At 38.0% G+C, this 131,048-nt stretch overlaps 3 protein-coding genes and 1 long non-coding RNA gene across 17 annotated transcripts; 2 read left to right on the forward strand and 2 right to left on the reverse strand.

The window, feature by feature from the left end:
• The first annotated feature begins 11,715 nt into the window (after positions 1 to 11,715).
• On the forward strand, positions 11,716 to 15,398 carry LOC139974210 (monocarboxylate transporter 12-B-like). Of its 4 annotated transcripts, none has more exons than XM_071981203.1 (4): positions 11,716 to 11,970; positions 12,585 to 12,731; positions 13,280 to 14,050; positions 14,704 to 15,397. In XM_071981203.1, the coding sequence occupies exons 1-4, from the start codon at positions 11,793 to 11,795 to the stop codon at positions 14,832 to 14,834; spliced, it is 1,227 nt and encodes a 408-aa protein (XP_071837304.1). In that variant the 5' UTR covers positions 11,716 to 11,792; the 3' UTR covers positions 14,835 to 15,397. The 4 variants fall into 4 exon arrangements, with proteins under 4 accessions (XP_071837304.1, XP_071837306.1, XP_071837303.1 ...); XM_071981205.1 differs by having other exon boundaries at positions 11,733 to 12,073; positions 13,904 to 14,050; positions 14,704 to 15,398; XM_071981202.1 differs by having other exon boundaries at positions 11,739 to 12,073.
• A 326-nt stretch (positions 15,399 to 15,724) lies between these two features.
• On the reverse strand, positions 15,725 to 78,337 carry LOC139974207 (ectonucleotide pyrophosphatase/phosphodiesterase family member 3-like). Of its 9 annotated transcripts, none has more exons than XM_071981194.1 (24): positions 78,263 to 78,337; positions 50,773 to 50,871; positions 47,815 to 47,859; positions 44,174 to 44,237; positions 42,902 to 42,980; positions 39,110 to 39,210; positions 36,783 to 36,862; positions 35,895 to 36,026; positions 34,678 to 34,808; positions 33,568 to 33,630; positions 32,137 to 32,209; positions 30,865 to 31,017; positions 29,454 to 29,532; positions 28,211 to 28,257; positions 26,040 to 26,161; positions 25,688 to 25,763; positions 25,071 to 25,161; positions 24,595 to 24,809; positions 21,351 to 21,414; positions 20,635 to 20,804; positions 19,851 to 20,076; positions 18,982 to 19,114; positions 18,555 to 18,714; positions 15,725 to 18,188 (listed from the first exon to the last, which is right to left on the reverse strand). In XM_071981194.1, exons 1-24 carry the CDS (start codon positions 78,320 to 78,322, stop codon positions 18,036 to 18,038), a joined length of 2,616 nt encoding a protein of 871 aa, XP_071837295.1. In that variant the 5' UTR covers positions 78,323 to 78,337; the 3' UTR covers positions 15,725 to 18,035. The 9 variants fall into 9 exon arrangements, with proteins under 9 accessions (XP_071837295.1, XP_071837294.1, XP_071837297.1 ...); XM_071981193.1 differs by having other exon boundaries at positions 50,761 to 50,871; XM_071981196.1 differs by lacking the exon at positions 78,263 to 78,337 and adding an exon at positions 76,589 to 77,208.
• Positions 78,338 to 93,497: 15,160 nt separating this feature from the next.
• LOC139974152 (uncharacterized) lies at positions 93,498 to 98,275 on the reverse strand. Of its 2 annotated transcripts, none has more exons than XR_011795408.1 (3): positions 97,212 to 98,275; positions 96,197 to 96,408; positions 93,498 to 94,263 (listed from the first exon to the last, which is right to left on the reverse strand). It is a non-coding gene; the product is annotated as an uncharacterized lncRNA (long non-coding RNA). The 2 variants fall into 2 exon arrangements; XR_011795407.1 differs by having other exon boundaries at positions 96,197 to 96,411.
• Positions 98,276 to 103,744: 5,469 nt separating this feature from the next.
• LOC139973574 (fibrinogen-like protein A) lies at positions 103,745 to 122,062 on the forward strand. 2 transcript variants are annotated; one of them, XR_011795248.1, is made up of 7 exons: positions 103,745 to 103,924; positions 110,505 to 110,573; positions 113,361 to 113,422; positions 114,172 to 114,300; positions 116,470 to 116,734; positions 119,575 to 121,510; positions 121,560 to 122,062. XR_011795248.1 is itself a non-coding variant. In XM_071980360.1 (6 exons), the coding sequence occupies exons 1-6, from the start codon at positions 103,834 to 103,836 to the stop codon at positions 119,841 to 119,843; spliced, it is 885 nt and encodes a 294-aa protein (XP_071836461.1). In that variant the 5' UTR covers positions 103,745 to 103,833; the 3' UTR covers positions 119,844 to 122,062. The 2 variants fall into 2 exon arrangements, 1 of the variants encoding a protein (XP_071836461.1); XM_071980360.1 differs by having other exon boundaries at positions 119,575 to 122,062.
• The last annotated feature ends 8,986 nt before the right edge of the window (positions 122,063 to 131,048 follow it).

The following is a 131,048-nucleotide window of genomic DNA, read 5'->3' on the forward strand; positions in this document are numbered from 1 at the left end:
TCTTTCTGTCGGCTGGGGCAGCGTTGGTGGGTGGGGGATTTCCAGATGTTTTGAAGCTGAGATTCTGTTATCTGTGGGAATAGGTTCTGAGATGTTTTGTAGCTGTGATTCTGTCATCTGCGGGGATAGGTTCGAAAATGTTTTTAGCTGTGGGATAGGTTCTAAGATTTTTGGTATCTGTGATTCTGTCATCTGTGGGGATAGGTTCTAATATGTTTTGTAGCTGATATTCTGTCATCTGTGGGGATAGGTTCTAATATGTTTAGCAGCTGTGATTCCGTCATCTGTGGGGATAGGTTCTAAGATGTTTTGTAGCTGTGATTCTGTCATCTGCGGGGATAGGTTCTCAAATGTTTTGTAGCTGTGATTCTGTCATCTGTGGGGCTAGTTTTCAGGTCGTAGTGCTCTTCAGCCGTGACATTTTGCTTCCGCTGGGCGAGTCTTGTGAAAGGCACTTTGCTTTCCATCGCTGTAGAAGGCTTCTTAGTGTGGATTTACAAGATTTGCTGATTTAATTGGTGTAAGCTGCGTGCATGGGATTGGTTAGTCTGCTGCTTTGTGTTTGTTCTCTGTAGGTATTGTTACCATGGGCGTAGATAGCTTTTCTAAGGTGAGTGCAGGGCGGACGTCACATGGATCTAGAATGACGTCATACTACAAAACATTCGTCACTATTATCAATATCTGGATTTCCGGAATATGTTAACAACGTTATAGGGACTCGTTAGCTCTTATGGTTGGAGTTTTAACATATACTGAGCTGCAAATGGTCAAATCAGTTCGATTCTTTCTAGTGACTGCCAAATTGCTTTCTTCTCTTTTTCATTAGAAGCCTGAAAAGTGGGGGGTGGGAATATTTCGTGTTAAGTCCCCCCCCCCCGTCCCCCCCCCCCACACACACAGCTCAAAAAGTGGTGGAGACATGTCCAACGGGTTCTACGCCCATTATCAGTTTGTAGTGCCTTTGTTGTTGTGATTTTACTGTTTAAAGAAGAAGTAAAGGTACTTATTTGTAAAATATGTTGCAAAATCCTCATATTAGTTCTTGTGAAAACACTGATTAATATATGTAGCTTTATATTGTGACTCATTCACTGTATTGACAACAATAAAAACGCCCTCGATTTTACAGGCTGCAAAGAAATGAATAAATCTGGTTATAACTAAAACTTTAATTATTCAGAACCCTATTACCTTGCCTTCACAATTAGTCTGTATCAAAAAGGCAATTTAGAATAGAAATTAATCGCAAACTTGTCTACTCTGCTGGGAAGTATATTTGTATGATAGAAATTTGGTTGTCTGTATAGTTGTCAAGATTGAATGTTATATTTGGATAACAGTTATCAGGCGCGTATCCAGGATTTTCTAACCCGGGGGGCGCGAATTACTATTACTCTAAGCGGAGCTCCACCATCGGTTGGCGCACAGCGTACAAGAAAATTTCTGGTTTTGATACCCCCCAGATCACCGGAAATGGCACTTATCGGGCTTGAAAATGACCAACCAGATGTACACTTTTACCTGAGAACTAAGTATTTCCCAATAGTTTTTTTTTCCATTTATAACCTTTTTGAAGATTTTCACCAGTCACACATCATGTTCGACCTCATCGCATCTCCTGTGGATCATTGCTTTTGTAGGTGATTCTACGTCGCGGTCCACAATACCCGACAGCCCCACTTTTTAAGGTTTTTAGCCCATTATTTGTTCAGAATTTGAAAATTCACATTTCTCGTGAATAAACTCACTTCAAAACATACCCATAATGTTGCAAAAAATGTCATCTATGGACAACTAATATAGAAAAACCTCCTTGAACTCCTAACAGACCGTTCAAAATTACACGAGTAGAGGGAAGTACACTGAAAACTTAAATTGGTTCACCGACTAACATAACGTTAGTCCATCTGGTGCCTCTCCCGACTAACATAGCCTTAGTCAGTTGCTATACCGACTAATTTATTCCTTGGTCAGTTGGATTTCTTAGTCGGTCATCTTAGTCCGTCAGCTTAGTCGATCAACAATTTCTTAGTCGGTAAATGTATATTAGTCAGTTACATCAGTTGGTGACATTAGTCGGTCTTTACCGACTAATTTATATGAGCCACCGACTAGTTTATAGCAGGTTTTACATTAGTCAGGATGGTGCCTCTCCCGACTAACCTTTCTTAGTCGGTATCGACTGACTAGTTGCACTGACTAGAATCACTGAAAGAATTAAACCCGACTAGTTTCACTGACTAGCATCACTGAAAGAAAAGAGCGCAGAAGAACACAAATAATGTGTACGTTGGCAGTATTTATTTCTGATAAAACTTCTGTCTACAAAAGCTGACTTTCGACAGATAGAGAAGATATCACTGTAAACAAAAATCTGAAAATATGATTTTATTCCAACAAAGTTAAGACAAGTTAATGGATCAAACATGAATCGCAAAAGTATAGCACTGCACAATAATGCAAAGTTGAATCTTGGGCAAGGGTTCCTCATGACTTTCGTTTTAAAGTGGTACCCCAAATCGACACCAGTTAAGTCTTCACGAACAAAGAGTGTTTCTCTTAACTACAAATGGCCTCCCACTTGTCTTCAGGAAGCCAAAATCTGCACCATTATTGACCTGTGAACAGAAAATATGATATACATGTAAGCACAGATACAGATATAGCACATGATAACTCACATTATCATAAACATACATTTACATTAAAATTTTATAACATATTGGGAGGTATACATTTAAATCTAGGTCCCTCAAATTATAAGCCAGGAATAGCAGCTTTACCAAATAATTATTAGCTTTGCACAGCATAACACCAAGTTATTTTTCAAAGCTTAATAGTTATGTTAATCATGTTAATAATGATCCCAATAGACCGGGAGCCCAGAGGGTTTGGTTAGCTGGGAAGGTAACCAATTGCCTTGTACATCACAATGTTCACAGTGCATTCCTGTATATGAAACCAACGACTGGCACACCGACTGTGGTGGGTGTGGCTGGGAGAGCAATTTTAAAGTCACCTGATAGCTAACCTAGATCAGTTTTCATGGTAACACAAAGTAAGAACAATGTGTCAGGTATGGCCCCAAGAGCAACAAATGGCCATTGCCAGTAATTATTGGTGGTGGGGTACCCCTGCCAGTGATCTATAATTGACCCCTCAAGGCTGACCTAGGTCAGCTCATGAGGAAACCACTTGAAACCTACTGGAAAATGTTGGTTAGGACTTCAGATACAACTGATGGGCATTGCCAGTAATTTTTATTGGTGGGGTACCCCTGCCAGTAGACCCCCAAAATGCCCATCCCCCATTGACCTAGATGAGCTCATGATGTAACCAGTTGAAAACTACTGGAAATGGTATCACTTCATATGTAAGGGATGGGCATTTCCAGTAATTTATATTGGGGGGGGGGGGTACCCCTGCCAGTAGACCCCCAAAATGCCCATTCCCTCATTGACCTAGGTCAGCTCATGAGATAACCAGTTGAAAAATTACTGGAAAATGATAGGTATCACTTCATATGTAAGGGATGGGCATTTCCAGTAATTTATATTAGTGGGGTACCCCTGCCAGTAGACCCCCAAATGCCCCCCCCCCCCTCATTGATCTAGGTCAGCTCATGATTTAACCAGTTGAAAACTACTGGAAAATGATTGACAGGATTCTATATGTAAGGGATGGGCGGTCTCTGGCAGTGGTGGCCCACCAATATAAAATACTGGAAATGCCCATCCTTACATATGAAGTGATAACTATCATTTTCCTGTAGGTTTCAACTGGTCAAATCATGAGCTCACCTAGGTCAATGAGGGGATGGGCATATTGGGGGTCTACTGTCAGGGGTACCCCACCAATAAAAATTACTGGCAATGCCCATCCCTTGTATCTGAAGTCCTAACCAACATTTTCCAGTAGGTTTCAAGTGGTTACCTCATGAGCTGACCTAGGTCAGCTGTGAGGGGTCAATCGTTGATCACTGGCAGGGGTACCCCACCACCAATAATTACTGGCGATGGCCATTTGCTGCTCTTGGGGCCATACCTGACACAGTGTTCTTACTTTGATATGGTTACCATGAAAACTGATCTAGGTTAGCTATTAGGTGACTTTAAAATTGCTCTCCCAGCCACATCCACCACAGTCGGTTTGCCAGTCGTCAGGTTTCATGTACAGGAATGCATTGTGAACATTGTAATGTACCAGGCAATTGGTTACCTTCCCAGCTAACCAAACCCTCTGGACTCCCGCTCTACAGATCAGTGAAAATTTGACCAAACTTATGAAGCTTGCACGTAAATGATATACTAGACTGTTTGTTTTTTAAAACAGGTTATGAAAAGTATCTTTAATATCATTAAACAGTTGGGTACAATAGTTAAACTCACTCTTCCATCTTTTTTCTCTATGGTACTTGTTCCTTTGCTTTTTGGACTCTTGGATAAACTCTTTTGTTCTGCGAAGGGTACTAATATATCATCTTAAAACATGTCTTTAAGCCATATATAACACAGTTCTCCTCTTCTGTTGTTGCCTCCGCACTGGTGTCGTACATCACAGGAAACCTCACCCTTGACTTAGATATTTGGCTTTTCAATTCCTGCTGGAAAAAAGAAACAGCAAAGTATTCATCATTTGAAAAAAAAAATTAAATAAAGTTGTCACCACAAAGTTATGTGAGATTTGCTTCCACTATAGTCTCAAAAAACAATCCCAAAGTTTGAAGCAGACTGTATAAAGCTGAAAATTTGAACGAGAGTGTCATCACCATTGCAACCAGAATCAAATGCTCAGAATACAGAGATAATAAAACATGGGCTAAATCTTTGTTTGTTTTTATGATCTTTAAAAATATAAAATTTTAGAAACAGAAATGCACTGAGCCAACTTATTTATAGGCCTAATCGTTTTTAGTTGTTATTATGCTTGCTCACATAACAAGCCTGTTTAGACCTAGGCTAGAGGAGAATCAATACTTTGTTACACTAAGTTTGTCTTTCGGTCGTTTTGATTTAGTCTTACTAGTAGTACTAAAGTATATAATGGACCGGCGAAGACTAGAGAATACCCAGAGTTTTAGCAACTGCGTTAAAATGTATCATCTGATCTATTATTTACGTCAATGAGTTTCATTCAATCTAGGATCAAAAAGAGAAAACTAATTAATCTTAACCTTTAAACTTTGCTACTAAACAGATATGCTTGAATTACAAATAAATGTCAAAAACCATCATAATCTACGAATCGATGCATATACATATACATAAACAGAATAATTTGAATTCGCGCAAGTGAACCCTGCACTACATTGGACAGAAAAAAACGTGCAATTATAGACCAAACTAAACATACTAAATTTTCCGTTACTTCTACATAAAATATCAATACAAATACAACAACTTACTCTTTTGGCAGTATACTAAAAGCACATGTTATAATAACTTCAGACTATCAAGCTTTCCTGAGAAAAAAACGGTTAATACTTCTTACAGTAAACAAGTCGACCGTGAAGGAATGTCGCAATTGTTTCCTGGGCGTGACCGGAAATTAAATACTAAAAAATGATAAATGAAAAGGTTAAATAGAACTGAAGCGTGCATCCTGACTGCTCGCAACATATAATACCGTTGACTAGCCAATTTGTTCAGCCTACTGTGACTGTACGTTTGAAGGTCTAGCCTTGCTTATTCAATATCACAAAGCCTACCCATTTAGATTCACATGGGAAATTACAGGAAATCTTTACCAAATGAGTGTAGACTTCAAATAAATTATTGAGACTTATAGTTCCAGCATTTGTTTGGGAATAAATTAGAAGATTATGTGCCACTGTTCAATCTAGCCCAATACACACATAACACATTGTTAATTGGTGTTTAGAATGCACACATTAGTGTTGAGAATGCACTGCAAGTACCCAGTAGAAGCCTATAGGTTACTCACTGTCATTGCACTTGTGTATTGCGAAACGCCAGCATGACAACGGTAGCGTTACACTAACCATAATACAGTACTAGTGCCAGTGGCCTAACAATTAACTTTAATTTTACCTTCAAGTTAAAGGAATAACAGGTAGGCCGATGATGGCAGTTAATACCTCCATTCTTCTAAAGACCTTCTTGGGTGATTTACGGTTGAAAGTTGCTTAGAGTGATCGTATGAAACTATGCCAAGTACAGCAAGCTGCCGTTGCCTCTCGGTTTCCAAATTGAAGTGAATCGAATTGGGTTAAAATACATTAGTCCGTCGACACCGACTAAGCTACGATTATGGCGTAAATCGGGTGTCCGTATCGTTCTTAGTCCATGGGTTAAAATACCTTAGTCCGTCGCCACCGACTAAGCTGCGATTATATTTTCCTTAGTCAGTGTAAACTGACTAAGAAGCAGCGATGAAACGAAGATTTTTGCTAGTCCGTGTGCATTGACTAACGTTACAAACTAATTTAACGTTAGTCCGTGGCAATATTGACTAGTTTATTTTTTCAGTGTTATATGATGAAGAATGTTGGTCAGGAAATTTTCGAAAATTCAGACACACTAATTTATTGGTGTAGAAATATTAAAACCTCTTATAACGGCTATTATAAAACTTGGTTGAAGGAAATGAAGAATAGCAGATATTTCCTTCAACCGAACAATACACACATAGGCGTAGGAGCCTAGAGGCAGGTCCTCCTACTGAAAGAAAAATAAATTGCAATGATGAGCTAAAGGAAATGAAGAGTTTAAAAAATATCTCCTTGATAATTAAAATAAAGTTGTAAGCTTGGCCGACTAATTCGACATTAATAATGTTAAAGAGAATTTTACATAATTGGACTTCCATGCTTTTTCTCCATCTACATAAGACATTTCGTTGTTAACAGCATCCCGCGGTATACTGCGCAATTTCACGAACCGTACGGTACACGATGGCATGCGATGTAATAACCGATGCTTACTTATATGATATTGATATTAAAAATTTAGGTTATATTTTTCGGGTAAGTCGTTACAGCCCCCCCCCCCTCCCCCCCAAATCAAATGGGTTACTATGACAACACACATCGACAGTTTTGAGGCTGATCATCCTGGAACCTTTTATCAAGCTCACTGATATGATGTCATATCTGCTGTTTGCTTTACAAATTCGAACAGGCGCGTAGCAAATACTTTGCCAAGGGAGGGGTGAGGCCTTTAGGCAAACTATCTAAGCGTAGCGCCACCACGAGTTGGCGCGAAGCGTACAAGAAAATTTTGGCCGAAAATGCCTCCCAGATTGCTGGATATGACCCTTCCACTGCCTTGTAAGTTGCATCTAAGCATTTTCTATTTTGAAATTACTAGCGATATCATAAAAAAAAATATGCTCGGAGGGGGGGGGGGGCGGTCGCCCCCTTCCCGAAAATGCGTCATGTTCCCCGACGACTCGGTCGAGTTCGAGACCAGCCACAGTTGGTTTCATAGCACAATGTTTAAGGCGTCCATACACACACACGCGTTATGGTATACCATATATAGTATATATATAGAAATAGATACATTAGTGAGAGAGGGAAAATGGAAACGTCGAAAATGGAGTTGTCGGTGAAAGGGGTAGGGTGAGGCGCACGCCCCTTCCGACATCCTCGATCCGTCACTGGCTACCCTGTGTATATAATAGGGATCAGCGCTGTAATAACTGTTCCTCTTTCTCTTCCCGGTGTCTTGGCGTATTTCTTCTACTCCCTCCTCCTTTTTCTCTCCTTCTTTTTCTTTTCCCTTCCTTCATCCTCTTTTCCCCCCCTTTTTGCCCTTTTTTCTTCTCTTTTTTTCCTCTCCTCTTTTTCTTATCCAGGGGGCGCGCCCCAACGCCCCCCCCCCCTGGATACGCGCCTGGTTATACGCCCATGTTTCCTTTTTTTTTAAATGTTTTTACAACGCTCTATACGTAAATAATGTGCTTGTTTTAAAGATGTAACCAGTCACCATTAAACTCATATATGATTCGAAATATTGTTGGAAATGATGAAATGTATCAAGTTTAGTAACAATACACTTCTTTATATACAGCTAATGTAAAAGACTTCATGTCAGATACAGCTAGGTGCTTGCCCACACTTATCTAATGAAAAAATCACTAAAGTCTCCCCTTTCATGAATTGAATATGGACAAAATGTGATAACATGTCACGTTAAATCTGACCGACCGGTGAAGATGGAAACCTTTCTTCAACTCACTCCATAACAATATAACCACTGAGTTAAGTTTTCCTTTAGCTCCAATTCTAATCTGTTAGGAGTCATCATGGCTGAGTTCATGGTGGTCTCGGTGATATCCGTTTGTCATTTCTACTCGATTCTCATTGTTATTATTATATAAAACTGATAAAGGTGAGTACATGTTAATCAGTTAAAACTGATGTGTGTTATAATTTCCTAACATGTGTGACATTTTATGACCAGTTGCTACTGAGGACTTACATTATTTAAGTGTTAACAAGTATAATATAGATTTGGAATGAGCTAAATGTATATGGTCACAACTTCTACAGAGATGACGTCTTCTCGTCAATTGAAAGTCAAATCGATAACCACGAAGGGTACTCTATGATATTGGGAGGTGATTTTAACTTTGTGTGGAATTTAGATTTTGATTAAAAAAAAAAGGAATGCCCCAAACCAACTTTCGATCTCGCTCAAATATGTTACATATAATGCAGAAACTAGAGTTAATTGATTTTTGGAGAGACCGTATCCCTAAAAGTAAAAATTTGACGAGCATTCTAACATCGATGATTCCATTAATTGCAGATTAGACATTTCTCTAGCCATCTCAGGAATTCCACTACTGATTTATTGTTGGTTCAGACCATTCACTCGTAAGCCTGTCCTTGCATTCAGGCAGTAACAGAGGAAAAGGAATGATGTTAAGAAGGTTTATAAAGACCTTTACACCCAGAGTAAAAATGTTAATACGTATAACTTTTATTGTAATCTTAATTTAAATCACAAATACACTCTCTGAGGAAGAGAGTTCCAGTTGCGAAGGACCCCTTACTTTAGATGAATGCACACGTTCGTCGAATTCCATGCCCTTGAACAAAATCACCTGGTTCAGATGGACTCCGAACGGAATGTTATAAGTACTTTTTAAGGAAAAGTTGCCCAGGAAAGAACCTGGGCACGAAAACCAAACTACCGAACGACTGATCCGCTCTCAACCCCAGTCCCCTTGCATCGGGACTGTGACTGTGTGATCATCGTCAGGTGTGCATCACCATTCCCCTCGAAAGGGAACAGATACTACACATGATCTTAACCAAAAGGCCGAGAAGCGGAATGTTATAAGTTGTTTTGGAATGACATTGCAGTATTAGTAACAAATCCTTTCAATCATGCATATCGTAAAGGCTACATTTCCGATGAACAGGGGAGAACATGTATTACTCTTATACCGAAACCCTCCAAAGACCAGCGTTTTCTGAGAAAAAAAAACTGGCGCCCTATTTCACAACTCAACGTAGATTATAAAATAGATGCAAAATGTTTAGCCAATCGATCGAAGGTGGTTCTCCAAGACTTGATTAGTCCAGTACAAACTTGGTTTTTAAAAGGGTGATTTATAGGTGAGAATATCCTTAACTTAGACCTCATTGATTACTGCGACAACCACTCTACCCCAGGTGCCCTCCTATACGTTAGATTATGAGAAAGCTCTTGACTGGCTTGATTGGGATTTTATGCTTCAAACGCGCTCTTTCTATAACTTCGGACCAAATTTTATAAAGTGGATCCGAATTCTGTATTTGATCATTTCGTCCTGCGTTTCAAGCTACGGGTTTTTGACGAATTATTTCAAGGTTTCATATGCAAGGGTGTCCGTGAAGCCCCTATCTATTCATTACATGCACTTAAATCTTAAATGCCTTGGTTATTTCAAACGTCAAAATTGAAGGTATATTGATCTGTAACTGTACTATCAAAATATCTAATTATGCAGACGACACGGTCATTATAAAGAATGGGTCTCAGAGTTCTATTATGATGAAATAAGTGTCTTAAATCATTTTTCAAGTGATTCTGTAAATTTAGAAAAGTTCTATCTCTTTCCTGTATGTCCCTTGTTCTCCAACCCTCGTTTGTATTTCAATAATTGCAATTTGTGGGAAGCAATGATGTTATTACTTACTTAGGCATTTCTTTTACTCATCATGTGGATGTCATTTTCAAGTTAAATTCTCATACCAAAACTATCACGGATTAAAGCTGTGTTACAGATATGGTCATCCAGAGACCTAACTCCGGTCTGGAAAATTATCATTATCAAAACGTTTTCCATTTCCCAGCTAGTTTATTTACTCATCGTATTACCTGATCCCCCGACACATTATTTCAAGGATTTGGATAATATTTTTTACAAATTTATTTGGTCAAATAGGCATGATAAAATCAAAAGGTCGATATAGAACATTAAGAAATCGAATGGTGGAATAAATATGATCCATATGACCTTATTTTCTAAAAGGCTGAAATGCAAATGGATCAAACTGAATTTGGACCCAAAAAATGGTCCGTGGAAAATACTTTTGGAAAATTCATTAACCACGTACGGAAGGGGTTTCTTATCAGAATGTAATTTTTCAAAGCATGATATTAAGATCTCAAACCCGTTTATTTATTATGTTTGTAGTGCATGGACTACCGCCATCAAAATGATAATATGTGTTCTTATCAAAATATTTTTAATAATTCCTATATTAAGATAGATAATACCATTATCTTCTCTGAAGTCCTGTACAGAAGAAGGGTTTTTTTTAATCAGGGATTTCTTCGACACAAATGGCAATATCATATAATGCTATGCTTCTTTTATCGCAAAGTTTCACATTACTGGTACATTTCCGTTCGCATTTTATTACGGTATAATATCAGCCATCCCAGGGGCTTAACGTACAGGTCTAGTCTGTGTACAACAGTCGTACTTCGTGTACGTACGAACAATGTGTACTTGTGTCCTGCGTAAATAGTTTATGGCGCCATATCGTTACTGCGAGGGTTTAAAATTGCAAATTCTCGTTATTTTACGACCAGAATATTCCAACATGTCACCAAGGATGGCATTTAAGTGTCATCATTACAAATTCTGAGTGTCGCTGATATATATATATATATAGCCTAGTTTTGCCGTATACTGCGCGGAAAGTCGGGTCGACATGCACCCTACCTACACTGTATGCGAAAATACTGTTATATGAATATAACCTGGTGTTTTTCCACCCTCTATAGGCTAGGTTAAAATCCCCTAACGCAGAGAAAATGAATACACAAACCAAGCTATTTAAGGTTCTTTTCCAAACACGTACTGATTTAATACGACAAGGTTAAATCAAATATTGAGACAGGAGATTGGAGCCTTTCCCCTGGTTGAAAAGTGATGTCGGATACAATTAAAGCTTAAAATAAATGCTACCCCACAGTCGTGAGATAAACATATATATATATATATATATATATATATATATATATATATATATATATATATATATATATATATATATATATATATATATATAAAGAGAGAGGAAGAGAGAGGTGGAGAGAAAACTATTTTGTTAATCACTAATAATCAGTGATTGTGGATGCCTATAGCATTGGGATATGATTTAAATATTTAATTTATTATAATAAAATGGTTGTATTTGTCTAATAACAAGTAACTCCAATGAAACTTGTCAATCACAGAACTTTTGCTGTGTAAATCAGAATACTATTGCTGGTATGTTTTTACATCACATTGATAGCGACATTTACCATTGAGGCTGCAAAATGCCTTATATATGGATGGTTAAAACGCGTTGGGCTAGCACACTAACCAATTGCATATCACAGAAGATCCACGCCCTTGTAAAAAATGGCCTTTTCTGTAAGGCAGATGTCTTTCGCACAGCTGTGCGTCATAGCTGCTTGCTGCTTAGAAAAGTTCTTCCTCGACTCAGTGAGCAAGGTATTTAGTGTTTTTGTTGAACCATTGGTTGATCGGAGTCATCTTTCTTATTGGACGATAGGAATGATTCTTACTTGGCAACTCCAAACCAGAAATATTGCCAGTAAGTAAAGAGCTTCTTATGTTTTCAATTTCGTGTTAAAATTAATTACAACAAGCTACTCACTTTGAGCAGGTTTATTGCACAATTACGTTGACCACTACCCTAGTACTACACTACTAGATTTACTGGGCCCAACGGTGAGCCAATAGCTAATACAATAATGATAGGCTTCGGTACAATGAAATGCACAAATGAATATTTCCATATCAAAAATGCCAAATAAATCGTCTCATTTTAAGTGTTATTCGCTGTATGCTTTTATCTCCTTTGCTTTACGAAGAACTTTTTATCATACCAGAAGAGTTAGAAAGTAATATGTAAATGTAAACATGTATTAAAATTACCGTATGTCTGTATATTACAGATTCTAACTCAATTTCAATGCTGTCAAGTCTTATATCAGCAGTCAATCAAAACAACCATTTATGTCATCAACCGTCTAATGTGATAATCGGTTAGTGCCATTCAATTGTCACTGAATGTTAGCTTATCTTGACCATTCTTCTTCTAGTACCACTGGCATCATTGCTACTTCAATACAAGTCCGGTCGGTTATACGTCATGATGGCTGGTTTCATGGTTGGTCTCGGCTATATCGGAATGTCCTTTTGTCTAACTTCAAGTGTTTGGCTAATGTTATTAATGACATCCATATCAGGTAAGAGTTAACTTAGTTAATCAAGTTAATTTTTCTTTGATACAATTTATTTAAAATATATTCTGAAACGAGATCGCCGATTATAAAGTCTAACTTTTCGGCTGTAATAGTTTATTATTTTAGTTTTATTGTATGCTGTCATATGTTATTGCTTTTGTCTTTAATTTCTGAATTGTATTGTTTTTTAATAATTATTGTTCAGTTTTTTATTTCTGTAATTCTTAGGATGCAATATTTTTAGCCTGTGATACTTTTAAGCTATAATATTTTTTTAATTTGTATTATTTTATGCGTTTCTGTGAAGCTGCTTTGAGATCATTCTTTTGATGTAAAGCGCTATAAAAGAATGAATTATTATTATTAACTGAGATTCTTAAAATGTTCTATTCCGTATCTCAACCTTACTATCGGCTGGGATGATTCTATCCGAAGCACATTTGACTTCACACCTTCCTATTACTCTTTTTCTTTCACAACCCTATCCGATACCAGCAATGACTTTTCTTGTTCCTTAATTCTTAGTAAGTTATATCTGTTTCATCTATTAGGCTTTGGTCACGCCATCATCAATATTGCAACTATAACATCCTTACGAGCTTGTTTCGAGGAGTCAACTTTCGCAACTCTGTATTCCTTGTGCAATACCATGACGACGGTTGGATTAGGAACATTGCCTATCATCTTCGATTCGTTACAACGTCATTACGGTATACAGGGAGCTTTGTTTATCTTTGGAGCCATTCTCTGGCATACTGTTGTCATAGGATTACTTCTTAAACCGAAGGTTCCTCTTAACAAAGCAACAAATGAAACATACTTTCGGAAAAGTGGATCGTCTTTATGTTCCAGAGATGGCATCTTTGATATTTTCATTGCGCACAAGGCTTTTCCCATTTTGCTCATGGTAACGACTTTGTTTGAAGCAAATTTCCATGGGTGGGCTCTATATTTGGTTCCATATTGTCAATCGACTGGTGTGCCATCTAGTACAGCAGTTTTACTAACAATCATAGTCGGTGTCTCGGGATTCATGGGTAAATTATTAATGTGTTTGTTAGCATCGCTGGACGTATTACATCCAATAATGATCGTCGTGTCGTGTTTCGTCATTGCTTTATCGTATACAATCCTATTTGTTTGGAACTCTTTCTTAGGATTTGCTGTTGTTTCAGCCGTAAGCGGATTCTGTTGCGGACTGACATCAACACATATTGTTTGTGAATGTAACAGAATTGTGTGCAAGCAACATTTCAAATCAGGCATATCATGGACAATCTTTTGTAGGACGATCTCCGTGGCAACAGGTGGAATAGTTTTAGGTAAGTTGTTTTATTTTTTCCAGGCATTTTAGTGGAATAACAGCTATTGATTTGATTCATAAGTTGTTCAAAAAGTCATCTTGAACAGTATTTTCACTTCGTATACTTCATTCTACGACCCTAAAATAAAATGTCAATTGGAAAAGTGTTTGAAAGAGCTGTCATTGTGGACTGTTTATAAACTCTAAAATTCATTCTTTAAAAGTTATCTCATCCTTCAATAGATTCCACTTAGAGAGGGGTTGGGGTTCCTCGATTGGTCAGTAATGAAGACCAAACGTCATTATTAATATCACTCGCAACATACTGAGTGGTTGTACGTACCATGTGCAATTATCTGTGCCTGTATCATTCAAAGACATCTCCTTGAAAAATACAGGCAAATTAAACAAAATGGCTAACATGGTTGCAAAAGAACCTCAGTCTCCCTTCCTTTCCCATCTCCTAAAAAAGTAAGTTGACAGCGGTTCTGTAATAACTGTTACTATAAACAGCAGTTAAAATGAGTGATGAGCCAAGATTTTTGCTGAGTGAGAGGTAATGTTTGCATTGTTGAAGAACCAGTTCATGTGGATTTCCAATGTTGGTACTCGTTCTTGAGTCTGCCAAAAATTTCTCAAGATCTAATGATTATTTCTTTCCCTCCTTTCAAGGATATATAAGGGACGTCAGTGGGGAGTTTACTTACGCATTTGGATTCCTACTCATCTTGTGTGTTATGTGTGGATTCATGGCCACCTTCCTATGTCTTCCTAAGCTGAAGAGAACGACAGATTGCGGATAACTGTATCTTGGGGAGGCACGTATGTTATTGAATCCATTACCATAGTAACTGATGCTGCAACAGTAACAATGAAATCTGAGTGCGAACGGGCTCAGTGACTCATTTTACATAGGAGAAAGTGACAGATTGCAAACAATTAAGTTCTGATCATGGTTTTACAACAAATGGACCAACGTATCGAGATAAGTAGAGCGACCCAATTTGCTAACTTTTGGAAACCTCTGCCCTTCACATAGAACGATATGGATTTTGGACTTTATCAGATTAATCCTCGTTCAAAGTATGTTTCAGTAAAACTTTTCTTTCAATGAACTATTAAACCTATGCAGGTTCATAGAAACGTTTCGTTTGGAGTTAACCGTGTTTGGAGTTGTCGTGCCACACATACGCATCTAATGAAACTCAGGACGTATGACGATTGAAGTGGCACACGTTTTTTCAAACGTTCGGTTTGATGTTAAATGTATGTATTTATCTATACCATTTGCCGGTTTATTATTGTATCGAATGGTCTGGTTCGTGATCACATGTCGAAACCGATTTTTATGGGAGAGGGGGGGGGGGGGATTGGAGTGTCGAAGGTGGTGGTTTATACGAACAGTTTTTTTTTATAGAATTCAATGAGTAACATAGCTAACTTGAACTTTTGTTGTCAGATGAACCACAATAAACTGGGTCTTGGTATTTCATACGCATACATCAACCACTATATATTTAGAGAGCGAGAGAGGGGCGAGGGGGATTGATAGGTGCTTCTCAAGGACAAATGGGTGTACTCGGAACGATGACGTTGGTATCCACCTCGATTCGTTGAATCAATACTTTCACTTCATAAATTGATCCAGGCAAAAAAGTTGAAAACTACAAAAATCAAAACAAAACAGAGAAAGTTATAGTTCTAACTTTATTCTAATCATCCCTTATTCAATGCTTTTAAAGTAAATAATTATGATCGACTTTAAAATTTACAACTTGTTAATCAACTCTACGTTAGGTCAAACAAACAGTAATATGCAACCTCGGATGTACCCAATGTAACAGCAACATGATTCCATTGACCAGTCAGTTAATGAATTCACAAAAATATACAGTAAAATTACATTTAAAGTACTAGAAAGTAAACAGAGAAAGCAGGAAAACCCTGTTACTTATTCTCATTCAAGTCCTTCACTTGAGACATTCTTGGGACATATATGCATCAGTTATTTCTAAAATTAGGTGGAAATGCTTGTCCTACCCACTTTTCAAGTCATTCCATAATAATATTTCCGTTGGATACTGTTAAGATTTGTGTCAGATGTCTACGAGACTTAATTATCCCCAAATTGTCGAAAGAGTATCACAAACATGATGACATCAGTCTAGTGTCCTCAGGATTGAACGAATGCTGTGTACATAAGAGTCAAACAAATAGAGGTAAGGTAAGATGGAGGGTGAGTGAAGAAGGGTGAATGAAGAATGGTGGATGAAGGAGGGTGGATGAAGGAGGGTGGATGAAGAAGGGTGGATGAAGGAGGGTGGATGATGAAAGGGAGAGGTCGGGCAGTTTTTCATACCAATTTAGGGGGATTCACAATAAGCGAAATGTTTTTCTTTTCATTTCGTTTTCAAGTTAATATAGATTAGAATCAGCAAATGTGGAAGAAGGTTAGTGGATGGTATCACACTGAAAAGACAAAGCCTCTAAAACAGTTTCATGTTATTACAAATCTATAGTTACTCGGGCCTCCGTGAACTACTCTTTATAAGTAGAGTATTGAACCCTTAACATTTATGGAAAAAAATGTGCGATAACTTGCTAAGCCACTGGTGTATATTTGCTTAAGTAAATAGTAGATATGCAGCATTTCCTACACCAAAGAATTGGGAAGGGAAAATCTGTACTGTATTGATCCTGCTCAGGGAGCTGAAACTGCTCAAATGCGAAGGCTCAACATGGTGACCCATTTTTTTGCTTAAACAAAGCAAAGATATGTGCTTCCTCAGCCTGTTATTCAACCTGTCCAGTTAAACCGAACAAATTATCCGTAAGCCTACTTAGGATACACACTGGGAGTATTCAAAACATAATGCTAGTCTTACTTCTTGTCTATTTGAAGTATTTAAATGAATATAAAGTCGGCATGTTTAATACATATCAAAATAATGAGATATAATTGTGTTTCATCTATTACAAGTTGTAATATACAGGTGCATTAATTGATCTATGCTACATGCCGATTACATGCTACTGACAAATTGGAGACGATACCACCACAGGGACGTAAGGATCATGGGCAAGGTGTTAGTGAACCCAAAACCTTTTTCATTTGTTAAAAGAAAATAATAAGAAGATGTATCAAAGGAAATAACTGAAATACCACAAGCTGTCAGGTTCGAGGGCTTCGCCCCTAGACCCTCCCGAGGCCCCATTTTCCCCAAGCCGTTGACGGTGTACCCAGTCACCTACGCCTCTATAACACAAAGTTATCTGAGAGGTAACAAAACAAAGTCCAAGACTAATTTCCATAGCAAGCATGAAAGACACAGTACCGTCTAGACTGAATAAAATATCTGAATACACGTTTCTTTTTCTACGATTAGTAAAACCTAACATGGATATAAGGTTTATGGTACACAAAATATCTGGATAATATTTTTCATACAAAACTATTTACAACTGAAAAAGCCTCTTACTCCAAAGACCATTACTTGGTCTAGCTCTGTCATATAACCTATTTGTCGATCTAAAGTTTAAGAAACATAAAGCTTCACGAAATCTCACAAAGTAGCCACAAGTAATTAGCAGTGTCTTCCACAGTAAACAAACAAGACACGAGTTAATTGCTCACACCATTCGGCAATTTCAATGTTTCCATACCTTGTAATTTGGTAAAGTTCGTAAGGGACGATAACCAAATTAGTTTATAGCAAGATTTAAATGTCAACCATTTCTTTGCCGTATTTCCTGGAAGCTCCACACAAAGAATCAGCGTTATCACAACAATTTCTCAACGCTAAATGCCTGTCCATTTCCTTGCCTTTGCTGACGATACTCGATACAGGAACTTGCTTTATCTTTGTAATTTCCTTTTAGCTTAAAAATAAAATTGTTAGAATTGCGTACAAATTTTGCACACTGATGCAATTACGTCATGACAAATTCAGTTCTTTTTAAAACAGATTTTGACATAAATTTCTCGGCTTATTGGATTTTCTTTTCTAGAAAGGCTCCGTTGACATTTTTAGAGCCAGTAGAGACTTTAAGTTGTCTTCGTTGTTGCTTTCGGCTAAGGATTTAAAGAAGAAGGTTCCACTTATCCTCTCAACATCCAATACTGAAGCTTGGTAAGTCCTCATAAAATCTTGGATGGACTAGAAACAAAAATGAAAAGCAAAACATGTAGGGTTTACATCACTGCAGGGAGGGTCAGGGGAATCCCTCTGATCCGACTAAAAGTCTGTCAGGTAAATACTTCATAATGTTGCGGTTTTTATATCTTCACTGCAATCTTCGACGATTAAATTATGTTCTTGATTATTATTGTTATGCCTTTCCAATCGATGCAAAAATTATGCGTAGGCTTCACAACCAACACATGCTCGTAATATTAGTCTTTATTATGCGAGACATGATAATGTTTGAATTAACTTAGGATTGATTTATCACGCTATTGTAATCAGCTAAAACAATACTTCATTGTAGTATATAATGTTGCAGACTACATCAGATGTACTCACCGAATCACCACGGATTGTCTCTTTAGTGTGAGGAAATATGTATGCCACAGTTTCTAAATCTTCCACCGGACAGAGGGACACACTTTGGGTGGCGTCCTGACATCTTGTTACAACCAAATAGTAATGAGTAGGTACCGGGGTTTTCTCAACCCACGCGTAACTATAAGTGTCAGAAAAAAATAATCAGAATCACAACGTATAACTATGACAGGAATGCGTCTGGTAGTAGACTACGAATTAGGTTTGAACCACAAGGTATTAATTCATTTGAACAGCCGAACATTTACTTTCAAGTATTACAGAAACATAGGCAAAACTCATAGTTCACATCGTCTTGAATATCAACAATTGGTCTATTGACAGCTCAATGAAAAAGTTTCTTTTGTTTTAGTAAACATTTCAAATTCCGATTTCTGAATAGTCTCACCTCCTAAAGGCAATATCTTGATAGGAGTCCCTTGTTCCATCTCTGTTAGTGTCAAACGCAGGTCCTGCTACCACCAGAATGTCCCTGTCTGAGGCCATGCTCCTCAACTGATTAACCATCTGACTCCATACATCTGAGTAAGACAATACATGTAAACCATGAAACAACAAAACATCTTAGGTTAACAGTCAGAACTGAGGATATGTGTAATTACAACAAATCCAGTTTGATGCATTCGTGCTGTAATCCTAATAGCATATGCTACTGATTTATAGCACGATCCAGTTTTTACTTTGGTACAAAACTTAAAGATTTACAGTAGTTACTGTGTTCTCTGTCTGTATCGTTAGTGTGTCGTATCGTAGTTACTGTATCGTAGTTACTGTGTTCTCTGTCTGTATCTCTGTCTGTATCGGGTCATCATGAGGTGACCATTCATATGGTGATAGAATATCTCAGAGGGTGTCTTTATGTGACCAATTTCATTCTTATTTTGGGGACCGGTCGGTAGGTTTCATTAATTGTTGACCAAACACAAAAAGCCACACTAAATATGAGAACGAAAGTGCAGATGTAAAAAAGTTACAAAACTTCTTTAAATTCAAAGTTCGGCTAACTCGAAAACCACAGAAAGAGCAGATCTGATGAGGGCGTGGATTGCTATTTGTGATGTCTCTTGGATGTGTTCAAGGTGGGAAGAGGAGGGAGAAGTTGTCAAGTTCCTTCATCAATTCATAAATCCAACGTGACTCAAGGATTGTCCAAATCAGCCAATACCTAGTCCTTAAAATCCAGCCTTGAATAGAATATTGTCATACATAGAGCATATGTTTTTGTTTTTTTGCCATCATTTTGACAAAAGTTCTTACCATCTACAAAAGATTTCCACATTGGTACTATGTTTGACGTGATGAGAATATTGAATTCATCGTCCAGACTGTGTGCAAGAGGCTGCTGAAGTAGAAAAGCCATCTGCATATCATCTGGAAGACTACCAATGTTGGCCGAATTGTAACTTCTACATTTGGGAGATGACTCTGGTGATAGTCTGACATCATATCGATAACAACTCCGCAACAGCTCTGATTGTGACGACTGAGAAGAATAAAACATACAGGGGTTGTTTTGGTTTTCAATAAACTCGATAAGTACAACATATGTTACATTGACCCTTATGAGCAGATAAATGGATATATTAGATATTAAAGTAAGAACATATTTCGAAGTCGTTTCCTGAATTATTAGGTATAACTTTCCATGATGCACATAACATGGACATCCACCAATTAGATGTTGAAATTAAAAGTGATTTTAGATTTGTTACCTGAACTATACGGTATGGCTTTGCTAAGAGCAGATAAAAGCACATCTGTCCGTACTGGCGCAAAATATGCTACTGAGGAGTAACAGTAAGGTATCACTGACCATGAGCAGATACAGGGGATATATACTCATAAAATATATAGGCCTAAATCAAGTTAGAACTATCAGTTTGCCTGACTGTAAATAATTGACACCCTGATAGAGCTACTCATCTGATCATTTTACTCAGAGATTATGCAATTTTGTTCTAAATGTGTCCTATAAATATCCCCTGCCCCCCCCCCACCCTCTCCCATTCAAAACCATTTCTGTCACTTTCCTTGAAGTTACCTGTTGTCTGAGTTGATATGCGACATAAAGAGGAATTGACAATTTATTCTCAAAAATTGTCATGTAGTTGTTTTGAACTAATTGACAGTAATGGCCACCAGCAGCTCCGTCAGTTTCTATCAATCCGGGGGCTCCAAACGGTGCGTGGACCTCCCTTATGAAAATTTCAGCTATATATAAATTATAAATCAGTATGAGAATAAAGATAAGTGAAACTGCCAAGGGTGACTAATTATAACATTTAAAGACGGTACGAAAGCGTGATATGCTATAACAAGTAAATCACAATATGACTGACATAATTCATCCCTAACGAATTATTAAAATCAGATAACAAAATATGACATAACATACTAAAAATAATTGTATTGCGCCCAAATGCAAAATACATCAGCGTAACAAAATAATATTCATGAACTCAATGTAACAGTACAGGCAGGTGCCATTGCCCACGAACATCTTTCATACTCACAACATATTACAGTATGTAATATAACCAGATATCTTAACGAAATAAACCAAATGCATGACAAATATACGATAAGGCGTAACGTAACGTATAATAATTATTTTAACCAAAGAGTTTCATATTTTTTTAATAAGACAAAGGTTTCTTCATAACGGGAGATAAGAGAGTAGTTCCTTTCTTTATACACAGAAACGATGTTCTACAGTTCACACATGCACTGAGTTAAGCTGAAATATTATCAACTTACCTTCACCAACGGAGATATCAAGTAGCTCATCCTTTTGGTTTATAGTCACCTGCTGACCAAGATTCTGAAAGATAAGAACAAAAAGTAGCGAAATTAAACAATAAAAAAACACAGATATAAGTGCAAGTTCGTTCAAAAATTTGAATTTTCGAATTCTATAGAATTTAAAGTGATGAAACACGGACGGAGCGGAAGTAAAGAGTCCTTGATTCAGGGTCTTCTGGACAGAAGACCCTATCTATAATACTGAAGGTATTATATAAAACATGGGGGGGGGGGGCATATGATGACTTCAGCAAGCCTGTTGTTTCCAAGGTTTGTTTCGGCTTTTTCTGTAATGATACTGTGGTAGTGGTTATTATTGATTTGTCATTAGCCTAACGCAATATGATGCCAGGCTAACGCAACATAACTGAAACCAGTAGCCTTAATGGGGAAAAACGGCGCAGTCGTGAAGGGGGGGGGGGAGGACTCACGGTTGAAGGAAGCTAATATTTCATACATATAAACTTGCATTTAATGCTGGATTTCCTTGTCCATTTTTTTGCATAAAAATGTTTAAGATATTATACTGGTGGTATTTTGTTCAGCCATTTCACAGTTTTGACATATTTCATTACGATTACTAACATATATTGTTTACCATGGCCCAGCATTTTAAATCTTATTTTATGTGCAAAGGTCATACACCAGTTTCGCGAGAAACAAAAAATATTACCTTACCGCATGTAAAGTAAAAGAGGTATTTTTAAGGCAAAAATAGTTGATCATATGCATTGACACGGCTAGCATACATAGGCCCATAAAGGGTGAGTGAGGAATGTTTCGTAGCTTGCCTCTTATTTTAGTGGAGGTTAGTGGTGGTCAATTGGGGGTTAGTAGTAGGGGTCAGTAGAACAAGATCTCCTATTGATCTTGACTCCTTTCATGCGGTACGCCTCTGCTGAGACTGCTCAGCGATGCATATAAATCTCCCTAAAGTAAAATAGGAAAATGCTACGGCTGTTATATTTTCCTCCCTCTTTCTTAAAACGCTTCACATACACTTGACAGAAGATCTCATTACTCACACACGTCTTATCTTAAACCTATATATTTCTACTTCTGATCTGGTAGTACATTTGAAACCAATCAGAGCTCTCCTAAAATAGATACGACATGAATATTCAGATGGGACTATTTGTTTGAAACAAACTTCATCCAGTTCCCATCGACATCGGTATTACTGAGAGTTCTGTTCAGTTGGAATAGTCCACTCAGCTACAACCTTCATCTTCAAGACGAAAAGTTTATAATCCGGCCTCTCACTAAGTCCTATGAGTGTATTATAATTGAGTTATTACGTACAGATCGCTTGTGCAGAGCCGTCTCTTTGCCCTGGTAAACATAATGCGTAATATTACGTGATAATTGTGTACGTTATACGTACAGAATATACGGAACGAAAGAAACTTTTCAGCTACGACTTTGATAATCCTAAAAATTGAAAGGAACATTTACGAAGAAGTGATTGTACGTAAACTGTCCAAGTTTTCATATATGTTATGTCATTCCCTATACTGGGTTTGTTTATTCTAGCGTGTATAAATTACAGCGCTTGTCCAAAGGCGTAGAGGCCGGCGCAATCACAGGAACGAATCGCTCATAGCGTGATGAATAGTAAGGATCGACCCAACACATTTGACCAAGAACAATTGACCGATTGACCTTAACAGTTATTCATGCGGAATATTTCAAGCTTCTCTTCTATACAGTAGATTACATGCACCCATGGACCTCCATGATGCATGAGACTCATGCTGGTATGTGTTAGATTGTCTAACTCGGAGTAGCGTATATGACAGGGTATCTTCTTTACCGTGTGGTATTATTGTTCTTTCTTCGGTATTGAGCACTCTCTGTTGTTATTGATTAGCTTCCTTATGTGATTATATCATGCAGTGGCGTAGAAAGGTACTTTTGAGTGGGGGGGCTGAAGACTGATGGCCGGCCTGGGGGAGGGGTCTAAGGGGAGGGGTCTAAGGGGAGGGGGTGTCCAGGTGGCCGCAGGTGCAATTTGGTGCAATATAGTACACCTCAACTCCCACTCCATTTTGTAAAGAATTTTGCATTTTCACCTGGCCTTAAATGCAATTTGGTGCTCCAAATGAGATTTTTTTCTCATATGGAAATGAAAAAGGGGTTTTATGACTTGCGGAGCGGGGGGGCGGAATGATACTTCCGCCCCCCCATATTTTTTACTGGGGGGCTGGCGCCCCCCAGCCCCCCGGTTCCTACGCACTTGATATCATGTATTTCATGTCATGGTATGTTATATGTTATGTGTTTGATTATATCATGTATTTCATGTCATGGTATGTTATATGTTATATGTTATGTGTTTGATTATATCATGTATTTCATGTCATGGTATGTTATATGTTATGTGTTTGATTATATCATGTATTTCATGTCATGGTATGTTATATGTTATATGTTATGTGTTTGATTATATCATGTATTTCATGTCATGGTATGTTATATGTTATGTGTTTGATTATATCATGTATTTCATGTCATGGTATGTTATATGTTATGTGTTTGATTGATATTTGAAGCAAGGCTTTACTTTCTTCATCAATTTTACCAAACATTATTCAAGGTAGTACGGTACTCAACATAAGTAATGATGAGTAACTACTCGAATATGTGATTATCGATTAACAATTCCACTTCATTCTATAACAATTCCGATTTCATTCCATTTCCTCAGTTGTGATGGACGTGGGTGGGGGGGAGACTTTTCTAACAATTCAGGTTGTATTTTATGAACAGTTTCATATTTTTTGACCCTTTAAAATGTTGTGGCTCATCAATTGTAATGGCTGGATTACTCAGTCTAAGAAGCAGACCGACGCAAACCTCAATAATAAAACACCTTTTCGGCCGAGCATAACATATTCATACAGAAATATTAATTTGTGAGAGACAAATGATGTTTGATTTCATCCAATGGTGCTCATTTTAACATAAATTTAGGAAAACATGATTTGATTGAGTTATATGAATTAAGCATACAATGAATTACATTTACAGATAAAATATATTATATTTATGTTTGAAGATGAATTTTTATAGCATTATAATTCATAATAGCACACATTTTTTTCTTCTCGGACTAAAGAAATATAAAGTCTGCCTGCAGTCATTCCTTAAGGGGACTTCTATATCCCTAAGGGGACTTGCATCCTTTAAGGGGACTTACATCAAGGACGTCATCGCTACACTGACATCCTGTATCGGCCTGGTCTCTCTTGTCATTTTTGTCAGAAACTAAAGTTGGAAAGGTGCACAAAGATGATTCCGGATCGAAAAAGGAATCGTCGGCTACGTTTGTGAGAGGTACTTCCGGGAAAAGCAGAAGATCATTTAATACCCCATGTGTTCCGTTATTCTTCTCCGGATGAACATCGATTAATTCTGTAATAAACAAAGATATGTATATAAGACTCAGTTAAATGAAATATTCAGGTGACAGGCAAATCAGTTGCTTAAAAATAATCCAAACTAAATCAATATTCCTAGATTTCTGGTGAAAACCACATCAAGAGCTCTCGTTCCTAACTCTAGGTTCGTTTGTTCTCCAGGTTAATATTCGTAACCGACAACTTATTACACCATATCATCATATGGGCGCTTGTAACATATTCATTTTTTACAGACAATTTCAATTGTTAATACCTGTTATCAAGTTGTAGACTTCCACATTTGAGAAACCTTCCATTCTGGTAAAATTTTCCTTGAAACTTGGTCCAAACCCAATCAAAACACCCTGATGATTAAAAAAACAAATGTCATTAAATGAATATTTTTTTCGTCTCTCAAATTTTACATTCACATGTTTTTTTTTTTAAAGTATCCAAGCAGTTTCAAAACGTAACGAATCTGTAGGAGCCGGGGGGGGGGGGGGGGTATATAAGGGGTTGGGTAGGGCAGATGTGTTATAATTAATGATAAATCAATATTATTATTTAAAACATCATCAATCGTTTTTCTTTTTTTCCTCGTTTTTGTTTTGAAAATACAAAAACCCGTAAACAATATTGTCAGTTGTGCTCGAGCTCAATATAGCAAACGGACTATGACCCCGTTTCCGACTTTTCTGGAAAACAAAGGTACAGAATGTCCACAATTTTTTTCTCTTATGTGAGGATGCTGAGTAGATTTGATTTCAATTTTCGGACAGATCCTTGCGCCTTACCTCTCTGACATTCAACACCCAAATATTAATCCACCCCTCCTCCACCCCCCCCCCCCCCTCCTCCCGCCATCCACAATTACAAATATTGCCAACGTACCTTCATTTCTGGATTTGATGGACTGTAGCCTCCTCGCGCACCAGTGCACATTTCGGTTTCAAAGTTTTGCTGGTTGCTAGAAAAGAGGACGTTAATGCCGTTTCATTTTATTTGCTTCAAAATTGTACTTGTCATAAAGTCATATTGACGTGTCGTTCGTGCAAGACGTTAAAAAAATATTAATCAGTGAAATTAGGATACAAAAATAAAATTTTGTATCTTAGCAACGAAAGCTACCAAGAAGGGAGCTGCTCAAATGAGTTGTATTTTACTTGATGTGTATCATATCATAATAAATCCTATACTTCTTGATTGCTTCTTGAAACTTCTTGAAAAGTCTGTGAATTCTTACCTTGCGAAGGTCTGCCAGTCATCCATAATTACCAATGCTGCCTCATGTCTGTTTTTATTGTAGAAATGATATTTTGGAGGTACTGTGTCTAGGGTATACGTATCGTATTGTCGGTTCTGGCCCTGTAAGAATAAATTGTATCATGACAATATCTCGTATGAATATGTAGAAATGGTCATTTAAAGGGTGTGAAGACTCGCGCAAAAAGACACTGCCAGTGACTCACACACAGCTTACTCATTAACCTTCCAGAAATATATCGACCAACAGAACAAGTTACGTTCATCCATACAATTTTACAGCAACCATATAATCTAGCTGGATCTAAACTGGTTCAGAATGCTAACTTACTTCGCTTTCTAACTTGGATCTGACAGTCTATCTGCAACAAAACTGTTCAAGTAATTGAATATGTTATACAACATGAAATTGACATATCTCTATTCACCGAAACCTGGCTCACATCTACCTCTGGTGACGTCATAGAAAATATCAAAATCAACAGGATAAGCCTACACTATATCCCACGTTGCAATCAGAGAGGAGGAGGTGTTGGAATTATGACCAGGAAAGACGTTTTTGTGAAGCATGTTAACGCCACAAAGTTCACTTTATTCGAAATATAATGAGATCATGATTAACACCAGTGATGGTAAAACTTTAAAATTTGCTGTTTTATACAGATGATTGTATATACAAGTTACTATACTTTTCAATGAGTTTTATAGCTTCCTTGAAAGCTTGGCCGTTTTCGCTGGCGATGTTATTCTTGCCGGGAATGTTAATATTCATTGTGATGAAAAAATGAATGTTGACACCATTAAATTTGATGATATTCTTAAGGCGTTCAATCTTTCGCAGCTCATTAATGGCTCTACTCACGTGATTGGTCATACTCTTGATGTGCTCATTGTTAACACCGATTGCGTTAATCCTATCAACATCTAATCCACTAATTACCTTCTATAAGTGATCATTTCCCTATAACCTTTGATTTACAGGGCAATTATCCTAAGATTGAATTTTCTTCTTTTTCATTTCGAATGTTCTCCCACATTGATCAAAATACGTTTATTTCTGATATCGACAATTCTCTTATCCATACTCCTAGCAGTAGTTTTATAGATGCGGTTTCATGCCCATATTATGTCTAAAACGGTCAGGGTTGTTTCTGAAGCTCCTTAGTTTGACAATGATCCTACAAACAAATTCGCAAAGAACGCAAGAAGGCTGAGAAAAGATAGCGGAAAACTTCTCTTGAAAGTGACAAATTAGTATTTATTCAAAAGAGGAAAGAAACCACAAATGCTGCATTTAACCAAAAAAAATCCTATTATATTAAGAAAGCTGAGGTTTGTGCAAACGACCCCATGGGCTTATTCAAAATATTTCAGTGTCATTGGCAACGATAATCGTGAAATTTTATTGCCCTATCATGAAAGCCAGCATGACCTTGCTGTCACTTTCAACAATTTTTTCGTCAATAAAATTACTACTCTGCGCGACAACCTTCCTGTCAGTATGACTTCATTTTCTGAGTTCAGTGACCCATTTACTGATACTCATCTTTGTGCCTTTGAACCTACTGACATTACGGAGATTCGGAAAATACTCAGCAAATCTGGTATTAAATGTTCACAAAGTGATGCACTTCCCTCAAAGCTCCTTGCTAATAACCTTGAAGTTTTACTTCCGTATATTTGCACTCTTATTAACCTTTCGGAATAGCTGTCAGTATTCATGATTTACGGCTCCTATGATGGTCTATGCGGTATGTTTCATACTGACAAAGATCTACAAGACGCATGCGCACTGGATATTTTCTTGGGGGGGGGGGGTGGTTGGTACCAGTTTGTAGTTAATTATGACACGTTCATGGCGATGCACTTTTTGCTAAAAACTTTGACTATTCGCAGAGATCGAGCGAATTAAATATTCAAACCAAAAAAATCCTTTGTAGGCCCCTATGTATACAAAACAGTTGGCCAAACCGCATATGAGACTAGTGTACAAAGCAGCAAACACCAATTCTATACAATCTACTATGATTCAATGCATAGTGAGACTTTCTAGTCGACTAACACCCGTAACGTTTGAAAGCTATCTCCCCAAAAAGGAATTTTACTGCTTTAATAGCAAAGACGAAACAGACGTGTAAAATGGTCACTAACCCTTAATTTTGTTACAAGCTCCTCTACCGTGTCAGAATCCGTAGGAGCTGTGAATACAAAGATAAAACCATTAGAAACAAAAAGACGAATGAATAACATTATGTTCTTTTGTATGGACGTGGAAGAGAATTGGAGATGACAAAATCTTCCAGGTCGTAGTAAATAATCCATTCCATGGAGCTATGAGATTAAAATGTTAACATGATATCAACAGAAGGAACAATACCAATGAGGTTTGGAGTTTTAGTTTAGTTTATTTTTCTCTATGTATCCTCCGAGGAGGTATATATAGACATACATACATTAATAATTAACACATAACATATTTCAGATGACAGTCACAAGAGAGATACAAGACAAGAAAAAGGAAGTATAAGATTACAGATAGAGTGATGGCGAATGGGACGAGCCTACCCTGTGTACAGAATGGTATAGTCGAAAGGAAATGGAGGTTGGCATTGACACGGAAGTGGGTCAATGGGGGCGTAGTACTATTATTTCTTTAATTTCGGGTAGGTTAAAGTCAAGTTTACTACATATGTTTTATGGAGAGAGGAAAGAGAGGCGTTAAGTTAATCGATGACGATGTTTTTCTTTTTTTTGTTGGAAATATCGGTTTTAAGGCTGATTAAGTAACCTGGCAACACTTACAGTGTAGTCAATATGAGTTTCTCTGTTATTGTCAGCAATGGTTCCCTTTGACCATGCGCAGTTGAAGCTATGGACTTTGTTTACTGAATTGTGGAAAATCTACGTCACTTTCCTTAAACTCTGACCCAGGCGTTACATTTGGTTGTGAAAGTCAATAAGGTGGCGCTACTCATCAACATATAATAACTAATATATATGACAAAGCTTACTTCCAGGTGATCCGTCTTTTTGCTTTCAAAATATGTTCTACTTGACATCTTTTGTCTCCTTTTTGTTTCTTTTTCTAAGTAATAACCATCCCAGCTATTAGTCAAAACCATCCAACCATTCGTCAATGCTACAGACAAGTTTACCAAAATGGGCACCTACGTATGTGTTCACTTAAATCGTTTACATATGAACACTCGTGAGTTTATCGAAATAGGGAAGCAGACGAAACTGGCTGTTTTTCATTTCAAAGATCATCATACTCTAAACCATCATAGTAAACAAAAACCCGAAACATGTGTTCTCATTTAAGCAACTGAAAAATCACAAACAGATATTGGCAATGTTCCTCAAATAATGATAAAGTTCTTGTCGTTATACTCACACTGGGCTGTTGGAGTGATAAAACCCATTGAGTTCATTCCATGTGTCGAGGAGTCGTAGAACAAGGTGTTGGGCAAAATCTGTGACATAGAGAAATTTCTCATATTTAGTTGATAAGTTATGACATGACGAAAAACAGATGCAGATGTGTACCTAACTTGAAAGCTAATTAGTTACCTCACAAATGTGGGTAAACACGCCTATACCTCACATACGTAAGTAAACACACCTATACCTCACAAACGTAAGTAAACACGCCTACACCTCACAGACGTAAGTAAACACGCCTACACCTCACAGACATAAGTAAACACGCCTACACCTCACAGACGTAAGTAAACACGTCTATACCTCACAGACGTAAGTAAACACGCATATACCTCACAGACGTAAGTAAGCACGCCTATACCTCACAGACGTAAGTAAACACGCCTATACCTCACACACGTAAGTAAACACGCCTATACCTCACAGACGTAAGTAAACACGCCTATACCTCACAGACGTAAGTAAACACGCCTATACCTCACAGACGTAAGTAAACACGCCTATACCCCACAGACGTAAGTAAACACTCTTATACCTCACAGACGTAAGTAAACACGTCTATACCTCACAGACGTAAGTAAACACGCCTATACCTCACAGACGTAAGTAAACAAGCCTATACCCCACAGACGTAAGTAAACACTCTTATACCTCACAGACGTAAGTAAACACGCCTATACCTCACAGACGTAAGTAAACACGCCTATACCTCACAGACGTAAGTAAACACTCCTATACCTCACAGACGTAAGTAAACACTCTTATACCTCACAGACGTAAGTAAACACGTCTATACCTCACAGAGGTAAGTAAACACGCCTATACCTGTGCAAACGCCCTCTTACTGAATACGAAACACGCACCTAATGAACAAATATCATATCTGGACTGACCAAAAAAAATGAGAATTTCAAAGGAGGCTTAGATATTGCTGGAAAATGTTTCGGGACACGCTGATATATGGAAGAGTATAAGAACCTACAAAACCAAAAAGATTCGGAAGAGAGTTACTGGGGTACATCGCTTAACGCAGCTACCAAGTTTGACATGTTAGGTAGATAAAAAAAAAACAGTGCATGATATGAGAGAAGACAGGAAAATGAGGAGTGGAAGTAAATATGTTATTGAATCAAAACGCTTATCCTCAATATTATCAATGGCTTAAGAAGAAGAAAAAGCAACTTACCAAAACTGACCAAACATGAATTGGAAATATGTACACAACATGACAAAAGTCATCATATAATATTCTCTCCGATTTTTTATAATTATTATTATAAATTTTGCTCGGTTGAAGGAAACATTATTGAGCATGTTTGTGTTGAAAGTGGCAATTGTTTTTGTCTTTCAATAACAGGACTTACCGAGTCAAAATATGTGGTGTTTTCACAGCTGACATCGAGGTGACCGTTCGTTGATACTATGACTATATCAAAGCAGCCCGTGACGTCATCCCGGATAAGATTCTCCATAAAGAGACCGATAGCGTCATCTACTTCTTCTAATGCAGTCTTAACCTAAAAAGGAGGACGGGTGTAAGGGTGGGGTGGGGTGGGGGTGGTGGGCAGAAAATATAGGAGAACAGAAACGAAAACGTAATATTTGCTGAAATTTTAAGAGACATCAAAAGGGATATGCAAAACTAACATATGTTACATTTTGAATTGTATCCTGATTGTAAAATGCTGTTGAGAAAACAAAATCCTCTTGATTTTTTTTTGGGATAATAGGTAAAAGTTAGTCGTTCTATTCTTCCATATTTAATTGATTTTTTTTTTGTCACTTAATTGTACAAACTCAAGTGTTGATTAGGATCGCATAACGTTTTGCATGGAGATGCACATGCACACAAAATGCACTTCTAATTTGATGCAATAATGTTTTCAACATTTTATGATATATTTCTTTAATATTTCAAACGAAGACAAACAGAGACACAGACCCAAAGATCATTATCAATCTGTGTGATAGAGATTACTGTCGCGAACAAGTTTCCCAAAAAACTAAGAAAATATGACTCCATTTCAGAGATATCACATATTTCATGTTCCTTCACACACGAAGCTGAAGACTTCGTCAAGTCTAAGTATGACGTCATCGAGACAACATTTGCCTAAATTAAGGTGTTTTCCTTTATTTTATTTATATATTTATATTTTTGGGGGGCAATGTTTTTATTTCTATAAAGGAGATGGGGTTTTGCAGCTGCTATATACAAAAGTTTGAAGTTGGTTACATAACCGACTAATGGCACTGGTTTCAGGGTAAAATGTTTTAGCATTCCACCTTGTAAATATGAAATGAAAACCAAAGAGAACGCTAGAGGTTTCAGATCTGAGTGGCACTAAAGGACATCACAGATATATGACCAGCTCCCAGACAGGACATATCACAAACGGAGCGAGTTTTTTCTTAGCTGTTTAGGCAATTATCCTTCACAAAGATCTCTAACATTGTAAGCTATAAAGATGATAATTCGGTTTGTGTGTCCTATTACTGTGAACCAGCAGTCTGCATTAAGTTAGTATATTAGCCTAGCTTTCATGAGAGAACATCGGGCAAAGTTATTGCTTTCAATAAACGGTGAAGATTAATTTTCAACTTTTGAACTAACGCCAAATTTATAGACTATTTACCTGATCAGACGACACTCCATGTTGTGTTATTGTATTGCCAGGTTCTTCCATGTAAATATTCACAAATTTTGCTCTGAAAGGAGAATGAGAAACCCAATATATATATATATATATATATATATATATATATATATATATATATATATATATATATATATATATATATATATATATATATATATATATATGTATATATATATATATGTATATATATATATATATATATATGTGTGTGTGTGTTTACTGTCGCCATGGCAACCGTAAACACACACGCCTGAAGCCGAGATAGCCTTTGTTGTTCAGTTGCCTGATGATCGGTGCGCGAGCCGTACCCGTGAAACTCCGAGTAGCAGTATGATGATAGTTTAGTTAAGTATATTATGTGATATATATATATATATATATATATATATATATATACAACACTTAATTATATTCCGGCCATTTGATTGGTCGATTCGATTGCATGCAAAACCCGCTCTATTGCACTCTATGAAATAGAACCATGTGTTATACTTTTTTGATAGCACTTTTTTTCAATGGTAAAAGAGCAGAGAAACCTGTCTGTTCAAAACAATCTGTTGCATGAGTGCATTTTACATCCAATTATATCCAAATTTGAAGGTGTTGTATAAAACAAATAATGAATGGTTTCCATTCGTGCATTAGTGCCAATATTTCATTCGTTGAAAGATGTAATTTGTCCCATTCAACTCGGCTGCGCCTCGTTGAATGGAACATTCCAACTTTCAACTCATGAAATATTTGCACTATTGCACTCATAACCATTTATTAATTGTATAATATATATATATATATATATATATATATATATATATATATATATATATAAATATATATATATATATATATAAACATATATATATATATAAACATATATATATTTATATGTATACAATATAAAATATATTATATGCAGGAGAACTCAATTTAGAGTTAGTTGAAACATATATGCTAAAAATGTACGGTGAAAGTGCTACATCCGCAACAGTGGCGTGTGGAAGGTACTTTTGAGTGGGGGGGGGGGGGGGCTGAAGACTGATGGCCGGCCTGGGGGAGGGGTCTAAGGAGAGGGGGTGTCCCCCTCCCCTTTGGAAATGTTTTGCATTTCCAGGTGGGCTCAGATGCAATTTGGTGCAATATAGCACACTTCAACACTCACTCCATTTTGTAAATAATTTTGCATTTTCACCTGGCCTTAGATGCAATTTGGTGCTCCAAATGAGATTTTTTTCTCATTTGGAAATGAAAAAGGGGTTTTCTGACTTGCGAAGCGGGGGGCGGAATGATACTTCCGCCCCTCCATATTTTTTACTGGGGGCGCTGGCGCCCCCCCCCCCCCAGCCCCCGGTTCCTACGCCCTTGAATTAAGTCATTTCAGAGAAGAAAAACTGTAGTGCCTCGACTTACTTATTACTTGGCAGTGTAAACCAGTTTAGGGCAGACTGTATCCTGGCGTGGAAATCAATATCGCTGGGAAAAAAATAAATAAATAAATCACTGGTATAAAACGAAACTATTAAAACGTGTAAAAAGAAAATGAACTTTGAGAGAAACTTAAAGACGACACAATATTTGAATCTGTGTATTATTAGAGGGAAAACAAACGCTTATGCTAATGTGCTTAATGAGACAAATGTGGTTACGATAATCAAGCACCCCCTTTAACCCCCCCCCCCCCCACAACCTTGAATTGAGCTGAGTTATACTCATACTTTTCCTTTGTATGTAGAAACCTGCCGATAGGAACGATTGTGATGATGAACCTTTAACCCGATTAAGCTAACGTAGTCTTGGTCGTAATTCGTTTGGGGATATGCTATGCTTTTGCTGCCCCTCCCCACACCCCACTCTCCACTATATATTATATATTATGTTACAATGGTGGAGAAATGGTAATGAAAGTTGTTTTCGATTTTGCTTCATACATTAGGGAACTACGAGGGGGGGGGGGGTTCTTAAAAAATATAAGTCTCAGTCAAAAGAAAATACGATTGTTTGGGGTTGTTTGTCCTTCTGCTTGTGTTCGGAGGAGGGCGGGATACAGTCAAGTTTATCAAACGTATTGGCATCACCAAGGGTAGATTACGATATGTTAACACCCCACAACTTACTGGTCTTGGGTATTTACTATACTTCCCGGTCATTACTGACTTCAGTAACTTCACCAAATACGTTAATAACAACGAGGATTCCAGGGGGTTGAAATAACCCTGGAAATTACAGTTCTAAGCCTTGACAATGGTAAAGGAAAATTCAGTGGGCGTTGACCCTGAAGTAGGTAAGTGGTGGCGCAGTGCTAAAATGTTATCAACATTGGCAAGCTAGTTTGATGTGAGAGCATATGTAGAATGGAGGCGGATATAGATAGGGGTGAATTTGATACTGGCTACGATACACTGAGAATATGCAAACACAAGTCTGGTTGGTACATTGACCTTATTTTCAAGACCATAATATTAAACACATTACGTGCATGCAAGTTAAACGTATACATAAGAATGATAGTATTGTACTCACGGGTTGTGTTGTACGTAATAGTGAGGGTTCGGATCCACATTAAACCCACCAATGCTTTGTTCTTGTACAGTGTTACCAATCCATGAGTGACTACCTGTGATGACTCCTTGCTCTTTCGCTATCTGCCAGATCTAAAGAAAAACATATAAAAACTGATGTATAATATCAAGGACTTCAAACTAAAACATACACACAACTGATATATAATACCGAGGACTTAAACTAAAAATACACAAAACTGCTATATAATACCGAGGACTTACACTAAAAATACACAAAACTGCTATATAATACCGAGGACTTAAACTAAAAATACACAAAACTGCTATATAATACCGAGGACTTAAACTAAAAATACACAAAACTGATATATAATACCGAGGACTTAAACTAAAATACACAAAACTGATATATAATACCGAGGAGTTAAACTAAAAATACACAAAACTGATATATAATACCGAGGACTTAAACTAAAAATACACAAAACTGCTATATAATACCGAGGAGTTAAACTAAAAATACACAAAACTGATATATAATACCGAGGACTTAAACTAAAAATACACAAAACTGATATATAATACCGAGGACTTAAACTAAAAATACACAAAACTGATATATAATACCGAGGACTTCAAACAAAGACATACACAAAACTGATATATAATACCGAGGACTTAAACTAAAAATACACAAAACTGATATATAATACCGAGGACTTAAACTAAAAATACACAAAACTGATATATAATACCGAGGACTTAAACTAAAAATAAACAAAACTGATATATAATACCGAGGACTTAAACTAAAAATACACAAAACTGATATATAATACCGAGGATTTTAAACTTCGTAAATTACGTTTATAGGTGGGATGACATTGGGTAGGTGGGATAACATGAGGTAGGTGGGATAACATGAGGTGGGTGGGATGGCATAGGGCAGCAAGGAGAATGTGATGTAGTGAGTTACGGTATACAGTTGGATTAGGTTCGATAAAGTCGTGTGTCAGGGTAGCCAAGGGTGGGTTGGTTAGAGAAATACTATTGTGCATGGGCTTAGGTATGGTAGTGCAATGTTGGGTATGGGGGTATAGTGTAAATTAAGGTACATTCAATACGATAACAACCATATATTAATTCGAAGTTTGCTTTACCCCACCCATCATCATTTTATTACACATAATTTCAAAGAAATAAAATGGTTCTTACAGGTTTGCCATTATACCATCCTGGATTCTGAAGGGTGAGACTCTGTGGGTTGTTTCTCGGATCGAAGGCCCCTGCTATTCCGTCCCTCTCTAAATAGTCAGAAATGACGCCGTGAATAGTTGGATATAAACCCTGGTGGAGAAAGGAACGACGAGAAAATGACATTAATGTTACTGAAAATGATTTTATTTGTTATATTGAGAATTGAGTCTTCACCTTCAACAAGAAGTAGGGATACAAATTAAGAGCATGTGAAAAAGGAGGGTTAGGAGTCACGCAAATAAATGTTCAGTGGTTTTGATACTATTTGGGCAATCATACTCAAAAGCTGAAATTAAGTAAACGTCCTCTTACCCTTTGATACTAAACAACTAACCAACCTTTCAAGTTTTCATTCAAACAATGACAGTTATTTAAGACAAACTCGAAACTTTTTAATTTGTATCTTGCATGTCATTAGTCAATGATTGTGAACAGGACATGTCTGAGGGCCGGATACTCAGAACTGAACCATAATATTCTCTGAATTTAGTAAAATACAGAGATTAATCATCTTCTCTGTAGGTTTGGTGATAAAAATTGAAAACATAATCATGTTAAATATAGTTCAAATTAATCATCAGTATCGCCCCCCCCCCCCCCAATAGATGCTAGAATGTTAGATTAATGGTCATCCAATACTTAAAATATCAACATGCACTTTAGTGCCAATCTCAAAGTATATAGTTATTTATTGTCCAATAGATTGGGAATAATTTGGAGGTTCAGAGCCGCTAGGAAATTACTTTCGAAAACTTCTAGCAAATTACATGTCCCCTCTAGGCTTCCGTATTAGCGTGCTACAATTCGTTGGCCATTACTAATGATCTTTTAAAGGTACAGACTTACGGTGACGAGAGTGTAAAGATTCGGATACGTAGTTGATGGATACGAGGGTTCCATTTTAGTCGCAACAGATCCACATTCAGCTGGAATGAAATTAGAGACAAAAACACACTGAATATGAATGTTTTCGTTGTTTATTCGTTGGCAAATCAGATTAGTTATTTCCTTACCACAAATTGAAAAGAATAAATATGGGAGCATCCGCGGGGTATCACTTTTAACATTCACTTCCAGCAGCAAACGAATTATTTAGGTATTCATAGACAACAGTACATGGAACTGGAATGGATATGGGTTACAACGCTAAGTGACGTCAATTTAGTTTCTTGATTACCTGTGTTGTGTAAATGTGTTGCAGAATCTAATGTATGGGATACTCGCACTGACATAGTTAAATTGATTTTGCCTCACGTAGTAATATAATCTGAATGTGGCAGACGAACTTTGCCACTTTCATGGCTGCTCAGGTTCTGTAATATGCTTGATCCCACACACGACCTAGAGCGAAATTTTAACTGCAGTATACTGTTATATGTTATTTTATCCAATCATATGCGAGTCTTTTCTGTGACGTAACATATTGTATATTCATTAGTAACACGTAAACAACACATTATTATCATTGCAAGGTTTAATTATAAGGGTATATCCGACAGAAAATGTGCTTCCATGACCGAAGGAATCCGCATTTCCTTCGCATTCATCCTTCACTAACGGAAGGGCGCGTAACTGTCGAATTCACTGCCAAAAAAATGGCGGCATTTGCATATTACATGACTAAGGTGCAGATCAAATATTGTATTTCCTCGTGTTACACAATGAGGGGAGATGATATTGACAAACCAAATGCCAAGTTTGTGAACTTTATTTCGAATAGAATCGAGATTTGGACAGAATTTGTCCTTGTCTTTGTTTGTAAGCAGCTGTTATTAAAACTAAGGGCAGCGATTTGAAATACCTCTTGAGTAATCCATTGTAACACATGACGAATGCCTCTACTATGTGTGGCTGTAACAGTTGTGTTTTATCTGCAGCACTGTTATCGAATTATCTACACAGTCTCAGCTCATTTTATGTATTTGATTCGACCAAAACAGTCCAAACAAATTTGAAAGAGAGTGGCAGTGGTGATTATTTGGAAGCATTCAAGCATGCATGACACCAGTTACAGAGGTCATATGTAAATAGCAAGTCATGATACTATAGGGCAGTTAGTATAGCCTATATGTATATCTCTCTTTCTCTCTTCCACAGCAAATTGTACAACAGGCTAACCCATATCAGGTCTAATAGCAACTGCCTGGTTATTGCCTACACCATTCGAAAGTGCTTAAAGACGGTATGGGTGCCTTGGTGAGGAACACGAATCCTCATACATTATAAGCTGCTATGAAGTTTATCAGTGTTGCTTGTGTTTTGGTCAGAAAATAATCTTAAAGTTACCGCAACTGTTTGCAACCAAACACGGGGGTTTAAAAACAAAAACAAGAAACTTTTGCAGGTTAAGTAGATGGGAGAGTGCTTGATTTAGGTGGAGACAGGTAGCAGCGGGGTAAATCCGCGAGATACCCTCTGTCAGTATACGGCTTGAATAAACCCACCTGAAGTAATTTAAAACCTCACTATAGCTGACTGGTTTGGGTATTTACATCACTCCTCACTTTACCTGTCTGCATTTCTATTTACCCTAGCCTATCAACTGGTAACATTCTTGCACTGCGTCCTCTATATAACCCTATCTAAGGTCACTGACCATCCCCTTTCGAATGTACCCTTCCGATCTCTCTACGTGCGTGTTTACAACAGGACTTTAGACCTGGTTTTAGCATTCTTAGTGGACTCTCTTGAAGTCAGGAGGAAGTTTACTACATCATTAGTTTTGCCTGCTACGAATCACTGCTTAAATATCCTTGAATATTCCATGTTTGTGAAATGCATGTAGTTTACCCTTTTCAGTAGTAAATCAGCAAGATCCCCTTTGACAGTGCCGATTGAAAACACACACCTTGAACACAAGCCTCCGGATAGCAGCATATGCCGTTATCTCGTTTTCGTTACTCTCCGATAATAGCTTCATATTGAGTTCGCACACTACGGCTCTTGAGGTACATTCTGCACGGTAACTACAAACTACACTGATTCTTTGGGGCGCGGACGGTGTCAAAATATGACCTCATCACATTCTAGTCTAGAGAGGTCGCCATCATTTCGATTTGAAGAGGAGGAATCGACGAAGACGGAAGGGGTTAGGATATGGGGAAACTGTCATATGCTATATCTATTCATTCTGAAATCCTCTTAATTCAGTAATTCCACTAGCCAGAACATACCAAGTCGATGAATGTTGGGAATAATTTCCCGCCAAGAGTCATTCATGAATTCTGGTCGGAAGCCGTCTAATGCAATCATAAGTGTAGAGCGTCGTGAATATCTAAAAAAAAAAAAAATTGAAGAGAAGAGTACGAAAATATATCAAAATCGATTCAGTTCATTAAAAAAAAAACATGGGTGAATAATAAACTATATTTCAAGCCTTTAAAATTTCATTTGCATTTTGTATGCTGAAATAGACTTAGTGAATGAATAATAAAACAAAACAAATATAAAATATAGCAGTTGATAACAACAAGAGATAAGACCAATGAAACCATAACATATTATTAAAACATTTCATCCGAGTTTTTCGGGGTTTTCTTCGGGTTTTTCAATGAGGATATCTCTAGACGGGCTTAAAACGTGCAACAATTATATCTGAGCGTTGGTCTGGAAGGATTACCTTTCAGCTTTAATGTCACGTGACATTACAGCTGAAAACGACATAATTATTATGAGGGCGGCGCTGTTATCACGCCATAGGTAAAGTCAAAGGTCAATTCGTGTCGTTAAGTTGTGATTGCTATGCACAGCTGCAGTCACAAAGTAGGAAGTTTCTTTGCAAAGGCTTTTATTGTTCCTTGTCGAAAAAACCCAACAAATTATTAGCTATTTCTTTGGATGGTATATGTTATTCGGTTTTAACCTTCACAAAGTCATTGAAAACAAAGTTTCATAATTTACATTAGGTTGCAATCTATATCATTTTGAATATCATCTTCTCATTCGTGCATAATGTACTAATTGATCTATTTCATGCCAAAGTTTTTTTATGACGAGTATAAAACTTGTATACTAACATAGTTGTTTGTACTAGTACTCGATACCATGAATTTCTACTCGTAATCGATATCATGAATTTGTACCCGTACTCGATACCATGACTTTGTACCCGTACTCGATATCATGATTTTGTACTCATACTCGATACCATGAATTGGTATTCGTACTCGATATCATGACTTTGTACCCGTAATCGATATCATGACTTTGTACTCGTACTCGATATCATGAATTGGTATTCGTACTCGATATCATGACTTTGTACCCGTACTCGATATCATGGAGATGTACCCGTACTTGATAGCATGAATTTGTACTCGTACTCGATATCATGGCATTATGAAAATCTAGTTTAGTTACTAGTGCACTACGCACATGCGTGTGTGTGCACCCCACGCGTCCCCTCCCCCATTTAAACCCACACAATACTTAATAATATGTTATTAGCGTCACAACTATATACATATGTACATCTGTTTGACTGAGTTTATTATTTGTCTTTCTAGGCGAACCATATAGGTTTATAAGGTGAGTCAACTACTTACACATGTATGCACGGTGTAGTTAACAAGGACGTCGTGGGTGGTGATATTTGAGCTGAATGCTGATCAAACACTTAACGTTAATTTCAGGACTGATTAACGTAACCAGAAAACCAGTTAGCTTTGTGATTCCTTGCCATACAATTTGCTCAAAATTCAAAAATGATGTAATTATCTTACTAATGAAGAGCAATTGAGTTATAATTTTTCCAAGAATTAAGTGAGAACCAGAAAAGATTTGAAAAATCCCTTGTGGGCATTAATCGTGTCTTTCACTCATAAGTATTTTACGGTATAGAAGTTTTAAACCAAAATCTTTCCAAGATCTAGAAAGAACAGCCTTCTTATGTGAAATATAGACACATTATGCCAATTTGAGACAGAAAATCCCTTAAATATTTGTTCAGATTTACGCAAAATTGTTTATGTACTGTGAAAAACATTTTTGAGAAAATGGCCTCATTTTTCCCATTTGAGATAACCTGTTTGACCCCTTGAAGTTTCACAGGGAGAAACCCTTATATATGAGGTTTAAGTGCACGTTTAAAGCAAGAGTATGATCGTTGAAGCAGATTTCATTACCTGGGTGATGCCAGGTATGTTTCGTTGAAGACCTACGGATATAGCCCCTTCACACAACTAAACTGAACTCTGCATTATCCTCATCCGGTACTCGCGACTGTCTTTATTATAACTATGACTTAAGTCATTCACTTTTTACAGAACTTGAGATGGAACGACTCACAACCTATGACATAAGCCTTCATGCACCATACAGATTTACTCCCCTCTCCCTTCTTCATGTCATCCTGAGGCTCAAGCTGATTAGACAACCCGAAAGTAGAAAGATTGCATGCATATCCTGGCATTTGTCACCCAGGCAGCTTGTCTTGTGGGGGGGGGGGGGAGGTGAGGGGGGAGACAGATGAGCCTCTGTAGGCACTTGCCTAATCAGCCCATTGGATATGTCTATAGTCCGCACGACACCCTAATGTTAACCTTAGCTATGGAACAAGAAGTTGTCTAAGAGCTGAAGCCCTATAGAAACCCCAACAAAACACGGTACCATACTATCTGGTAGCAATACCATATTGGGAGTTCATAGTCTAAAAGATAAAACACACCACCTGTTATTTATTCAACAAAATTTTTACTTATTTTTATCCACATGTAGACCTAAATATATATATATATATATATATATATATATATATATATATATATATATATATATATATATATATATATATATCCACTACCACGTAAATACTTCCAGGGATAAGTCTGTAAAATGTCAGTAACAAGAATGCAAATTTGGTGGTTTCTTTGCCTTCAAGATATTCCAAATCACACTCAAGGGTTTTGGAAGGGCAAAGGGGGAGAATATAAATACAGTGCAGCCACTATGGAATTACAATGTGCGAGTTTTTCGATCGGTAAGACCAGTTGTTTTTGTCTTTGAACCGTGGAATCAGGGCTAACTCAATTCGAAAATAACCAAATGATCGTTATTTTATAGTGTAACATAAACGTGGACTTGTTTTCAGGCATTAGTTCTATATGAAGGACAATAAGTCTATTGGTACCTACCGTATATGGTTACCCTATAGGAATATCTCACAATAGAACAAAATGGAACTTGGTTTGGGGAATTTATGCTTGATTTAACACAAATTTAAACAAAACCTTACTGGTTTGGGTATTTAGAACGACGATACTTTAACCTGTCTCCAATCTACATATACACTCAAATCGACCCAGCTTACAAAAGTTGGTAACATTTAAGTACTTTTTTTTTGCATATTTATCTTGTAATGTCTGTAAGAGTTTTTCAAGTTAAAGATGACTATGACGTCATAAATCCTGATAAATTCTTCATGACTTTCCGTCGATTGTTATAAAACCTGAAATTGTTCACTCCGAGCTTACTCGAAGAGGACCAGGATTAGTATATGAGAAACATATATTACGTAATGATCGGTTGCTTTTTAGGTTGTTTTTCCAGCCGTTTCTTGAATGACTATCGACATGCTTAGTGCTTATTTCATTATATCAAATATGTGAAGGAAAAAAAACAGGACTATCTTTAATAGTATAAGTTGCCATTCTCACTCACATTCCATCTCTTACAATATGGGTAGTTTGAGGGCTTAGCACCCACACCCGTTTGCGAACCCTAGTGACGCCCCTACAAGTTACTCTGTTATAGTTTTAAAAAACAGTATATCTTGCCCAATTGCTGATGTTTGGTTTGAGAAAAAACTTTCTAACTATTTTAAACATTTGCTGTAAAATAGGGTTACTATACACAACAGTAACTTTTGCACACCTGAAGGTGGACATTAATACATGAATATTCAGAAACAACAGTAGTTTTGACAGATTTTAGGATCTCTTTTCGAATTCTGTGGGTTAGCAACTCACCCATTCTTTGCAGGATCTTCGCAAACCATATTACATTCTTGTCCGAGAGTAATTGCAAACGCCCCACTGTAATCAACGCCTGGTAAGAAAAGAAATAAAAGGAATGAAAAGTTATTAATCAAGCAAATTAAATAAATATTGAAGAAGTCTAATTTGCATGATCCATGACGATTGGTCCATCGACATACAACGGGTTACATATTCTCTGACGTCATAGTATAAAAAACCACTCTTAAGTCACGTGACATTAAAGCTAAAAACGACATCATTATTTATTTATCAGCTAAATCGAAGAACACCTTATGCAGTACAACATACCCATATTTTTCAAATTATTATTTTTTTTCTGAATTTGTAGAAATCTAAAAAATGACTTCGACATCGAACCAGGGAAGATAAGGGTAAGTCGAGTGTTTAGTCTCTACTCAACGTAGTTATTCGGATTTTAGTAAGGGATATCTTACTCATTTAAGAAAAGTCACCCATGATAGAGCCTAGACTAGAAAACCAACCAACTTGATCCACCATTTACCCCCAACAGTCCCCTTACATCGAGACTGTAACCGTCTAATCTTGACGATGTTACGTGAAGTGAGTACCAAGTGTCAGTTGATACTATACACATGATCGGGTTGGTGGTGCGCCCTCTATTCTATGATATACTTTTTTAAGAAAAGTCACCCAGGAAAGAACCTGGGCACGAACACTAAACTACCGAACGACTGATCCGCTCTCAACCCCAGTCCCCATTGCATCGAGACTGTGACTGTGTGATCGTCGTCGGGTGTGTATCACCCATTCCCCTCTAAAGGGAACAGATACTACACATGATCTTAGCCGAGAAGGCCGAAAAGCGATCTATTCTATTCTATGAGAACAGAAAGTGACAAAACACGTGCCCGTATTTCAGAGAACTTCACTTCGCATTTTATGAATATATGAAAATAAGAAAATCAGGATTCATTGTTAATGTTCGTGATTTCTAACAAACTAAAAAACAGTAAGCTTATACTTTCAATTGCTTAAATTGGATTTCAATCGTTTCGAATACCAGATCAAATTTCTCGCAGATTATGCCTACACAGTGTAAGAACAATCCCGTGACCTATACAGTGTTCAAACAAACAAACAAACAAACAAACAAACAGTGTTCAAACAAAAGTTCATCACTTCACTTCTCAGCGTATTCATAAAAAGGAAAAAAAGAGGTAGAAATGAAAGGAACAATAACGTTAAGAAATTAACGTTTTTTGTTTTTGTTTTTATACTTACTTCGATTGCTTAGAGATAAGCCGAGAGCTAAGGCAATGGCAAGGATCACCATGAATATGATTGCCTGAAAAAATGGAAGAGAATGAAATATTATCGATAAGAATTCTCCATTCTTCCAAGTGAGCTTCATATATCGAATTAGGGATAATTATTAATTATGATTATTGTATATTGGAACAGAATTGTGACGTCATGATGAGAGTATATGTAGGCTACTGCTGTATTTGCAGTAGTGCGCATATTTCGAAATTGTAACAAATATTTTGTTTCTGGGAGAGAGGGGTGGGGGTGATGGTAAGGGCGGCCTTACCATAACACCTGTACCATAATAACTCATGTATGGTAAATGTTCTTACTGCTTCCTTCATAAAGTGCATTTTGCGCTGTATCATTTCTGTGGTCTTTTGCATATTCATGTTCGAGTAATACATATTCATCCTGAGGAGAAAACACTTCGAACTGTCGCAAAACCGATAACTGACTATTTTTGCGCGTAGCAATGTCATATTACAATGTGATATGTGACTATATAATAACATTGGGGCTTCTCACGGTAAGGAATTCCATCATCGAACATGAGAAAAAGTACATCTATCTGATGGATGATATATTAAGTAATAAATTCAAAATAGGGAGTTACACAAGAAGGAAATGATTGATGAGATGGTGTTAATACACGTTAACTATACTGCTTAGGTTATATGTAACAAATAGTAACAAAAACTGCAGATAAGATGGAATTAGGTAAAACATATACTAAACACCTCAGTTAGTTAGTAGTAGAAGCTGTATAACGAGACAGATGGCTCATATTATTTACTTGCAAGTACCTTTACATTATTACGCAAATAACGATATCTGTTTGATTCTGTTAGCTTAAAATATACATAATAATAATACATAATTTTTATATAGCGCCAAACAAACTATGAAATAATTCTCGTAAGCGCTTGGTTTTGTTTCATTCACTGTCAGATGTAGACACCTTATGAAAGGGTTTCAATATAGGTTCCCCTTCAAAGGTTCACTATACTAGAACAGAAATATCTCGCCACTGTTAGATTTCAATAACTGATGTGTACCTAAAAGTACATCTGTCTTTACATCATAGCATCGAGGGCTGAAGCTGGTATAATTACATAATATCACCTTAATATCTCGCATTCTTTTCACCAGTGGCGTAGGAAGGTACTTTTGAGTGGGGGGGGGGGTGGCTGAAGACTGATGGCCGGCCTGGGGGAGAGGTCTAATGGGAGGGGGTGTCCCCCTCCCTTTTTGGAACTTTTTGCATTTCCAGGTAGCCTCAGATGCAATTTGGTGCAATATAGCACACTTCAACGCCCACTCCATTTTGTAAACTTAATTTTGTATTTTCACCAGGCCTTAGATGCAATTTGGTGCTCCAAATGAGATTTTTTTTTTCTCATTTGGAAATGAAAAAGGGGTTTTCTGACTTGCGAAGCGGGGGGACGGAATGATACTTCCGCCCCTCCACATTTTTCACTGGGGGGGCTGGCGCCCCCAGCCCCCCCCCCCCCGGTTCCTACGCCCTTGCTTTTCACCTTTGATTGGAATTTGGAGAGGAGTGAGGATCCTCTCATATCAAAGATTTCACTGCTTACCTTAATGAATGTAGTCACAATGGACAAATGCAGAATGTGATTGAAACAACCATGTGCACTATATAATAACGAGACACAACCAGGTGTGTTGTTACCGAGTTTGAAACCTCAGCATAGTGAAGGTTATACAAGCTATGCATGCCTATACGCAAAGCAATTTTGAGTTTACTGCATTTTAATTGGTGGATGCGGGTGACGTAACTAACACCAAAATAACAATGATACCCTTAAACATAACATGACTGGGAAAACACGTAACAAAGACTTTTCACACATTGACAATGGTATCTATACCGCAGCTATAGGTGGAGAATATATATAGTTGAAATGTTATGCTGACACTTTTCAAGTTTAAAATGTCCTGATTCACAACAAGATATCAACAATGCACTTCGCTATATAGACAGTGGGAAGTTGAATTTTACATTATGACGAAATATATGAAATGGTGTGAATGATATATGGTTGGATGTGAATGTGGTTAGTAAACAATTTCAGTTAAAGATTGTATGGAAAATAAAACCCTTTTGATTTCATGAAATGACGTTTGATTTCACGATATGACATTTGGCCGGGTTTGCATGGGTATGACATTTGCTTTCATGATATGACATTTGCTTTCATGATATGACATTTGCTTTATGATATGACGCTTGATTTTATGATAAGACGATTGGTTTTATTTATATGAAATTGTTTAATGATATCACATTTGGTTTCATGGTATGCGGTTTGGTTTTATGATAAGACCCTCAAAAACTGACGATAAATATTTATATCTCAACAGTGAATCCAACTGTCACTAACAACGAGGGAGAGAGGAGGGGTTCAATCCGTGTAAAACTATGAAATAAATACACCATGGTTACTCAGTTACCTTCCTCATGGCCCCTCCCAACTCTCTCATGGCCCCTCCCAACTCCATCATACCCCTCTCTCATACAAACCCTAATGATTTTGCACTGTACTTGCAACTGTTAATTCGAGTTCATATCTACTCTACAATGAAGGAATGCATGCAGGAAAAGGTTTTGCCAACAAAACTTCAATGGTTAGGTATTTATGACATATACATGCCTGGGACCATTTATTATTACAACAAGAACACAACTAGGACTACAGTGGTATCCACTAAACTATACCCACATGTCACAGCCTATACAGTATCAAGGCTGACCGTACACCAAACAATATAAAAATAGACAAACACATAAACATGCCTATTGTGAATGTCAAGAGCCATAGGACACTATCTCAATAAAGGACTAACAACAGGTCCTCAAACGAAGCTCTGAGCTCTTAAGGCCTCGCTACGTACACGCTATACAAGCATGTGGCATGCAAAAAGACCAGGATTATTTGAGAATTTTGATCTCGTTCTGGTTAAGTCTACAGTATACTTGTTAAATGGCTAAATTGTACTTTATTGCAGAGACGAGTTAAGATGCCAAGGCAGAATACAGTATATGCGATCATTCATTTCTGTTTTGCCTTGCGACGTTTCTGAAGGAAAAAATCTGTTTCTTATAGCGGCCACCTTACCCACATTTCCGACACGTCCCCCCCCCCTTCCCCAGTCACATTACGAAGTTTCAGAACATTAATCTATGAGATGAGCAAGTATGGATTTGGTTAGAAAATGTCATGGTCGCATCAATTTTCCGGGATACTTATAAGGTTCTGTGATATTACTGCATATTCATGTTTGCATATTCATACATTTATATGAATATATTACGTCTTCGGGTCCAATTGGCAAGCCGTTACACTGACATCATGTAAACTAACGTTACCGATCTGTCGATGGTATACCTAAATAAACATTAGTCACGTGGTATGGGTACGACTATTGTACAGGTACAATGCATGAAGGAAATAACAGGACAAAAGTATAGATGAACAGAGGTGAAAGGAATTGTGGGAAGTAAGCAAAAACAAATTGTGTTTGAAGTAGTGAGTGGGGCAGGCAGGTTTGGCTATTAAACCAATGGGGGAGGAGCAATGAGATTCACCACTTACCAGAATCAAGATTAATTTACCCCTTCCGCGGCATGGACCGAGACCCTATAGAGTGAAATGAAACAGGGGAATGGGAGGGGGACGTTAATACACCGATAAATAAAAGAATGACCTACACAGTAGTGTGACGTTTCACCTGCAGTTACAAACATGGATATTCCCATTTTACCATCAAAGAAGAAAGTCCAATCCTTGCAAATTTGTAACACAAGAAAGGAAAAAAACAAGCTTTTATTCAGCTCATTTTTAACAAGCATTATTAAAGTGAGTAGTGCAAGCAATTTATGGACACAATATACTCCAACTACCGCTTATAATGTACGGTACATGCACTAATGGGCCTAAAACGTCATACGTATATAGTGACTGCAATCAACGATACACCTGTACTTAGTAGATTTACTAACTTGACGGAAAGGATCGTGAGCATTTATCACACGGAAAACGTTTTGTATGTTGTTTCAAATAGATTTATATGGGTTACCTATCTTGACAACCGCCTCACTATTTTTTACCACTTCAAAAGTAGGTTATACTGGTTATAGTATTATTTGCATGTACAATTTACGACATATATATAATACGGCAACCTTTATTATATTTTACCACACGTCTTGACTTTGTTACAATGTTAAAACATGTACATTTGCAGCACTATATTATAGAATACACAGTATACGACTATATTACACCGAGTTCCCTCAAGTACATAATATTTTTGTGACAGTTCCGACAAATGCATGTCGAATCCAATCTTTCATAACCTGGTTTTTACTGTAGCTGTTGTGGATTTCCTTTCCTGTTTCATAAGTGAGTGCATCGTACAAGCAGGTTACTACGACTGAACACATACTAATTAGTAGAAGCACTAATGCAAAGTATTAACATTGTCAGTTATAAACTGTAAATCTCGTGAACAGTACCACTAATAAAAGAATAGAACAAATTCTTGGCAAATGGGGAGATGAAAAACAAAAACATGTCAGACTATTTCAATGTTCAATACCAAAGATGATTTCTTCCTAGCTGTATTACTATAGTGTATCATGTTTGGATATGATGATGCCTGTATGTGACAGTGGGGTTGTGTGGGGTTGTGTGGGGTTGTGTGGGGTAATGTGGGGTGGGGTGGGGTGGTGTGGGGTAATGTGGGGTTGTGTGGGGTGGTGTGGGTAGGTGTGGGGTGGTTTGGGGTCGTCGTGTACCTTATACACTTTATACGTTTATTAGGCCATATTGAATGATAAACGGTTACTTTATTGATTTTAGCAATAAATGATAGACAATCTTGGCACCATAACTTTCGAAGAAAAAATTGGAAATTGGGAAAGGGTGGGGAAAATAAAGGGCATGTTTCTCGAAAGCACAAATCGGCAATACAGAATCATTTAGTTATCACTGTATAAGATATGAATCCTCATGAAGCAATGAGTATGTCTGTGAAAGAAGGAAGCCAAACACCGGCATATTGATAGTAGGTCTACAGACCGCGGTGTTTACGGTTTCGTCAGTTGCAATCAGTGGTATATCTATATATTATGATCAGCTTGTTTCTGTTCCCTTTCTACACGTTTCAGCGGCATGGATGTCATAAAGAGTATGAAAGACAGATATGTACTTGACACTAGTTGCAGTACCTCTATAACACGGAATCTAGTACAGCTATACTACACTCACAGTTCGATCGATAAAAAAACTTTAATATTATATAATACAGACACCATTTTAGTGGATATCACTATTTAGAATGTGTTAGATATTAGTACCAACAAGAAAAGTTAAACAAAAGACTATGGTGTTGCAATATAATAAATGGTGTCAGATCGATTGAGATTTTGTTATGAACATCGCGGTGTCAGTGTTTAACACCGTCAACGTCATTAGGCACGGTATATCGCTGTCTTTGAATGTTCAAATTATTCCCATGTCGGTGTCTGCATCAATCAATGTGTTGTTTATATAGCCGTTGCATGCACCAGCGAATAAACTTGCATTATTTTACACACAGTTTAATATTATGACGGTGTTGACAATGAGCACCATTATTAACACCAATAACACCATTTGTTTTAACTAACCAATAGTTAACAAGGTATGAGCATGATATAGGTTTCATAAACAACACAAAACACTTGTTTTACCGCCATTTCACCATTAATCTCCATCAGAGAGTTACGTGGTAATTTATCAATGACATCAGGGTTGGTAATATCATGTGAGCGAAGATTTAAATGCCCCTTTTGGAATTGTGACAACTAATAAAATATAGCCTACTTTTGAATTATAATTAGGAGATATTGGAGGTAAACAAAAGGCGGTTGTGGGTTAGACAGTAAGAATAAATTTTCGAAGATGAAAATGAAAATTAAATATAAATATATATCATGATAAGCTTGTTTACAATTTCAGATCGATAACATAGGTGACTGGTGAAAAATTAAATAATAGCATGAATATAAACAAGATTCGGTTAATAAAGAAACGCGTGGTTGATTTATGTGATTTTCTTTCTGAGTGTTAGCAAAGAAAAGTCACAGAGAGAAGCCAATGATATGTGATACATCGCATGGAATAATGATCTATACTTTTGTAAGTGGAAGGCCCGGTAGCGGATCCGAAATGACAAGTTATTCAATTTTGAGTTTTATTCTGGAACTATGGATACGTTTATCATCGAAATACTGGAATACCACATATTCATTTGAACATAACTCACAGTTAGATGATATAGAAGTAACTGAACTGGGAACTCCAGTTCTTTGAAACAATTCGACCACTACCAATGATATAAAACCTTGACATTCACTCGGATCCGCTATTATTTACCGATTTTTTGGTAAAATTGACGCCATGATAACACATGTTCATAGTTTATTTTCTTTATGTAGTTCCCTTGTTAGAGATCCCGAAAGAATGAAATGCAAGCATGCATGTAAAATAAATTACCATTTTCCTTACATAGATTTTCCTCCGGTCACTACCGGGATCATCGGCCAACCGCGATTTTGATGTCGTTTTCATACGGTGTGGGTGTGTGTCCACCTCATCGTCAAAGTCCTAAGCATTGGAGAAAAAATGTAGATGAATAAAGAAAGATATTTGGAAATTAGATTCATAAATGGCGATTAAAAGAGCTATACAGTAAATCAAATTTTGGAAATTATTTTTGGAAAGAAAAGAAGTTGTAATATACCGAAAAATTATTTATTACAACGGGATGAATAATATTAAGGGAGATGGGACAACAACCCCCCCCCGCCCCACCCCACCCCACCCCCTCCCCCGTGACGCAAAAGTTAGATGAAACACCTTCATGAGTTGAAAACAACCACGCGTACTATCTACAAGTCATTGCACAAAGTGTGCAACACCTTTTGACACTAATATGTAACGTGATAAGACACAATTGAGGTTAACGGCATTCATCATTTTAAGGACCACCTTCAAATGATTGCTCGACCGCTTACCCCCCCCCCTCCCCTTCCCCGAACCAACCCACTGTTTTTTTTTTAATATATATGCTTAATAATTAGTTGTAAATATTTTGACATAATAATGTTTCCAGAAAACGAATTCTGTATGGATTTGGGATCTACTTGTGGAATTGTTTTTATGATTAAATGAATCGATTTTTTCTATATTCATTTTATATAAAACACCAACAAGTTTCTGTTTTCATCTATAAGGATGCATAAGATGTGGGTAATAAAATGAAGGTGCAACAGCTTTGATGTGACAAGTAAGCAATATGACATTTGTCATTCGCTCTGTGGACATATTAACACATATACAATATTGACTCCCTGGTTTGCCAAACACATCTCACTCATTATGTTAACATGTTGTGACGTACGCGAATACCTCTCTGCAGTACAAAGCGAACATCATTTCAACACGTGACACAATACCTGCATTCCAGTGTAACCTACTTATCGAAAGCATAGCATTTCGCATAGCTTCACAGTTGTTTATGCACTTACGCAACTTTATGTTTAAAATAATCCGACTATAAAAAAAATTGAGGAATCATAACCGGGAGTTGTTTTTCTCTTCATTCAATTCTGCGAATCTCGTGTGTTTTTGGTCTTGCTCCACTCGACTGGTACATGACATCGCCTTAGTATGTGTCGCAATAATAACAATATAAATCATCGCTTCACACCTGCTCATAAGGTGTTTGTGAATGTACATGTTTTTGTCATTTTTATATAAATAATCCTCTCGCACTTGACTTCACAAACCTTGACGTACCAAGCCTGAAGATATTTGTTTGTGTATGTGTGTGCATGTGTATGTGTGTTGTTTAAACTGAACTCTGTGAATTTCATACGATTCTCGTCTATGCTCATTCCATCACATCTTATAAAGAATAACTTGAGTGGAAATATTCGCCACTTATATGAAGGACACAAAACTAAATTGGTTTTATTTGCCATGAGATGTTTATTGGAATTCACAGAATTGTTTGAAAATGAATTATTTGGCTTAATGCGGCAATCATCGCCTGAGTTATGCTACAGCTTTAAGTATACTAATATCCACCGTAAATGAATTTTATATAAGTTGTAAATCCTATTATAACATTTTTGCTGATGTATCATTGAACTGTCATGCATTGCGTATGTTTGCACTGATTACTTTGCATTTGGAATTTCATCAAAAAATGCAATTCATTTTTTATTTTTTTGGATAAATGAAAAACGACACTATTTCAGCTGAATTCCGTCATGTAATTATTTACCATGCTTTGATACAAGCATTTACAAAATATCACCAAATATATAACAAATTCATATCTTTGTCGTATGAAAATGTTATGACGATGTGATATTGCCCCAAAAAATGCACACAACATTTTTCAGGAAATTTTCTTTATAAAACCAACCTCAAACCACGGGAAAATCTCGTTTTCTTTTGTTTTGTTTTGGCTTTGTAATTTCTATGGTCCATACAGAGGAAGTCATACCATGTGCGCTATTAGACTTGAACTTGATCTATTGTTCGATAAGGAGGTTCAGTCATATTCTCCGGAAACACATTCCATATAACGCTAAGTCACTCATTGCTATATATAGGCAACGGAAATGTAGCAATTGGGAACTTACCTTTAGAAACAATCCGAGCATGATATCAGCAAAATTGATTCATTCCAGGATAAACATAATCTTCTTAGATTAATGAAAACAAATAATGTATGTCCATTGTCCAACAAAGCTACCCATTAGGGGGAGAAGGAGGGGGTACTCCCCCCCCCCCCTAAAGCTCATCAACGTTAGACACTCTCTAAATTATTTTAGTAAGACTACTTTTCAATCCAATCCTACAAAAATATCTTCTAGCATTTTTGGGCATAACAAGTTATTTTAATTTTTTGTTGACTAAGATCAATGCGAAAACGGCTTTAATGTAGCCTAGACTACACTGTGCCAATGCTCGAAACCTTAATATGTATAGCTATATTAACTATATACTATATACCTAGATAAGGTGCTACATAATAGTAAAACATGTAAAACCATGTCCGTCTGAACTGAATAGTTCATACTGTACGTCACATACATAAACTCCGGCGGTGTGCTTGAAAACTGATACCAACATACCGTCATATATCGGTAATACCGGTACTTTCGGAGAATGACATTTCGCGGAATTGGTACACACGTTCCAATGAATAAACTTACAATAGTAAACATATATAGGCTCATGGATATAAAACCTAGATGACTGCCTAAGCAGGCCACATGTTTTAATTACTTATCCTTCTCTTTCTTTTTAAAAGTTTCTTTCTTTTCCCTTTGGGTGACCATAGCCTACTATAGGCCTAATACGTTACTAATTACAAACGGATAATTATTAAGTTAGTAACTTAGAGTGACTTGTTGACCAATCAAATCAAGTTGGAATAGAAAATATTGAAAAATAAAAATTTAGTCAATTAGTTAGGAATAAGTTTAAAAAATCTCGAGATATTCTCGAATGCATATTAGAATGAAACCCGTCAAGAATTTGTTAATTCAGCAGTACACACTAACTACGCCTGTTGATCTACTTTGACTGTAACAGACTATCTATTCTACGTTTGATTAAATCACCCCTATAACCGCAAGAAAAAAAATCAGAAGTTACCAAATTGAATCGAAAAGGGAATGCTACCGCGGAAGAAGGAAATGGTGGGTTGAATGTACTAAAAGATAGAGTGAAGATGACATTAAGATGGATATACTTGAAACGTAAAGTCTCCAAAAATCTTTTGTTTTTGATGTGTGGATAAACTAAGACAGGGGAGTAGAGAGGAGGGCTCAATTTTTTTTTTGGAGGAGAAAAGTATACAATAACAATAATGCGAAGTTCAATATGATCATTCAATGTGACACCAAATTTACGATCGTTCAAACATATAACTGTACCCGCCCCCCCCCCCCGCCTCCCACACACACCTCCCCTCCCTTCTCCTTAATTGCATCGGGTGGTTGACGGGGGAGTACAGTACAGCACTCTATATTACTGTAAAGTACACAGTACCGCATAGTATTGTACAGTACAGTGCAGTACAGTAAGTACAGTACTGCACTTACTGCACTGTACTGCACTACTGTACAATGTACTGTACCGTACTGTAAAGTATACTGTACAGTATATAGTAAAGTAAAGGTACTGTATTGTACAGTACAATACAGTACTATACAGGAAGTATAGTACTGCACTGTACTGTACTACACTGTACTGTACCGTACTGTAAAGTACTGTACAGTACAGTACAGTACAGTAAGTATAATACAGTACTGTACAATATAGTATAGTATAGTACAGTACTGTACTGTACAGTACTGTACAATATAGTATAGTACAGTACTGTACTGTACAGTACAGTAAGTATAATACAGTACTGTACAGTACAATACAGTACAGTACAGTAAGTATAATACAGTACTGTAAAATATAGTATAGTATAGTACAGTACTGTACTGTACAGTACAGTAAGTATAATACAGTACTGTACAGTACAATACAGTACAATACCGTGTATAGAGATGGTGTTCTCTCTATAGGTGGTGTTATTGCACTAGTACTAAACTAATATAATCATTTTGTTATTATTGACATGTACATTTTATTGTCCTTACATTTTTATTTTTATTTGACTGTTCAACGTATATATCCAATTCCATTATCGATGCAAGTTCGATCTCAGCTTGTTCACTGACTTCCATCTTTTGTTTTCACTTTCAATAAATGTTCCATTTTGCGTCACCCTGTATCTGTTAAGCCCGCTCATCTTATCATTATCAATTACAACAGTTCCAATCACTGAGTTACAAGCAGTCATTCCCCGATAACGTGGATTCAGTACCACTAAAGAGCCTGAGCAACGTCAAAACCATAGACCAGCATAAATGAGCAGCAATTTATCAAACCACACGCTTATTGAAAGACGACTTAACTACAAAACTAACAAGAATTCATACCTAACGAACCATGAAACGGCTTAAAATGTTGTTAGTGTTACTGGTATACCCACTGCACACACGCACACACACATACAGTATATGTTTATACTCGAGTGTACAGATACTGTGGAACGCTGTGAAAACCAATGAATTACAGTTTACATACAAAATCCATTTCTTTTGGTAGTGTATAGGTCTGTCTATAAATAAGATTTAGTGCTATTGTATATATACAGATGTACTGAAGTCTGTACACTTCCACGCTATGAACAGCAGTCAGCCTCGTTTGTTGTGTTATAAATATAATTCCTGTCATTTAGTTAAGGCCTAACCTGTGGTGTTAACCTATATTGTATTTCGAGATAGGTAAGAATGCTCCAGAGATTTTATAGCCATACTTTGTTCAAACCAACTGAATTTTGCTGATAAAATAGTGTGTCTAATTGATACAAGTCGGACTGCGGCGTATCGATTAACTTGGAGGCCCGCCGGGGTACTAAGGATTAGATGGGCCACTTAAAACGGTGAACAATTACGAGACAGCACAATGGATAGCACAATGAGATTCGGTTCCCCCATCTTCATAATATTGTACATGTCTTTTTAGGTTCGAGGTCACTAAGGGTCCTGTGGTCCCCCCCCCCCCCCGTCTCAGTTTCCTGGCGTAACGCCACTAATCCAGGTTAGAACACTGCAGTATCACTTCTGTGGTTAAACATCTGGCATATTTCATATACCCTGATAACACTTTCTTTTCAACAGTCTTATACGTTCATATAGCCTGCCAAAGACTATGGTCAGTTTATTAGCTTCGAACAGATTCGGTTTGTAAAGGCATATAATGCCATGTGAACATTACAAATCAATAATAATAAGTCCTAATTGAAGTGGATATTGAAACGAGCCTGAAGAGGCTTAATTGTCAAAAACAAGTGGGAACACTTATACAAAATAAATGTAATTAAAAATTGCCTCCAAATTTATAGCGTGGTGCTAAACAATATATATTTGGACAAATTTGGTTATAAGTTAGTTCTTTCCTGCCGCTCTGACCATCCATCGTTATTATTTTCAAACATTCACGAAGGTTGAACCTGATTATAATATATGTCTGAGAAGAAAATCTACTTCGAGGATGGCAGTGGAATGTCGGTTACACTTTACACAATGAGTGACCACTATTTAACAGTTTAGCAGATTTGGGAACAATATCGACTTACATTTATCGAAGACATTTTCCAAATAAGGGATAACCAGCTACTATAGAGTTTATTTGGCAATATCCTATTGCGGATACCACTACCTTTTTAGATGAAGGAAGGGTGACCAAGAGCAATCGGCTAGATTTGCTAAAGTACCATTGCAGTAACAATCGTTCATTAATCAAATTTATTGGTATATCCGGAAAAAATCATATTTTGCGCGATGGAAAAATTCATGGCAAGACTGTAATGAAGAACTTCCTGGTCGTCTCGCATTGTATGGATCTGCTAAGAACGGTGTACATTTCACTTGTCCAAAACATTACCGGTGATGTGTTCTGCTATACTTTATAATAGACAGGTGGGGTGGGGAGGGGATAGGACCGCTAAAAACGGCGGGAGTAGCACCTTATAGTTCTAGTTTTTGTACCATATGAGTGGCATGTGCACTGCGAACACGTATCTCATAGACAGAAGCTTAATCCGAGCGGCGATTGGGTAGGTGGGGTGGGGTGAGGGCGCTGATTAAAGAGCTGACTTATCATTCAATCAACCCCCCACTCACCTCTTCCCATTCCCAGTCCCGCCACAAGTATACAACCCCACACTCTCCCCTTCCCATCCCCAGTCCCGCCACAAGTATACAACCCCTCACTCACCCCTTCCCATCCCCGACACAAGTATACAACCCCCACTCACCCCTTCCCATCCCCGATACAAGTATACAACCCCCACTTACCCCCTTCCCATCCCGCCACAAGTATACAACGGAACAATATGTACACCGGAACAGCAACAAGAAAAGAGTTCCATTAGCAAAATATCTTCATGAAAAACGTTGGCCCATGAAAGTTTCCAAATTAACTCCATCCCACCCTACCCCCTCCTCTAACATAAACCGACCATCCCTCTAACTTATGTAGTATCTCATATAGATACAGGCCTACAACAAGTAATTCATGCGGTTGTAACAGACAAGCAACCTGATTAAGTTCTAACATGTACTAAATACCAACTTGTTACCAAATACTAGATACAAATGTACCTGTTACAGTTAAACGAAATACCTCGTACCCAAGCAGACTGCCTATAATCCAGCTTTTTCATTATTCCTTGGGAAAGAAATGAACAATAATTGGTCATTTCTTTGTATTCATTACATACAGTAATCAGAATCACTATATTAGTGTAAGGCCGTTGATGTCTAATATATTTATAAATGGAGGACGTGGAGGGGTGGGGGCGGGGAGGGGGTGAGGTTGTGTCAAAGCCTTATTCCAAACTGTAATAGATCGTACAATTATCATCTGAGTTACATACAGAGTTTCTCATTTACAATATTAATTCAATACGCACTATACACAACCATTGATTGATATCAGTGCGTTCCCTTATATTATTAAATGATTACGTATACATACATGCACTAACCAACTCTGTATCGCTTACACTGTAGCTATACATGAAATATTATTAAATCATTACGTATACATACATGCACTAACCAACTCTGTATCGCTTACACTGTAGCTATACATGAAATATTATTAAATCATTACGTATACATACATGCACTAACCAACTCTGTTTCCCTTATACTGTAGCTATACATGCAATGACTACATTATTCTCTCGCTGATATATAATAACTTCAGACTTTGCCACTATTTGTCCTAGTCTATATAATTAAACCAAATATGCGATTCGGTCTCCACGAGCTAAAAACTTCCACGAATAATGGAGACTATTTATTGTAAAGACACGCGGTTTTTGTTGTTGCTGATAACAAAGGCATATGGACGCATTGAAGTATTATTTCCACGTATATTACTATATAACAACATGTAATACTTAAACGTATAGAATATTGAGCTAACAAACAAAACAACGTATGCTTGTACGTATATATATAAGCATGCACGATCGTGATATGAATGTTTTTGTGTATGCTTTGAGATATCACGGGCTTAACATATAATGAATGCAGTAAACGTTAAGCAGACAATTAATTTAATTTCCTGAATTTCTGAGGCAAATTAAATATGGAAAATAGATATGGTTCGGCATACTTCTGTTGCACAGTGCTTATTGAAAACTACCGTGTGCGTTTCTATTTAATATATACGTAGATGTGTAGAACTGTTTGTTACAAGGGAGCGAGCATCCGTTCGTTAAAACCACATGTGCATTCATTGCATCATGTAAACAAGATATACAAACAGGAACATATACGTGATATACATAAGAAAAAGGTAGGTTTAAAATGGGAAATTCCCCGCCAGCTCCCTTACCTCTTTGGAGTCTAAATTGATAATTTCTAGCCAGTGACGTTGCTATAGGGTCTTGTGATTTGTGGGAGGAGGAGGGGGGGGGGTGTAGAATCATAGTATTTCAAAATGAGTCATAATTTTCCAACTGGTTGGATTCGTAAAGGAGGGGTTCCCTATCGAAATGTTCGGCAGAATAACACGAGTGGGTTGTCAAGATTCTGTACCTTAAATATGCTATATGCCGGGTATTTAGTAATGCTAAGGTGCTAAATCGAACGCCAATTGACCCCATTGAGACAATTGTAAAGATTGCCTTATTTTCAACTTTATTATGGGTTGTCTCAAAGAGTTAGAAACAAGATTTCGGTTAATTGCATGTTCGAATTTCGACAAATTGGTAATATTGTAAGCCTAAAATTAGAAATATTAGAAATAGCCTAATATTATCGACTCAGAAATTAGAATCATCCTGTCAAGAGTGCGATCAGCTTCAATCATTTTAAGAGATGTTGAATTTTCCAACTGTCATGTTTTCACTTTTTGACCACCAATTTTCCAACTACTACCAAGGGCGTAGGAACCGGGGGCTGGGGGGGGGGGGGCGCCAGCCCCCCTCCAGTGAAAAATATTGGGGGTGGAAGTATCATTCCGCCCCCCCCCCCGCTTCGCAAGTCAGAAAACCCCTTTTTAATTTCCAAATTAGAAAAAATCTCATTTGGAGCACCAAATTGCATCTAAGGCCAGGTGAAAATGCAAACTTATTTACAAAATGGAGTGGGTGTTGAAGTGTGCTATATTGCACCAAATGCATCTGAGGCCACCTGGAAATGCAAAATAAAAAAATTCCAAAGGGGAGGGGGACACCCCTCCCCTTAGACCCCTCCCCCAGGCCGGCCATCAGTCTTCAGCCCCCCCCCCCACTAAAAAGTACCTTCCTACGCCACTGACTACTACTGAAGATTCAAGCCAATTATTGGGGTGATACACCCCCCCTTCCCCGCCACCTTCTTCCCGTAGCTACGTCCACGTTATTCAAAGACAGGTGTGGGGAGGGAGGTAATTTTGGAACAGTTATCCTAGAATTATTCCGAGGCCGGTAACTCCTATTAGTCATTCTATAACCTATTCTAGCATGTATAATAGGGACGTTATTTGTTCTTCCAAGAGAGATTGGTACATCCTCGTCTTTTGGACGAAATTCCCTTTGCAGAAATGTTTCTCTCTTCTTGTATCTCCCTTCCGATAATCGCCCTAACAACGCCATGATTTCAAGGATATAGGAGAGTTTGGTTACAAATTTATTTGCCACACACAGTGACACATAGTGAGTGAGCTCTTCAATTGCCAAGCCTAAAAGCGGGCTTTATTGTTCACTTTATGCACAACATATATGCCTATATTTCATAGTTTTATGATATATGTTTACCCCTTCAAATTGTAACTTGCATGTGGTAGCATGTGTGATTTGCATATTCTTTAATCTCATCTGAAACACACAAGTAACACGCATATTTCCCTTTGCATTCCAGTTGTATGAATGTACATTGTAGATCACACCATATTTCGTGTATGAGTAATTTAATCATTGATTTCTAGTAATTTACCAGACAAACAATACACAATGGACATCCGTGTTCTATTGTAAAGGTCTGAATCACAGTTCACATTGGTATAAGTTTATGGGAATAACAACCGGAGTATAGGCCAATAGTAAACACTGTCGTGTACTCACTATAGTAATAAAAGTGTACTATAGGCTGAGTGTTATTTGTACAAGTTACTTGCAGTTATATGTATAGGACTTACTCTAATGCTATATAAGAAAGACTCTGTATGTAAGAACATGTTTGTTGAATGGTAGTCAAATAAAACTACTGTAACTTGATGCATTAGGGAGCGGAAAGTATTTCCAAAATTGTGGGAACCTTATAGCAATTCATATATTTATATAGATATATTTAATTTTTGAGAAAACTGCAAACGCAAAATGACAGTAAAAATGTGTGTACAAGTTATAAACAACTGACATTTTTAAGGGATATGTATAACAACGAATGTAATGTATCCTAGCTCTGTTTAAGCTGCATGGTTTTGCAAATATATTAAGTATTGAAGGCAACCTGTCGTGTACTATACCAGTCAGTTGCTATATGGAAACAACGTAGTTGCTATAGCAACTCCCGGGGGCTATACCATACGGAGCTATACAAATTGTGGTTTGGATTAGGACTTATCCCTGATATTGACAATTTCCTATAATTGTTAGAAATACCATAGGACAGAGTATACCGGCATGCATACTGTGTAACCATGGAAATGATCATTCCTAGTGCGGCGTGACTGAACCGCTTTCATGATATCTTATAGAATTGGACAATTTGATACTACCCACAAGATAAAGGGGCAATTTGGAGTGAAAAAAATGGTAATAATGTTAACATTTAGGTCAGAATTGAATGAACATGATACATATGAATTCGTCTCAAGTTCAGTAGCTAAAGTTCCTTGTGAGAAACAACCCATTTTCAAACGAACATATCCTGCGTGCTTCGGAGCCTAGCTTAACGTTCCAGTGTATTTTTAACTAAACTATATATACAAAGATCACAAGACTTCTAAGGTGTTAATTGTAGAATATAAGCTGGCTTGTAAAAAACTATATAGGAATTTCTAAGAACTTCCTGTATAGGGTAGCTTACAGCAAACAACATGTACACCTAACTACACATCTTTTCCATTTTGGCAGGTTCTATGATAACATAACAACGAACTAGGAAGTTTTGTTGAAGACCAATAAAATATTGTTTTGGTACACAGGATAACACGAGTACATAATGAACCATCAGATTATAGGAACGTTTGCCTGGCGGTGATCTTTCATAACCGGAAGATCATTTGTCATCGTTCACTGCGGGAGCGATGATTTAAATGATCAAATAAACGTCATCGTTGGGGTCAAAGGTCACTACATTCATTTGTAAGTTATTGCCCTGGGATGAGATCAATACGGGGGTCTCTGTACTTTGTAGCGTGTCACTCGTCCTATGCGAGTGGTTGTGGGATTACGCGTATGGCAAGCCATGTGGGACAAAAACTGCATAATATATCCGCGTATTAATTCGAATATATACGCGTTTAAATTATTAGCCAATCATATGGCTTAATTATATCCGCGTATATATTCGAATATATACACGTATTAATTCGAATATATACACGTATTAATTCGAATATATACACGTATTAATTCGAATATATACACGTATTAAATAAAATACATATGGGATTAAATCCAATATATGCACGGATTAATTAGAATATACACGAAAAAAAACATTTCCGCTCTTGCTGTGTACATATACCAACGATCAATGTTTTGGCGGGCTCGCGAGATCGCTTCAAAAAGCGAAACTTTACACATGTAGGCTACAACTGGCACATGTATATTCGAATTAATACGGCTCGGCCACATGGCTTGCCATATACGCGTATACCAGTTACAGTATAGGTGATTGCGTCAATGTCTGTACCATTCTATATACAGGTCATAAGTAACATTTGCACATAATTTGTGGGAAGGTCTTACAATCTATTCATGTATAGTGAGAGATATGTGTGGTCATGTAGAATATGCGACAATATCACTAACAAAGTACAGCAGATATTAACTATTTAACGCAATTTAATACAAGATTGTGTATCTTTCGTGTAATACTAATTTATTGTTTCATTTCCTAAATTTTTTACCACCAGTCTGTTTGGCTAGCTATAACAGCTCCCTGGTGTAAGTGATTAACCACATTTTGTTTCAGAACAGTTGAAAAGGGACTTTTTATTGAACAAGAATATCCTACTTAAATGAAACACTTAACATTTAAGCATGTGGTAATGTGTCTGTACATTTTTGAAATACGTTTGTGAACTTCTGTTTCACCACATTCTGAGAAAATTCCACATCAACGACGTTTTGCAACATGTTTGCAACCATACCTGTTTTCTAGACTATAAGTGCTTTAATTACGTTATTAAAATTCCCTCCCTATAACCAGGGAGTTGTTATGGATCCATAACAACTCCCTGCTATAACAACCAGCCACTTCCAGTATGGAAGCTACAACAGACCGTACATCATTATCCCTAATGAATTGAAATGCCTCAGACCGTTTTTGCTAAGTAGCGCTGTGGGAATTAAAGAGTCTTGTTAGCTATGCTTCCCAATCAACGACACACACTAGATTGACACATACACACAGAACAAGCTGTTGTATAGGGATTATACCGTACTACGAGGCTAATGATGAATATGGTACAGTTATCATAAACTGACGTTTATTTTCACAGTTGTCTGCGCACGGCTCTCCGTATTTATTGAACGATTTGACTGTAGGCTAGCATTATGCGTACGGATTAAACCGTAATATGGTTAGGCTGTCAACGCACGGTAAAGCGATTTATTAATGCCAGACATACCGCAGTCCTGACAATATTTGATTTCGCTAACATAATAAGGGGATCCCCGTCACGTTCGGTTTGGTGAAAGTGTTGTAGCGGAAAGTGCCCGTTTGATTGTGTGGTTTTTATAAGCAAGGAAACATGACCCCACACGGGTTAGTGGGTTACATTGCTCCCCTCCCCCTATATATATATATATATATATATGATGAAGCAACAACGAAAGTTGTTGGTTATTGTACAATTGTATGTAAAGAGGAAGTAACATTCCCTTGTACAGCTGATACAGGTCACATGTATTTCTTAAACCTTTGTTTTAAGGATCATATTACAATAATTCAATATTGAACAACGGTAATCGTGCTTTACTGCTTCCTGTTTCGACATAAATCTTAGAATTAACAATGTAATCGTTCAGAATGATTCCGGCTGAATTATGACTATTTGTACACTAGTGTGTTTTAACACCTCCGTCCAGCCCCCTTAACTCCTCTGATAGCCAGATGCGTATCCAGGGGGGGCGTTGGGGGCGCGCGCCCCCCGGGTAAGGAAAAGAGGAGAGAAAAAAAGAGAAGAAAAAGAGGGAAAAGGAGGGGGAAAAAAGAAAAGGAGGAGAGGAAAGAAGGGAGAAGAAAAAAGAGAGAAAAAGGAAAAAAGGAGGGAGTATAGCCAAGACCTCGGGAAGAGAAAGAGGAACAGTCATAGTTAAAGCGCTGATCCCTATAATATACACAGGGTAGCCAGTGACAGATCAAGGATTACGGAGGGGGTGTGCGCCTCACCCTACCCCTTACATCGACAACTCCATTTTTGACGTTTCCATTTTCCTCTTTCACTAATGTATCTATATAAACACTATATATGGTCTATCATAACGCGTGTGTGTGTATGGACGCCTTAAACAATTGTGCTATATGGAACCAACTGTGGCTGGTCTTGAACTCGACCGAGTCGTCGGGGTACATGACGCATTTCGGGAAGGGGCGACCGCCCCCCCCCCCCGAGCAAATTTTCTTTATGACATCGCTAGTAATTTCAAAATAGACAATGCTTAGATGCAACTTACAAGGCCTGGGAAGTGTCATTTCCAGCGATCTGGGAGGCATTTTCGGCCAACATTTTTCTTGTACGCTTCGCGCCAACTCATGGTGGCGCTTCGCTTAGATAGTTTGCCTACAGGCTTCGCCCCTCCCTTGGCAATTACTCGCTACACGCCTGTTCGAATTTGTAAAGCAAAGAGCAGATATAACATCATATCAGTGAGCATTGAAATGCATGTTCCACGATGAACAGCCTCAAAAACTGTCTATGTGTGTAGTTAAAGGCGTAGGAGCCCAATTGGATTTGGGGGCTGTAATGACTTCCCCGAAAAAAAAGCCAAAATTTTTCAAAATATATCAAAACTCTCTTTTACAGTAGTAATGTCGGCCAAGCTTACAACTTTATTTTAATTACCAAGGAGATAATTTTTAAGCTATTCATTGCTATTTATTTTTCTTTCAGTATAGGTGCCCGAAAAAAGATGGGAAAACTTTGGTTGCGGGTGGGGGGAGGGGGCTGCAGCCACCGCCTCCTACGGGACCTACGCCTATGTGTGTAGTATTCGGTTTCGATATACCTCATATCGGAAATATCTGCTATTTTTCGTTTCCTTCAACCAAGTTTTATAATAGCCATTATAAGAGGTTGCAATATTTCTACACCAATAAATTAACTGTGTATGAATTTTCCAAAATTTCCTCACCAACATTCTTCTTCATACTTTCCTCTACTCGTGCAATTTTGACCTGTCTGTTAGGGGTTCAAGGAGGTTTTTCTATATTGCTTGTCCATAGATTGAATTTTGTGCAACATTATGGGTATGTTTTCAAGTGATTTTATTCACGAGAAATGGGAATTTTCAAATTCTCAACAAATAATGGGCTTAAAACCTTGAAAAGTGGGGCTGACGGATATTGTGGGCCGTGACGTAGAATCACCTACAAAAGCAATGATCCATAGGACATGCAATGAGGTCGAACATGATGTGTGACTGGTGACAATCTTCAAAAAGGTTATGGATGGAAAAAAATTTTGGGAAATACTTGGTTGTCAGGCAAAAGTCTACATCTGGTTGGTCATTTTCAAGCCCGAGAAGTGCTATTTCCGGTGATCTGGGGGGTATCAAAACCAGAAATTTTCTTGTACGCTGCGCGCCAACCGATGGTGGCGCTCCGCTTAGATAGTAATTCGCGCCCCCCGGGTTAGAAAATCCTGGATACGCGCCTGATAGCCCCCCTCCCCCCTCCTAACCCCTTCCCCAATCCCTCAACTTTAGTCCCTCTGCTCTATACTATGATTATGGTTTATTTAGACGTAAAGGTTAATGAAAAGAGTTTCAAATTTGGAAGAAAACTAAAATGCAATAAATTAGCCCACTGCATCGATTGATTAGCACTTTCATGGTATGAGTCTTCGCTGTTATAATCACTTTCTGGGAGTTGAAGCCCGGGGAACTGTTTCATAACGGAACACATGTGCATGTCACGCAATGTAGATAAGGTTTCAATACAAATTGGTGCCAACATGTCGCGCATTACGGTGAGAAAACCACACGATACATTAATGTTCCAACTATAATGTGCTTATGAAAGAATCTACCGTGTAACACAAATAGATGGCATTAATATGTATGTCCACAAGTATATGAGAGCATGTGGTAGTTTCGTAACTCGAGCTAACACACAAAAGATATTTCTCTCTCCTCCTTCTTCTTACGGTTTTTGTATACAGACTGTTTACATTCTGGGGACCATCCTATTTTATGTACAGTACCACATACATGAAATAATCCCCACCACCCCCTCCTCCCCCACAAGGTTCACTAAAGGGTCATAATTATTTCCGGATATGCTAGAAAGTGACATAATGGTCACGCATATCAAAACTTCAACAAATATTTTACTGTCAGAGCACGTGTTCTTCTCGTAGATATTTGATGATATTATTGAACTCCCCCTCCCCCCCCCCCTAGCCTCTATGGATGTGGGAATAATTTCAGAACCAGAAACCAACAGGAACGTACTTATGAAAACCTTTATCAAGTTATATAGCAGTTTAACTACTGATGACCTTTAAGACGACGAAGAATGTCAAGGTGACATTCTTAATCTATCGATTGGATATGCATCTTGATTTCTCTCAGATCAATATTTAAACCTCTTAAATATAATTCTGTTAAATCGTATTTTATTGTAATTGTGATGAAGGGAATGCTATATCAAATCCTTTGTGATATAGGTCTAGTTCAATAAGGTGTATAGGCTTATCTGGTGCTACTTGAAAGGTACAATTGGTTTAACCGTGGTATTTCCTTCTACATTGTGCAGCCTATAACGACCATTATACTACAATATCCAAGACACAGCTATAACTAGGCTATGAAGGCTATATATGGCTAAGACCATTTCGCCAGAGGCCACATAAATATGACAGTGAAGGTAAGCCCTCTTGTCAGGTGTAGGATATAGCTGGTTCATCTCTTCCTGATGGTGTGTCATATATATTCTGTGGTAGGCTGTTAATTACAGTCAAGTGATCATTAACACCTTGTTGGCTTCATGCCTCATTTCTATGACTGGCTTATCACATCCGGGATATCATGCAGAGTGATACGGAAGCGTTTACTTATTAGAGAATGCTCCAAGAGACGGATGCTGTTTAGTCCCCCACCCCCCCCACCCGCCCCCCCAAAGAAAAGAAAGAAAGAACACACAATCTAATCAGGGACCTCGGGAACGAAATCGGGGACAATTATATTGCCCCTGCCCCAACCCCACCTTTTTTTTAAGTATTCGTTTTACGTTCATACTCTATGAAATGAGAATACATTATTTCTCATCCTATAGTTTCCCGGTCGCCGTTAAGTGACCTGGGCTCGTGAGTTGCAGACCGCCCCCCCCCCCTCCTCCCTTACCCTCGGTATGCCTAAATATAATAAATATTTTTCGTTAAGCTTTGCATATGGATACAGAGAAGAAACATCATAGGCCTATAGAACAACTTTAAAGGAGCAGTCCCTAGAGGTTAATTTACTTTTGCCTTGCTGAATGGGTATACATGCCGATCAACTAAGAGATAAATAGCACAACTTCTTCACACTGTTATGATTGAGGATGCGGACAGCTGGAATACGTTAATTAAATGATCATGAGAGCCATCAGTAATTACTGCTCATTAATAATTTGGTAACATCACTGACATACGATAATCTGGCCATCGAAGAACAATCAACCGAGGACATAAATTGATTTACTTTTTCTTTCTGATAGATAATTAAGAATTTAAGATTAATGTTTATTTATGGATTAATTAAAGGTGCACTGTACTTCCACACAACTAATTCTTCATGTCATGTTCTTATTGTAACTGCTTAATTTTCCTTCGATGCCAAAATTTATTCATAGTAGGCCTATATTTAAGTCCCCACAGTTTTCTTGGAGTGGAAAATTAGGATTTGAACGTTTGGCTGCTTGGCGTGGATATGTCCATGGGGTATGTAAACCGTGGAAACGGTAGCGTCAACCCTGATTAAGTAAAACATGGTTCCAATTGTAATCCGTTCTCATCCAAAAGGCTCATCCCGATACAATATAAACCTATACACTGGTCTGTCACCCATTTATCACTCCCACAATACAAGACACCGTCCCGCCTTTATTTATTATCTCTGAAAAGAAAGAATATTGACCGCGGTGGATTTCAATTGCATAAAGGCCCTTGGGCAAACCCTGGTTATCATCACGACGCTCGCCATGGGTTGTATTTGAGTAGAATAGCCGTTGCTGTTACTGCTGTAACATGATTAAGATACACAAGCCTATGTTAATTGTACACGTTTGTTGATTGTTAACATGACATTGTTCACAACTGACATTTTACATCTAAACGGGGTTATTATTTAACCAGGAACTACGACTAAAAGAAAACGTCATAATGTCATGATATTGTTACGGCAAAACCATTGAAACAAACATGTCGAATAACAGAACATCATTTATTTAATGAGAGAATATGGGGGGTAAGCTTGGGGATTAGCTTATCATAATCATAAGATATATTTCCTCAACCCTGGTTAACATATCCCACGTTTTGAAATAGCAGATAAACATCTTATATGACTCAACTTGGCGGTCATGTTGCTCATATTTTGATCGAATTCACACAGCTGGACGATACAAATTCGCTCGCAGGTATTCCGGGCCTACAATTTGACAGGAAAATTGAGAGACTCGCTCCACAAAGGGGTAACCTGCATGCTATGCGCAATAGGAGCCACAGCGGCAGTCCATATCATTCGTGCACCAAGTCCAATGCAGCCGTACTGTTGTGTGTTTACTTCTCGCGTATGGATTGTAACCTTTGACCTTTGGTTGTTATCATTTCTCAATAATTCCTTTTAAATGTAAAATTAGCTAGGAATGTGAGAATTGAAATACACTGAAGTATATTGTGTACGGTCACGTTTATTCAAGACGTTTACTGTATAGGTGTAGTCGTTCTCGTTAAGATCTGACCTTTGTTCCTCTTTTAGAGGAAGTTCTGGTCTATGCAATAAAAAGTTGTGTTCGGAATTAAGAATATTGGTAACTTCGCTGCTAACTTCGTTTTGAAGGTTTCAACAAACGAAGTGTAATATTCAAGGGCAACTTGATTCGGTTCCCCATACCCAAGGCCCTTCATACCTCATAGTTTATTCATCTATTCGATTTCCTACTATTTTACCATCTTCTTACATGGGAGAATGTGCCGCTAAAATTTACGACATCGCTCCCACTCATTAACAGTAGAGAGGAAAGGATGTTAAGGGGGAGAGGGGGGGGGGGTGCTTCACGGAATATGTTCGCTCAAAGAGACTTCGAAAGTCTATTTACATTCAACCAACTCACACTTATCTGTTTTTACACTTTATTGTGTTTACTATTTCATGGCCGCAGGCAATAGTTTTTCCTCCCCATTCGTGTCATATGAAAGGGAGAGGGGAGGGGTGAGGGGAGGGGTAGATGGGAGGGGTTGAGGGGAGAGTTGATGGGGCGGGGGTAGAGCGGAGTAGGATACAGAATATGTATATCATGTACTGCAGTTAACAATTACTTACTAAATACGGTCCCCACCCAAGAGATCTCAACTTCTTCTATCCGCCTCCCGTTTTCTATTCCTTCAATCGATCACGGATCAGATTCACGCTGAATTACCTTGCGTCTATACTAACCACCCTATTGTTAACAATTAAGTTTAAGGCATTCACATTGCGCAGTTGTATCCAGAGGTCCAGTTCTTAGTTACATTTATCAGCAATCTTACCTTTTTCTCGGGTAGGGGTGATGGTGTTCGATCCGATCCCGGCGGGCCCGATTCGATGTCAGATTCCGGTGATAGCAAACTACGTGCATATATGCTTCTATTTGATTCACGGTCATAGTCAGGTACGTCACTCTCGTCGTATCTGCTGGTTGGGGTCAGTCGAGGATTGGTTTCCATGGGAGGGGGGTTCCTATATGTGGGGTTTGGTTGATTGTATGTAGGGGTCGGGCTCGTATAACTCGGTTCATACTCCGGTGGTTGAATACGGGTGTGCTGTGGTGTGGGTGGTTCAGTTGTCAAAACAGGTGGAGACTGCTGCACCGGTGTAGTCGCTCGTGGAGTCGTGGCTCGCGGTGTGGTAGCCCTGGGTGTGGAAGGTGCTGTTGAGTAAGGTGATGCAGGGGTTGTGGTCCTAGGAGGGTACGCTGCCGATGTTGGAGTTTGCGTTGGTGTTGGGCGTGGTTGGTACTTTTGAGGTTGGGGCTGTGAAGCAGATGGTGGCATGGTCCTTACAGGAGGGGTAACATGCTGCATGGTCTGTCTCGGGGGTTGATATGGTTTGGGGGCGCCAGACGACACGGCCACTCTTGGTTTCTTTTTCTGAGGTGCCACCGTTGGCTTCCCTTGTGCAGGAGTTGGCGAGGGGCGAGGTTGGCTTGCACTGGGAGGTCGTGCAGCTGGTGGCCCATACGATTGCGCAGCAGGAGGCCTACTTGTTGACTGAGGAGTCTTGGGCCTACCTTGGGGTTGACTAGCTGATGGGTACGGTCTCGGGTTCCTCAGGTTTCCATGCTGGTTGTTCGGAGGACGAGGCTGTGACGCATTAGGAGGCGTATTGCGAGCGGGTTGAGACTGCGCCGGAGGGCGCTGAGCCGGCTGAGAAGCTGTCGGATAAGGCTGGGGCTTTCGCAGTTCATCCAAGGCACGATTAGGTTGTTTTGCTCTTGGCGGTGTAGCTCCATTTTCTCCATGCGGATACGGACGCGGATTCCGCAACATTTCCAGAGCATTATTTCGAGACATTTTGAACACGGATTTTACTCACTGAACCCACGATAGTCCTTACTACACAATTACACAATACAACAATAGGTTGGTTTAGCAATAGCTACAACGTTGTAAATTACTTGATACAAAATCCATTGAGAAATCGTTTACAGCGAACATAATCAAAAAACACACAATACTGTCTACATCCTCCGTATAGCAAGCACAAACTGAAGATGAGAATATACTAAATTTCGATGCAATTCATTAAAAACATAAACAGTATTATCCATGAAAGTTTCGCCCTTGTAACCCAGTGCACATCACTGACGGTGTGAAACACGGCGATATCTTCATAGCCCTGTATCTTTCCAAAAAACCGTTAGGTAAACTCTATAACACCAAATTCCTTTCAAATGAAGTAGCCCTTTTCACAGTTGAGTACACAACCTTCACAGTGGAGCGTCGCGTCATACGTTATTCATTGAGACGCGCTACTATTGTTAACAATAGCACTTGTGTGTGTTCTCACCAAAGTGACTTGATTGTTCGTGTTGGGGGCTGTTCAAATCAAGGAATCCGAGTAGAGGGCGCGTGTAGAAAATGGATAGGGTTTGTATAAAGTAATGCTTGCCGCATGTGAAAAAGTGAAAACATTGACGGAAACTAGCTTGAGTTCAAAAAAGTTCAGCAATCATGAAATCACCGAATGGAAGAGGATGTTGACCTACTTTTAAATAGGAAGCAACGGACGTGGTATACAGCATTCGTTATAATTCCGTTCCTAAAATAGCGCAAATATGTATTTGACCTCTAAAGATACGCCTTTCAGGCGCGTATCCTGGCTTTTCTAATCCGGTGGCGCGAATAACTATCTAAGCGGAGCACTACCATCGGTTGGCGCGCAGCGTACAAGAAAATTTCTGGTTTTTATTACCCCCCCCCCCCCCCGCCCAGATCACAGGAAATGGCACTTCTCAGGCTTGAAAATGACCAACCAGATGTACATGTTTGCCTGAGAACCTAGTATTTCCCAAAAGTTTTTTCATGCATAACCTTCTTGAAGATTGTCACCAGTCACACATCATGTTCGACCTGATTGCATGTCCTGTGGATCATTGCTTTTGTAGGTGATTCTACGTCGCGGCCCACAATATCCGTCAGCCCCACTTTTCAAGGTTTTATTTAAGCCCATTATTTGTTCAGAACTTTAAAAATCACATTTGTCATGAATTAATTCACTTCAAAGCATACCCATAATGATGCACAAAAATGACAATATTTCATCTACGGACAACCATAGAAAAACCTCCTTCAACCCGGCCCTAACAGACTGGTCAAAATTGCACGAATAGAGAGAAGCATGATAAAGAATGTTGGCCAGGGAATTTTCGAATATTCAGACACAGTTAATTTAATGGTACATGTACAAATAATAAAATCCCTTATAACAGCTACCATAAAACTTCATTAAAGGAAATGATAAAATACCAGCTATTTCCGGAACCGAACACTACACACAAATACATTTTGAAGGCCGTTCATCCTGGAACGCCATTTTCATGCTCACTGATATGATGTGATATCTGTTGTTTGCTTTACAAAATCGAATAATTGAAATGAGACTGAAATAAATAACTTTTATCTGTTTATTGTGAAAGGCCCACATTCTTTTAATTTCGAAAGACGCACAGTTTCAAGTTCATTACCATTAAGGCTTCGATTCTCTGTCTGCCTTTAGTCTGACAGAAAGGTAGCGAACTGCAAACGCCTTGGCTTTGCGTTGACGAACCCGTGAGCGGCTGCCACCAGGTTGAGGTCATGGTGGCGATGGAAAGCTATCAGTGCAATGCCATTCTGTCGTTAAACTTGTTGATCTATAATCTATATATATATATATACATATATATATATATATATACATATAGATATATATATATATTTATATATATATAGATATATAGATATATATATCGATATATATATATATCGATATATATATATCGATATATATATATATATATATATAGATCTATATAGATATAGACATATATATATATATGTATATATATATATATATATATATATATATATATATATATATATATATATATATATATATATATATATATATAGGCCTATGTATATATATACATTAGTGAGTACATTACATTAGTGAGAGAGGAAAAATGGAAACGTCATAAAAAGAGTTGTCGGTGTAAGGGGTAGGGTGAGGCGCACGCTCCTTCCTCGATCCATCACTGGTTACCCTGTGTATATAATAGGGGTAAGCGCTGTAATGATGTCACTGTTCCTTTCTCTTCCCGGTGTCTTGGCGTTTATCTTCTACTCCCTCCTTTTCCCCTCTTTCTCTCTTTCTGTTTCCTTCCTTCCTCTCCTTCCTCCTGTTTTATCGTTCCCTCTTTTTCCCTTTTTTCTTATCTCTTTTTTCTCTTCTCCTTTTCTTACCCGGAGCGACCCCCCCCCTCTCCCTGGATACGAGCCTGACCGTTTACCACTCCTAGTGAGTCCTTTTCCTTATTGGATATTTAGTTATTTTCCAAGAAAATAAACTAAATCGCTGGTGTTTTTTTTTCTTCAAATCATTAATTGCACAGGTCGATTCCCGCTATAACACAGCTGGTTGAGCAACATGACGTGCCTTGAAACAGTGACGTGCATAGGGTTTCAAAGGTCAAACTAATTCCAACATTCCCCAGATTGATTTAGGTAGGGGAATGAACTTTCATGGAGGGGCTGGAAGAGGATCAAAAGTGTTTCGAATGAGGGGTGCGGCTGTGGGGTCGTTGAAGTCGCTCCCTTTTATAGGTTTGGGGGCTCTCCCTCGCCCTTCCCCCCCCCTCGCCCCACCCCTCCCTATCCCAACCTCACCGATTTCATGAAAGCCTCGTGGAGAGTATTCGCGTTTTCTTCTAAATTTCAGACTCCTGTAGTATATGCCCAAAAAAAATGTATTGGATAATCTCGATGCATCAAATGCGACCAGATCCATGGACATCATGAAATATGAATATGTCAATTTTATATTTGTTTATGTTATTTGTAGAAGATTCAGCATGCATTTCATACATGGTATGGTAACTAACAACCATAAACCACCTACCTGCACTAAACAGTGCGTTCATGTGTTTGGCCGATAACAGGAAACCCCCAAAAATGATGGCGCTACGCACTATTTAGTTGAAGGTTGACTTTTAATTCGGTTATTCTTACCACAACAGCTACAGTAACACTATTTGCTATTTGCTTGAAATTTTCGGCGCATCGTCCAGGGTTTAGCTTTTCACACATTATACATAGGATCATTGAAGTCAATGTTAGACGCGACAACAAGTTAGACCAAAGCTCATCCGTAGCAATTGGAAATACAGTAACAAAGATTTGCTTCAGACTATTTATATCCATTTTGAAATTACAAAACAAACAAGTTTAACAAGAGCCCAAGGGCTGTGGTTCCTTGCTTGGGGTATATGACAATACACATAATATTATCAAGCAAGATTGGGCTCAAATAGTCCAAGTAATTGTGGTCCTACATGTTCCCATAAAGTAACAAACAATATAGCCAACACTTTTGTGATCACAAAATGTGATCGGATTTTGATCAAAAGGCACTTTTGAGAGCTAAATATGGCGTCGAAAATGTAAGAAATATAAGAGACCTATACAAGCGTGTCAACAGATATGATAACATTGGTGACCTCAGATGACATGACCTTTAAGTTTGAAAATGTTCCACCACCCCATTCACAACTTGTCCCAAAATATCAACCATCTCACACCTTGGCATTGAGATTTAATTGCATTAAATGTCTGAAAATTAACTTTGAACTTGTATACATAACTTCACACACAAAGGTCACCCGGAGGTCAACCAATTGACATTTTTGATCGGTGAGACCTAAATAGAGCATGACTGTAAAAATCCAAACATTTTTTCTTTGCCCATTTTCTCCCCCCCCCCAAAAAAAAAATACTACTTTTTAACATTAGCTGACCTTTGGTGACGTTGGATCACATGACCGTTAAGTTTGAAAATATTCCCCTATACCATTTGCAACTTGTCCAAAAAAATCAACCTTGTCACACCTTGGCACTGGGAGTTATTGCATTAAATGTCTGAAAATTAACTTTGACCTCATATAACTTCGCACACGAAGGTCACACAGGGGTCAACCCATTGACATTTATGATCAGAAGGTACCTTTAACATCTGAAAATAGCATCAAAACTGTAAAAATCCACAAAACACGAAAAGGTCACAAGAGGTCAAATTGAGGTCAAGGGTCACCTAGATGCGGGTCAACAATTGGATTACATTGAAGCAAGTCCCAACCCTAACGGACAATTTGTTCTCAAGTTATCGCAATTAATTAATTGACCTTTGGTGACCTCGGATCACATGACCGTTAAGTTTGAAAATATTCCCCTATACCATTTGCAACTTGTCTCAAAATATAAACTGTGTAACACCTTGGCACTGGGAGTTATTACACTAAATGTCTGAAAATTAACTTTGACCTCATATAACTTAACATACAAAGGTCACCTTGGGTCAACTTATTGACATTTTTGATTGATGAGACCTAAATTAGAGCATCAAACTATACAAATTCAAACATTTTTTTCTTTGCCCATTTTCTACCCCCAAAATACTAGTTTTTTAACATTAATTGACCTTTGGTGACCTCGGATCACATGACCGTTAAGTTTGAAAATACTCCCCTAGACCATTTGCAACTTGTCCAAAAATATCAACCATGTCACACCTTGGAACTGGGAGTTGTTGCATTAAATGTCTGAAAATTAACTTTGACCTTGTATAACTTCGCACACGAAGGTCACACGGGGGTCAACCAATTGACATTTTTGATCGGAAGGTACCTTTGATATCCAAATCTAGCATCAAAACCAAACATTTTCTTTTTTGTTCGTTTCCTCCCTAAATAAGCACATTTTTTCTAATGTGACCTTTGACCTTTTGACCTTGGTTTCAGATGTAGTTTAATCTTCTGATTACAAAAAACAAAACGACAAGTCTGTACAGCCATTCTAACTCCGACCGAAAAACTTTGACCCCATATAACTTTGCACAAAAAGGTCACACGGGGTCAACCTATTGACATTTATGATCAGAAGGTACCTTTGACATCTGAAAATAGCATCGAAACTGTAAAAATCCCCAAAACACGAAAAGGTCACCAGAGGTCAAATTGAGGTCAAGGGTCACCCAGATGCGGGTCGACAATTGGATTACATTGAGGTAACTCCCAACCCTAACGGACAATTCGTTCTCAAGTTATTGCAAAAATACTAGTTTTTTATCATTAATTGACCTTTGGTGACATCGGATCACATGACCGTTAAGTTTGAAAATGTTCCCCTAACCAGTTCACAACTTGTCCCAAAATATCAAGCTTGTCGCACATTGGCACTGGGAGTTATTGCAGTTTTAATATTTTCGGTTTTTGGACCATAACTGACCTTTGGTGACCTTTGTGGGCACCAAAAACAATAGGGCACACCTTCTCCATATGGCGGATCTATAGTCCAAGTTTGGCCTCAATCCAACATTCCCTTATTGAGATAGAGCGTACCCAAGCAAGTGTCACAGATGCACACAAACACACACACACACACGCCAACCTGACTGCATAGGTTCCTTTTGCTAAAGCAAGGAACCAAAAATGATATTTTCATTTCATTTATTTGTTTTATCAAAACGTTCATATATTTAGCTAGTATATGTTAGTTAAAACTATTATGACGTAAATCGCAAATGGAAGTGAACTAGAAATCTTTGTAGGTTTATCAATTATTAGGAACTAGCTGTATAACACAGTTTCAACAAATACATATGGACAACATATATATATATATATATATATATATATATATATATATATATATATATATATATATATATATATATATATATATATATATATATATATATATATATATATATACATGTATATATATATATATATATATATATATATGTTACCCCGGGGATTCGGGTGACCTAGGTATGAGCCAATATATAGGCCACCTGAGGGGTAGAAAGGAACAAAACTCAGAGCAAAATGAATAGTACAGCAACACAATGTCATATGGTATATCAATGTTTATTTACAACCCTTTAATCTAGAACATAATTGTCCTTTACAGCTCTCTGTTATATCATATCAACCTCAGTGCAACATCATGAATTTATTGATAACAGATAAACCTAATCAACCTACAGATAACACACACTCACGCATAGACCAACAAACATATTCACCAAACTAACTGACGTGACCCACACAGCTGCACACAGAAGTGCTAATATTTATTCTAACATCTTAATCCTCTGTGCACCCCTAGACTAGCAACATTTCCCTGCATGAACTAGGGAGCTAGCTTACTACTTATTATTAAAACAAAGGTTTCAATATAGTTGTACCCACACACTTCCACTGCACAGGCAGTATACAGCCAATAAGAACAATATCTCTACCTGGTATAGGATTGCCATGGTAACCTAAACAGTTCCACCAATCCTGTGCACCCAGACCTCTGTAGGGGGTCTACCCTATGCAGCTTGCTGTGTAGCTACTCTAATCAACCCCTCTTCCAATAGAACAATCCATCTAATTAGTCTATGCAGCACAGGTTATACCTGCTAAGTGATTTGACACCATGGAACCACCTCGTTCCTGGGCGTAGCTGCAGTGGCTTCACCATATCACATAACAATGTACCATACAGGTAACATACAGCTTAAGGCTATATTAAGAACATATAAAACTACTAGCATTGATAAAAAGGTGCACTTCAATATCTTGACATGTCTATTGAATGTTACCATGAATACTAATAAGAATACATCAGTTAGATCCTTTAACTATCAACTGTCAATTTAAATATCAATGTTTATTTACAACCCTTTAATCTAGAACATAATTGTCCTTTACAGCTCTCTGTTATATCATATCAACCTCAGTGCAACATCATGAATTTATTGATAACAGATAAACCTAATCAACCTACAGATAACACACACTCACGCATAGACCAACAAACATATTCACCAAACTAACTGACGTGACCCACACAGCTGCACACAGAAGTGCTAATATTTATTCTAACATCTTAATCCTCTGTGCACCCCTAGACTAGCAACATTTCCCTGCATGAACTAGGGAGCTAGCTTACTACTTATTATTAAAACAAAGGTTTCAATATAGTTGTACCCACACACTTCCACTGCACAGGCAGTATACAGCCAATAAGAACAATATCTCTACCTGGTATAGGATTGCCATGGTAACCTAAACAGTTCCACCAATCCTGTGCACCCAGACCTCTGTAGGGGGTCTACCCTATGCAGCTTGCTGTGTAGCTACTCTAATCAACCCCTCTTCCAATAGAACAATCCATCTAATTAGTCTATGCAGCACAGGTTATACCTGCTAAGTGATTTGACACCATGGAACCACCTCGTTCCTGGGCGTAGCTGCAGTGGCTTCACCATATCACATAACAATGTACCATACAGGTAACATACAGCTTAAGGCTATATTAAGAACATATAAAACTACTAGCATTGATAAAAAGGTGCACTTCAATATCTTGACATGTCTATTGAATGTTACCATGAATACTAATAAGAATACATCAGTTAGATCCTTTAACTATTAAAGATAAGAGTAATAAGTACAATAAAGTAAAAAGAACATACCTGAGGGTAGAAAGGAACAAAACTCAGAGCAAAATGAATAGTACAGCAACACAATGTCATATGGTATATCAATGTGCCACTGACAGGTCATTTCCCCCTAACCTCTGAATGGCTATACCCAGCGACGTAGCCAGGAATTTGAAAGGGGGGGGGGAGCACTTTTTGCGACTGATATGGATTTTCAAAATTGTAGGCACGACTATCTGAGCGGAGCGCCACCATCGGTTTACGCGGAGCGTACAAGAAAATTTTTGGTTTTACAAACCCCCCAGATGGCCGGAAACGGCCCTTCCCGAGTGTTCATTCTGGTTCCATGGCCTCTTGCTAACTTGAGACACCTCATTCAATATCACTTTTAAACCAAAAAAAACAAACGAGTTAAAATAGTACGTAATTCAATACTACATAATGTTCGGTATTTAAAATTAGCAAAGTACATGTACAGAGTAGTCTTACTTTTCAACTGCTGATACTTGTAGATACATATATAGATAGGCCAGAAATGTCTTTGATACAACTATAGCCAGTAATTGTCTTTGATACAACTGTAAATGTTTAAGTTAGCCTAATATTAGAGAAGGCGAGAGCTATCCGACGATTGCCATCTGATGCAAATTTCTCAACTGTTTTCTCAACTGAAATATTATCTGCGTAAACGGGTTCTTAACTAGATGTTAAAAAAACTGACAAGATCGGATTCTAGACTTTTTCGGCGGGTAGAGTGTTGAATGAAACGGCACGCGATAGAAATGGCAGCCTAAATTAGAAGACTAGGTCACCTAATTTAGCCATATTCTTGCTACGTTCATTTCAATAGTTATTCCTGTCTGGACTCTTAAACTCGTCCAGCAAGCTTATGGATTTGAAATATGGGTGTTTTTAAAAAAGATAACTTGGCCAAAAAAAGTGTGTAGGCCCGGGCCTACAGTGCTACATACTGGCTACGCCCCTGATCACGGATATCATATTATCAGCAGATTGTGTTTCCTGTTTGAATTCTTTTACATGTTCTTTACATAATATATCAGAAAGACAAACATAGTGCTCTTTTACAATTTTTCCAGTAGGATGATTCTTGTTTATTGTCCAATGTCTGGACTTTAATACATTTGACGAACTTAACTGATGGACAATATAAACTTTCATATTTTGTAATATAGCCAGATATGCAGTGGCCTAAAAACAAATATCGTTATCGTTAACAGTGTAATAATTATTTAATGGAAGTGCGTATCTCGTACGATTGCTATAGCTTAACTTCATAACATGCTGTTCGTGCACAACTTAGGACGAATCATAGAAAGGATGAGAACGAACGTTGTCGACGTTGTTGTGCATACGGTTCGTGACATTCCATAGAGTGCGGTTAGGTAGGCAATATGTATTTTATTACGCAGTGGCCAACTGTAGGCTTGTAATAGGCTATAGGCTAAATTTAGCTAATTGCATCTGCCAAACTAAGTTAGTAGTTGAATCAGTAGGCGTGAATGTTACTACGATTATAATCGAGTTAACAGAGCTGACGAGTATTCAAGATCAAAAGAGCACTGACAAAATACCATGCTAAAAAACAACAGTTTAAAAAAAAAAAAAATCGACACTGAAAAGGGGGGAGCGGTCGCTCCCCCTGCTCCCCCCCCCCCTGGCTACGTCCCTGGCTGTACCACTATCTGTGAAGGTAACTTAATAAAAAATTATAGGGGCCTCTGTTTTGTTCAAATCATGTTCCTAACATATATATATATATATATATACAGGGGCGTATCCAGGATTTTCTAACCCGGGGGGGGGGGCGCGAATTACTATCTAAGCGGAGCGCCACCATCGGTTGGCGCGCAGCGTACAAGAAATTTTCTGGTTTTGATACCCCCCAGATCACCGGAAATGGCACTTTTCGGGCTTGAAAATGACCAACCAGATGTACACTTTTTGCCTGAGACTCAAGTATTTCCCAATAGCTTTTACCCCCATCCATAACCTTTTTGAAGATTGTCACCAGTCACACATCATGTTCGACCTCATCGCATGTCCTGTGGATCATTGCTTTTGTATGTGAATCCACGTCGCGGCCTACAATACCGGACAGCCCCACTTTTGAAGGTTTTAAGCCCACTATTTGTTCAGAACTTGAAAATTCACATATCTCGTGAATAAACTCACTTCAAAACATACCCAAACTGTTGGAAAAAAATCATCTATGGACAACCAATATAGAAAAACCTCCTTGAACCCCTAACAGACCGGCCAAAATTGCACGATTAGAGGGAAATATGATGAAAAAATGTTGGTTAGGAAATTTTCGAAAATTCAGACACAGTTCATTTATTTGTGTACAAATATTAAAACCTCTTATAACGGCTATTATAAAACTTGCTTGAAGGAAATGAAACAAATAGCAGATATTTCCGAAACCGAACACTAAACACATAGGCGTAGGAGGCGGGTGGCTGCACCCCCCCCCCCCAATATTTTTTCCCTGAAAATTCGGGCAATATGCTGAGAATTTTTCGGGCACCTATACTGAAAGAAAAATAAATTGCAAGACATAGCTACATCTATAGGAAATTAATTAAAAATCATCTCCTTGGTAATTAAAATAAAGTTATAAGCTTGGCCGACTAATTAGCCATTACTAATGTAAAAGAGAGTTTTGACATAATTTGACCTCCATACTTTTTCTCCATCTACATGAGACATTTCGTTGTTTAGATGGGCATCCCGCGGTGTACTGCGCAACTTTCACCGAAGCTTGCTTATATGATATTGACATTAACATGCTGAACGCGCGCGGAGCGCGAGAAAAATATTGGTTATATTTTTGGGCAAGTCGTTACAGCTCCCCAAATCAAATTGGGCTCCCTCGCCTTTGACTACACACACAGACAGTTTTGAAGCTGTTCATCCTGGAACGCCATTTTCATGCTCATTGATATGATTTGATATCTGCTGTTTGCTTAACAAATTCGAACAGGCGCGTAGCGAGGAATTTGCCAAGGGAGGGGCGAAGTCTCTTGGCAAACTATCTAAGCAGGGGCGTCGGAAGCTATTTGGGATTGGTACGGCAGATCAGAGTGTGGCCATCTATCATAATTATCGGGGAGGGGGAACGTTTGGTAGGTCAAACTACACTACGCACCATTATGGGTTGGCGCGTAGCGTAACGGAGATAATTTTGAAAAAATGCCTCCCAGATTGCAGGAAATGGCACTTCCGAGCTTGAAAACAAGACCCCTGCCATGCCAGAGTAGTGAAATTTAGCCTACTTGCCGTCATCATTATTGAAAATTATTGAAAAATATACCTCCCAGATTGCATGAAATAGCAGTTCTCATGTGTCATATGAAAAAACAAGATTCTCCCTTGTCTGTTTTTGTACCCGATTAATCTCCTGAAACACATTTTTGAAGTATGTTTCATCTTGGTTCCTTATATTTTTCTTAGTCCTATTTTTTTTTTAAGCGCCGTGTAAGCGGCGTTCGCTGGACCTGCCGTACCGGTTCCGACGCCCCTGTAGCGTAGCGTCACCATGAGTTGGCGCGAATCGTACAAGAAAATTTTGGCCGAAAATTCCTCCCAGATCGCTGGAAATGACGCTTCCCATGCCCTGCTAGTTGTATATAAGCATTTTCTATTTTGAAATTACTAGCGATATCATAAAAAAAATATGCTCGGGGGGGGGTGGTCGCCCCCTTCCCGAAATCAGCCATGTCCAAACGCGGCACCGAGAGCCCCATGCGGCACCTAAAACTATTCTGGCGGCACCTGAAAAAAAAAACGAAAGGTGCCGTTTGCGGCACTGAGATCTGGTTTGTCAAAGACAAGTTTACTTCATCACTCCTGCCAGTCCTGGGATTCAAAGTTGGCTGCTCGCTGCTTCGGCTGACTAGCGCTTTGATGTCCGACGTCCACGTACGACTAGCTAGAATACGATGTATGTGCATATGCACTGTCAGTGTAATAAGTGTACGCAGTCAGCTCGTCAGTAGCCTACAGTGCAGTGTACGACTGTACGTGTATGCATGTATATATATGAAAACTGTGAATTGGTGGCGCGCTTGCATTACAGATGGTCACACACATCTCACTACTATTTACTGCTTTGGACCCTCAACTTCCAACAACTTCCCCCCTCCCCCCCTGGTAGTCCTGTACAGTGCACCTATAGACACGTTTTCATGATATTTGTTTTACTTTTCTGTCTTGGGACTCTTGGCCCAGGTGTGGATCCAGGAGGGGCGCACGCGGCGCACGCCCCCCCCCCCCCCCCTCTTTTCTATGACCACTGATTGTTTGACCATACTCCGAAAAAGAGCAATTATATATGGAGAATATCCTTTCCAGATGATGGGAAATCGCATCTGAGCGCATCTACAATTCGAATTTTCTTGGGGGAGAAAACCCAACCATGCTTTCTCGCCTCCCGTGCTCGCTCGCACCCGACCCACGTTAGTTGATGCAAAGTGAGACTCACAACTCACAAGGTAGTAAAAAAGTTACCACATTGTGGGCTCGGTTACGTCATAAGTAGAGTTGTGTGACGTCATCACTCACTAATGTTTGCACGCGGCACTCAAAAATAATTCAGTGGAAAATGCGGCACTGAGCTTGTGGGATCTTGGACAAGTATGCCCGAAATGCGTCATGTTCCCCGACGACTCTGTCGAGTTCGAGACCAGCCACAGTTGGTTTCATAGCACAATTGTACAATTGTTTAAGGCGTCCATACACACACACACACGCGTTATGAGAGAACATGTATAGTATATATATAGATACATTAGTGAGAGAGGGAAAATGGAAACGTCAAAAATGGAGTTGTCGGTGTAAGGGGTTGGGTGAGATGCACGCCCCTTCCGAAATCCTCGATCCGTCACTGGCTACCCTGTGTTTATAATAGGGATCAGCGTTTTAATGATGTCACTGTTCCTCGTTCTCTTCCCGGTGTCTTGGCGTTTTTCTTTTACTCCCTACTTTTCTCCCTTTTCTCTCTTTTTTCTCTCCTCTTTTCCTTACCCGGGGGGCGCGCGCCCCCAACGCCCCCCTGGATACGCGCCTGATATATATATATATATATATATATATATATATATATAAATGAAAATCGTAATGAGTTGGAAAATCAAGAACAGTGAAAAAACTTTCAGCCTCTACCGGGATTCGAACCACGGGCCTCTCGCTCTGTACGCGGACACCCTAACCACTAGGTTATGGACGCTGATATATATATATATATATATATATATATATATATATATATATATATATATATATATATATATATATATATATATATATATATATATATAGCTTAACTATGGCCAACATGGTTGATTGCGTCTAAATTATGTATTGTTTGCTAAACCGTTTGTATTACTCCATTGTCTCATATTATGGAGGCAGTCTTCTATTGTGTTATAGTACTATGGTAGGCCTATTATATGCTAGAAGTATAGCAACTTACTTTATATGGCATAAAGAATTCAGTGGTTTCACACTTCACCCAGGGAGTTTAAATGGCAACTCCATGTTCCACCGATTTTGTTAAGATATACGACGTCAAAACTTGGATCCCCACGTATACATTGGCATACATTTCAGAGACCTATCATTCCTCTTATTATCGTTATTATTGTGTGTTTGAGTTTAATGTCGATACGAAAGTACATGAAAGTACATTTTTAAGAAAAGTCACCAAGGAAAGAACCGGGCAAGAAAAACCCAAAACCGAACCGACTGATTCACTCTCAACACCAGCGCCTTGTCTAGAGACTGTGGCTGTGTGCTCATCGTCAGGTGTGTATCACGATTCCCCATAGAAGGGTAACATAAATGCTACGCATGTAGTTAGCAAAGAGGTTATTCACCAAAAAACGGAGCACGTACCTTCTGTGCCCCTGATTGTTTCAAAGTGAATAATTATTATAACCATGGAGCACCGGAACATTTTTTTTATTCCTTGTGCTATTTTTGTGGGCTGTTTCTTAAAAGATAGCCTAGGTTGCCCTAATGAAAATCTGAAAAGGGCTAACTCTCAAATGTTCACACAGCCCCTACCCCAGGGGGAGGGGAAAATATTAAGAATTCATCTATGAAAGAATATCTGAAAATGTTGACGCAAAAGAAGAAAACCTGAATGGCGATCGATGATTATATAGAGGCATATTATATTTATATATTATAATTATAATTATATATTATATTTATATATTACAATTATAATATCACTACACTGTAATTATGTTTTCAAGTTCTCAGACCTGATAAACAAATGAACTAACGCCATGCAGTGTGTAAGACCTGGTAAGAATACCACTTGTGTGAAATTACGTAATGATCTTCGACCAATGGATTAAGCTACAGTTGATGGAAACTGGAATTTTTAAAACTAAGAAAAGGCTCCACCACCATATATATATTTATATATATATGTGTATATATATATATATATATATATATATATATATATATATATATATATATATATACATGAGCCTTTTCTTAGTTTTAAATTTTCATCAAGTTTGATATTCTACCAGCCATATTCCTATTCCATTTTCTCTAATATCAACCACCTTAATCATCCTCCCATGGGTTTCATGCTGAGATGTTTATAAAGGACATTAAACCTTGAAATGCTTTGGTGTTGAACTGGCCATTTTACTTAAATCGCTCGGTTCCATTTCGAACGGTCTAGCTGAAGGTGTGTCTGGATGTGATGCAGTCTGTGTTAATCTAAGAAGGGACAGTGCCTCTGTAAACACATGCCAGCCTTTTGTAAGAAGAATTTGAATTGATTAAATGCATGCTTACTTTGTGAAATGTTAACAGATTGGATCTTTTTTGCTTCAAAATTATATTTTGGGACTAAATGATGACAGAGACCAAAAAAGGTGTGCAAAGTACTTCGAACTTTGAAACTTTGAACCGTTTTACAGAGTTGATAAAAGTGTCTCCCACCATTGACGTACTAAGCATAATAATGCAGCTTTGTCAAGAGAGTAATTGGGGGCAAGAGTGTACTATTTTTTTTTTTTTTTCATGGGTTCAAATATTCTAATGATGATAGTGAAGAGGAAGATATAACACAAGATTTGACAATTGATTTTGATATAGATTAATTGTACAGAAATAGAGACTACAGCACTGTGGGCTCATGGATCTAACTTTGAAGGCAGAACAAAATGGTACTTTGTATTCTTAAAGAAAGGGACAAGATGAGACCACCTGGATATCTTCTTTGAAAGCTTTAAGTACCATTGTCAAATACTGTATAAAAGTTAGCATCCCTTCAATGAATTCAAACAAATATATTTTTAATCTTTTTGATAACCAGAATAAATCTGAAATTCAATGTTGATCTTGTTTTGAATGATCATTTCAGAATGCAAGAATCGAGATAGAATGCATAGCGTCATTTGGCCATGCTGTTCGACCGATGAGCAAGCTGTGATTGGACGGTTGTCTATCTTGAAACTGATGACAATTGCCATGACAACTTCATCACCTCATTATAAAAGTAGAATTGCGAAATTTGCTGCTGACATAATGAAGAAAATCATACAGATTCAATATATGTAAACACGAAATGGATTTTTGACTTTATAGGCAACAGTTTATACTGAAAGAAAAAGAGTGGCTTCCATTCTTTGTTTAATTGGATGCTTGGAAAGAAGACGGCGCATCCAGCCGAAGATGCAGCGATCGATACAGGGGCGTAGCGAAGGGGTTTTTGTTGGGGGGCTGTGGAGAATTTGATTTGCCGACGGATCTGGAAGTGGTGACTGAAATGGGGGAGGGGTCTAAGGGGAGGGGGTGTCCCCCTCCCCTTTGGCAATTTTTTAGTTTTGAAACGTCCTTAGATGCAATCTGGTGCATATTTTAAGTCAAATTTGATTTGCCGACGGATCTGGAAGTGGTGACTGAAATGGGGGAGGGGTCTAAGGGGAGGGGGTGTCCCCCTCCCCTTTGGAAAATTTTTAGTTTTGAAACGTCCTTAGATGCAATCTGGTGTATATTTTAAGTCAAATTTGATTTGCCGACGGATCTGGAAGTGGTGACTGAAATGGGGGAGGGGTCTAAGAGGAAGGGGTGTCCCCCTCCCTTTTGGCAATTTTTTAGTTTTGAAACGTCCTTAGATGCAATCTGGTGCATATTTTAAGTCAAATTTGATTTGCCGACGGATCTGGAAGTGGTGACTGAAATGGGGGAGGGGTCTAAGGGGAGGTGGTGTCCCCCTCCCCTTTGGAAAATTTTTAGTTTTGAAACGTCCTTAGATGCAATCTGGTGTATATTTTAAGTCAAATTTGATTTGCCGACGGATCTGGAAGTGGTGACTGAAATGGGGGAGGGGTCTAAGAGGAAGGGGTGTCCCCCTCCCTTTTGGCAATTTTTTAGTTTTGAAACGTCCTTAGATGCAATCTGGTGCATATTTTAAGTCAAATTTGATTTGCCGACGGATCTGGAAGTGGTGACTGAAATGGGGGAGGGGTCTAAGGGGAGGTGGTGTCCCCCTCCCCTTTGGAAAATTTTTAGTTTTGAAACGTCCTTAGATGCAATCTGGTGTATATTTTAAGTCAAATTTGATTTGCCGACGGATCTGGAAGTGGTGACTGAAATGGGGGAGGGGTCTAAGAGGAAGGGGTGTCCCCCTCCCTTTTGGCAATTTTTTAGTTTTGAAACGTCCTTAGATGCAATCTGGTGCATATTTTAAGTCAAATTTGATTTGCCGACGGATCTGGAAGTGGTGACTGAAATGGGGGAGGGGTCTAAGGGGAGGTGGTGTCCCCCTCCCCTTTGGAAAATTTTTAGTTTTGAAACGTCCTTAGATGCAATCTGGTGTATATTTTAAGTCAAATTTGATTTGCCGACGGATCTGGAAGTGGTGACTGAAATGGGGGAGGGGTCTAAGAGGAAGGGGTGTCCCCCTCCCTTTTGGCAATTTTTTAGTTTTGAAACGTCCTTAGATGCAATCTGGTGCATATTTTAAGTTAAATTTGATTTGCCGACGGATCTGGAAGTGGTGACTGAAATGGGGGAGGGGTCTAAAGGGAGGGGGTGTCCCCCTCCCCTTTGGCAATTTTTTAGTTTTGAAACGTCCTTAGATGCAATCTGGTGCATATTTTAAGTCAAATTTGATTTGCCGACGGATCTGGAAGTGGTGACTGAAATGGGGGAGGGGTCTAAGGGGAGGGGGTCTCCCCCTCCCCTTTGGCAATTTTTTAGTTTTGAAACGTCCTTAGATGCAATCTGGTGCATATTTTAAGTCAAATTTGGCACGGAAGAAGCTCCCGTTCTCCTTTTTCTATTCAGCTTTCCTTCTTTCTTCCCCTTCCGCTCTCTTCACCTTTTCTCCTTTTGCCGACAGACCCAAAATTTGCCGACAGCGACCAAATTATTGGGGGGGTGTGACACCCCCCCCCACACCCCCCCCCCCGCTCGCTACGCCCCTGGATCGATATGTAAATGAAATAATGAAACTTTGCTTCACGATGTTTGATTACAATGCAGACAAAACAGCATAAAGTACTTTGTGAGGTCAATTGCTAAGGACTTTTGAAAAGTGGTTTTTTCAATTGAAGATTACAAGTTACGCTGCTAGTGGGCATGCTGTATGAATAAAAAAAGATGATTTGGAAAGTTCAGATTTTAAAATTACCACTTTGCTATTTACATTTGGACTATACTGTTAAGAAAGTATCTTGGAGGTAAAATCAGAGTTGTTAGCAAGTGTCACATGGATGGGTCAAGTCACTAGTGGGTCCAGAGTACTCACTGACAGAATGGGTGGGCAAATGATTTGTTTCCAGACTGTGCCCTGGGTGTTATATTTTTGCAAAATTTATAGCAAATTTAAAATAATTATGTCCAAATTATTATTATGGTATTTGCCGTACCTACCTCGCCAAATTGGTAAGTGGATAGCACGAAACCTGCATATGTCAATTTTAATTCAACATATGTCGATCTCTTCCACATATGTATGTATTGTATGTATTTTAGATCCTCCTGCAAGCAGGAACTCGGGAAGAAGCCTCATTGGCTTATCAAAGCCGCAAGCTGACCGAAGTCAGTCTCTTACATTCATATTTAACGTCCATGATTATGAATTGTCAATTGTCAACAACTCTGTAAGTGGACGACATACATTAATCTTGGAGTGAATCGAACTGGGGTCCATATGATTGGAAGGCAACGGCGTTAACCATTGAGCTAACACTCCTTGGTGTTGATTCCTTGCTGATATGTTGATTCCTTCCAATCGCATCACTAGAAAACAACATGTGACACTTGTCGTCCAATGAGAGCATGAAAAACTGATATGTGTCAATTGACTTAGACTTATGTCAATTTAATTTGACGTATGTCGAGTTCGTCCAATCAGAGCACCAACATCTGTCAGTGTAATTCAACATATGTCGATTTCTATGGCAAGTTTAGAGAAGGACAGGAGCGTGACGAGTGTTACCTCGAACGCCTAGCGTTATTCTTACAGGCTAATAACATATACGCGATGACAGAGCCGTGTGTACGTTCCTCACTGTGGTAGGTCCGGTAGCCTATGCGTTGTTAAAATCGCTATCGTCACCGACGGGCTACAATCCAGGCTTCGCAGTACTACGAGGATCGACCCCGTGGGGCTACGATCCATTCTTCGTCGTACTACGAGGATCGACCCCGTCAGGCTACAATCCAGTCTCCGCTGTACTATAAGGATCGACCCGGTCGGGCTAAAATCAAGTCTTCGTCGTACTATGAGGATCGACCCCATCGGGCTACAATCCAGGTTTAGCCGTATTTTGAGGATCGACCGCAAACTTGGCATATATTCCCAATGATGATGGTTTTATTGTGTTTTAACTAGTGTCATACGTTGCTACTCTATCTAATTGGATGATAGTAGAGTTAATCAAGGGATACTCGTCAGTTCCATATACAATAATAAGTTTGATAATCAAACATCATTGACCCGTTTGTGACGCCCAGTTTGATATCCCAAGAAGATAAGCATGGCTAAACCTCATATTTGGTGTGTAGTGATATCATATTGAGGGAAAGAAGCCTATTGTTTTTGGTAGAGGTCAAAGTTCATTTTGGGTCACCAGTGGTCAAATTTTGAAAACCTTGCTAACTCGATATTACAAGAAGAGAAGCGTGGGGAAAACCTCATTTTGGTTTGTAGAAGTAACACATTGTTTACAAGAAGCGTATTGTTTTTGGTGGAGGTCAAATGTTATTTTGGGGTCATCAGCCGTCAAATTGTGAAAACCTTGTAAACATGATATTGCAAGAAGAGAACCTTGGACAGATCTAATATTTGGTTTGTAGATGTACCATACCAAATTTACGGAGCCTATTATTGCTTTTGGTGGAGGTCATAGGTCATTTGAAGTCAACAAACGCCAACCATTTACTTCATTCCCCTCTTACCTATCTCTCTACACTAACACACCTTACTAAACAAAATATCGCAAGGGTAGCTTGGACAGATCGCATATTTGGTATGTAATTGTACCACATTGAGTACAAGAAGCCTTATGTTGTGGGCGGAGGTCAATGGTCGTTTGAGTTCACCATGGGTCAAATTATGAAACCATGATTTACACAATTTTTCAACAAGGACAGATGTCATATTTAGTATGTTGATGTATCTATCACATTTAGCACAAGAAGCCTGTTGTTGAGGTCAATGGTCATTTCAGGACAGCCTGTGTCATTGTGAATATATTGTCTGTCACATCACACTGATTTTCACTGTATTACTAAGATCAAGTATATGTTGTACTCAGCTTACTATACATTACTTCAGATACATGAAGAAAACTGCTCATGTTACATCATCGAAACCACAATGCATTATTTGCATTCTGGTTATTACAGCTAGTCATTTTTAATGGTTTATTAAGCACTCGAGGCTTATAATAAAAGATTTTCTAGTGCGCAGAAAAAAAACGTTCATCATAATATTTTCCACCGCCACTCATAAACCAGTACTGTTCGGTTTTAACCTTCTTAAACATTTAACTCAAATTCACAGCAATTAATTGAAAAGCCTCCTCTCGTAGAGTCAAAGTATAGGCCAACTTGGATATACGAGGATGATTATTAACTGTGATTTCAACTGTTAATTAGGCCTAATATGAACCGAAGTTGTTGGGAATATTTGCGGCACACAACGTTCATTCATAATTTGATTCTATACATGCTGGCAAGAAACCTTCACCCATGCAGGACTAACATGTAATTTGTAAACATCAACATGTTTGTTTTCCTATGTTTAATTACACTATGTTGTTTTGAATTTAGATTAGCTGTTTCAATTCAATATTTTTTTCTTAAGTTCTTTATTCCAGTATAAATTATATAAAATGTATACCTAGGACCAATTATATATATGAAAACCAATAATTAATTAATTAAAATGATTACAATAGAGACAGATTAAATAAAAGATATTGTGTGAACAGTCCAATTTTCCTCAATGAAACAACATTAGTAACTGATATAAGCGGTTCGGTGAACTGTGTTGAAAGCACTTGGATTTATGTTAAGTTATGAATGAATTTATATAAATTACCTTAAGGGATGTGAAGTTCACAATATGCCAATGACTGTAATGTATTCGATTTCAAATGCAACACAATTTTGAAGTATTTATTTGTATCTTACAACAACAACAAGTACCCTAGCTGAAACAAATTTATCATTATACGTCTGACATCACATCTGCTTGCTTCAAGTTCACTTTTGGTCTCGGTATCAATCTGATGTTAACTGAAAACGTTGCCTAGGGAATGAATTCAAACTTCAACTGGAAGCTTAGATTGTATTCCTCTTTCATCAGTCCAAAATATACTTTCTCCATGGAATAGCCTTTTTATAAGTTTGGTTATCTATCGCCGACTGGTATCAGGGAAAATAAAATCCGTTGCCATAACAACCTCAAAAAGTCAATAAACAAACTCTGATTATGGTCTTTTTATTTCATCAATATGGAATATTTTACGAAAGATTGTGACGATCATTAATCGCCCCATTTACTAGAAATTAATTAAGAACTTCCATTTTATATTACAGTTTTGAGTTTTCTATAGAAGACGTGCGACTTTTTATACAACACTCAATCACAATAGGTATATGAATACACAATTGTCTTTGCCACCGCTTGCTAACTGTATGGTTCTGAAAGGACACTTAATTGTGTAGACTTTCCGTGTATAGGTATAAGCAGGTAACAACTCCCATGGTATGGGTTACGCGATATCTCGACCATTTGATAATTTTATGTTATGGGTTACGTCTGACATCACATCTGCTTGCTTCAAGTTCACTTTTGGTCTCCAGTATCAATCTGATGTTAACTGAAAACGTTGCCTAGGAAATGAATTCAAACTTCAACTGGAAGCTTACATTGTATTCCTCTTCAAATATACTTTCTCCATGGATTAGCCTTTTTATAAGTTTGGTTATCTATCGCCGACTGGTATCAGGGAAAATAAACTCCGTTGCCATAACAACCTCAAAAAAGTCAATAAACAAACTCTGAGTATGGTCTGTTTTTTTGTTTTTTTCATCAATATGGAATATTTTATGAAAGATTGTGACGATCATTAATAGCCCCTTTTACTAGAAATTAATTAAGAACTTCCATTTTATATTACAGTTTTGAGTTTTCTATAGAAGACTTGCGACTTTTTATACAACACTCAATCACAATAGGTATATGAATACATAATTGTCATTGCCACCGCTTTCTAACTGTTTACATACGTATATGCTTTCAAGTGATCATGAAAAGTTCTGAAACTTGGTTCTGAAAGGACACTTGTGTAGACTTTCCGTGTATAGGTATAATCAGGTAACAACTCCCATGGTATGGGTTACGCGATATCTCGATCATTTGATAATTTTCGTCAAAATGTCATGTTAGTAGAATTGTCATCAAAAATCTTGTTTTGTCAAGTTAAGTTTATCTAACGCAACAACTCATAAATGTTAAATGTGATTCCAAGATATCATGTTAATGATGTTTTGCATAAACTAAAGCAATGACTTTGTACATGTAACAGGTAACGTGCAAGAAGCAACTCGAGGAAATGGAAATTTTCGTCAAGATGTCACTTGTTCCTCACTCGGCAAATATCGCATATGTTGACACGCTGTCGAGGTATACTAACATAGTGCTTCTATACATCTCGTCTGCATGTGCCGCCAATGCCACCGTAATAAAAGAAAATAAAACATTGCTTTTTAATATACAATAATGCATACACTTTTCTTTGCAAAATATATCTATTCTTTGCACAAAAAGAGGGGGGGTGGGGTTGGCTCGCACAAGATTTCGCTGAAGTCCGTTTTGGGGTCAGATCTAAGAAGGGCAGACCAATTACCATGGGCGTATAGGAGCCCAATTTGGTTTGGGTTCAACAAACGCCAAACATTTACTTCACTCCTCTCTTACCTATCTCTCTACACCAACACACCTTCCTAAACATAATATCGCAAGGGTAGCTTGGAGGGTGGCATATTTGGTATGTAATTGTACCACATTGAGTACAAGAAGCCTTATGTTGTGGGCGGAGGTCAATGGTCGTTTGAGTTCACCATGGGTCAAATTGTGAAATCATGATTTACACAATTTTTCAACAAGGACAAATGTCATATTTAGTATGTTGATGTATCTATCACATTAAGCACAAGAAGCCTGTTGTTGAGGTCAATGGTCATTTCAGGACAGCCTGTGTCATTGTGAATGTATTGTCTGTCACATCACACTGATTTTCACTGTATTACTGAGATCAAGTATATGTTGTACTCCCTTACTATACATTACGTCAGATGCATGAAGAAACTGCTCATGTTACATCATCGAAACCACAATGCATTATTTGCATTCTGGTTATTACAGCTAGTCATTTTCAATGGTTTCTTAAACACCCGAGGCTTATAATAAAAGATTTTCTAGTGCGCAGAAAAAAACGTTTATCATAATATTTTCCACCGCCACTCATAAAACAGTACTGTTCGGTTTTAACCTTTTTAAACATTTAACTCAAATTCACAGCAATTTAAATGAAAAGCCTCCTCTCGTAGAGTCAAAGTATAGGCCAACTTGGATATACGAGGAAGATTATTAACTGTGATTTCAACTGTTAATTAGGTCTAAATATGAACCGAAGTTGTTGGGAATATTTTCGGCACACAACGTTCATTCATAATTTGATTCTATACATACTGGCACACTGAAAACTTAAATTGGTTCACCGACTAACAAAACGTTAGTCCATCTGGTGCCTCTCCCGACTAACATAGCCTTAGTCAGTTGCTATACCGACTAATTTATTCCTTAGTCAGTTGGATTTCTTAGTCGGTCATCTTAGTCCGTCAGCTTAGTCCATCAACAATTTCTTAGTTGGTAAATGTATATTAGTCAGTTACATTAGTTGGTGACATTAGTCGGTCTTTACCGACTAATTTATATGAGCCACCGACTAGTTTATAGCAGGTTTTACATTAGTCAGGATGGTGCCTCTCCCGACTAACCTTTCTTAGTCGGTATCGACTGACTAGTTGCACTGACTAGATTCACTGAAAGAATTAAACCCGACTAGTTTCACTGACTAGCATCACTGAAAGAAAAGAGAGCAGAAGAAACACAAATAATGTGTACGTTGGCAGTATTTATTTCTGATCAAACTTCTGATGTCTACAAAAGGCTGACTTTCGACAGATAGAGAAGAAATCACTGTAAATAAAATCTGAAAATCTGATTTTTTTTTCCAACAAAGTTAAGACAAGTTAATGGATCAAACATGAATCGCAAAAGTATAGCACTGCACAATAATGCAAAGTTGAATCTTGGGCAAGGGTTCCTCATGACTTTCGTTTTAAAGTGGTACCCCAAATCGACACCAGTTAAGTCTTCACGAACAAAGAGTGTTTCTCTTAACTACAAATGGCCTCCCACTTGTCTTCAGGAAGCCAAAATCTGCACCATTATTGACCTGTGGACAGAAAATATGATATACGTGTAAGCACAGATACAGATATAGCACATGATAACTCACATTATCATAAACATACATTTACATTAAAAGTTTATAACATATTGGGAGGTATACATTTAAATCTAGGTCCCTCAAATTATAAGCCAGGAATAGCAGCTTTACCAAATTATTATTAGCTTTGCACAGCATAACACCAAGTTATTTCTCAAAGCTTAATAATTATGTTAATCATGTTAATAATGATCCCAATAGACCGGGATCCCAGAGGGTTTGGTTAGCTGGGAAGGTAACCAATTGCCTTGTACATCACAATGTTCACAGTGCATTCCTGTATATGAAACCAGACGACTGGCAAACCGACTGTGGTGGGTGTGGCTGGGAGAGCAATTTTAAAGTCACCTGATAGCTAACCTAGATCAGTTTTCATGGTAACACATCAAAGTAAGTACAATATGTCAGGTATGGCCCCAAGAGCAACAAATGGCCATTGTCAGTAATTATTGGTGGTGGGGTACCCCTGCCAGTGATCTATAATTGACTCCTCAAGGCTGACCTAGGTCAGCTCATGAGGTAACCAGTTGAAACCTACGGGAAAATGTTGCTTAGGGCTTCAGATACAACTGATGGGCATTGCCAGTAATTTTTATTGGTGGGGTACCCCTGCCAGTAGACCCCCAAAATGCCCATCCCCCATTGACCTAGATGAGCTCATGATGTAACCAGTTGAAAACTACTGGAAAATGGTATCACTTCATATGTAAGGGATGGGAATTTCCAGTAATTTATATTGGGGGGGGGGGGGTACCCCTGCCAGTAGACCCCCAAAATGCCCATTCCCTCATTGACTTAGGTCAGCTCATGAGATAACCAGTTGAAAAATTACTGGAAAATGATAGGTATCACTTCATATGTAAGGGATGGGCATTTCCAGTCATTTACATTGGTGGGGTAACCCTGTCAGTAGACCCCCAAAATGCCCATCCCCCATTGACCTAGATTAGCTCATGAGGTAACCAGTTGAAAACTACTGTAAAATGATTGGCAGGACTCTATATATATGTAAGGGATGGGCATTTCCAGTAATTTATATTAGTGGGGTACCCCTGCCAGTAGACCCCCAAAAAGCCCCCCCCCCCCCTCCCCTCATTGATCTAGGTCAGCTCATGATTTAACCAGTTGAAAACTACTGGAAAATTATTGACAGGATTCTATATGTAAGGGATGGGCGGACTCTGGCAGTGGTGGCCCACCAATATAAAATACTGGAAATGCCCATCCTTACATATGAAGTGATACCTATCAGTTTCCTGTAGCTTTCAACGGGTCAAATCATGAGCTCACCTAGGTCAATGAGGGGATGGGCATATTGGGGGTCTACTAGCAGGGGTACCCCACCAATAAAAATTACTGGCAATGCCCATCCCTTGTATCTGAAGTCCTAACCAACATTTTCCAGTAGGTTTCAAGTGGTTACCTCATGAGCTGACCTAGGTCAGCCGTGAGGGGTCAATTATAGATCACTGGCAGGGGTACCCCACCACCAATAATTACTGGCAATGGCCATTTGTTGCTCTTGGGGCCATACCTGACACATTGTTCTTACTTTGATGTGGTTACCATGAAAGCTGCTCTAGGTTAGCTATTAGGTGACTTTAAAATTGCTCTCCCAGCCACATCCACCACAGTCGGTTTGCCAGTCATCAGGTTTCATATACAGGAATGCATTGTGAACATTGTGATGTACCAGGCAATTGGTTACCTTCCCAGCTAACCAAACCCTCTCGACTACCCCTCTACAGATCAGTGAAAATTTGACCAAACTTATGAAGCTTGCACGTAAATGATATACTAGACTGTTTTTTTATTTAAAACAGGTTATGAAAAGTATCTTAAATATCATTAAACAGTTGGGTACAATAGTTAAACTCACTCTTCCATCTTTTTTCTCTATGGTACTTGTTCCTTTGCTTTTTGGAGTCTTGGATAAACTCTTTTGTTCTGCGAAGGGTACCAATATATCATCTTAAAACATGTCTTTAAGCCATATATAACACAGTTCTCCTCTTCTGTTGTTGCCTCCACACTGGTGTCGTACATCACAGGAAAGCTCACCCATGACTTAGATATTTGGCTTTTCAATTCCTGCTGGAAGAAAGAAACAGCAAAGTATTCATCATTTGAAAAAAAAAAATAATAAAGTTGTCACCACAAAGTTATGTGACATTTGCTTCCACTATAGTCTCTAAAAACAATCCCAAAGTTTGAAGCAGACTGTATAAAGCTGAAAATTTGAACGAGAGTGTCATCACCATTGCAACCAGAATCAAATGCCCAGAATACAGAGATAATAAGACATGGGCTAAATCTTTGTTTGTTTTTATGATCTTTAAAAATATAAAATTTTAGAAACAGAAATGCACTGAGCCAACTTATTTATAGGCCTAATCGTTTTTAGTTGTTATTTTGCTTGCTCACATAACAAGCCTGTTTAGACCTAGGCTAGAGGAGAATCAGTATTTTGTTACACTAAGTTTGTCTTCGGTCGTTTTGATATAGTCTTACTAGTAGTACTAAAGTATATAATGGACCGGCGAAGACTAGAGAATACCCAGAGTTTTAGCAACTGCGTTAAACTGTATCATCTGATCTATTATTTACGCCAATGAGTTTCATTCAATCTAGGATCAAAAAGAGAAAACTAATTAATCTTAACCTTTACACTTTGCTACTAAACAGATATGCTTGAATTACAAATAAATGTCAAAAAAACATCATAATCTAAGAATCGATGCATATACATATACATAAACAGAATAATTTGAATTCGCGCAAGTGAACCCTGCACTACATTGGACAGAAAAAAAAACGTGCAATTAGACCAAACTAAACATACTAAATTTTCCGTTACTTCTACATAAAATATCAATACAAATACAACAACTTACTCTTTTGGCAGTATACTAAAAGCACATGTTATAATAACTTCAGACTATCAAGCTTGCCTGAGAAAAAACGGTTAATACTTCTTACAGTAAGCAAGTCGACCGTGAAGGAATGTCGCAATTGTTTCCTGGGCGTGACCGGAAATTAAATACTAAAAAATGATAAATGAAAAGGTTAAATAGAACTGAAGCGTGCATCCTGACTGCTCGCAACATATAATACCGTTGACTAGCCAACATAATTTGTTCAGCCTACTGTGACTGTACGTTTGAAGGTCTAGCCTTGCTTATTCAATATCACAAAGCCTACCCATTTAGATTCACATGGGAAATTACAGGAAATCTTTACCAAATGAGTGTAGACTTCAAATAAACTATTGAGCCTTATAGTTCCAGCATTTGTTTGGGAATAAATAAGAAGATTATGTGCCACTGTTCAATCTAGCCCAATACACACATAACACATTGTTAATTGGTGTTTAGGATGCACACTTTAGTGTTGAGAATGCACTGCAGTACCCAGTAGAAGCCTATAGGCTACTCACTGTCATTGCACTTGTGTATTGCGAAACGCCAACGTGACAACGGTAGCGTTACACTAACCATAATACAGTACTAGTGCCAGTGGCCTAACAATTAACTTTAATTTTACCTTCAAGTTAAAGGAATAACAGGTAGGCCGATGATGCAGTTAATACCTCCATTCTTCTAAAGACCTTCTTGGGTGATTTACGGTTGAAAGTTGCTTAGAGTGATCGTATGAAACTATGCCAAGCCCAGCAAGCTGCCGTTGCCTCTCGGTTTCCAAATTGAAGTGAATCGAATTGGGTTAAAATACATTAGTCCGTCGACACCGACTAAGCTACGATTATGGCGTAAATCGGGTGTCCGTATCGTTCTTAGTCCATGGGTTAAAATACCTTAGTCCGTCGCCACCGACTAAGCTGCGATTATATTTTCCTTAGTCAGTGTAAACTAACTAAGAAGCAGCGATGAAACGAAGATTTTTGCTAGTCCGTGTGCATTGACTAACGTTATAGACTAATTTAACGTTAGTCCGTGGCAATATTGACTAATTTATTTTTTCAGTGCAAGAAACCTTCACCCAGGACTAACATGTAATTTGTAAACATCAACATGTATGTTTTCCTATGTTTAATTACACTATGTTGTTTTGAATTTAGATTAGCTGTTTCAATTCAATATTTTTTTCTTAAGTTCTTTATTCCAGTATAAATTATATAAAATGTATACCTAGGACCAATTATAAATATGAAAACTAATAATTAATTAATTAAAATGATTAGAACAGAGACAGATTAAAATAAAAGATATTGTGTGAACAGTCCAATTTTCCTCAATGAAACAACATTAGTAACTGATATAAGCGGTTCGGTGAACTGTGTTGAAAGCACTTGAATTTATATGAAGTTATAAATGAATATAAATAAATTACCTTAAGGGATGTGAAGTTCACAATATGCCAATGACTGTAATGTATTCGATTTCAAATGCAACACAGTTTTGAAGTATTTATTTTGTATCTTAAAACAACAACAACAAGTACCCTGAAACAAATTTATCATTGTACGTCTGACATCACATCTGCTTGCTTCAAGTTCACTTTTGGTCTCGGTATCAATCTGATGTTAACTGAAAACGTTGCCTAGAAAATGAATTCAAACTTCAACTGGAAGCTTAGATTGTATTCCTCTGAGGGTGGCATATTTGGTATGTAATTGTACCACATTGAGTACAAGAAGCCTTATGTTGTGGGCGGAGGTCAATGGTCGTTTGAGTTCACCATGGGTCAAATTGTGAAACCATGATTTACACAATTTTTCAACAAGGACAAATGTCATATTTAGTATGTTGATGTATCTATCACATTAAGCACAAGAAGCCTGTTGTTGAGGTCAATGGTCATTTCAGGACAGCCTGTGTCATTGTGAATGTATTGTTTGTCACATCACACTGATTTTCACTGTATTACTAAGATCAAGTATATGTTGTACACCCTTACTATACATTACGTCAGATACATGAAGAAAACTGCTCATGTTACATCATCGAAACCCATATGCATTATTTGAATTGGTTATTACAGCTAGTCATTTTCAATGGTTTTTTAAACACTCGAGGCTTATAATAAAAGATTTTCTAGTGCGCAGAAAAAAACGTTCATCATAATATTTTCCACCGCCACTCATAAAACAGTACTGTTCGGTTTTAACCTTTTTAAACATTTAGCTCAAATTCACAGCAATTTAAATGAAAAGCCTCCTCTCGTAGAGTCAAAGTATAGGCCAACTTGGATATACGAGGAAGATTATTAACTGTGATTTCAACTGTTAATTAGGTCTAAATATGAACCGAAGTTGTTGGGAATATTTTCGGCACACAACGTTCATTCATAATTTGAATCTATACATACTGACAAGAAACCTTCACCCAGGACTAACATGTAATTTGTAAACATCAACATGTTTGTTTTCCTATGTTTAATTACAATATGTTGTTTTGAATTTAGATTAGCTGTTTCAATTCAATATTTTTTTTCTTAAGTTCTTTATTCCAGTATAAATTATATAAAATGTATACCTTGGACCAATTATACATAGCCTATGAAAACCAAATAATACATTAATTAAAATGATTAGAACAAAGACAGATTAAAATAAAAGATATTGTGTGAACAGTCCAATTTTCCTCAATGAAACAACATTAGTAACTGATATAAGCGGTTCGGTGAACTGTGTTGAAAGCACTTGAATTTATGTTAAGTTATAAATGAATATAAATAAATTACCTTAAGGGATGTGAAGTTCACAATATGCCAATGACTGTGATGTATTCGATTTCAAATGCAACACAATTTTGAAGTATTTATTATGTTTCTTACAACAACAACAACAACAAGTACCCTGAAACAAATTTATCATTGTACGTCTGACATCATATATATATATATATATATATATATATATATATATATATATATATATATATATATATATATATATATATATATATATATATATATATATATATATATATATATATATATATATATATATATATATATATATATAGACATGTCTGATGGCGTGTGTTGGAAAGTTAAGAATATCCACAAGAAAAAAATGGAAAAAAATGATACTTTCATTTCCAACTTTATTACTTAGAACGTTAAATAGGTAACAAAATATTTCGAGCGTTTACACGGCTCTTCTTCTGAAGAAGAGCCGTGTAAACGCTCGAAATATTTTGTTACCTATTTAACGTTCTAAGTAATAAAGTTGGAAATGAAAGTATCATTTTTTTCCATTTTTTTCTTGTGGATATATATATATATATATATATATATATATATATATATATATATATATATATATATATATTTATATATATATATATATATATATATATATATATATATATATATCCACTAGTCTCAACATAAATTACAGAAAGGGGCAAAAGGTTTCATCAGTCCAAAAATATACTTTCTCCATGGAATAGCCTTTTTATAAGTTTGGTTATCTATCGCCGACTGGTATCAGGGAAAATAAAATCCGTTGCCATAACAACCTCAAAAAAGTCAATAAACAAACTCTGATTATGGTCTTTTTTTGTTTTGTTTTTTCATGGAATATTTTATCAATCTGATGTTAACTGAAAACGTTGCCTAGGAAATGAATTCAAACTTCAACTGGAAGCTTAGATTGTATTCCTCTTTCATCAATAAAAAAAACTCTGATTATGGTCTGTTTTTTTGTTTTTTTCATCAATATATGGAATATTTTATAAAAGTTTGTGACGATCATTAATGGCCCCTTTTACTAGAAATTAATTAAGAACTTCCATTTTATATTACAGTTTTCTATAGAAGACTTGCGACTTTTTACACAACAATCACGCATAATAGGTATATGAATACATAATTGTCATTGCCACCGCTTTCTAACTGTTTACATACGTATATGCTTTATAGTGATCATGAAAAGAACGTTGGTTCTGAAAGGACACTTGTGTAGACTTTCCGTGTATAGGTATAATCAGGTAACAACTCCCATGGTATGGGTTACGCGATATCTCGAACCATTTGATAATTTTCATCAAAATGTCATGTTAGTAGAATTGTCATCCAAAATCTTGTTTTGTCAAGTTTAGTTTATCTAACGCAACAACTCATAAATGTTAAATGTGATTCCAAGATATCATGTTAATGATGTTTTGCATAAACTATATCAATGACTTTGTACATGTACACAGGTAACGTGCAAGAAGCAACTCGAGGAAATGGAAATTTTCGTCAAGATGTCACTTGTTCCTCACTCGGCAAATATCGCATATGTTGACACGCTGTCGAGGTATACTAACATAGTGCTTCTATACATCTCGTCTACATGTGCCGTCAATGCCACCGTCATAAAAGAAAATAAATCATTGCTTTTTAATATACAATAATGAATGGACCTTCTCTTTGCAAAATATATATATTCTTTGCACACACAAAAAAAAAGGAGGGGGGGGGGGTGTTGGCGAGCACAAAATTTCGCCGAAGTCCGTTTTGGGGTCAGATCTAAGGAAGGGAGACCAATAACCATGGGCGTATAGGAGCCCAATTGGTTTGGGTGATGTAACGATTTGCCCGAAAAATGTAAGCAAACTTGAAGGGCGTACTGGTGAAACCCCCCTCACCTTTTGAGAATGTGTTACTAAATTAAAAGGTGCTAAACTTAGATGCATACTGGTGCTACCATTGGAAGGAAACTTATGTATACAAGATTTTCACTTTCCAGGTTAGTCTCCCAATATATTTCTGTATAATATTTTCACTAGTTGGCGTCAAAGGTGTGTGTGTGGGGGGGGGGGGGGTCGGCTATGCGGGCATGCCACCCCCTATGCCCATAACTCCACAACATCAATGCCAGATAAGTCGGGCACGTTTAGAACGTTATAGACGTTTAGTTATAAACGTTAGTTATAAACGTTTAGAACGTTATAGTCTATTACTACCTTAGGCTGAGTTTTTATACGGACTTACTAACTCTCATCAAACAAGATATCGCATATATTTTTGGCAGTGCCCGAAACAAATATCAGAATATTGCCCGAATTTTCACAGGAATATCTTTTTGCTGGGGGGGGGGGGGGGGGGGGGCTTCCCCTCGCCTCCTACGCCTATGGCAATAACTTCTCTTTCAGAAATGTGTTTAGGAAGGGGGCTTAGATACAAAATGGTGCTATCATTTCTACAATTTCAACAAACTTTTGCTAGTGTACACGAATTATTGTGTGTGTGCAAATTTTTAGCTCTCCATTTCTTACACTCATCTTAATATCTCCGTCAATGTCATCAAATTTATCATTTCCGATGCCATATGAATATTCAAATTGATATCGAACCAATCATCTTACCGATTGGATCGTATTGTCAGTTACAGTAGTTAACCCTTATATAGTGTAGTCAATTGGTCCGTTTGTCAAATCCACACAACCTCATATCCATCTCAAGGTAATAATTTATTATAACTTCGTGACGATGACGTTAAAAAAAGATTTCGCTGTCGCCTTGGAAAACGAAATGTTCCCTTCAAGGGTAATTGACTCATGCTCAGGTTTTTTGAGGTAATCATACCTACTGGCTAAACAAGAGTACAGTACTGTACCCTCTCTATGCCCCTACCTAAATCAGTCGGAAGAATTTTGGAATCCTCTTAATGTGAAGTTTTTCATCTTACCGCCCCCCTCTCCCCAGTACAAACAGTTGTTGCGCCCCTACTGTTAGCCGTAGAACAATAAAGGGCTGATCGGGGTCTGACAGATATCACGTGCAAATTCAAGTTTTAATGATACACTAATATTGTTGTGATATATAAATGGCATTACTGCCATGCTCATTGGTTACCAGAAGTCTCCCTTTACGAACTATATATGCGGATACACATGTGTTTTGCTAAAAACGCCATTTAGTATTTTTTTTTAGTATTTGGTCACTTTTCAAGAGAATCGTGGTATCCGAGGCGTAGGAAGAAAGTTCAATCGAGGGATGGTAGGAAGGGGTTGGGGTGTGTGTGGGGGGGGGGGAGTAGAAACCTCGAAGAGCAGCAACAACCAATCATTTTCACAAGACTTGTTTTACAAAGAAGAGAATTAATGCTTCAAATCTAACTAGCTGTGATCAATATATCTGCGCATTGAAGGCATTAACAGCCAATTGAGACTAAGCAATTTTCATTGCATATTCAAATTGTCTGGGGTATCGTCTGTAAAACAATCGACCGCTCATCAGCTTCCAGACTTACATCGTGATCAACTAATTGATATGATGTGAACACGGAATTGTGTACAACCAGCTCCATATTCACAATGTTGAACTTGAATATGCATGAAACATTACATACGTCATCCACCATCATGACCAATTAAAAGTCATTATATGGGTGACTTTATTGGACGCTTTATGAAGATGGTAATAAATACTGGCAAACGGTCAGTAATTCTTCATTAGTATCACAGGACGGCAAGACATACATGATACGTACCTACTTACCACAGAAAAAGACACATTTGATAAACTTAGATTGTTTTTCCCTTTCCGCCTCTGGATTTGTTCAAAATGGAGAAAGGAGGATTAAAGCAGTGTCGATCACCTTTATTTATTCATCTTCTGATTGCTGTCATTCTGCTTCTTGGAGGAAGGTCTCAAGGTAGGCTTAATTTTACCAAAATGTACCTTTTTAACAATGATATACATTAAGTGCCCAACAACAGAAATAGTGTTCTGGGAACAACCATGTCGACATAATTGTATACCTAATTTATAGCCTACAAGTGATTACCTCAGAAATGCATAACGTCACATTTATATCTTTTCTTCTTCTGGGGATGGACCTCCAGATCTCCCACATGACGGAGTTCCCTTCAACGATCCCAAGGTCATACCAGTTATCTTCGTATAAGAGCTAAGGTGAAATGTTATATGCTATACTTCCAGCACAATTGGACTGCAGGACTATAAGCCAGCGTTGCCAGTCCCCCCCCCCCTCCCGCCCCCTCCAAAAACACACATTTATGTTGTTCAATCCGACTTAAGGTAGCTATAGGCCAAGGCTTGGGTCAACACATTTACTCGTTTCACTCGATATTGCTCATCTAAGAGTCCCCCAAACGAATTGCGAACAAACATAATTCCTACACACATATATAGGCTAGGGGCAGTTGTCAAACAAATAGCAACAACTTTGTATTTGTTATTTGTTCCCCCGACTTTAATTAAACTTTGGACGGTTGCCTCCCAGAATAATTGGCAGCCCCTGGTATAGGCAATATTATTTGTGTTACAATTCTATTAGGCTAGGCCTATAACCAATAAAGATTCTGGAAACTGTTTATTTCATGACTTTTTCATCCTCCTAGGAGGCATATAAGAGCCACAATGAAGATGGGAGATAGCATAGCTCCTTTGATGGAGCCTGGGGTTATTTTCTTCCCCAGACCCCACCCCCAAACCAAAATAAGCCTTATATAAGCTTCAAATGGTGCATAACGAGGTGTATTTGCAATTAGACTCGGGATTTATGTCTATGTAGATACATATATATCAATGGAGGTACCTCCATGATATATCTAAAAGGTATTTCCCCGACTGATTAAATTAATAATGTTGGCTGAACTTTTGTTCAATAGGCTGGAGTCTTATGAAGGATTTTAAACAGGGAGGCGGACTATATACTTTAGGGTCACTGAAGTCGAATCCTATATGAATGCGGGTCTGGGGTCCTTCCACAGACAAAAGACCAATATCTCTTAAATACCAAATGGTGTATTCTGAGGCATAGGCCTAATTAGATTATAATGTAGGTCTAAATAGGTAGATTTAAAGGGCGACCTAAATCTTCACGGGAGGGTCATATATGAGAATGAAGTATTTTATAAAGGATCGAGGGGTGCTGCCATACGTGGTGTTATTGAAGCAGACTCTCATGTATCAGTAGGTGGAGGGTTAGGTGCCTCCTTCAGAAAACCCCCCAAATAATGAAAAAAGTCCCCTCCTGGTGAATGCCTCTGTACAGAAGAAAAGTATAGAACAGAAATAAAGAATGAAATAACAAAACAGCTACATGCCTATAGCACTATATAAATGCAGCAAAATAGTATGACTAATTACGTCTAAATGCTTGAAAATGACACCACAAAATAAACGAAGTGGCTGTCTGATGACTTCGATACAAACTCACAATGTAAAGAATTGTTAAGCTATCAAAGTTAGAGTTCAAAAAAGAAGGAACATTTTATTGTATTAATTAATCATTCGGGGCCAACGCGTTTATTCTATACTTATATAGACCTAAATTATAATCTAAATATGCTTCGGAATTCAACATTTGATGTTCAATAAGTTATTTTCTTTTATTGAGGTGGACCGCCAGACTACCTTCATAGGAGCAGAAATATGTCAATCTCTTTTCATAACTTGCTCATTGGTTAAGAAAAAAATCTTCAAGTTTCCCACTGAAAGGTGTTATAACAAATGTTCGAACAAGTTATGAAAAAGAGTCATTTTTTTTTGGAAAATCCTGGTCGCCAGTGTAATATCCTACAGTATGGAACATATACAGCGTACATGGGTATACGTTGGTAAAGATACAAAAAAGAGAGAACTCAATTATTAAAGCAAGCAGGTATTTTGTTGAACTGCCTAGAACTACATTACAAGAGCAAGTGAACAACTGATATAGAGAGGAAGTAATTTCATATAAGAACAAACATGGCATGTATTTGGTGGGACATGTTTTTTTTATTCATTCCCTATGTTCTTGACATTTAAATTTTATTTCTGTGATCTATTTACATACATATGATTTGTATAGTGTTATTGTGCTTGCACTTTAATTTCAAAGTTATAAGCTACGATTGTCTTTGCTTATTCCTGGCACCTTGCCAACTTCAGCTTGGCGTCATATAATATTTCTTATTGTTATTGGAGTAGAACGCGTGGTAATAAATGTACGGAAGCGTAGAAGGGACATATTGAGGAGATATGCAACAACTCACCAATACAAAAGGAAGTTGACAATTGACGTTTTTTTCGGGATGTATGGAGATGATACCAAATCGTTCAAAATCTGAAAATGTATCTTTGTCGAGATACATCTCGCCAAAACGTCAAATTTCCGTTTTTTGTCAGTTTGCATCATATTCCTTCTTAATACAAGGTTATCTTCTTCTGCCAACGGAATATCCCTTTAAATTAACAGGGAAACTATGAATTATTTATCATAAATAATACTTCATCAAAGGTAAATATCGCTTCATTCGAAATTCGTATATAATTTAAATCACCACAGTCATACGAAATGCAATAGCAAGTTGTTCAAGGGCAGAGTTAGAGCACATTGTCAGTCAAGGATCCCATCTCAAAATCTTGTCCCTAACTCATGATATGGTCGATTGAATGGGACTAATTTCGACTGGTCAAACCCCTCATTCTTCCCTGGGATGGATCACAGTGGGTAGTCTGTGATGTCATTACTGCAAATGTTTATCAAAACCTTGATTTTTCTATTATAATCTTCTTGCTCATTTATCTTTGATATAGTTGGAATGTTCGCTTAGCTGTCAAGGTTCTCTGCCATTTTAGAATTTCAACGAAATGCAACTGTTTTTTTTTTTAGTAGAAATAATACTTTTCTCTGTAGATATACGTAAGTTAAAAATTATCCAGAAAAGCAAAAAAACATTTTCCGTTGGATTGACATGATCATATCATTCACTTTGTTGTTGCCAGATGTATTCAGAAAGTTAAACTTAATTTTGTAAATATTCATATCGTCAGTTAATAAATCCTATGAGGGTATGGGTTTTCCCTAAATGTCAAGAAAATGTCAAGAATTTGTATTAAGCAGAAAACTTCAGCCAGTGGAAGATATTCCTCTAATTATTCCTGTATGACAAGATAAGTAAAGTTTTGAAGCTTCTCAATATATATATAAAAGAAGTAAATGTACACATAAGATCTGTTTACAGAGGGGTAGGAGGGGGGCACTGGGGGCACTACCCCCACATTTTTCCAAAAAGCAAATGGGTCCTAATAATGGGCAAATAAAAATGGGCAACTGGGCAAATAAAATGTGCCCCTTTGATGAAGAACTGTATTTTGGAATATCTTAAGCCTTTGTTAATTTTAATATTTTATATTAAATATTTATATTTAGTCTGTACATGCTATTCTAAAACGGCATCCCATATCTTTTTGTAGCACGGTTAACAATAAACAATCTCAATAAATAAAAAAAATCAATGTTGCAGCTCATTCTACTAGGATATTATTATATACTTATGATGCCAAATCCTACTTCTGTGTCTAGAGTTTTGAGGCTATTGATGCATGCCTTGCTGTACTACAAAGGAGATTCACTGGAATTACTGCAGGGTCATATACAATACTAACCCATATGGAGGAAATTATAATTCTAAATGCAGCAAATGGCATAGCTTTTAAGATATCAGATCAGCTTGTGAAAACAAACACCAGTGACATTGATTTTCCGCAGTTTGATGTACAGCTTAGGTTGTTTAGGGGTACTATTCTTCAGCAATTTCCTGATGTGAAAAGAATTACATCAATGAGCACAATCATTTCTGCTATAGCAGAAACACCCAAATGTCCAACCCTTACTTTCAGAACTTGCAAAACTCATTCATTTATATTTGTTGGCTGATTCCCGATTGCCCGTATGTGAACACATGCTTTTAGAAAATCATTACTCGAGATAGGAATACACTAGAGAGAGCTTCCCATAGCTTTATTTTGCACATAAGACAGCCTGCATCAATAAACAACCTTTTTCCGAGGGGGTCACATGGACCTTTTTTTTTTGGGTCTTCAAAGATTTGTTTACATTCAAAAAAACGGTCGTTTTGACCTTTTTTTCAAAAAATCGTGAGAACAGTGAAAACTTTCAAGTCAACTGACCTTATCTCATACAACTAGCTAAGACATACAAGGAATTAATTCAGGAGCCTCACAGGCATATGTAGAGAGATGGCTCTATATTTGGGGAAAATATGTCAAAAAATAACGTTTTTCGGTCTATGTTAAGGCCAAAAAACGGTCAACTTTCCGAAAATATTTCTCCCGAATGCCTCACCCTACAGAAAAGATTTTTAGCTCTCCAGAAGCGCCACACTGAACTTCAATTCTACATAGAAACAATTTAGCAATAGCACCTCCACTTTGTGAGTAATCCCTAGCAATTCAACTCGAGCATTTCTACGGTATAGAATTTCGGTCAACCACAGTTGATATGCTTCGTGTAGTTAGGGTCAATGCAATCACTCACGTAATTGAAACGGTAACTATTTAGCACATATTATCATGGCTAAATACTTCTAAGAGGTGTTAGACCTTCTTTTATGGGCAATTTGACCATCCAGCCGTTGGAGAAGAAGATTCTGACGATGAAATTCTGATATGGTAAGCCGCACAGTTGCACACTGTATGTATAGTAAAGGCTTCATAATTGACGCACCCCCGTAAATGACGCACCTTCAATTATTACTAGCAACGATACAGCAGGCCACCTAAACTTTTTGCAGTCAAGCATAATTACAAATTTCATCAGTTTGAATCCATTTCAGCTATTTGCTGACCAAATTGTGGTATTTATTAAGCTTTTAACACCCTCCACCCAGTTTTACACGTTTTTTGGACATTTGGAAATCTTACTCCCAAAAAATAACCAAAATTACTTCAATATGATACAACTACTCTCTGGGACCTGAGCTTAGAGGTTCAGATCATAGCAAACAGCATTCAAAGTTAATGGATGTATACTTAGGCCTACACTACAGTTAGCTTATCGACGAATATGTCAATTTAGGGGTATGAAAGAACTTGACACAGCAGACATTTTGTGGTCAAATTCTTCTCAATTGTACGTTGCGAAGGCACAGAACAATAAATATTTTGAGATCATTACATTTGTGAGGAACTACACATATGAAAAATGCATGCAGTTGAGTGATTTGGATTTTATGTTGACAGACATCGTCAATCCAATCCTTAAGTGCGTCAATTATGAGCCCACCATGCTACTATGTATTGTGTATACATGTACTGTCGTAGCGCAATTGGTATAGCCTATATGACTTACCGTTACGCGTGGCTAACATTGTATTACATAATACAGTACTTTGGAGAAAGGGGGAAAATCAGTCATATTCCTCACATTCAAACATCAAATTATATTTTACTCATGAAATAACATGTCTTGAACTCATCAAACTATCAAAAGTCCAGCAGATTTCATCAAAATAATTTCAAATGGGCAAAAAAAGTACATTGTTGGCATCATAACCTCATTTGCATATTTACATATCTAATTAGCTCAATTATAAAAAAAAAAATATATAAAAATTAAAACCTCATTTCAATACCTATCTGTCAATACGTGGGTCCCTATTGACAAAATGAACAGATTTTAAGTAATTACAATGTGTAAATATTTTTCCCAAGGGGGACAATTATATGATCACAATGAGGAATCAAGGAGTTAAGTACCGCTTCAGCTGAAAGATTGTTCTCCACACAGCGTCTTCTAAAGAATTATCTGAGAAGCACAATGTCACAAAAGAGATACAACAGTCTGATGTTATTGAATGTACCCCAAATCTAAGACCAATGACTTGGATTTAACCGAGGTTGTTAAAGATTTTTATTCAACGAATGAACACAGAAGGATTTTTTTTTGGGAAAGTTCTAAATTATGGATGGAGAGAAGTACAGATGTAGGTTGATAGAGTCATGTGCACCATAACAGTATTGATAGCATACTAACACATCATATATATTTAAGTTATATGGCCATTGGCCGGCATGTGTATCGGTTTATAGCATAACGAATGGTGGTTATGGAATGAGAAAGTGCCCCTCTGATGGTGTTCCTCCCCTCACTTTTTGGAAGCTCAATTCCTACCCCCCTGTATGCTTACTGGTCTGTCTATTGCAGCAATATGGTGGTCCACTACCTGGTTATTTCTCGGACTGAAAACGTCATTTAACAATTAACATTATTTGCTTTAGTTCTCCATTGTCATAGCATACAAGAAATTCATTTTTATTTGAAGTTTTCTTTACTTTGATTCAATAATTTAAAACGATTACATGAATTATACACACTTTAGAAAAGAATTAGAACAATTTCCCGCTTTTAAAATAAAATAAAACTTGTTGATAAATTTATCGTAACTATTCCTGTAATGTTTCATGTGATTCTTGTTCAACAGCTGCTCGTTACAATCCTGGTCCATGCCCAGGGGCAGCACCGAAACCAAATGACCATGTTACAAAAGAAGGTAAGTTCAACAACGAAGCAGTAAACTAAATCTATACACTAACCGTTACAGTTTAGGAAAAATCCACTAGAGTGACGTGCGCAGGATTTGGAAGTTGATGGGGGGGGGGGGGGATTCCCTTACCGATTTAGGAAGAGCTTGACGTTTTATTGAAGGCCGTCCCCTCAGCCCGGAGGCGTCGTCTTATTCTTTCTCGAACAAAAATGTCATAATCCTCGACTGAGGTGAGGGCATGGTGACCTCATCAGTGGCGTAACACATAAAATTATATCCCTCCCCTAATAAAATCAAGGGAAATAAGCCCCCCCCCAGTCCCACCCATCCCCCACTGAAAGATAGAATAATACACAAATGTGTTAATTTAATTTACATACACATATATAGTATGTAAGTATGTTACAATTGAAGCGTTTGAAAAATTTCAAAATTTGCGAACTATAACACTATAAAGGAGAGGGGTTTAACTCCTTAGACCATCCTCAGACGACATAACATCTGAAAGTGATTGGGCATTCCCGTTGCTGCCCCCCCCCCCTCTCCTTGCGCATTACACTGATCTTTTCAAATTTCTCGGGACCTTCAGCCAGTTTTTGCGGTCAAGTTAAATGATATTAGTATCATATTTTGTTCACATTATCTGTACCAATGTTACATCCAATGCCAGCTAGCTATCACGTAAGCTAACAACATATAGTGCTTTATGCGTTTACATTTGATGTTGCATGCAGGACTTTGATAGAGACTGTATAGTCATTGACATTAATACCGGTAAGATTGTGAAAGGACTTTTTATTTGAGGCGGTTCGAGGGATATTTAATCGATTTGATGTCGTCTTTATGGAAAAGCAATGTCAAATACTGTATGGTGTGCCCATTATGAACTTCTAATTTTTAACCAGTGATATAAGAAACAGCCAACAACAACAAAATGTGATATTTATTTTATTAAGTTTCCATAACATTATGTCAAATATCACAAGCATCACAAACATCTAATAAGATATTGTTTTGTTGAATTCATTCTATTTGCAGGGTTAGACTCATTTTATGAAACAATTTATTTTATTATAATGACACTATAAGATAATAAAAATAAAATATATTCTGTTTTATATACAATCACATTGTTCTTCATCACTAACTACTATTTTTTTTTACTAAATTGGTAAAATATCAAGATCTATTAGAAGTATGCAGTGTGATGGTAGCCATTTTGTGTGGCACTGTATGCATATCTGTTGTTGGTCAATTTTGTGATTTCAGACATGGTTATGAGCAAAAGGAAAGGCAACTTTTGGAACAAGTTGGTTATGGTGTCGTCACGTCATGTAGATATTAGGTATTTGTATTTGTATATTTATTTGTTTCATCACTTTTTACAATGTGACGGGAAGTCTTCTATGCAAGGGAAGAAGGTAGGATTCATGCTTACAAGTTCACCTGAGCCTCTTTCTTTGAGACCATTGCCACATTGTCTTTTATTGATTTTTGTTACACTTTTTGGATCTGAAATGTGTTAATAACATTGCCAAACAACAAATTTCCGACATTACATCTCAAGGATGTACAGTAGAGAGAGCAAAATCAGAGCATTGGAAACTGAAGGAAGACTGTTTATTGCTGTAAAACTTTAAAGCTGGCCCCACTTGCCCTGACTGAACCCCCCTCCCCTGCCCGACTCTACTGTCGTAACCTAATTTTCAGTAGTTGTGACGACCCATACAGTACTCTTACAACGCACCCCTGCACACTGAATGACTAATGAGCACAGACAACAACTGTTTTATGTTAACAAACTGTGCTCCTTTAAATATGTCACATGACAAACTATTTCCCCTTGAATAGTTACAACAATTATTAAAACTGCGCAGCTTGAGTCGTGAACTGACACAAAATGCTCACTGCCAGTCAGAGAAATGTTAAGTCTGTGTACATGTTCAGTTATTGGGATTGAAACAGACATGACTTTAAAATGGGTAAAGTTACCATAATTTGATAGAGTAGAGATCTGTGAAAACTATATGGTTAGCCTGTATTGTTAGACCTATAATATTATAGATACAGAGATATATGCATTGGTTCACTGTGATCACCATACCACCCTGACTTCACGCAAAGACAGTAGATTGCCCTCTTGTTTAGTTGGTGTACGGTGACTCCCTGTGTTCCCTTAAGTCGCGTACTGTGATATACACTGTAGTCGCTGTCCTCGTTAGTCAAACTGTAACCACTATTTCAATCCCAATTATAATCTACAAAGCCTTAACGGAAACAGCAAAAATTGCCATGTGATCGAGTAAACATCAGTTTTGTATCTTCAGACACTTTGTGGGTTATTGCACCTGTTCAGGGGAATTATACGGTAAACTTCAACACATGCCGTAAGTAAGGGAACTTTTTCCTTGTTTCGAGCAGTTAGTCTCTATATTTCTGAGAACGGTCAAACCATCCATGAAAATCTGAAGCTGAAGAATAGAAAAATCAGCGAGAGCTTAATCAAAGCTATCCTATCAGAGAACAGTTATGCCCTAACCATCCCTAGTTTACCGTATTATACCATAATACTTGGAATTCTTGGTAGAATTTGTCAATACGCTGGCACGGTAGACAAGCCATGAGACGTATGATTTTATCGGAATTGATCTCTAAAAGGATCTGTCTGAAGTACTTCGAATTTGAGTACACTTAGATAGTACAGCATGATTGTATATCACTAAATTATCGTACCTGATGTAAAGAGTCAGCAAAACGAGATATTTGTTTTGGGTTTTCTTGTTTTAACGATAGCCAGCGAATCAGTGCAGACCACCCCAATGGAAACCACTACTGGTGATGATCCTTCTATCGTGGTGAGAATTATATACTTAATTACATACAATTTTGAAGTAAGAGAATATTGTGTTTGAGGAGTAAGATTTAAGATTCAAATTTTGATGATGGTATGAGCAATTATGATATTGCCTGGCTGTACAATACTGTATATTGGGTGTTAATTATCACTTCCAGTGTAGACGAGAGATCTCACAGAAACAGCAAAGAAATAAGCTTGGAATACTGTAAATGAAAAGAAGAAAAAACTGAAATTGGTATATTTTTTCCCCTTTGTCATCCAATAGTAAAGATACCCTTGAAACTATTTGGTTACGATGTCACTCTTTGTAGGAGAGAAGGTTTGATGTTGTGATTGGCATTTAAAGTACATTCCATGAATCTTGGAAACATCAACACTATCAGTAGAGCCAATTAGAACATTCTGTTTGTAATAGCTTAGAACCGTCAGAGATTTGCAATGAATTCGACACAAAGTATCAATGCTTCCAGCTAGATGTATGAATTACCACCAAACAAAATGTCTGTCCATTGGAGTGTATATAAGATGAGGAACCACCTTTCCATGTGACGTTAATGTTTCTTCCTCATTCAGCATATTGTTCTGTAGGTCTTTGTTAGCTATTTTAATACTCCAATAAAAGTATAAAGAAAAAGCTGAATGATCGTGTACTGCTGTCAAAGGTCATATATTATCCATAATAAGTTAAGATATGTCACTTCATGGATTGCTTGCTTGCTATTAAGTAACTTGTTATGTTATTATTAGATGAAAGACTGCTTGGATGTCTTCAATGCTGGTGATACAACCGATGGCATCTACACAATCAAACCAACTAACTGGAATGGGGATTCATTTGATGTCTTCTGTAATATGACTGATGGCGGAGGTTGGACGGTAAGTCTAGTATGACATCCTATAGTATAGACGATATATTGTATATGTATAATATGACTGATGGAGGAGGATGGACGGTAAGTCTAGTATGACATCCTATAGTATAGACGATTAATTGTACATGTATAATATGACTGATGGAGGAGGATGGACGGTAAGTCTAGTATGACATCCTATAGTATAGACGATATATTGTATATGTATAATATGACTGACGGAGGAGGATGGACGGTAAGTCTAGTATGACATCCTATAGTATAGACGATATATTGTATAATATGACTGACGGAGGAGGATGGACGGTAAGTCTATGATGACATCCTATAGTATATACGATATATCGTGTCTGTATAATATGACTGACGGAGGAGGATGGACGGTAAGTCTAGTATAAGGTGACCAGATTTCCCTGATTTTCGGGGACAGCAGTCCCCGAATACAGTGTGCTGTCCCCGATGAACAAGTGTCCCCGAAAATGTCCCCGATTCGTCAAAGTGTTCAGGAATTTCGAAAATATCCCACATTATTAGTAAAATAATTGTAAAAACCAAATTTAGTCAAGTGTGCAGTCACAGAATGGAACTAACCAGTATTTCAGGTGGGTCAGTGTAAAGTGGAATATGCTAGATCGATCTAGCCTAGCACACTTTCGTAAAGTAAGTAAATTTCATCTAAGAAAAAGCTACATTTTTGAAAATAAAATTGATTTAAAAAGTGCTCCTAACTATCACCATTTTACATCTAAGCACCTTAGGCACTTCCCTCCCCTTAGACCCCTCCCCCAGTCAGGCAAATATGGTCACCGACATCCTAGAGTATAGACGATATATTGTATATATGTAAAATATGACTGACAGAGGAGGATACACTGTAATTAGTATGATATCCTATGTTTCATGAATACGTCTACGTTTGCCTCAAAATTTAGTAATTCTGTGCACATTGTCAGATTCGAAGCACCAGAGGTGTGCTCTGTACAATAGTTATACACACATTCTCATTGACAGTTCCTTTAATATTACGCAATCACACTGGTCAGCAGAATCACTTTGGTAGATTGGTATGGAACTAGTTTGTGACGCAAGGGTGATGGGTTCTGTTCCTACCTATACATTTGCAATGGCAGTGAATTTGTGAGAAACAAATAAACCTTTTAGCATCCTCTGGAACTAGAAACAAGTGCCAACTCAATAAACTTATGGTTACTCTAATGAAACCATGCAGATGGTAGCAGTACATTGATATTCTTCCCATTGGTCTTTGCATCTTCCTTTGAATCTTAATTTTCTTTACTAATTTTGAACCTATAGTTCCAGTCCACTTTAGGTTATTACAGTGTTGATTACAGTATCTATGAATTGGGAAACGTCAGAGTTCAATTTAAGTCAGTTCTTGTACAACGTCACACATTCTGATTTACTTAGTCTAATATAGTGGTCTTTTCATGTCAGTGAAAAATACAACAATGTGTGGAATCTGAGGCCTAATTGTTAGCATGATATCCTAAGAAAGGCTTCATGTACTAGATTCCATAAACATACAGCTAACTACCTCATGGAAAACGTCAATGCATTTTTGCATCCTGGTTTTAAGGTGGGGTCTCACCTTGACCAAACCTACCGAGTATTGACTGAAAAGTAGATGATGAAATTAAGACTTATGGGTCACAAAATCAGTTTTGGTGGGTTTGCTGGTTTTTTGTAGACATTAGAAGATTTATCTTAAGTTTTGTGTCTTTTACTAAACATCAAGTCCATAGACCAAACTAGCTTTCTGAGCATCTATTCTGGAGGGGGGGGGGGGGGGGGTCAAACTACACGTTGATTTCTGAGCATCCATTCTGAGGGGGATTGGGGTATGGTGGGTGCTGGCTCAGTCCTCATGGATGATCCTGGCATGTGGGTCTCAAAGGTTGTCGAGTACTGTTTCGGATAATAACCAGTCTGTAGACACTATGTGGGAATCCCATGCCACTGACAGAAGGGTAAATTACAGGTGAGGATGTAGGACTTCAGTTTGGAACATTGTCAATTACTGCTTTTCATTCAGAGGTCAGCCTTTGCTTATGTAATAGAAGGAATACAGTCCACTTCTCAGTGAAAATGTTATTGAAATAAATTTATTCTTATTTATTATTAAAATTATTCTTTTTGTTTTTACATTATACAGGTATTCCAACGTCGTGTTGATGGTTCCGTTGACTTCTATCGTAACTGGCAGAGCTATAAAGTAGGCTTTGGTGAGCTGGACCATGAGTTTTGGTTGGGAAATGATAAGTTGTATGACCTCACCAATCAAGGTGACTATCAACTGCGGATCGATATGGTGAACAAAGATGGAGCTCCATACTACGCAAAGTTTGTCTTGTTCCGGATCAACGATGAAAGTGACAATTACAGACTGTCTGGACTGGGAACTTACAGTGGAACTGCAGGTTTGTCCAAATTATAGGTTTCTCTCTGTGTTTGTTGTATACAACTTCACTGTACTATTAAATGTCATGTTCTGTTTTTTTTTCTTTGGATGTCGTTTATTTTTCTGGTTCCTTGCTGGAAGCAAAGGAACCTATGAAGTCAAGTTTGTGTGAGTGTGTGTTTGTATGTAATGAGAAGGTGTGTTGTAATGAGGTGTCCCCTATTGGGTTTGACGCTGAACTTATGAATATTAATGAGGTTATAGAGCCAAACCTAAAAATCTTTACATTGCATTAACTCCACAACATTAAGTTGGATTGTAGCCAAATTTGGTTTAGAATTGTTAGTTCATTGCTGGCTGGTACATGAAGGCCTAAATTTTGGGGCGATCTAAAATTCCTAGCCCTTATTTGGGGCCAGGTATTCCCAAATTTTGTTTTCACCTCAAATGCATTTTGGGACACATTCTTTGGGCCCGAATTTGAGGGGCCATTTTTTTTTCATTTGGGCCCACATTTGTGATCTGTTAAGACATCACATAAATCAAGCTTAATTAGGCCTACTGACAGTGAAAATGCTAATACATCACATGCAGTTCATGAACCGAGCAAAATGACAGTTAGTGCAGCAATGAAAAGACATAGAAACCATGTTTGTACAGTGACATGCTAAGGTATCACACAAAGACAAGCACAACTTGCTAACAATGATAAGCTGCTCAAGATATAATATGACTCAAATATAACAGTGATATGTGATGTAGACTGTCACAGATTAAGCATACATGTCCTGCTGTGTGGTGGCATGTGATGTAGACTGTCACAGAGATTAAGGAAACAAGTCCTGATATACGGTGATACTGTATGTAATGCAGACTAGCTGTCACAGAGATAAGGCATAAATATCCTGCTGTGTAGTGACATGTGATGTAGACTGTCACAGAGATTAAGCAAACATGTCCTGATATACGGTGATACTGTATGTAATGCAGACTAGCTGTCACAGAGATAAGGCATAAATATCAATGTAGACTGTCACAGAGATTCAGCATAAATATCCTGCTGTGTAGTGATATGTGATGTAGACTGTCACAGAGATTAAGCATCAATGTCCTGCTGTGTAGTGATATGTGATACAGACTGTCACAGAGTTAAGGCATACATGTCCTGCTGCACATGTAGTTATATGTGATGTAGACTGTCACAGAGATTAAGCATCAATGTCCTGCTGTGTAGTGATATGTGATGTAGACTGTTACAGAGATTAAGCATACATGTCCTGCTGTGTAGTGATATGTGATGTAGACTGTTACAGAGATTAAGCATACATGTCCTGTTGTGCAGTGACATGTGATGTAGACTGTCACAGAGATTCAGCATACATGTCCTGTTGTGTAGTGACATGTGATGTAGACTGTCACAGAGATTAAGCATACATGTCCTGCTGCACATGTAGTTATATGTGTAGACTGTCACAGATATTAAGCATTAATATCATGCTGTGTAGTGATATGTGATGTAGACGGTCACAGAGATTAAGCATAAGGTCAAAGGTAATTTGAGGTCAATAGCTCCCATTTAACTTAGTAGTGTAAACTTTGCACTTACAGACTTAGAAGTGGAATGTAGATTTCCCAAAATGAGTAACTTTTATTGATTGTAAAGAGGTAAAAAGTCATTGAGGTCAACAGTGATCAGTACTGAAGACTTTGTTCCCAGGCTCACATGGTGTTAACTTGAATGCGTCTCACACATTGTATGTAAGTTGCCCTTGGTGAGTACAAAACCTACTAATGCTGTAAAAGATCAAAGGTCATTAAGGTCAGCATGGGCCAAAATCTTGTAGTACCGCTCAGCTAAGTGGTAAAAATGTGGATGAATCAAATTATATGAATTTAATATTTGGTATATTTTGGAATTGTTCATGCCAACTCGGTGGTGCCAATTTGAATGAATGTAGCATTGACTTGGTTGTTATTAAGTTCATCATGTAAACCTTTCTTAACATGGAGTTTACTTGGCAGGGATTCACCAAACTTTTTTGGTTCGTGGTTCAAATGTTTTTTGTTGTAAAAAGGAGCTTCTGTCAACTATATATTACCCCAAATTTTAGGGCTAGAGTATGTTTTTTTATAGTCTCTGTAGGTGTCAGGTTTATGTTGACTACTATATATATGTACTGTATAGTATTGAGATAAATTGTCCTCCGTAGTTACAGAACATGCTGCAAGAATAATAGTTGTGAAACAGAGGGAGTAACGTTACATTATACAAATTAAACTTTGCTTTATTGGAACTCAATTGTGTTGTGACGGACGTGCAATTTGCAAATGTACGTCCGTCACAAAAAAATGTACGTCCATCACACAAGAACTTTGCGAAAATATCGCATGAAGGTGATCAAATATAAATTTGATTTTACTGCTTATTCTAGTTTAAGGTCTTATTAACATGATACATGTAAGCTTTTAATTATTTAACATTCCATATCCCAGCGATCTACAATAAGATTTATGATCTGAAAAAAAAAATCACTTTTTCTAAGTACGACCGTCACAGGGTGGTTTTTTTAACAATTTTGTGCGGCATATAAGGAGGTAAAAAATGAAAACCCCACAGCATAATATTGGAATGCATATGACACACAATGTCCAAATTAAAAGTTATCTCATATAAATACTCATTGAGATATGAACCACTAAACTATCCGAAATGTACGTCCGAGTTTACGGAACTGCCCAGATTCAATTTAATATATCCAATCATATTTACTAATTGTTTAATGTGTCTATATTGTGATAGGTCCCTTAATTGTGATGGATTGTAGTTTAAGGGAATATTTTTACTTGTTTAATACACAGACACAGATGGAGGTCACCCTGGTGGTCTTGCTTTGAGTTATCATCTTAACTGTACCTTCAGTACCTTTGACAGGGACAATGATAGATCAAGCCGTACTAACTGTGCTGATAGTCGCCATGGTGCCTGGTGGTACTACAGCTGTGGAGTATCTAACCTCAATGGTGACTACATGGCAGCAGATGATGATGGATCAAGCATAGTGTGGCTTGAACTACCTGGAGGTCAATATAACATCAAATACACAGAAATGAAGATAAGACCCGTCTAGATACGGTTCTTTCCAATAAGTACTTGATAAGAGGATCAAAACTAACAAACACACTGGAGTTCAGCTAATATATCATCCATATCAGCAAACAGAAATGTTACAGATAACCCAAATTTCATCCCCCCCCCCAAGCTCCTCAAAACTACTCTAAACAGACACAAACACACCCAGGTGTGTTTTACATTCAGACTGAGGACCCCGTTGTTTCTTCCACTCTTCAAGTTCACATACCCTCACATTCACAATACCCCTTAACAATGAAATTTTTCTGAGGACCTGTTGATTCTTTTCATCTGAGGACTTGTAATTTCTTTGTCTTTAGAAAAGAAAACAAGTACAGACACACATATTCTTATATTTTTTTCAGTTATGAAACAATGATATTAACTATATATATATATATACTATTGTGTGAACAGGTGTCAGTTCAGATACGTTTCTCATTAAAAATAGTTATTACCCATATCATGGCATGGGATAGGATAGATGGAATAATCTGTTGGAATTCAACATGCATTTCTCACAAAAAATTATATCTTTAAAGGCTGTGTTGCTGAATCAAGTGCACAGAAATATTTTCCTAGCCTTTAAGTATAGTTTATCAAAGCGTTAATAGATTGCATAAAACTGTTTTACACAGAATTTATTATCTTGGCTCTCTCTGTATTCCATTTGAATTACTGTTTATCATCATCATCATCATTATCACCATCATCATTATCACCATCATCATCATCATCATCATCATCATCATCATCATCATCATCATCATCATCATCATCATCATCATCATCATCATCATCATCATCATCATCATCATCATCATCATCATCATCATCATCATCATCATCATCATCATCATCATCATCATCATCATCATCATCATCATCATCATCATCATCATCATCATCATCATCATCATCATCAATGAAGATGTTAGGGTAATTGAAAAACTTTTACCATTGTTTAAAATAGTGTTTATGTTTAGAGCTGTTGAATATGCATGTATAATGTTTTCTCTTTGCTATGCGCATACTGTGATTGAGCTTATTTCGATATTTGGTGAAGAACTCTTTGTTAACTTGATTTGGTGACTTTAAGTAAGTCTTGTACAGTTTATTCTTACGTTTAATTGAGACAAGGAGTCCATTTGTAATCCAAGGTTGATTATTCTTTAGCCTTTGCCGTACTCTATGCAGTGGGAAGCAGTCTGAATAAGCCTGGCTAAAACTATTATTGAAGGTATTATATGCAGTGTTTGTGTCATTTGCCAGAAAAACTTCACTCCAATCAGTGCTAGATAAACAGGAGGCAAAATGTCGGATATTATGTTCCGAATAATTGCGAGAGTAAATTGGAGCATAACCAGGAATAGAACTTGACTTCAAAATAGAGTGTAAAAAAAATAGGAAAATGATCACTGATATCAGTTGTGAAAACACCAACATGATTCACCTTAGCACCAGCATTGGTATTATTTAAGTTTGTAAGTATATTATCAATAAGAGAAGAACTGTTAGTAGTGACTCTAGTGGGCTTGCTAATAGTTGGGTGAAAGCCACAGGCAGTGAGGTTACTAAGGAAATAGTTAGCGGCTGGTTTACAAAGATCAATATTAAAGTCTCCAGCAGCAGAAATATCACTTAAAATATCATTATGTAAGATAGGTAAGTAGTTTATGATAACGGATTAAAAATGTATGGTTATGTAAGGTAGGTAAGTAGTTTATGATAACATGGATTAGGAATGTATCATTATGTAAGATAGATAAGTAGTTTATGATTTCATGTATATGATGATTGTGATTATGTAAGATAGCTAACCAGTTTGTAATTACCTCAGTGTGTTGATGATTATTGAGAAGGGAGGTAAACATTTTATGATTACAGTTGATGATGATGTGAAGTTGTTAAAATTATTACATCAGTTGGGTTATGTAAAGGATATAAGACTAGTGATAATATATTTGTTTGTTTAGAATGAGAATTTGCCATATTGTTTCATGTTGGTTTAAAGGTCATATTTGCAGCATTGTGTATCTATATTATACAGAGTCCATCATACTGCTGTCCCTACACAGCCCGGGCTTTAAAGAAGTTGATTGTACTGTGCAGCATGTTTCATTTAAGATATTATAATTATCATTGTCTATTTATGTATTTATCTATGTGTTACTTAGTGCAAGATTCATTGAATAAATGTAGCATGATTATTATCAATACTACTTATGTCCATTTTCTTTGGCCACTTGTTCCGTCCATTTTCAGGAAGCCATCATCAAGGCAGACTGACCCATGACCTAGACCCTTGGGCAAAAACGGTCATATCGCCAGTGTTGTCAAAAGCAATGCTCAAGTCACTAAACTTTCAGGTATATAGAAATAACACAGTGACTTGAGTCAATGAACTGGTGCCAGGAAAATCTCTGATAATTGCTTGTCCTTAGAAAAGAGGTTCTCACTACCACTCTCTAGTATGCCCACTCGCCCAGAACCATAGCCAGAAATAAATAGGTGATGTGCAATCCCCCTCCACTCCTTCCCCGAGTCCCAACAGTGGTACTGCGGGGCACGATCTAGCCTGAGGCAGCAATAGATATTCCCCTCCCCTTCCCCCACTCCCTGTCACAGTCCCACCAGTGGTGCTGCAGGGCGCAATCTAGCCCTGGTGCAGCAATAGAAATTCCCCTCCCCTTCCTCACTCCCTGCCACAGGCTCACCAGTGGAGCTGCAGGGCGTGATCTAGTCCTGATGCAGCAATAGAATTCCCCCACTCCCTGCCACAGTCCCACCAGTGGTACCGCAGGGCACGATTTAGCCTGATGCAGCAATATAAATTCCCCTTCCCCCCCTGCCACAGTCCCACCAGTGGTGCTGCAGGTCGCGATCTAGCCCTGGTGCAGCAATAGGAATTCCCCTTCCCCCACCCCCCCTGCCACAGTCCCACCAGTGGTACCGCAGGGCACGATCTAGCCTGATGCAGCAATAGAATTTCACCCTCCCCTTTCCCGATTCCATGCCACAGTCCCACCAGTGGTGCTGCAGGGCGCGATCTAGCCCTGGTGCAGCAATAGAAATTCCCTTTCCCTCCCCCCTGCCACAGTCCCACCAGTGGTGCTGCAGGGCGCGATCTAGCCTGATGCAGCAATACAAATTCCCCCTCCCCCACACTTGCCTCAGGCACACCAGTGGTGCTGCAGGGCGTGATCTAGTTCTTGTGCAGCAATAGAACTTCCCCCTCCCCTCCCCCACTCCTCGCCACAGTCCCACCAGTGGTGCTGCCGGGCGTGATCTAGCCTGATGCAACAATAGAAATTCCCCCTTCCCCCATTCCCTGCCTAGTGGCGTCACCAGACTTTTCAGTCTGGGGGGCACAGGGGGGGCACCAGCATTTGATGGGGGGCACTTAGGTGGATACGGATCAACGTCCTGGGGAGGGGAGGGGGTGCCCCTCCAGGCGCGGCGGAACGGGAAAATTATTGGGGGGGGGACTAATGTGTAGAGACTATCTAAGCGGAGCGCCACCATCGGTTGGCGCGGAGCGTACAAGAAAATTTTGAGTTTTTCAAACCCCCAGATGGCCGGAAACGGCACTTCCCGAGTGTTTTATGCTGCGAATACCTAGCCCTAAAATATGGGTCTCAAGCCTGCAATTTCTCAGATTGCAAGCCCCCAAGCCCCCCCGGTTCCGCCGCCACTGCCCCCCCCCTCCCCTTTGGAAAATTTTCGCATACGGAGGATGGGCTAGATGCAAAATGCTGCCACATTTGATGCTAAATTCGATCTGAAGATATCTCCAGAAATTGCTATTTTTGAGGTAATGATTTTAACAAGGCGCAGAATTTTGCGGAGGATATGAACCACATGCCTAACCCTATCAATAGAAGCTACATTTGTTGAATTAATGTGTGCATGACCCCGACTCCTTTCTTGTCCTTCTCGTTTTCGCCCATTATCTATTAAGATGTAACAGGTTCCAGCATCGTTATTGGCTCCTATCAGGGATCTCACCATGCAATCCAAAGTTTGATCACACATCGAGTATGGCTCAGTATGCAGGTGTGAACATTCGCCATTTGTTCCTACAAGCATCTGACCTCAAATGACCTCTGCACCCCTTACACAACAGGGTTAATATATGGGTCCACAAATATAGGCAAGTATGGTGCCTGCGGACCCTCACATTCTCACATTTCGTCAGCTCCTAACCTGTCAACCTCAGACCAAGGCAACATATTGCAGTACCCTCCCTAGCTCGCGAAGCGGACTTGTGTATCCGCTGGTATGGCGTGAGCACTGACACATTCAATGTAAATATCGACACCTGTTGTGATGGCGCGGGTTACGACTTCGATACCCGACGTTCAAGGATAAACTTGTTAATTTTTTCGCAGCTCATTTGAAGAAAATACGAATTACTGTGCTTCTTTGTCCTTATGAAAAACCAACTCAGATGATGGGAGTTGAATATAACAAAATATATATATATTTTTTTACCAACCCAAATCTCAGATGGGGGGCACCCGGGGGGCACTAGGTTTTCCAGGGGGGGGGGGGGCACGTGCCCCCCTGCCCCCCCCCCCTTGGCGACGCCACTGTCCCTGCCACAGTCCCACCAGCGGTGCTGCAGGCTGCGATCTAGCCCTGGTGCAGCAATAGAAATGTTCCCCCAGAAGAGAGTCTTCATTCAACTAAGCCCAATCATGGTTTGGATTTGGCTGAGAATTTGTGTACATTTTCGGCACCGTAGACGCCTAGATATAGCATATTGAGGCTTTCTCTGTGGAGGACCCCTAGATATAGCATACTGAGGCTTTCTCTGTGGAGGACATGGTTTTGTTTGAAATCTCAGTTCGATGGAGTATCATGAGAGAACTCTAAGAACTGAACATTTTGTTAAGAAAACTAATAAATATTCTTATTGTAAGCACTTATCTTCAGGCGGATATCGGTCATACTCACCATAGGGCCCTGGCAAAATGAGTCTACACCAGCTGCACTGACCTAGTTACGACACTTCCGCCCGCCCCCCCCCCCCCTCCTCGCATCCTCCCCCAGGAGAAAGTGTAGATAAATCCCAAGTTCTGAATACAACTTTTTCGTAAATCATATAAGACCCATTGATTATAAATTCCCAACTATGAGTTTTACAGTCAGTTACGAGATCATTATGATGAAGAGACATAATATTCAAAGAACGTGAACATCAGAAAATAACTTTTAGGATGAATGTAGACACAAAATAATTAATTGTGGCATTTGGACCGCTAAACAACTCTGTTATCACCCCAGGTTGTGTTTCTTTACCACAGTCTTTTAATATTTGAGAAAACCAGTAACCTTTCATACATCCGAGGCCTATCAATGAAAGCGGCTGGGATACTTAGTATAACATTATGCAGTAATCTAAGCCTATATACCTCAGGCTAATCATGAAAGAAGAATGACGTAGCACTAGTGACCGATTTATTACCTGTTAAAGTATGGCCAAAACACCCCCCCCCAAAAAAAAAAAAAAAAAAAAAACTAACCTTTTGGGGCGTAATAGGGGTTATCTCTACAAAGGGCATCGTACCATGATCATACAAAGCGTTTAAATTAGGATTATACCATTCTTAAGATTCTTATATATATATATATATATATATATATATATATATATATATATATATATATATATATATATATATATATATATATATATATATATATAAGAACATTTATGGGAACTAAACCTAAAGACCACGGCACCATTCGGTTTAAACATCAGAAACGATCTGCCGTCCCAGATAAACCAAAACAATTCTTTTGAAATTACGACGGAATCGGATTAAAATAATCCGACACGGTTTAAAGTAATCCGTTTTTCCAAAGCTTCTGCTAAATCCAGCAGAAATCAGTCAGTCGCATTGACTTCACTGCCATACCGACACTCTTCTCTATAAAAAAATAAGTTTCAATTCCTCCTTGTCACTTTCGGTGATCATGCACTGAAGAAGAGCTAGTTTTGCTCGAAAGCTCTGCAAAAACCAAACATTGGCTGTTTTACCTGACGAGTCTGTGGAGAAACTAATCCGATCTTCAACATCAAAATCTTGCAGACTCGACCCCTTACCCACCACACTTGTGAAAAACTGCAAGGAGGTCACAGTGTCGATATTGACTATAGGATCATCAACTCTTCTCTCATGAGTGGAAACTTCCCAAGAAGTCTCAAATTCGCAGTTATACGCCCTCTGCTAAAGAAGGCAAATATGGATGAGAACGTGCTGAAGAACTATCGTCCAGTTGCAAACATTCCATACATAGCAAAACTCATAGAACAGGCTGTGAAGAAGCAAATCGAAGCAATCTTGCTCTACATAGACTTTTTCCGAAATTTCAGTCAGCATACAGGGTGAACCACAGTACTGAGACCGCACTAATACGTGTCCATAACGACATAATGGTGGCCCTAGATAAGAAACTGGACGTGTTATTGCTACTTTTGGACTTGAGCGCCGCTTTCGAAACCATTGATCACAATATCCTGCTACATCGTCTTGAGTTCAACTTTGGTCTACTGGTACCGTCTTGGAATGGTTCAGTTCGTACCTAAAAGACAGGAAGCAGTACGTTGCAGTTGCGTCCAACAAATCAGACGAGACCACACCCATTTGCGGCGTCCCGCAAGGAACAACGCTTGGACCAATACTCTTCATCCTCTACACGGCGCCTCTCGAGGAGATCATCATTCGTCACGGATTGGAACCCATGTTATTTGCAGACGACACCCAGCTATACATCGCTTTCAAACGCAAGAGCGACGCTCAATCTAGAATCGAAGCATGTATCGATGAGATAAGAGTCTGGATGAGAGAGAATCTACTGGTACTAAACGACAGCAAGACTGAGGTTATTCATATCTAAATTTAAAGCCGCTAATAAACTAGAATCGCTTCGTGTAGAATCTTCCGAAGTTTCATCGGTACCACTAGTTCACAACTTAGGAGTATATTTCGATCAATCTGGCCTCATGGACGAGAACATCAATCAACTATGCAAATCGGCTTCATTCGGATTATGGAAGGTTAGTCGAATTCGTCGTCATTTAAACCGTACCCTCACAGAACGCTTAGTTCATGTTTTTATTACATCCCGTCTTGACTATTGCAATGTTCTTCTGAACGGTCTTTCTAAAACTGCACTTCATCCTCTACAGACTATCCAAAACGCAGCCGCTCGCATGATCACTCGTTCACGACGTCACGAACATATCACTCCTATCCTCGACGATCTACATTGGCTACCTATACACCAACGCATAACATTCAAAATGTTAATTACTGCATTTAAATGCATACACGGAATGGCACCGTCTTACCTGTCTGAGCTGATCACACCTCGGGTACCCAAACGCGCCCTTCGCTCTAAGCCGTTCACTCTCGTTCCTCGCAACACCAATAACAAGAAGCACTATGGCCCTACAGCATTCTCGGTCTCCGCACCTGATCTTTGGAACGAGCTGCCTCCCGGAATTCGTATGATCACGAACTTCACCTCCTTCAAGTCACACCTGAAAACGTATCTCTTTCAAGAGCACTAGAAAGATGGTTTCTAGGATTATTTTGGTTTTATGTTGTTCTGTCGTGTTGGTTTTTAGGTTCTAACTTCAATTGGAATTATCACTTTTTAGCATTCAAATTGTAGATTTTGTAGTCAATCTGTTTTATCGCTTTACGCTTCACCAGTACTTTTAATAGTTTTTCGATCTCATATTCCTGTATATTTCTGTAGATGGTATATGTATTTACTGTTTTTTTTTTCTATTTAATGTTTTATGGCATCGTATTTTCTTGATTGTTTGTAAAGCGCACAGATGCATCGCGCGTAGTGCGCTATATAAGATTTTATTTACATTACATTACATTAACTCCAATCACTTACCTAATTCAACTATTGTATCTCACTCGAGATTCAGCCTTTCTCTAAACGCAGCATAGTTGTTTAAAGTGTTTCCGTTATTCCTATATATATATATATATATATATATATATATATATATATATATATATATATATATATATATATAGCCCTTTACAAATTTGTGCATAACTTCCTTGATTTGATAAAAATCAAACCAAAATCCTTCCACCTACTGTTTCTCTACAAACTCTTACAAATGACTTTAATGAGTATTTTAACAACAAAATAGCACAAATACGGTCTAATTTTCGGGACATTGACAGAGATTCTGAACAGCTTGATACTGCTTTTCGTGGAGTTGTCTTATCTCAGTTTGAACCTACCAGTATTGATGAGTTAAGGGAGATAATTAATGATACTGGAATTAAATGCTCCCCTAGTGACATACTTCCGAGAGATCTCCTACAAAGTAATATTGATTTTCTTCTTCCTTGCATATGTCATCTCGTTAATTTGTCTCTCATCACTGGCAGCATGGATGGTCTAAAACTTGCAGATATTTCTCCTGTCATCAAAGGGAATGGCTTAGATCATAACAATTTTCAAAATTATAGACCGATCTCCAATCTATCTTTTTTGGGTAAATTGATTGAAAGAGTTGTCCTTAAACGATTGAATACTCACATGCATTCTAATAGCCTCAATATTTCCAGGCAATCTGCTTACAAAAAAATACCATAGTTCTGAAACCCTCCTTTTGAGAGTAACTAATGACATATTGGTTGCCAGTGACAGTGGACATGCTACTGTGCTGGTACTCCTTGACTACTCCTTGTTTTAATATTCATGGTTTTGCAGATGATCACCAGGTTTATAAACACTTCAGGTACCATAATCAAGGATCAGTTCTGGTTGACTCTCTGCAATCCTCCTTTGGTTGTATCCAACGTTGGATACGCAAATATTATTTGCAACTCAACCCTGGCAAGACCCAAATAATTGTATTTGGTCCCCCTCCTATACTAAAACTGATTCACATCAAGGGTGTTATTCTTAACACTGTTGATTGTCTACCTTTTGACCAAATTGTTCGTAACCTTGGTGTTCATTTTGACGATACCATGTCTTTTCGGCATCAAATATGTTCACATAAATCCAGGTGCTTTAAGAATCTTAGAAATATTTCTAAAATGCGGTTTTATCTTACTAAGTCTGAGTTAAGCATTATTGTCCAATCCATGGTTATTTCGCATATTGATTATTGTTACTCACTTTATTTTGGTATCAACCAACATTTATATGATCAACTCCAATCTGTTCAAAATTTTGCTGCAAGATTGATATATGGTAAAAGTAGATATGATCATGTGACTGATCTATTCCATGATCTCCATTGGCTTAAAATCAAGGAGAGGGTGTACTTAATTTTGATAGTGTTTAAGTCTGTTAGAGGACTGGGTCCTAAATATATCCATGATATATTGGTAACCTCTGACCGTAGCAGAAATACGTTATTGATAGAGCCTCGAGTTAAATCCTCGTATGGGTATCGCTCGTTTGCCAAGGCTGGACCTAAATTGTGGAATAAGCTTCCTGACAGCCTTAAAGAAATCCAAAATGCTGCTACTTTTAAGAGGCAATTAAAACACTGCCTATTTGTCAATGGTTCTGATTTCAGCCAGGGGCGTAGCGAAGGGTTTTTTGTTGGGGGGTGTGGAGAATTTGATTTGCCGACGGATCTGGAAGTAGTGACTGAAATGTGGGAGGGGTCTAAGGGGAGGGGTGTCCCCCTCCCCTTTGGAAAATTTTTAGTTTTGAAACGTCCTTAGATGCAATCTGGTGTATATTTTAAGTCAAATTTGATTTGCCGACGGATCTGGAAGTGGTGACTGAAATGGGGGAGGGGTCTAAGGGTAGGGGGTCCACCCCTCCCCTTTGGAAAAGTTAGTTTGAACGTCCTTAGATGCAATCTGGTGTATATTTTAAGTCAAATTTGATTTGCGGACGGATCTGGAAGTGGTGACTGAAATGGGGGAGGGGTCTAAGAGGAAGGGGGTGTCCCCCTCCCTTTTGGAAAATTTTTAGTTTTGAAACGTCCTTAGATGCAATCTGGTGTATATTTTAAGTCAAATTTGATTTGCCGACGGATCTGGAAGTGGTGACTGAAATGGGGGAGGGGTCTAAGGGGAGGTGCTGTACCCCTCCCCTTTGGAAAATTTTTAGTTTTGAAACGTCCTTAGATGCAATCTGGTGTATATTTTAAGTCAAATTTGATTTGCGGACGGATCTGGAAGTGGTGACTGAAATGGGGGAGGGGTCTAAGAGGAAGGGGATGTCCCCCTCCCTTTTGGCAATTTTTTAGTTTTGAAACGTCCTTAGATGCAATCTGGTGTATATTTTAAGTCAAATTTGATTTGCCGACGGATCTGGAAGTGGTGACTGAAATGGGGGAGGGGTCTAAGGGTAGGGGATCCACCCCTCCCCTTTGGAAAAGTTAGTTTGAACGTCCTTAGATGCAATCTGGTGTATATTTTAAGTCAAATTTGATTTGCGGACGGATCTGGAAGTGGTGACTGAAATGGGGGAGGGGTCTAAGAGGAAGGGGGTGTCCCCCTCCCTTTTGGCAAATTTTTAGTTTTGAAACGTCCTTAGATGCAATCTGGTGTATATTTTAAATCAAATTTGATTTGCCGACGGATCTGGAAGTGGTGACTGAAATGGGGGAGGGGTCTAAGGGGAGGTGCTGTACCCCTCCCCTTTGGAAAATTTTTAGTTTTGAAACGTCCTTAGATGCAATCTGGTGTATATTTTAAGTCAAATTTGATTTGCGGACGGATCTGGAAGTGGTGACTGAAATGGGGGTGGGGTCTAAGAGGAAGGGGATGTCCCCCTCCCTTTTGGCAATTTTTTAGTTTTGAAACGTCCTTAGATGCAATCTGGTGTATATTTTAAGTCAAATTTGATTTGCCGACGGATCTGGAAGTGGTGACTGAAATGGGGGAGGGGTCTAAGGGGAGGTGCTGTACCCCTCCCCTTTGGAAAATTTTTAGTTTTGAAACGTCCTTAGATGCAATCTGGTGTATATTTTAAGTCAAATTTGATTTGCGGACGGATCTGGAAGTGGTGACTGAAATGGGGGAGGGGTCTAAGAGGAAGGGGGTGTCCCCCTCCCTTTTGGCAATTTTTTAGTTTTGAAACGTCCTTAGATGCAATCTGGTGCATATTTTAAGTCAAATTTGATTTGCCGACGGATCTGGAAGTGGTGACTGAAATGGGGGAGGGGTCTAAGAGGAAGGGGATG

The sequence above is a fragment of the Apostichopus japonicus genome, chromosome 9 (genome assembly GCF_037975245.1).
Source record: "Apostichopus japonicus isolate 1M-3 chromosome 9, ASM3797524v1, whole genome shotgun sequence".
Taxonomy (NCBI): domain Eukaryota; kingdom Metazoa; phylum Echinodermata; class Holothuroidea; order Aspidochirotida; family Stichopodidae; genus Apostichopus; species Apostichopus japonicus.

Bases quoted from the DNA above. Each gene is read 5' to 3' on its own strand.
- LOC139974210 (XM_071981202.1), top strand. From the start codon at position 11,878: ATGGCCTTTTCTGTAAGGCAGATGTCTTTCGCACAGCTGTGCGTCATA. The intron at 12,732-13,279 runs GTAAGAGTTAAC...TTCATCTATTAG, and splicing joins ATTAATGACATCCATATCAG to GCTTTGGTCACGCCATCATC. The intron at 14,051-14,703 runs GTAAGTTGTTTT...CCTCCTTTCAAG, and splicing joins AACAGGTGGAATAGTTTTAG to GATATATAAGGGACGTCAGT.
- LOC139974207 (XM_071981189.1), bottom strand. From the start codon at position 70,551: ATGTCTCGAAATAATGCTCTGGAAATGTTGCGGAATCCGCGTCCGTAT. The intron at 36,863-39,109 runs GTATGTTCTGGC...ATTTCATTCCAG, and splicing joins TCCCAACATTCATCGACTTG to CTGAATGTGGATCTGTTGCG. The intron at 20,805-21,350 runs GTAAGTTGATAA...ATTTATATATAG, and splicing joins TGATATCTCCGTTGGTGAAG to CTGAAATTTTCATAAGGGAG.
- LOC139973574 (XM_071980360.1), top strand. From the start codon at position 103,834: ATGGAGAAAGGAGGATTAAAGCAGTGTCGATCACCTTTATTTATTCAT. The intron at 103,925-110,504 runs GTAGGCTTAATT...CTTGTTCAACAG, and splicing joins TCTTGGAGGAAGGTCTCAAG to CTGCTCGTTACAATCCTGGT. The intron at 116,735-119,574 runs GTTTGTCCAAAT...TTTAATACACAG, and splicing joins AACTTACAGTGGAACTGCAG to ACACAGATGGAGGTCACCCT.